The sequence below is a fragment of the Podarcis muralis genome, chromosome 2 (genome assembly GCF_964188315.1).
Source record: "Podarcis muralis chromosome 2, rPodMur119.hap1.1, whole genome shotgun sequence".
NCBI lineage: Eukaryota > Metazoa > Chordata > Lepidosauria > Squamata > Lacertidae > Podarcis > Podarcis muralis.
This window is the reverse complement of record NC_135656.1, coordinates 115,808,231-115,921,129: the sequence shown is the minus strand read 5'-3', so window position 1 is coordinate 115,921,129 and position 112,899 is coordinate 115,808,231. Positions and strand designations below refer to the sequence as shown.

At 46.3% G+C, this 112,899-nt stretch overlaps 5 protein-coding genes across 17 annotated transcripts; all 5 read right to left on the bottom strand.

Annotated features, from left to right (window-relative positions):
* Positions 1-4,288: 4,288 nt before the first annotated feature.
* Positions 4,289-15,056, bottom strand: LOC114592201 (zinc finger protein 202-like). Of its 5 annotated transcripts, XM_077921708.1 has the most exons (9): positions 14,874-15,056; positions 14,529-14,567; positions 14,092-14,317; positions 12,538-13,443; positions 10,439-10,547; positions 9,462-9,544; positions 8,737-8,863; positions 7,165-7,272; positions 4,289-5,161 (listed from the first exon to the last, which is right to left on the bottom strand). In XM_077921708.1, the coding sequence occupies exons 4-9, from the start codon at positions 13,234-13,236 to the stop codon at positions 4,311-4,313; spliced, it is 1,977 nt and encodes a 658-aa protein (XP_077777834.1). In that variant the 5' UTR covers positions 13,237-13,443; positions 14,092-14,317; positions 14,529-14,567; positions 14,874-15,056; the 3' UTR covers positions 4,289-4,310. The 5 variants fall into 5 exon arrangements, with proteins under 5 accessions (XP_077777834.1, XP_077777844.1, XP_077777832.1 ...); XM_077921718.1 differs by lacking the exon at positions 14,092-14,317; XM_077921706.1 differs by lacking the exon at positions 14,874-15,056 and having other exon boundaries at positions 14,529-14,867.
* An 8,781-nt stretch (positions 15,057-23,837) lies between these two features.
* On the bottom strand, positions 23,838-32,616 carry LOC114591022 (uncharacterized). 2 transcript variants are annotated; one of them, XM_028717686.2, is made up of 7 exons: positions 31,921-32,616; positions 30,128-30,248; positions 29,588-29,670; positions 28,019-28,151; positions 27,802-27,885; positions 26,570-27,004; positions 23,838-25,926 (listed from the first exon to the last, which is right to left on the bottom strand). In XM_028717686.2, the coding sequence occupies exons 1-7, from the start codon at positions 32,614-32,616 to the stop codon at positions 25,442-25,444; spliced, it is 2,037 nt and encodes a 678-aa protein (XP_028573519.2). In that variant the 3' UTR covers positions 23,838-25,441. The 2 variants fall into 2 exon arrangements, with proteins under 2 accessions (XP_028573519.2, XP_077777805.1); XM_077921679.1 differs by lacking the exon at positions 27,802-27,885.
* Positions 32,617-42,311: 9,695 nt separating this feature from the next.
* Positions 42,312-68,824, bottom strand: LOC114592197 (uncharacterized). Of its 4 annotated transcripts, none has more exons than XM_028720181.2 (7): positions 68,629-68,815; positions 65,066-66,240; positions 63,533-63,608; positions 62,913-62,995; positions 62,526-62,643; positions 62,122-62,229; positions 42,312-48,300 (listed from the first exon to the last, which is right to left on the bottom strand). In XM_028720181.2, the coding sequence occupies exons 2-7, from the start codon at positions 65,795-65,797 to the stop codon at positions 47,567-47,569; spliced, it is 1,851 nt and encodes a 616-aa protein (XP_028576014.2). In that variant the 5' UTR covers positions 65,798-66,240; positions 68,629-68,815; the 3' UTR covers positions 42,312-47,566. The 4 variants fall into 4 exon arrangements, with proteins under 4 accessions (XP_028576014.2, XP_028576012.2, XP_028576015.2 ...); XM_028720179.2 differs by lacking the exon at positions 42,312-48,300 and adding an exon at positions 50,736-52,323 and having other exon boundaries at positions 68,629-68,824; XM_028720182.2 differs by lacking the exon at positions 42,312-48,300 and adding an exon at positions 55,004-56,177 and having other exon boundaries at positions 68,629-68,823.
* A 2,218-nt stretch (positions 68,825-71,042) lies between these two features.
* Positions 71,043-86,080, bottom strand: LOC114592168 (uncharacterized). Its single transcript, XM_077923569.1, has 7 exons — positions 85,686-86,080; positions 81,850-82,838; positions 80,278-80,386; positions 79,528-79,610; positions 77,672-77,798; positions 75,694-76,582; positions 71,043-73,307 (listed from the first exon to the last, which is right to left on the bottom strand). The coding sequence occupies exons 2-7, from the start codon at positions 82,594-82,596 to the stop codon at positions 72,551-72,553; spliced, it is 2,712 nt and encodes a 903-aa protein (XP_077779695.1). The 5' UTR covers positions 82,597-82,838; positions 85,686-86,080; the 3' UTR covers positions 71,043-72,550.
* Positions 86,081-91,157: 5,077 nt separating this feature from the next.
* On the bottom strand, positions 91,158-109,971 carry LOC114592162 (uncharacterized). Of its 5 annotated transcripts, none has more exons than XM_077921435.1 (8): positions 109,539-109,967; positions 107,257-108,206; positions 104,214-104,334; positions 102,942-103,024; positions 101,849-101,975; positions 100,825-100,932; positions 99,639-99,761; positions 91,158-92,640 (listed from the first exon to the last, which is right to left on the bottom strand). In XM_077921435.1, the coding sequence occupies exons 2-8, from the start codon at positions 107,968-107,970 to the stop codon at positions 91,649-91,651; spliced, it is 2,268 nt and encodes a 755-aa protein (XP_077777561.1). In that variant the 5' UTR covers positions 107,971-108,206; positions 109,539-109,967; the 3' UTR covers positions 91,158-91,648. The 5 variants fall into 5 exon arrangements, with proteins under 5 accessions (XP_077777561.1, XP_028575925.2, XP_077777556.1 ...); XM_028720092.2 differs by having other exon boundaries at positions 107,233-108,206; positions 109,539-109,966; XM_077921430.1 differs by having other exon boundaries at positions 107,233-108,202; positions 109,539-109,966.
* Positions 109,972-112,899: the final 2,928 nt, after the last annotated feature.

The following is a 112,899-nucleotide window of genomic DNA, read 5'->3' as shown; positions in this document are numbered from 1 at the left end:
GTCTGTATCTGCAAAGCCTACAAGCTTTATTTCTATATCAACATCTGGAAGAGTATTACTGAAGCCTGACCTTCTGCGGCAGTAAACTATTTTGGACCTTAAGCTGCTTCTGTTGGTGACTGGAACTGGGGGCAACTTCTGTTATGTGGGCATCTCACCTCAGATTCCCAACAGGTTATGGGACCAGTTCTCCAGCTACCAGAGCCCAGTTATCAGCTACCAGAGGTCAGAAGGCAGTAAATCTGAATAACACAAGCAGAGAAGGAGACGAGTTGAAGCAATAAATTTTCCTTGACATATTTCAGGGAGGCGGGCTGCTGTTGGAATAGTTGTTGGAAGGAATTATTCCTGTTGGAGCTTCATGGTGTAGATGCATAACTTTCTATTTGTATCTGTATCTACAAAGCTTGCAAGCTGTGTGTATATATAAACATCTGGAACTTTATTACTGAAGCCTAATCTACAGGAGTAAACCATTTTGGATCTTAACTGGAGCTGGGGGAAACTTCTGTGTGCGTATCTCACCAAATATTCCCAACAGGTGGCCCCTGGGTGTTATCCTGAGAGAAATGTAACCCTTGAGCTGCAAAGCTTCCCCACGCCTGTAACTACCTGTCGCTGGAGATGCCAGATTGAAACTGGGACCTTATGCATGCAAGGCATATATCCTGCCACATAGGTGTGCTCTATCTCTGACCCACAGCTGAAATTAGACTCACAAGGCCTCCCCCCCCCGGCACAGCCATGCACATATGTCCCATGGCTGATGTCTGCCAGTAGTTTCTGAGCTCAATTTAAGGTGTTCACAGTAGTCTTGAAAGACATCAGAAAGTCTGCAGCCTCCTCCTGGGTTTTAAGATCAGCAGTGGAGCCACTCTTGGTGGTTCTGCATCCCTCAGAAGTTAAGGAAGGGTGAGGTGGCAGTCCGGGAGAGGGTAATCTCTAAGTAGTGGAATTCCTTTACCTTAGAGACAAGTCAGACACCTTCACTATACAGCTGTTGGTAAGTGCTGAGATGTGCCTCTACCTGCCGTGGACTTGTTGGATGCAGAGGAATGGTGGGAGGAACCAGCTGGGTGGGAACCCTTTGTGGTGGGACAACAATGAGGTCAGTAGAAGACTGGGAAGAGAAGGGGTGGGAAGCTGAAGAGGTAACAGGACTTCGTGAGCTGGGAGAGTCTGTGGCAGAGAGGAATCCAGAATTGAACAGAAGCTGAAGTGGTGGAGGAGGCAGGGAGGAGTCCGGCTGGTGTCTCCCCGTCCAACTGGGACAAGCCACCCTACCACCCTTGTCTCTCCGAACCAGAAGAGGGTGAAAAGGCTGGAGGAGAGGTTGGCTACACAACCTCTTCACTTGATTGGTAAAAGCCCTGGAAAGGAGGGGACCTAGATGGCTGTGCAGAGGTGAGGATTTTCAGTCTCGGCAACTGATTTTTATGGAGTAACACCACTCTGTTCATTAGGCCTAACACTCAACCAAGTTCGTCATGTTTTTGCTAATAAAGAGTTAACTTAAACTTTCAACTGTGTGATTACTGACCAGCACACTCCTGAGATGTGGGTTTTAAGGACCCACCCTAATTACATGGAGGGATGTTGGTGTAATTTAAATATTTCTGATGTTCTGCTGTGTTGCTCTTCTGTGTTACATTGTTGGTTACACCAATACGGGTGTCAAGAGTTTTTTCAGCCAGAACTAAGTTCTGACACCTCTCAGATGGGCACCATTGCCATTATAAGAGAACAAGGGACATGTTCATGGCGAGTTCTGACATCTATCACGCGTGTGATCTTAAAATGTTATGGAGATTCAACATAATGCTGAAATTCGCAGAGGTAATTTTTAAAATAAAAGGTGCACACCCCCCCCCCCCAATCCAGTAAATGATCACAGCATTTTGACCGAGAGAGAAAAAAACCTTGCCAACTGCCTGGGAGCAGCTGGAGAAGCAAGGCAGAGGAAGATACAGATATAAAAATGTGTCGGTATAAAAACCATGTCCTCTGCTGGATGGATCAACTCGAGTTTCACACTGCATAGCCATTATGAAACGTTCCTGTGGTCGGATCTGTGACCTGTTCATAGAATGTTAGCTAGACTAAAATCTGGAGGAGTGATGGGAAAGTGTGTCTGGATCGTCAGAGAAGCACCCCTCATCACAACATTTTGTTGCAGGGCCCACTCACTAGTAGTAACGATGTGTTTCAACATTTAAAACCCAGTTGCTGCCCAGCAGGATTAAAAGACTAGGGTGAAGATGTATTGCATGATCAGTGACCACAGTTGCAAGTGAAGGCCAGGAATCAGGCAGTCTGGATGACCTGGTGAGGAAAAGTGAGGTCCCCTGGCGATGGGGAAAGCCAGCGATTGCCTCTCATGGAGCCTCTGAGCAAAACCGCATTAGCAACACCTAGAAGCAAGTTGGGAAACCTGTTTCTCTCTGATAAAGATCTGGCTGTTTCCCTACCCATGCTCTTGACTCATGTCACAACAAATAACTCCTCTATCAACCAGCACCACCTGTTGAGGAGGGCGTGTGAACTTTTGCAAAAACTGCTGAAGTATACCATGCTCCATAACAATAGCAGCCACCCCCATGTAAGACATCTGAAGGCAGCCCTGTTTAGGGAAGTTTTTCATGTTTTATTGTGTTTTTAATATTCTGTTGGGAGCCGCCCAGAGTGGCTGGGGAAACCTAGCCATATTATTTATACCGGGCAGGGTATAAATAATAAATTATTATTATTATTAATTAAGTTGACAACTTGTTAAGCTGGGGCTAATGGGATTTGGCTTCTGGTAACATCACAGGCTAATACTCCTCCTCTTTTAATATGTAACCAATTTCATGATACTTTTGCAAATGCGAGGCCAGATGGTCCTCTGAATGTCAGAGTGGTGCCAGCACAATCAAAAGCACGCTAATCAATCCTAGAAAGGGTTAGAAGCCAGCCCAGTAATGCTTATTTATTTATTTATATTTTATATATACATATATAAATCTTAGGCAGCTCTTGTTTTATTTCGTTTTCAAAACCGCTCCAAGTTGCGTAGAAAATAGTGTAAAAACCAGGAACAATTTAAAAACCTTTAAGTGAAAAGCCAAAGAAGGAAAACACACACATGCACTCTCGCACGATAATATTAGTAAATTGCCAAAAACAGGAAAGAAACCGATCAAATGTGAAGCAGCCTTTAGAATGTTTTCCTATGAAATGGTGTGGTATTGCTGTCGAAGTGTGTGACTTCATGATTTCAACAGTGCTGCTGTGTGTGTGAGAGAGAGGTGGGGGAGAGAGAGAGAGACCAGCCTTCATGAATTAAAAGTTGTCATCTGCTGGAGAAAGGGCAGTATGATGAGCAGTGTTTGTGAAAACAGGTGCTTACGAGAACCCCAGTAATAATAATAATTGATCTTCCTAGAATTGTAGACTTGGAAGGGATACAGAGGGTCACTTAGTCCAACCCCCTGGGCACTGCAGGAATCTCAGCTGAAGCATCCATGACAGATGGCCCTCCAACCTCTGCTTAAAAACCTCCAAGGAAGGAGAGTGCACCACCTCCCGAGGGAGGCCTTTCCACTGTCTAACAGCTCTTTCTGCCAGAAAGTTCTTCTTGATGTTTAGTCAGAATCTCCTTTCTTGTGAAGCCATTGGTTCTGGTCCTTCCCTCCAAAGCAGGAAAAAGCAAAGGGCTGTCATGTGAAAGATGGAGCAAGCTTGCTTTCTCCTGCTCCAGAGGGTAAGACCCAAACAAATGGCTTCAAGTTACAAGAAAGAGGTTCCAATTAAAGATCAGGAAGAACTTTCTGGCAGTAAGAGCTGATTGACAGTGGAACGGACTCCCTTGGGAGGTGGTGGACTCTCCTTCCTTGGAGAGTCATGTATGATTCAGTTGAGTTCTTTGGAGAATCATATGATTCAGTTGAGATTCCGGCATTGCAGGAAGTTGGACTAAGTGACCCTTTGTATTACTTCCAAGTCTACAATTCTAAGATTCTATCATTAATGGCTTCTCCCAAAAGGGGCGTGGCCAGCAAGAGAATTCTCTGTTGGCCCTGCCCACCTCTTCTAGTACCCAATGAGGCGGCTCTTGTCTGAGGATATCCAGAATTTAGGAACCAGCGCCAGGCTCAACAGCTCTTGAGCTATTGCTCCAAATAGCTCTGAAAACATAGGCATTATCCGCAGCTTACAAAAAGGTCTGTGTCTGTCAAAACACACACACACACACACACACACACACACACACACACACACACACACAAATACACAAACGGCCAGCGCATCTTTGAGAGCCACATTAATTCTCAGAGTATTAACAAGGCCTTTTCCCCCAGATGGGTTTTCTCGTGTCTGTTCAGTATGGCTCTCTGGGTGAAGCTTTCCCCGCAGGTGTGGCACCCGTATGGCTTCTCTCCAGTGTGGATCCTCTGGTGCCGGAGCAGCACCTCTTTCTGGTTGAAGCTCTTCCCGCACTCGGGACACTCGTACGGCTTCTCCCCTGTGTGGATCTTCTGGTGCCTTACCAGCGAGTCCCTCCGGCAGAACTTCTTCTCGCACTCGGGACACTCGTACGGCTTCTTCCCCGTGTGGATCTTCTCGTGCCTGATCAGGCTCTCCCTCTGGCTGAAGCACTTCCCGCACTGAGGGCACTCGTGAGGCTTCTCGCCTGTGTGCGTCCCTCGGTGCCGGACGAACCCTTCTCGCCCGTTGAAGCTCTGCCCGCACTCGGAGCACTGGTACACCTTGGGCCTCGCGTGGATCCTCTGGTGTTTGGCCAGGTAATTCTTCTTCTGGAAACGCTTCCCGCACGCGAGGCACTCGTAAGGCAGGGCTGCGGAGTGGACACTCTGGTTTGCAACCAGTCCGGATTTGCATCGGTACCATTTCCCACCCTTCGAGTACAGAAATTTGTTCACCCGTGCATGTCTCGAGGTTTCCTTCACTGCCCCGTGACTTTCTGCCACCTCGTTTAATTCACCCCATCCCTCCGCTGGCTTTCCTCCCCATCGCTCGTCAGATTTGCATCCTTGTTCGTGAATCTCGGCTACCAGAGAAGCCTTCCCTTGGGATATTTCCAGTGACATGCTGTATATTTCATCCGGCTCTCTGCCTCCTTGCGGAGGACTCTCCTTCTTGATTTGAAGTTCTTCATCATCTGCAAAGAGAGATAACGCAGACAATAATTCTGTTCAAACTGACAGTCCTTAAAAATACCCCAAAGCCTTTTTGCTAGGAATAATTTGGATGGAGATCCTGAGAAAGCTGACTAATTTATTTATGTACGTGACAACAGCAGCTAGAACTTCATATGCACAGGGGTGGAAAGAGGAAGGATTACCAACGAAGAAGGAATGGCTTACGAAACTGATGGACTATGCTGAAATGGCAAAATTAACTGCCAGATTAGGAGGACATAATGATGAAGTGTTTAAGGAGGATAGGATTATCTATCAGAGTGTCACCCATACATAATCTCTGGCAGGATTTGAAATATAAGCAGTGGATTAATGAAAGAACTAGAATTTAGATAGTAAAAACACGTGTGTTGTAAACAGCTCAGAAAATGGAGTAAAAAACAAGCATTAGGAAAGGGTGGGTGGGAAGTCAATTGGAAACTTTACAGGGGGGTTCTGTACAATATTTTTGAATATTTTTGGAGATTTAATAAAAATTATATATAAAAAAGAATCAAGAGTTCCTGTCATTACCAACGTTCAGAGTGTGAGTGCCATTCCTTATGCAACTAAAATGCCACCATCCACACACAAGGGAGCAGAGACAGTAGGCTCATGCATGATGTCACAGCTAACCTGTTTTCCCAAGCATGGTGTGCAGAAATCCCAACGATCAGCTCACTGTCTCTGCTTGCAAACTGTTGTGAACAGGTATTTTCAGATGTCCCCAATCAGCTTATTGGCAACGGAGGCGATTCCTCTTTCTCCCCAGTTTGCATCATGAGCCAGTATGGCATAATGCTGGACTAGGACTTGGGAGATCAGGGTTTGAATCCCTACTCAGCCAAGAAGCTCACTGGGTGACCTTGATCCGGCCAACATCTCTTAGTCTAAGCTACCTCACAGGGTTGTCATAAGAATTAAATGAGAAAGTGGGAAGAAGCTGCTCAGAGTGGAGGAAAGTTTACCTATACATATAGTAAATGTAGTAAGTTTCGGATCCTTGCAAACAGTAAACCAGCACAACAGACAAAGGAGGTTTTTTCTCTTTGATGTGTTAGATTTCTTCCTGCAGGGAGGTGCTGGCTCACTCATTTTATACAGGGAACTGGTCCATGGGGTCACGAAGAGTCGGACATGACTAAACAACAATATTATTACCATTATTATTATTATTATTATTATTATTATTATTATTATTATTTATTTGTACCCTGCCCATCTGGCTGGGTTTCCCCAGCCACTCTGGGCGGCTTCCAACAAAGATGAAAGATACACTAAAATGTCACATATTAAAAACTTCCCTGAACAGGGCTGTCTTCAGATGTCTTCTGAATGTCAGGTAGATGTTTATCACTTTGACATCTGATGGGAGGGTGTTCCACAGGGCGGGCGCCACTACCGAGAAGGCCCTCTGCCTGGTTCCCTGTAGCTTTGCTTCTCGCAGTGAGGGAACCGCCAGAAGGCCCTCAGAGCTGGACCTCAGTGTCCGGGCAGAATGATGGGGGAGGAGACGCTCCTTCAGATATACTGGACCGAGGCCGTTTAGGGCTTTAAAAGTCAGCACCAACACTTTGAATTGTGCTCGGAAACGTACTGGGAGCCAATCTAGGTCTTTCAAGACTGGTGTTATATGGTCTCGGCGGCCGCTCCCAGTCACCTAGTAGTAGTTATTACTACTACTACTACATGGGACTTTTAAAAAATGACATTTCCCCACGCAGTCTGAAGTGGTACAGTCTGTTCAACCACCTCAGAATTCTCCCACCTCATTCTGACATGTGGATTGGCTGAAGAAGCCATGTGGATGTGGTCAACTGTGTGGAACTTTCCGGGCCAATCAGCACCCAGGACAAGAAAAGCAGGAAGTGGCACATGGAAAAACAGGTACAATGAAAGCAATCCCAGGGTGTGTGATGCACCCCTCTGTAACCACCCCCTCCCAACTAAGCCCCGCCCTGCCTTTAGTACCCCTCCCCTTTACCTGAGATGCTTTCTGCAAATACCTCGCCATCCTCAGAGTCCTGGATGAAACCCATGTCTCCTTTTTCCATTTGGGATACAGCCTCTGGTTTGGGAATCACAAACCCGCCTTAGAATAGGGAGAGAAACAGAGATAAAAGGAACATTGAGAGAAATAGTCATTGACTGAACATTTTGCAGGACAAAAAGTATTTGTGGATACCAACCTAAAAAATTTCAAAATAAGCTGGTTTATGAAACTGATGAACTCTGATGAAATGGTGGAAATTGACTGCTGGACTAAGAGGACATAATGACGAAGTGTTTAGAGGCCATTGATGGATTATCTATCAAAATATCACCTATACATGAAATCGCGGGCAGGATTTGAAATATAAGCAGTGGGTTACTGAAATAACTAATGGTAGTGAAGTTTAGATAATAAAAACAGATGTATTGCAAAACAGCTAATAAAAAGAAGCAAAAAAAAAAAAACAAATATCAGGAAAGATCAGTGGGAAGTCAAGAAGAAATTTATGTTGAAAAGTATTTTTTTGTATATGATGATAAATGGTTTGGGATATTTTTCAAGATTCAATAAAATACAGTTTTAAAATAAGCACAGAACACTTTCTACTCAGCCTGCTGGTTGGGGATTAAGCAGAAGCGGTTGCAGAATGAGATCCTCAGTCAGCCAAACCCTGTTCCACTGTACTCCGTTTCATTCATCCTCCAGTTTTCCTCCCTCACAAACAGCCACCCAGCATTCCATGACCAATGAACATGGTCAATCTTCATTAGATTGGCTTTTTGTGTGGGGCGGTCTCTTCTGAGGGGCTCCCCCACCCACAAAGAAGTTTTGTGCATTGCAAATCTTGGGGCATTACCCCAAGTTTACCGATGCTTCTCTCTTCTGTATGGATGGGGCTGTTTCAGTTGAATTAGGATCCCAACTAAAACAATGAGCTTGCCATTAGGATATAGGATGAGGGCAGGGAGGAGGGTGCGTCAGAGTCCGCCAACCCAAGCCCAGTTCCAACAGCCTTGCGGGGCTCAAGACAACACCCTGTTCTTTTCATGGAGGGATCGTTTTATTTATTGTTGTGGAAACTGCTTTGTAACCATCTATAGTGAATATTAGGGACGCGGGTGGCACAGAGCCTAGGACTTGCCGATCAGAAGGTAGCGGTTCGAATCCCCGCGAAGGGGTGAGCTCCCATTGCTTGGTCCCTGCTCCTGCCAACCTAGCAGTTCGAAAGCACGCCAAAGTGCAAGTAGATAAATAGGTACCGCTCCAGCGGGAAGGTAAACAGCGTTTCCGTGCGCTGCTCTGGTTCGCCAGAAGCGGCTTAGTCATGCTGGCCACATGACCCGGAAGCTAGACGCCAGCTCCCTCGGCCAATAAAGGAAGATGAGCAGGGGTCCCTTTACCTTTACCATGAAAATCGGTCCGTAAAGAATTGGAAATAAATAAAACGTGTTTGCTCCCCCCCACACACACCTTTTTCATTATTATATTTTGATGCATTAAAAAAATAAACTCAGATTCTCTCTTCTGCCATGTTCCATTAATACAGGGCGAGGACTTCCTTACCTAGAGAGCTGATGTCCTCAGAGTCCTCCTGCATGACTTCCCAATGCATGGTTCCTTGACTGGTGTTCAGCACTGCCCACTCAGCACTGCCCAAAGCCACAGTCACCTCGTTCAAATTCACACTTCCCTGGAACGATAAAAGTATCCCCTACATTCCTGCATTGTCTTGGGTTGGACCAGATGACCTTTAGTGTCCCTTCCAACTCTACCACTCTATGATTCTAATGGCTGTATAATTTTGGAGACTGGCCCTTTCCTCCTCTCCATTATCTCTCCCCACTGTCAATACTGTAGGCTCATTGAGGTATAGGCCCACCTGGTTTGCCCTGTTCTGCCTCAAATTAGATCATGGCTGCAAAACATCAAGCTCAGGGGCCAAATGCAGCTCCCAGGACATTATCTGGCCCTCGGATGTTTCCCCTCACCAGCCCTGCTTCATGCCTTCCTCAAGTGTTTTTGGTTTCTTGGAATGTGCCCTTGAACTCTTGCTTGTCTGGATGAAAAACGGTGTGTGGGGTGTGTGTGTGTGTGTGTGTGTGTGTGTGCGCGCGCGCGCACGCATGCACATAAGCATGTGTGAACATACAGATATAGTCCTACTCTCCAAATGGTAAAATTCACACTTGTTACTCTGGCCCTACTGCTGTGTGGCTCCTGGAAAGTTGCCCAAATGGAAATGTCGCCCTCTGGTCAAAACTTATTTCCCACCCCAGAACCTCACATACCTCAGAAAGCTCAGTGTTGACTATTTCTTGTTCTTCGGGAGGAAGCACCGGACTGGGATGACTTGGCGACATTATTCCGCTGGCTGTAAACGAGGGGAATGTTTCAGATACCAATAATAGTGATCGAGTCAATTTCTTATCCGCCCTTCCCGATAAGGTCCTGGGCAGGTTGCAGCGATTAAAAACCCACTAGGAAAATAAATTTCAACAGGGCTTTTTTCAGCTGAAACTCACTGGAACGTTAATTGCCATTATAAGAGAACAAGGGAGGCGTTCATGGTGAGTTCCAGCACCGATTTTTCTTGAAAATCAGCACTGAGTTTAAAACAAATTACAGTCAGAAGCTATATAATGAAGGAGCCAGAAACAGCTCTGAGAGTAAGGAGTTCCACAATCTTGGGGATGCTAGAGAAGGCTCTCTCTTGGGCTACCCCACCCTGAACTTCTGGGATGAGCAGAACTACCAAGAAGGCCCCCTCTGCTTATCTTAACACCCGGGAGGGTCTGTAGGGAAAGAGGTCATCTCAGATATTTGAGGCCTAAGTCAAGTAGATATTTGAGGCCTAAGCTCCTTGAAACAAACTGGCAACCGGTGGATCTGTTTTACAAGGCAGACATTTTGTTCCTTAGAGTGGAGGCCACATGGTAGCTAGCCCTTCTTTGCTGCACTCTGAGCCCAGAAATAACCAGCACAGATGTCATAGGAGTGCCAAATGGAACCCAAGCCATCTTTGTTTGTCCCCTAAAATAGCCTTCTCCAACCTAGTGGGCCTCCAGAAGTTGCTGGACTCTAACTCCCATCATCCACAGCCAGCAGTGAGGGCTAATGGGACTTGTAGTCCTTCAATATTTGGGGGAAGCCACGACTGTCTTATAGCCGTTGCTAGTTTTCTCATCGCGAGATCCTCTGAAAAGCTGCAGAGGGATCCCAGGAATCCAGTTTGAATAAATGCTGCGCTAGCCCAATGAATCCTCACCCAGCAAACAGAGGTCTTTTTCTGCTTTCTCATCAGCCTCTTTGCATATTTGCCTCTGAGGTGCCCCCTTGGCTCCTGAGGGGTTCGTGGGCACTTCCTCCGCCGGCATCTGAAAAAGAACAACACAGATCCGACTCAGGATGGGGAAGACACAGGAGGGCTTGAGAGGAGGGCAGGAGGTGGACAAAGCAAATAACTGAAGGGGGCACAGGGAAGCAGGGGAGCTTCTTACAAAAGGGGGGTGGGTCAAATGAGAAAAGCGCCTGGGCATTTTGTGCCACCTCTATTGTCTGTGTGGTGCATATTGAAGGCCTTCCTTGTTCAACCATCCTTTCAAGTGCAGATTTTTACCCCAGCCTATATCCATATTGGATTTGAAATAGTTTTTTTATTCCTGCTGCTGGAAGACGATGGAAGAGTGTGCCTTGGTGGGCGAAGTCAAACTGATGGAGAGTTACAGCACCTACTGCAGTGTGGAATTGTTCTTAATTGCTTTCGCACGTGGAATTGCTTTTAAATTATTTTTATCATTGAGGTATTTTTTGGGAAAGCAATTCATAAATGGCATGAAAAAAGGAGCAAAAGATGAGCTTGCCCAAGCCTCTATGACACACTGGGTAACAGATATACTGTAGGACATAAAATAGATTTTAATCTCTAGGGAAATCTTTGAAAAAGTGATTTGAAGTTCACAGCATGTTATTCTTTGAACTACTAAAAAATGATTTACAGATGGTATTTAACTCTGAGTAGGCTAGTTAAGATGTATAAGACTGAATCAGATAAGTGCTGGAGATGCAAGGAGGTTGAGAGAACGTTCTTTCATATGTGGTGGACTTGTAAAAGGGTAAAAGAGCACTGGGAAATAATCCAAAATGAACTGGAAAAAAATGTTTAAAAGTACTTTTCCCAAAAAACAACAACAGAGTCCTTTTTGTTGGGGATAATTCAGACAGAAATCCCTAGGTGTCAGAAAATATTATTTATGTATGCCACTACCGTGGCCCGTGTTTTGTTAGCCCCAAAATTGAAAATGAGCTAGGTCCCAACCAAAGAAGAATGGCAGCTTAAATTGAGAGATTATGTGCAGCTTGCAGACTTGGCATATAGAATAAGAGAACAAGACGAGCATACGTTTAGAGAAGATTGGAAAAGGTTTATTGAACATATGGCGGGAAATTGTGTTCACTTGAAAATGTTGGCAGCATTAAGATAAATTCAACAGTGTAAATAAGCTTTGATGGATGTAATAATGGAATACGGAATGGTTTAGTTTATATATAATATGCAGGAATTTATGGTATGCAAAATGAACCATGGAAAGAGAAGAAGGGAAGTCGTTGATAATTTAAGGATGTTTAAATGAGTATTCAAAATTGTAAAACAGAAAATTTAATAAAAAACGTTATAGATAGATGGATAGACAGACAGCACAGCTTTCACAAATGCAAAAAACTTTCCTCTGTTCTTTTTGGTTGAAAGCTGGGAATTATGGTTTGTTTTGGGGGCTGGAAGTGGCTGTTCTCCCTGCTACTTCCCCCCGTTATATAAACTGTCATGGATGCCCCATGTGCTGGCTCAAGGTATTTTGCTGCCTGAGGTGAAAGACTAGAAGAGACTTCCATATGCAAGCCCGAATAGCCGTTGAATTTTAGTTGAACACTGGCAATTGAACATTACTGAAGCAGGAAAAGTTGTGAGAAGACCCTGCCATTCCCCTCACGCAGCTACAATTTCAAGGTGACTTTAACAGTCAGGCTCTCTTCCCATGGAATGCTGGGAAATGTGGCTCCGTGAGGGGAATAGGGTCAGCACCCTCAACAAACAGTTCCCAAGGTTCACTGGGAAAAGAAGCCATGACGGCTTAAAATGATACAAAAGTGCTTTAAAACTACAGGGCAGATGGGGCCTCATTCGAAAACCCAGGAGCCGTCCAAGTAGCACAGGGGTGAGGAGCCTGCGGTCCTTCAGCTGCCATTGGACTCCAACTCCCATCATGGCGATGGCTGGGGATGATGGGAGTTGCACTTCAGAAGCATCTAGAAGACTAATGGTTCCTCCACACCTGAATTAAACGGCGACATGCATTAAAACCTCACCTGCCATTTCCAAGCCTTGGCCTCCTGGGGACTCATCAGGAACTCCTCTGCCGCCATCTGGGTGCTGGTGTCCGGGTCCCAGGCCCTGACCCTGCTCTGCATTTCCTGGGGCAAGATGGCCAGGAACTGCTCCAGGATCAGCAGCTCCAGGATCTGCTCCTTGCTGCGCCTCTCCGGCTTCAGCCACCGGTGGCAGAGCTCCTGGAGCTGCCCATAGACCCTTCGCGGGTCCTCGACTTCTTGGTAGCGGAACTGCCGGAAGTGCTGCCGCAGCGCCTCCATTCTACTGGCTTCCCCTCGCAAGATGGCCGCCTTCACCTTCCTGTAGTCCTCCCTCTCGGCAGCTTCTAGGCCGCTAAAGGCCTGCTGGGCTTCTCCGCTGAGAGCCGGCAGGAGACGCGCCGCCCAATCTTCTCGAGGCCATTGGCAGGCTTCAGCCACTTGCTCAAAGGAAGCCAGAAAGGCCTTGGCATCGTCCCACGGCCCAAGCTTTGACCGTGGTGGGCTTCCCCATCCTAGGCGATGGGAGTCCAGGGCCTTCAGGAACTCCTGGCAATGGGTTGCCCATTCCTGGGGCAGCCCATCCTCAAGCTGCTGCTTGCCATTTTGCAGCGCTGCCTGGCCCGGTAACTCCTTCAGGCATGCCATGGTGACGCCATGTGGTGGTGCTTGGCCTGCGGGTTCTAACCTCTCCTCCATCTTGGATCCTTGGTGTCCTCTCTCTGCTTCAGGGTGGGGGGGGGGGATTGGGACGAATATCCCACACTCGTAACGTCAAATTTTTGTTTCGGGTCTATGGCTATACAGACAGGTTCAGTTCAAGGAGGAGACCCTACAGCATTTTGCCGAGACTTTCTCTGACGGTATCCCCTGGGTGTCTTTCTGAACAGCAAGTGGGACCGGTCCCTGCAGAGAAGAAAAAGAACAAAACACCAAAGGGCATAAAGAAGGAGCCATTTTGGCAAATTGTGGCACTATAAAATTTAAAACACCACAATTGCCATAGTGGTTGAACTATCAACCCCTCTTCCCAAGGAACTCTGTAGGTCTGTGAGGGGAACTGGGGTCTCTCTGAACCGCTCCCAGCGCCTTCAACAAACTACAGCTCCCAGAATTCCCTGGGAGGGAAGCCATGACAGTTTAACGTGATTATCATAGTGCTTTCAATGTATAGTGCCATTTACATGTGCTCAAGTCCCAGAAGCTGGGGGAAACAGAAGCCTGCTTAGTCTCAGACTCAAATTCCCCGTCCCTGATGTTGATGGACTACAACTCCCATCAATTTACACTGGTTATTCCAACCACCTTTTCCCACAAACAGTGTCTGTTTTTGCCTTGCTCCCATCTCCTACAACCGGCATATGGCCCTCCGAAGGCTGCCTGGAAGGGAATGCGGCCCTCGGGCTGGGAAAAGGTTCCCCACCCCTGCTGTACACGCTTCCCCTGGGAGTAGCAGTGGTTAGAGTGTCCGACTAGGGAGATCGGGGTTCGAATCCCCACTCAGTCATGAAGCTCACTGGGGTGACCCTGGGCCAATCGCACTTCCTAACCTACCTCACAAGGTTGTTGTGGGGGTGAAATGAAGAGGGAAGAACCATGTGCGGCACCTTGCGCTCCTTGAAGGAAAAGGTGGGGCAGAAATGCTGGTGTGGCCTTTTGAACCGCAGAGAGAAGAGCCCCCACTTCAAGGATGATTTGGGGGTAACAGCTTCTAGATCAGAAGACGGGGTTCCCACAGCAGACCTGGCCAGCCACTCTGCGTATGTTGTTGTTTCCAAACCTGCAAATCGACCATTGCCACAAGCTCGAAAGGTGCGGGGTTGCAAGCGGGGGCTTCCTACCCACCCACCCGCGAACCTAGTTGGAAGCCCAACTTTCCCAGTCGCTCCGCACGCAGCCCGGACAAGTAACACATCTTTGCAACTCTTCCTTTCTCTGATCTGCACCAGCTCCCACCACATTTCGGCCAAATCTGCCCCTTTAAAACTCACCTTTCTCTCGCAGCCATTCAAAAGCAGGCATCCGACCCTCTCAACAAAGCAGGAAAGAGAAGGGGAGGGAGAAAGAGAGAGAATTATTACACCACTTCCAGTCCCACCCCCCTTCTCAAATTCTCAGGAATCTGAGTTTAACCCCTTCCAGCAATACTTTCTCTCTGGGACGACAGGAGGAGGTTGCAATCCGGATCAGGCCAAACCTTAGCGGGGGTGGTTGGCGTTTGCAAGCTTTACTTTCCCGGGAAAGCTGCATTTAAGGCCGGATCGGGCTGCCACTCTTTTTAAGGAGGAAGGTGGCAAGAGGCAGGGAGGAGGCTGCAACACACGCGCGATTCTTACTCTATTTCCGGTCCCCTTTTGGACGGAGGGAGTGGGGGGAATCGCGTTCCCACCGCCGATTCAGATGAAGCTGATCAAATGTCTGTGTCTTTTTGATTAAATTGCAAGATGGGAAGGTGACTTCATCCATTGGGCCCATCCAGCCCACTATTGCATGCACTGACTGGCAGCAGAGGTTCTCCAGAATTTCAGGCGAGAGAGTCTCCTTGACCTCCCTCTCCTGGAGATGCCAGAAACAGAGACCTTCTGCATGCAAAGCAGATGCTCTGACCACTGAACAACACAGCCCCATTGCAAATAGCAATTTGCATTTGATGATCTGGTCTAAAGAAGCTTCTGCTCTTAAAAATGAATTATTATTTTTAAGCTGTTACGCCCTAAAGGTGCCACAAGACCCTTTGCTGTCTTCTCTTGCTTCATCAGAGACTGGTAAGATCTGGAATAGCCCTCAGATGTTTTTGCAATTTTAGGCTTGCAGGCAAGGGAAGTCAAGTTAAGAGTTCCCCGCAGTTCCACCAGTATTTTCTTATTTACAGTGGTACCTCAGATTACATATGCTTCAGGTTACAGACTCTGCTAACCCAGAAATACTACCTTGGGTTAAGAACTTTGCTTCAGGATGAGAACAGAAATCGTGCTCCGGAGGCGGCGCAGCAGCGGGAGGCCCCATTAGCTAAAGTGGTGCTTCAGGTTAAGAACAGTTTCAGGTTAAGAACGGGCCTCCGGAACTTAACCCGAGGTACCACTGTATTTCGTAAAATTCATACACTGCTTGATTGTAAAACAAACAAGCAAACCTCTTAAGTGGTTTTCAAAAAAATATAAAATAAAAAATTCCCAATAAGAACAACAATAATTTAAGTCTTTGAGTCAGTTAAAATAACAATACACTAAAAACAGATTAAAGCTTTCTAAATATTTTGGTAGGCTTGCCTAACAAATCTGTTTTTATCAGGCACTGAAGGGAGCACAGTGAAGATGCCTGCTTGGTCTCAACAGGCCGGGAGTTCCAAAGTGTAGGTGGAACAGGTATTTTGTGGCACTTGGAAGTGCCCGTTCTGCCGATTGAAGTGGTAAGAGTGGGTGTACCGTATATTGGGTAAGGCGATCTTGTAGGTTAACCAGTCCCAAGGTAATGGTTTTATATATTAACAGTGACACATTCAACTAGGCCCAGTAGCAAATTCCCAATCAGTGCAGATCTCTGAGTGCAGGCTCTATATATGCTGAGAAGGCCTCGCTTCTGTCAGCAATTGTGCACTAACTGTAGCTTCTGGATCGAGTGCAGCGGAAGCCCTGCATGGAGCGCATTGCTGTAATCCAGTCTTAAATTGCTTGTAGATAACTCCCTCTGCATAGGTGGAATCTTAGTCTTGGTGGCAAAATGAATCTCTCGAACCCTCTCTGTGTGGCCCCTCCCTGGTCTTGCTGCCCCTCGCAAGTGTCCTCGAACTCTGATAATGCTTGTCTTAGAATGATAGAATTGTAGAGTCGGAAGGGGACCTGAGGGTCATCTAGTCCAACCCCCTGCAATGCAGGAGGGGGATCTTACCTACTTTACAGAAGTAAAATTTACTTTTGTTGCTCAGCCCTGTTCAGCTCCTGGCCTTGCCCCCCACCCCCAGCATGTGCCCCTGGAAAGTTGCCCTGGAGGGAATGACAAGGGTTTCTTTTCTACTCTCGCTGCGTATGCAGAGCTAATCCAAGATATTTTGCTGCCTAAGATGAAGCAGCAATGGCACCCCGTTCCCCAAGTCCCAGGACTGCTTCATGCCAGGGTTGTTGTGTGAGACAAAAGGACAGGAGGGTCGCTCCCTCTGTTCTAAGACTCTTCTGAGGCTCCCATGTTCTCTTTGTAATAATTTTTAATTGAGGTATTTATCAAAGTGATACAGAACAGTGCCAAAAACAAAAATTAAACAATGAAGAACAGTCCAACCAGATTGGATCAGCATGGGAACCAAATGTAACTGGCGCGAAAAGCTATACCATATATTATATAAATCACAACTTTTTTCCGGAGGTAAGGAAGCCGCATGGGGGGGGGGGGGACAGTCAAGTCAATAAGGAAAGACATTGCAATTCAAAAACTATATTTCAAATGACCAGCAGAGCGAATGGAAGAGATTGCTGCAATTGTTCATTACTGACATGTGAGATGAAGTCCCAAAACAGAGCGGCAAAATGGTCTGGGTTTAGCTTTTCCAACCTAACGTGCCAAGTGATTTTTTCCCCTCTCCCCTGAAGCACAATTTTCCACACATTTTGCCACCAAATTGAGATGGTAATATTGGCTAATGTTTTCCCAGCCCAGCATTGGCCTGTGGCCCACAAAACGTTGCCCAGGAGGTAATGCAGCCCTCAGGCTCAACAGCTTTCCCCACCCCTGGATTAAATAAAAACCACAGCCAGGAACTGCTCCAGGACCAGCAGCTCCAGGACCAGCTCCTTGGTGTTCCTCTCGGCCTTCAGCCACCCGTGGCACAGCTCCCGGAGCCGACTGTAAGCCCCTCTGGGCCCCTCGGCCTCCCGGTAGCAGAAATGTCTGTAGTGCCAGCACTGGCTCTCCCTCCTCTTGGTGTCCCTCTGCAAGATGGCCGCCTTCCCATAGTCCTCTCTGTCCCCGGCTGCCAGCCTGTCAAAGGTCTACTCTGCTTCGCTGGCAGGAGTCAGGTCGCCCACTCCTGCTTGGGCTACCAGCAGGCTTTGGCCACTTGCTCGAATGAGGTCGGGAAGGCCTTGGCATCATCCCATAGCCTGGGTTCTTCCAGCAACTATGGTTGCCTGGTGTGACAGAGGCGATTCCACCGTCCTCAGGAACTCCTACCACTGCATTTCCCAGTGCTGAAACAGACTCTCACATGGCTCCTGTTTGACCAGCTGCATTCTTGGAAGCACTTCTCCAATACTCCCAGTCTGGAGGACATGAGTCTCTTGCCTATAGCCCAAGCATCCATCCCCTCGAAGCTTTCACACCTCCATTTTCATCCTTGCCAGATCCTGCAGTAATAATGTCTTGCGCCTTCAGAAAAACAAACAGGAGTTTGTGACTCCTTTTTTATGCTATGCATTTGCATAATTTCTTTTCTCTTCAGGTGGTCCTGGTAAGAATTCTGTAACTGAGGCCCCATCTGTGCTGCACATCAAAAGCAGAATCATACCACTTTAAACATTCATGGCTTCCTCCAAAGGATCCTGGGAACTGTAGCTCAAGTGTGCTGAGAATTGTTAGCAGAGCCTTCCCCATTCCCTGCTAGAGCTACAGTTCCCAGAGTTCCCCAGGAAGAAAGACGGACTGTTAAGCCACTCTGGAAACTGTAGCCCTGTGAGGGGGCGTAGGGGTCTCCTAACAACCCTCAGCAGCCTTACAAAACTACAGTTCCCAAAAATTTGTGGGGTTTAAAGAGGCACATTCTGCTTTAAATGCATAGCGTATAAAGCCGTAGATGGGGCCTGAGAAGCAGTGCCTATGCTTACTTACCCCCTCCCAATAAATTTTCCTTTTGTGTCATGTCTTTTCATTTATATTTGTAAGCTGTTGAGGAAACCTTTCTCTTCCCCCCTTTTTATTCTTGTTTAAAGTTTATTGCTTTATCAGCCTGTGGTTCAAGTTATTTTATGTATTCTAGCCACTTAGATATTTTCAATAAAAAATTCACAAAATTGAGTTGAAGGGTTTAATATAGCCGAGTTTCCATCCAATACAAACTAAATATTACATCAAATAATCAGGTATCCGGCAAGCTAAGGAGACTGTTTTTCACTTGATTCAAATTTAGTTTCCAGAAGTTAAGTGTTGCCACTGCTGTTTTCCAAAGGTTCGATGTGTGCTGTGACTGACCACTACTTTTCTCTGTTTGATCAATTTTGCAATGCACCATCTTTGTCTTTACAGCATCAATAACAAATGCTTCAACATTATCAGCTCCAACCTGAAGTTCCTGCTGCACAGTGTCAAATGATATTTCCTTGTTTTCCACAGCCATTCCCACAGTCACATTTTTGCCATGTTCTGTTCCTGCAATAAACCAAGAGAGTTTACCTCTTTGCTCCACTCCAGATTCTTTTCTTATCCCTCTGCTCCTAATATAAGGAATTTCACAGAGGAAGAGAAAAAGGTACACAGCCGATATTCGTCTGAAAGCAACAAAGACTTTTCTGTGGGCACAATGTGGCATCGATTTGTTCCTTGGCAAGTCTGTGGTGACAACCTTGCATCTCACATAGGCGTTTTGTGAAAGTAACAATATGTTTTTTTCTGTCTCTGCATTATATACCCCTTGCATTGAAAGTTAGGGTGGAAATCCGTTGAGTTGACTACCGGAAATATTGTAAGGACTGCATAGTAGCTCTAGTCCCTTTGGGGAATATCCCCGGCATAACAGGAAAGGAGGCTTCACTGTTTTGCATGCTTCCTCTCTGCAATCCTTGGTGGGCCTTTCTAGGAAACAACCTTCTCTGGGTTTAACTCTTTGAAGCTTTGCATAAAAACAAACAAACCACACACCTTTTTGTTGTAGAGTGGGAAAGATGGGTGACAGACACAGCTCTTTTAAGCAACAGCCCTTTATTACAGCAGTTAGCACTGCTCTAAGTCTCTCTGAACAACAGTGAAGCTGGCTGCCTTATATAATGCTCAATAACTTGTAACAGTAACAAATTTCAACTAACTACCCAATTGGCGAAAGCAACTCTCAATCCTTCATTTGCATACTGGTGGCCCAGAGTGAGAACTGCAGCCAGTCTGAATACATAACAAATGCTCCTAGTGAAAACAATGAAGAGACATCATAGCATCATAGAGTGGGAAGGGAACCCCAAGGGTCATCTAGTCCAACCCCCTGCAATGCAGGAATCTAGTGAAAGCATCCATGACAGAGGGCCATCCAATCTCTGCTTAAAAACCTTCAAGGAAGGAAAGTTCACAACTTACCGTCAGAAAGTTCTTCCTGATGTTTAGTCGGAATCTCCTTCCTTGTAACTTGAGCCTTCCCTCCGCAGCACGAGAAAACAAGTTTGCTCCATCTTCCATGTGACAGAATGCAAGGCTTAAGTGCCAGCCAACTCTTATTTCTAAATAAAGGTCTTTCAAAATACATCAAAATACATTCGGAGTTTCATTTGACAAGTATTTTTTTTAAAGAAACAGATCACTGCTGAGCTGCCCCTGCAGTTGTCAGGCCTTGGGAGGCTGCACTGTTGCAGTTAAATACAGATAACTTGTGATGCCCAAAAGGACATAGTGGCTGAGGGAGGAGAGGCAGCCATAAGTAAGAGAAAGGAGGGGGAAAGCCCCTAAGACAAGGAGGCTGAGGAGAAGGTGGATCAGGGCCAGCTGGAGAAACTGCATCTGGCTTCAGGGTTGTTCTCTACTATTTTAGACACATAGTTTATATATTTAGATATGTGTGTGATATAAGTAAAAAAAACCCTGCTCCTTTTCCCTTATGGGGTACCCAAGAGACCATGTAGAGTCCTTTTGTAGGTTCTCTATAGGAGAAAATAACAGAGACCAACCAGAGAATATTGAGAAGCAAAGCTGCTAGTAAGCCTGATCTTTATTAACTGTTGCAGCAGGGTGCTCCCTGCACACGCAGGAGAGAGAAGGAGAACCCCAGCCATTTTAAATTGCCCGCCCTGGAGTCCAAGAGCACCCCCAGAAACATCATACATACATCACAGAAGGCGACAACAGAAATCTGAGTGCATTGTTTTCACCCAGTTTGCCAAGTTACCTGTTAATGGTTACTTGACTGGATTACCTGGGGAGCCTTGCTATTCTTTTGTAATGATAATACTTAATTCCTGAGCCAGGTCAGAGGCTCACCCTATTCACACCTTAAATGTGCCCTTAAGGCTCGTTTGTGAGGACAGAGACAATGGGGAGGTATCTGCATTTCCTTCAACCTTGTTGAGAAATATTTGAGGCGACTGAAAGAGTCAAAATGGCTTTCGGACTTTTCCTGGGGGTTTCAGACATGTGGTTTATATATTTATATATGTGTTTGCTTGATACACTTATGAACATTTATTATATATATAAGACCTAAACATTCTTATAACATGTGCATTTATGAATATTTATTCTATATTTGAGACCTTAGAATTCTTATAACAATATGTGTTTGCTTGATACACTTATGAACATTTATTATATATATAAGACCTAAACATTCTTATAACATGTGCATTTATGAATATTTATTCTATATTTGAGACCTTAGAATTCTTATAACAATAGTGCTTTATAGAAGGAGGTTGTTTTACTGGTTTGATAATTATTCTATAATTGTGATGTTCTATTATGTTATTTGCACTGGATTATGGCTAGAGAGTTCCAGAAAGACATCTACTTCTGCTTCATTGACTATGCAAAAGCCTTTGACTGTGTCGACCATAGCAAACTATGGCAAGTTCTTAAAGAAATGGGAGTGCCTGATCACCTCCTCTGTCTCCTGAGAAATCTCTATGTGGGACAAGAAGCTACAGTTAGAACTCAATATGGAACAACTGATTGGTTCAAAATTGGGAAAGGAGTACGACAAGGCTGCATATTGTCTCCCTGCTTATTTAACTTATATGCAGAATTCATCATGCGAAAGGCTGGGCTGGATGAATCCCTAAGATTGTCGGAAGAAATATCAACAACCTCAGCTATGCAGATGGCACAACATTGATGGCAGAAACTGAGGAGGAATTAAAGAACCTTTTAATGAGGGTGAAAGAGGAGAGTGCAAAATATAGTTTGAAGCTCAACATCAAAAAAACGAAGATCATGGCCACTGGTCCCATCACCTCTTGGCAAATAGAAGGGGAAGAAATGGAGGCAGTGAGAGATTTTACTTTCTTGGGCTCCATGATCACTGCAGATGGTGAGAGCAGCCACGAAATTAAAAGACGCCTGCTTCTTGGGAGAAAAGCAATGACAAACCTAGACAGCATCTTAAAAAACAGAGACATCACCTTGCCAACAAAGGTCCGTATAGTTAAAACTATGGTTTTCCCAGTAGTGATGTATGGAAGTGAGAGCTGGACCATAAAGAAGGCTGATTGCCGAAGAATGGATGCTTTTGAATTATGGTCTGGAGGAGACTCTTGAGAGTCCCATGGACTGCAAGAAGATCAAACCTATCCATTCTGAAGGAAATCAGCCCTGAGTGCTCACTGGAAGGACAGATCCTGAAGCTGAGACTCCAATACTTTGGCCATCTCATGAGAAGAGAAGACTCCCTGGAAAAAACCCTGATGTTGGGAAATATGGAGGGCACAAGGAGAAGGGGACAAGAGAGGATGAGATGGTTGGACAGTGTTCTCGAAGCTACCAGCATGAGTTTGACTAAAATGCTGGAGGCAGTGGAAGACAAAAGTGCCTGGCGTGCTCTGGTCCATGGGGTCACGAAGAGTCGGACATGACTAAACGACTAAACAACAACAAATTATGTTATTGCTTGTGAGTCACTTTGTGACTCGTGTGAGTGAAAAGTGGCCTAGGTATACAAAACATGAAATGAATGAAAATGGCTGAGGGGAAAGAGGCAGTTATTAATGGGGAAAATCCCAAAAGGAGGCAGCTCAGGAGAAGCAGAGGCATGGCTAACCAGAGACACAAAAGGGAAAACAGGGTTGGCTTTTTCCTGTCTACCTGAGTTGCCAACTTCTACTTCTCTCCAGGCTCCCAGGCTCTGACGTACATACTTAGCTGTCAAAAAAGTCACTACTGATTCTGTCACTGAGAATCCCAGCTCCTCCAATAAACATCTAAGGATCCCCAGAATTTGGAAAGCTGGGCAAGGTGCTTGCTTCATTGATAATATTTGGAAGAAAGACTCTCAGGGAAATGTGACTTGTGACCCTCAGTAATTTTCAGCCATCTCAAAAGGGGCCTGTGGGTTTAAAATTTGATAACCCCAGCTTTAAAACTATATCAACAGCAACAGAAAGGCAGTGCAGCAGGGTTGGCGGGGGTGTGTGTGTGTGTGTGTGTGTGTGTGTGAGTGAGAGAGAGAGAGAGAGAGAGAGAGAGAGAGAGAGTGAGTGTCAATTTGCCAAAATCTTTCGGGAATAAACAGAACGACTTTCAAAGAGCACCACAGATCCTGGGGGCCAAAACAGAAAAGTCCCTGCTTGTTGCTGAGACCAGTCTGACTTATAGAAGTTGAAAAGGTCTCACTTGTTGTTTTGTAGAGATTGATTTGGCAGAGTTTCATATGGGCATCCTAACTAAGAGCTAGAACATTTTAAGGCTTAACTAGAAAAACCGGCACCTTGGATTGCAAACCTAAGCATGTGTTTACTGAAAAATAAGTCACATTAAGATCAGTGGGGCTTAAGAATTAGCTTGTAAGTACAACAGTGTGTAAGTGCAGTAAGTGCCAACAGTGTGACGCGGCAGCTAAAAAAGCCAATGCAATTCTGGGCTGCATCAATAGGAGTATAGCATCTAGATCAAGGGAAGTAATAGTGCCACTGTATTCTGCTCTGGTCAGACCTCACCTGGAGTACTGTGTCCAGTTCTGGGCACCAGAGTTCAAGGAGGACACTGACAAACTGGAACGTGTCCAGAGGAGGGCAACCAAAATGGTCAAAGGCCTGGAAACGATGCCTTATGAGGAACGGCTAAGGGAGCTGGGCATGTTTAGCCTGGAGAAGAGGAGGTTAAGGGGTGATATGATAGCCATGTTCAAATATATAAAAGGATGTCACATAGAGGAGGGAGAAAGGTTGTTTTCTGCTGCTCCAGAGAAGCGGACACGGAGCAATGGATCCAAACTACAAGAAAGAAGATTCCACCTAAACATTAGGAAGAACTTCCTGACAGTAAGAGCTGTTCGACAGTGGAATTTGCTGCCAAGGAGTGTGGTGGAGTCTCTGTCTTTGGAGGTCTTTAAGCAGAGGCTTTACAACCATATGTCAGGAGTGCTCTCAGGGGGTTGGACTCGATGGCCCTTGTGGTCTCTTCCAACGCTATGATTCTATGATTCTACAAGAGGTTAAGTAAAAGAAGTCACTCCACTGATTCTGAAACTTCAAAGCCATTTTTAATAGACAAAAAGTAATTCAACAATTCCTCCTTGCCCCCCAGCTGCCACATTTTAACAGGGCATACATAACTTTGCATATCTATCTCCACATGTATCAGAACACGGTATATAGGGTCTCTCTATTGACTCTTCTGGGTGTGTAACAAGGTCTAATTTCCTACTTGGTTAGAGCAGGGATAGCCAAAGTGGTGCCTTCCACTTTTTGCTGAACTACAACTTTATTCATCCCTGCCCACTGGGCCATATTGGTTGGCTGTGGCTGATGACAGTTGCGGAGTCCCACACTATTTGAATTATGCCAGATTGACTATGCATAGATTCAAATGTCAATTACAGTACCATATGCATCTTTTAAATTGGAGGATTTCAGCCTTGTGCAGTTGAAATCCATCCAGTTGAAATTGAACAAATTAATTGCATGTGAAGAGAAGAGCTTAAAAGCTTGTTTTGTGCTGTGCTTTCCTGGCATGAAAAAACTTTTAAGCGTTGTCTTGCTTACCAGGCTCTGGGAGGCTCTTGCAGGAACTCAGACAGACCCATGGGATCCCCAAGCTTACTCACTGGGCTGGTAAGCAAGCTGGAGAGCTTAAAAGCTCTCTGCCCTTCCTTGGAAGGTAAGGATGGTCTCATGGGGGCAGTTTCAAGAGGGTGGTTTGCATATGTGTGTTTTTGTATACAGGCCCCATCCCCAGAATGTAGCCCTTGTACAAGATGCAATCATACAGCATTAAGCTTCCTTTTACATCAGAACAAGCAACATTCTCCCTTGCTCTCTGGTGATTCACATGACTGTTCCTCTGGATTTGTGCATCAACAGTTCCAGGAAAGTTCTACAAAGCATTCTTCAAGGAAACAACCAGGAAGAGAGAGAAAATGGGCGGAAAGCAATGTGTCTTCATATAGAAGCACGGGCTTTACAGATTACAAGCCTCCACACCCAAGCAACCCATCACTCTCACCGTTGCAACAAGTGAAGTCAGATTCAGATAGGGGGGAAATGACAGAGTGGTGTTGGGGAAACAAGTGGTGCTCTCTATCTCTCCTTCATTCATCAAATTTTACAGTCAGAAGTTTAATATCGACAACTTCTCACTATAAGCTTTTTCCTCACTCAAAGCATCCATAGGCTTTCTTTCCTGTGTGGATTCTCTGATGGTCAATGAAACACTCTCTAAAGCAGGAGTAGGGAGCCACCAGGCCACGGGCCAATTTAGGCCCATCAGACCTCCCTAATTTGGCTCACAGGGCCATTTTGGCACAGCCATGCCCATAGGCCCTACACCCGATACCATGCATGATATCAGGTCAGACACTGGGGCAGGAAAAATGTGGCCAGGCCAAAAAGGGGTCACAGCCATCACCAAAGATAGTCAGTGCTTGCACGGCCCTGTACCTTTGCCTGCATGGTCCAGTTTCAAACTAAATCAAGATTAGTTTAGAACAATTCCTTGTACAAGTCTCCCGGTGTGTTCTCAACCCGGTTTTCCAACGAAAGCTTCTGCCACACTCAGTACATGTGAACATTTTCTATGGATCCACAAATGTTTGAACACACAGTTTCTCCAGTGAAACTTTTCCCCACACTGTGGGCATCCATAAGGCATCTCCTATATGGACCCTATGATGATCTTCAAGGCGGACCTTGTTCATTAAGGTTTTGCCACACGAGGGACATTGATAGGGTGCCTTCTCTGCAGGAGGAGTTCCCTGGATTACAAATCCTGGTGTGCTGGGGCACACATTCCCAGGCTGGGAGGAGTACGACAATTTTTTCACCCACATGTGTGCGACAGTTTCCTTTTGGGGCTTGCGGCCTTCTAAGAGCTTGATGGGCTCCTTTTGTGTCTTCACTGTCTTCTTTCCCTGCTGCCCTTCAGGTTCCCATTCTGGTTCTTGAGCCAGTGTCATCTTACTTTGAGGAAATTCTGCTATCCTTCCATTAGATACACCCTCACTCTCATTCCTTTCCTGCTGAGGAGTCTCCACCCTGAACTTACTTAGCCCCTCATTTCCTACAGGGATAGAGAGAAAGTTGAATTAACCCACACAATGTTTAATCAACCAATCAGTTTGATTAATTCTTCAACACAGAGAATGAAACTTACATAGAAGTGTTGTGCTGGGTGGGGCAAATCCATTATTATAACTTCCTAGCAGGTGGATTGCTGTTGTTTACCAGGAGGGAGAGGGGAAAGGTCAGTGTGGTGCAAAGGCACTGGCAGAAGCACTGGTCTGGCTCACTCTGCTGGTGTGTTTGCACCATGCCAACCTCCTCACCCATCTATCGCCTGGTAAGCAGCAGTAACCCACCTGCTGGGAAGCTGGCATAGCAACTCTGCCCCACCTACTGAGCCACTTCTGAAAGGGCATAATAGGGGGGAAATTTTCTGTTCCGTGTACTGTTTCATAAAATTAAAGAGTAACTTAACGAATGTATATAATACAAGGAAAACTGGGCAACTGGATTGGCCTCAGTAGTGGTCAAATCTGAAATCAAAGTTGCAATTAAGTCCCCAGCAGCTGTTCTGAGGAAGCACTGTTTTGCCCTCAGCTCCAGTTGCTGGACTACCCGCCCCCTGCAAAAAAATCCCAACAAAGCAGGTTTCCACAAGTCTATTGTCTGCTCATATCTGCAGCCTCAAAGTAATCTCTGACCTTTGGTGAGAGATGCCCTGGCAAGCAGTTGCTTCTTGCCTCTGGGTTCCATCTTGGTCTTGTGGATTCTCTGGTGGCCAGCAAGGGCATGTATCCCACAGAAGGTTTTCTCGCACTCAAAGCACTGGTAAAGTCTTTCCTGCCTGTGCTGAGCGATGTTTGAGGAGCAAGTTCTGGACCCGCGACGGAGTTTTTTCTCTTGTGGTGGATCTGCGATTCCTTCTGCAAACTCCTGGATCATACCATGCAGAGTCGGCACTCCCTGCTTCATCCCTTGGTCACTCATTTGAGGCCACATCACTCCAGGACTCAGGGAAACACCAGGACTCAAGGGGACAGTGTCCTGGGGTTCTCCTGATCGTATCACAGATGGGCCTTGTCGCTCAGGGCTTCCTTGCTGAGAATTTTCAGTTTCCTTCCTGTTCATGCTCCTGCCTGTCGTGAAGGTGAGAAAACACAGGGGGGATCATTGCTATTTTATACAAGAGCATTGTAAAGAGAACTGAGCTTGGAAGCAGGAGGGCCAGAGTTCATTCTTAACTCTCTGGCATAGACTTACTGCCTGGCCTTGTGCAAACCCTGAACACCCGGCCTCAATATCTGCTGTCCAGAGAAAATATGCCAGTGGTAATCAGTTGCTCAGGTCCTGCTCATGGGATTCCCATGGGCATCTGCTTGGCCGCTGCCAGAAAAATATACTGGACTAGATGGTTCTTAGGCCTAATCTAGCAGAACTGGTCATGATGGTAATGTCAATATCAACCGCAGTGTTGCATCTGGGTATCAGTTGCTGGGAATCATGAGCTGGTTTGCTCTTCTCGTGGTCCTGCTTGTAGGTTTCCAAGGGACATAGCGGGAGAAATAAGGTGCTGGGCTAGGGTGCAGGATTTGATCATGGGTGCAGGCTCTCTTTCTTACATTCTTCTCCTGTAATATGGGAATAACAGGGACCACTATCCCCCTAACAAGATTACTGGAAGTACAAACACAGCCAATATCTCCATCTCAGTCTCTGCTCTCTCTAACTAATAAAGGATCTTGAGAAGCAGGGGGATGGGAAAGGACCTTCTCTGTGTTTTAGACGCTGAATTGCTGCTGCAAGTCAGAGCAGGTAGTATTGGATTAGATGGGGCAAGACGCTGATGTGGTTTCAGGCTGTTGCCTATGTACTCATCGCCACCAGGATGTAGCCATGGAGTCTCTGTGATAACCCTTACCTGAGAGAGTCTTACCTGGGAATGTATCTTTATGCTCAGAGTTTGGGACAAATACTAATTTTTCTTGTCCAACCAGGCTGGGGAAGACCACTGGTCCTCCTACAGGTTGGAGACACAATTGATGAATGGGGAGAAAAGAGGAGTTTGTCTCACAACTGGGAGAAATATGGATGCCAGACATATCCAATGCTTTTGGGGTGCGACAGCAGTGTACATATGCTTGAGACATTACCTGAGAAAGCAACGGTCTCATCCTCCTCCACCAAAACTTTCCAGTACACAGGGGTCTGAATGGGATTGAGCACAGCCTTCTCTGTTGTATCCGACAAGACAGTCGCACCCTTCAAATCAACTGTCCCCTGAAACTACAAGAGGGTTTCCTGCTCTGAATACAGAACTGTAGACAGGTCACATTCATGCCATACATTTAAAGCTAGTTTCTTCCCTCCAAAGAAACCTGGATGCACTGTTGTTTGTTATGGGTGCTGGGAATTGTAACTGTATGAGGAATAAGCAGCAGTTCCAAGGATTCCTTGGCAGGTGCTTCTAAATGCATGGTGTCAGGAAAGTGTCCCCCGCCCCGAGCACAGCAGAAGAGTCAGCCTCAGAAACTGAGCTAAAGGAACAAGGGGCCGACTTCAGATGAGAGCTGTTTGTCAGAGTTTAGAGAGGACAGCCCAGCCCCACTCCTTCCCAAGGAAGAAGCTGTTAGCTCCCAAGGAGAGGAAGAGTTGGAAGTCAGCCAGAGCGTTGCCAGGCAACCATCAGATAAGCCAAAGTCTAAGTCTGTGTCTTCTGGGAGTGGGGAGGAGACAGGCCAGCTGTTCAGTCCCCGTACTAGAAGATGGGAGAAGCTCAGAGAACAAGGGAAAGGAAGGAGAAGAATGGCTTGATTTTGGCGTTTTTCCTGTTGGGGAAGGGACAGTGAGACAGACTGAGCAACTACTGTTAATGAGAGCAGGCGGGAAGACCGGGCTCTGGATATGTTTCGTCATGTAAAGAAACTTACATAAAACTGACGGGGAGTCGTTGCTGCTTATTAGGCTGCTTGATTGCCAGAGATCGTTATATATGGCATGGATGTGACCTGGAAAATACCTTCTTGGCCAACCAGTCTAATTTCCTGCTTGATGCAGGAGATTCAGAGCTAGAGTTCTCCAGATTCAGATTGAAGATCTCCAGCAATTCTTACCATCAAAATGTTTCTCCTCATGTCCAACCAAAATCTCCCTTCCTGCCACTTAAATCTCTTAAATCTAGCCCCTTAGGTCCCTCACTATCACATATGCATCTGCTTCCTATAGAAACTAAGGTTTTTAGTGAAGTAGCACCAGTACTTTAAAACACAGTTTAGAGAAACAAACTGTTGCTTGTCCGGTCGTTTGCAGGACAACCGATGGTTTGTTGAACAACCCAGTGGTGGAGCTTCATGCTCCAGCACCAGGGGGCGGAGAGCAGGCAGGGGCGTGGCTAGTGCGCATCCCGGGGGCGTGGTGGGTGGTACACTCCCCCCGCCCCCCTCTACCTCCGCCAGTGGAACAACCTATGGGTTAGTGCAGCATTGGCAGACCTCAGCCCATGGGCTTCATTAGGCTGGACAGGCCTCCATGGTCATTTTGGGCAAATCAGTCAGGAATAGGAAAAACTAAAATGAAACAGATGGCACCTTCTGAATTTGGCAGCAAGGTGACAGAAAAAAGATGCCCAATTCAAAAAAAACACAGACTTTTTGATGCAAAGAAAGATTCAGGAGCCCGCAGGAGGAGGGGAGACCCCACAACAGCTAATGCATGAAACCCACCTCATCCAAGACACCTTCTGCCAGCTCTGATCCACCAGGGCAATGCAAGGGAGCAGAGACACTTGGGGATGCTGTTCTGCTGGCTGTAAGAGACAAGAACAGGTTATGTTTTCAGAAGCAACGTTTGTATTGTCATTTATTTCAGTCGTTTCCATGATCCATCCCTTCTCAAAACATAATCAAAGCGGCTTACAAGTATCAGAGAGTTTGGACACACACAGGAGGAGATCCACTTGTGGTAGCCACAGATCACAACAGCCATTCCACTAGTGGACGCCCTGTTCTTAGCGGAGCACAACAGCCAAATCCAATGGGCTGCTTGGACCGGGAGAGTTATTGTGTTAGCACTACCTATTTTGCCCTCCTCTGCACAACAAAAAGAGCTTGCCCAGCAACATCAAAAATTCCACTTCCTTCTATCAGCAGTGGCAGCTGCTGGGGTCAAAGGGGGGGATGAGGGGTGGGCATAGAAAGGCCTGCCTTGGTCACCTGCCTGCCCCACTTGCTCGGCCAGCCTATGGTGAGTCACTTAACCCTTACATAGAAGCGTGGCACCACCATCACCCTGCTGCTTGGCTTCCTTGCAGATCTCTCTCTCGGCGGAGTGGGCCGCCATCTCCTCTGCTCTCAAGAAACTCTGGGTCATCTTCTGCAACGGCTCCTGAAACAGCATGGAAAATTCCACCCCATAAAGTGGATTGAAACAGAAACATTAGGGATAGAGGCCATACTCAATTTCTGAACTCCTGTTTCCTTGGGGACACCGCTCTGGAAGTGGCTTAATGTTGAGGGGAGTGCAGAAGATCCCAAGCTAAGTCCCCATTTTAGTTTTGTTCTTTAAAAGGATCAGGTAGCGGGAAACAGCTGCTGCTGGCCAGAGCAGGAGACAATGGCCTGACTCACTTGAAGTGAGCTGTACAGTGGTACCTCAGGTTAAGTACTTAATTTGTTCCGGAGGTCCATTCTTAACGTGAAACTGTTCTTAACCTGAAGCATCACTTTAGCTAATGGGGCCTCCCGCTGCCGCCGCACTGCCAGAGTCTGATTTCTGTTCTCATCCTGAAGCAAAGTTCTTAACCTGAAGCACTATTTCTGGGTGAGCGGAGTCTGTAACCTGAGGCGTATGTAACCCGAGGTACCACTGTATATCACTTTTGAAACTTTATTTATTTACTTTTTTGTTTCCTTCCTTCAATTTAAATCCTGCCCTTTCTCCAGAGGGGGAAAGATATCAAGAGAAAACTATTTCAAAACCATCCTAAAAACAGTTAAAACATTTGTGGCACAATGGGTCAGTGTACCTGGCTGTTAACCAGAAGGCTGGTGGTTCAAGCCCACCCAAGGACAGCTTTGGGCAGGATTCCTGCATTGCAGGGGGTTGGACTAGATGACCCTTGGGGTCCCTTCTACAACTCTACAATTCTATGATACTACGATTTCAAAACAGTGATCTCAGGTGTGCCAGGAACAGTGGTTTTCACCCATCAAATACCTGGGTCAACAGGAATGTTTTCAACATTTCACCTGAATGAAGGGCACACACATACTTCGCAAGAAGGGAGGGCATTCCACAAACAGGAGACCCTATCATAGGCTTTCTCTGCACCAACTAAATAGCACCAACTTTGGTGCAAACCCACCAAAATGGCCTTGATCCACACCTTTTACTTATTTTGTTTAATTTCCAGCCTCCCCCGCCCCTCAAAAGAAGTCAGCATTGGGCTATTTTGAGATTTCCCCCCACTTCCTAACCCCGCCCCAGTTCTTAAGATGTGGTTCCCTTCTACGATTGGATTGAAGACTTATACAAACTCGCAACATGTGAACAATCTGCATATAAACGCAGACTTGCCATGGACAAATTCAATGATCTTTGGAATTCATTCTTACAGCTACTGTAATAGGTTAAGAATTTGTGAGGTACAATAACCTTGCAAAATATACAGTTTTGGGTTTCCCCCCCTCCCCCCTTTTATTTTCCCTTCTACACAGGTTCTGTTTCTCTTTTTCGCTCTCTCTTTTATTTATGTCTCACCATGTTTAGTGCACATATAATTAGGTACTTTTTGAACTTTCAATAAAAATATTTAATTATTATTTTTTAAAAATATGTTTTGCATTCCCATGAGGTTTCTCCATTCCTATTGTGCCTGAACGAAGCTTGTGGAGACTGGTGGTCCATGGACCAGTTTGGGAACCTCTGCTGTAGATCAAGCCTATATTAATAGCACAAGAGCAAGGCAGGCCTCTTTTCTCAGCAGTTGGCAACCCACATCATCCCTCTGCGCTTCAAACAGACAGGCCATTAAGTTTTCACATCATGCAAATCTCACCTCCAGTCTCCACATCTTGGCCTCTTGATGGTTCCTCAGGAGGTCTTCTGCCAGGGCCACTGCCTGGGCGCAGGCTTTTGGGCTACATTTCTCCATCCTCTTTTGGGTTTCCTGGGGCAGGATGGCCAGGAACTGCTCCAGGACCACCAGATCCAGGATCTGCTCCTTGGTGTGTTTCTCTGGCTTCAACCACTGACGACAAAGCTCACGGAGCTGGCCATATGCCCTCTGCGGGTCTTCCACCTCCTGGAAGCGGAACTGCCTGAAGGACTGGCGCTGGATCTCCATTTTGATTGCATCCCCTTGCAAGATGGCAGCCTTCACTTTCCCATAGTCCTCTCTGTCGCCAGCAGCCAGCTTTCTAAAGGCTCTTGCTGCTTCTCCGCCAAGGGCCGGCACAAGCCGGGCTGCCCACTCTTCTCTCGGCCATTGACAAGCTTCGGCAACTTTCTCAAAGGAGACCAGGAGCCCTTCAGGATCATCTTCTGACAATATGGGCTCTGTCAGTCCTGGATTCTCCAGAGTCAGCTTTGGGGGCTGGAGGTCCTTCAGGAATTCTTCAGATTGGCTCACCCTCTGCTGTGGCGGCCGCTCCTGGGTTTGCTGGTTAACATTTTGTGGTGCTGCCCGTCTTGGAAACTCTTCAAAGTGGGCAATGCCTGGACCTTTTCCCAGGTCTTCACAGCTTATCTCCATTTTTGACCCTCAGTTTCTCTCCCCCCCTTATTCTCTTGGCAAAATCCTGTCAGTTACAACAGGTAGCTCTATGCACATTTCTGAGGCCTTGAGCCTTTTCTTGAGAAAATTCCCCAAGAGCGTAGTCTTGGGTGGTGGGGATACTCCCTACAGGAAAGAGATAAGAGTAGAAAATAAGTACAGTGGTACCTCGGGTTAAGAACTTAATTCGTTCTGGAGGTCTGTTCTTAACCTGAAACTGTTCTTAACCTGAGGTACCACTTTAGCTAATAGGGCCTCCTGCTCTGCCGCACCGCCAGAGCACAATTTCTGTTCTCACCCTGAAGCAAAGTTCTTAACCCGAGGTACTATTTCTGGGTAGCGGAGTCTGTAACTTGAGGCATCTGTAACCCAAGGTACCACTGTATCTGTTTAGTTACATGATACATACTTGAGGGAGAAGCCAACTTTTGTTCTTTATTTCTACCAACTCCCCCCCCCCCCGCCCAAAAAATAATAATAATTAAGAAACAGCTTGGACAGTGTCTTGCCAAAGGCAAGGGGCTTCTTTCTCTGGGATACAGAAACAATACAAGACACAAGTGATGATAACGCTAAGGTTGCAGGTTCAATCCCTGTATGGGACAGCTGCATATTCCTGCATTGCAGGTGGTTGGACTATACTATAATAAATAATAATAATAATAATAATATTTTTTTATTTATACCCCAACCTTCCCAGATCAGAAAACTGGGCTCAGGGCAGCTAACAACAAATTTAAAACACTTACTTGTAGAAGCAGCATAAAATACAGTATAAAAACATGAATAACAATAAAATTCAAAGTTCAGAAATCAATTTGGGGGGAAATCCATCTAATAAGCATTAGATAGTCACCAGATGATCGTCAGGATCCCTTCCAACTCTACAGTTCTAAGAAGTCTCAAGATTTATTAAACAGCAGGCAGATCAAAAATAAGAATATACCATACCAAGCAAGCAATGTCTCCTTTCAGCTGCTGGGAGCCCCCACCGTAGCCTCGAATCCCAGGGGCCTTATAGGTTTCTCGAGCCTTGTTTGCTGAATTCCTCCCCCCCCCCCCCAAGAGAACGAGAGAGCGCTAAATTGCTCACACCTGGGGTGGACCACATGATCTGGGCTGCAGCTGCCAAGAAAAAGCCTAACACCACTCCAAGGTCATTAATCATGGGATGGGATACTCCCAACGTAATATCTCTTGCAGGTATTAAACTGGCAGGTGGACAAATTACACAATCGAGCAAAATCACGCTAACTGCCAGCCTAGGAGAGCGGTGAAGGACCATATAGATGTTTCCCATGCAGATGGATATTTTTTTTTATAAAACAAAACTTTCCTCCCAAGGCACTTTGAGATAACCTGTTTATTGCAGGGTTGATTAGATAGCATCACCTATTTAATGAACATGCATTCATTGTTTGCATTGAGGAGAGATGCTGCTGCATCAGAACAAGCGCATTTTCCTCTCACTTTCCTTATTGAAAAAAGCCTGGTCTTTTAGAAAATCAGGTTTGTTGTTAAAGACCCCCCCCCACCCCCTAGAATCTGGACTAAAGAAGGTAAAGGTACCCCTGCCCGTACGGGCCAGTCTTGTCAGACTCTGGGGTTGTGCGCCCATCTCACTCAAGAGGCCGGGGGCCAGCGCTGTCCAGAGACACTTCCGGGTCACGTGGCCAGCGTGACATCGCTGCTCTGGCAAGCCAGAGCCGCACACGGAAACGCTGTTTACCTTCCCACTAGTAAGCGGTCCCTATTTATCTACTTGCACCCGGGGGTGCTTTCGAACTGCTAGGTTGGCAGGCGCTGGGACCGAGCAACGGGAGCGCACCCCGCCGCGGGGATTCGAACCGCCGACCTTTTGATCGGCAAGCCCTAGGCACTGAGGCTTTTACCCACAGCGCCACCCGCGTCCCAACAGCGCCACCCGCATCCCACAGCGCCACCCGTTGACTACTCTCTGTCAACAGAGCATAGGGCAAATCCACAGCATACATTTAAAGCAAATTCAATGCAGAGGGCCTTCATGGTAGTGGCGCCCACCCTGTGGAACACCCTCCCATCAGATGTCAAGGAGATAAATAGCTTAACAGACCTGTGTAGGGAGGTCTTTAATGTTTGATGTTAAGCTTTTATATTTGTTGGAAGCTGCCCAGAGTGGCTGGGACAACCCAGTCAGATGGGTGGAGTACAAACAAAACAACAACAACAGGTACTACTATTGCGCAGGGCTTGCCTCAAAGATTCCTAGAAATGGGAGCTTCACCCTCACAGAGCTACAATTCCCAGCACCCTTAAACAACTTGTCCCATAAATCATTGGGGTAAGTCATGTGCTTTGAAAGTATAATGTGCATCTGCCATCAGTATTATTTTTTTCAGGTGTGAGGAAAGACTGACTCATTTTGTTGATTGGGGACAATATATTCCACACAGTAAATAAGGATTCAGATGCAGATTGTTCTTCAGTCTTGGGTCCTTAGATGTCCAGGGACTTTCCCCCCCAAGGAGCTCAAAATCTGCCATACATAGTCCTCTTCTTTCTCATTTAATCTCCGTAACAACCCTGTGAGGCAGGTTAAGCTGAGAGAAACAGGGACTGGCTCAAGGCTGAGCCAGGATTTGAACTCTAATCCCCCAGGTCCTAGTCTGATCCTTTTAACAACTACACCACACGAGCTAAGCTTTGAGGCTTTCTTTTTTTAAAATAGGTTTGACACGAAAGGAAAAGCGCAGGAAAGAAAGAGGAAAATAAGCAGATTCTGGGACCCCTTTTCACATAATGTTATATTATTCTTACAATGGCCAAGTGGGGCAATTTGTGGAAGAGGCGAGCTGAAATGGCAGCTGATCCCAGTCAAACAGATGGGAGGGGTTGCTGGTGGAGATTGTTCTGGGGGGGGGGAGCCAAAACACCAGATGGGGGATAGATGGGAGGGGCCTCACTGCCTCTGTTCCTCAAAGATTCCTGGGAACTCTGGTTTGTTAAGAGCACTGGGCGTTTTTAGGGGACTCCTTATTTCCTTCACAGGGACGCGGGTGGCGCTGTGGGTTAAACCACAGAGCCTAGGACTTGCTGATCAGAAGGTCAGCAGTTCAAATCCCCACGACAGGGTGAGCTCCCATTCGGTTCCTGCTCCTGCCAACCTAGCAGTTCAAAAGCACATCAAGGTGCAAGTAGATAAATAGGTACCGCTCTGGCGGGAAGGTAAACGGCGTTTCCATGCGCTGCTCTGGTTCGCCAGAAGTGGCTTAGCCATGCTGGCCACATGACCCGGAAGCTGTCTGCAAACGCCGGCTCCCTCGGCCTATAGAGCGAGATGAGCGCACAACCCCAGATTCGTCCGCGACTGGACCTAACGGTCAGGGGTCCCTTTACCTTTACCCCCTTCACAGAACCACAATATGCAGAGTGGTTTTTTAACCATTAGTCCGTCTTCCAAGGGAACTCTGGGAACTATAGTTCTCTGAAGGAAATAGGGAGTCTCCTATTAACTCTGAGCACTCATAACAAACTACAGTTCCCAGTATTCTCTTTTTGTGGCCATTCATTTTTCTCTTTGATGGAACAGGCACCTGTTTCAGAGGACTGGGTTCAGACCAAATGAATACAAAGGAGGATCTTCATCTGGCTTTCCTTGTGTGGACAGTGTCAGTCAGGCTCTCCAGGTACTTGACCACTGGCCATGCTGCCTGGCGCTGATGGGAGTTGTAGTCCAAAAGTACATCAAGGGCACTACGTTAGGGAAAGCTGCTCACTGTTGGTGTAAAGCAGAGTTCCGTGCCCAGCGGAAGGATGAGGAGTACGTACTACATACTCAATATTACTTTATTTACAGTTCAAAGCAGTTATATTACAGAAAGACATCTTGCCTCTGCCGGAGCAGAAAAAGCATCCTCTCTCCTCGACAGCTTGGAGAGAATCACACAGTGAAAAACAGGAAACCAGTGTACGTCACATCCAGTCTCCCTTTCCCGTGAGAAACTCCAACAGTACAGACTGTGGAATGTAAACACCTGTCTCGTGACAAGCCCTTTCGCTGCACAGTGAAGGAAAGCAGAAACCAACATCCTCCCCCTTTCTGTGAACATCACTGGGCAGCGTGTTCGTACAATATCAGTACAAACCCAACTTCTGCACATAGGTACAGTGTTGATCCTTTGATACAATCTTGGACAATACATCAGCAGGAATTTCATTACCTGGCATATAGGACACCGTTACAAGTCCCTTCTGAATACATTCCCTAGCATGCTGCAACTTTAATTGCAAGTGCTTCGTGCTTTGCTTACAACCTTCAGACTTCAGCAAAGCTAAACATGCTTTGTTGTCCTGGTAAACCTGGATTGGACATTTGACAGGAATTTTCATATCTTTGCACAATTGTATCAACCATTCACAATCCTTAAGTGAATAAGACAGTGCATTCAGTTCAGCTTCACAAGTACTTAAGCTAACTGTTGTTTGCTTCTTGCATGACCAATCAAACAGACCCTGATTGTACATGTAGCAAACTCCAGACGTACTTTTCCTGTCTGTAGTGTCACTTCCAAAACTTGCATCTGCAAATATCTCAAGACCACCAGACTTCTGATTGTTAAATCTCAGTCTGTAATGCATAGTGCCTTTCAAATACCGCGCTATGCGTTTCAGAGCTTTCCAATCCTTGACACTAGGATTGTTGACTTGTCTGCTTAGCAAATTACAGCTAACAGCAATGTCTGGTCTTGAACATCTGGCAATGAAGTTTAGCTTGCCTAGCACACTTCTGTACAGTGTAGTGTCAGAAAATGCTTCTTCAGTGTCATCTACCTGATAACCTGTTGTCATCGGTGTGTCTACAGGGTTAGCATCCATCAGGTTTAGTTTGCTTAACACATCAGCAATTTTCCGTGACTGGTGTACTAGAATGTTACCATCTTGATCTCTCTCTATTTCTAGAGATAGGTAGTTGTTTACCTCACCAAGATCTTTCATGTCAAAGTGCTCTTTCAGTTGAGCTAGGGCGTTATTGTACATTGCGACATCTTTCCAAAAGAATAATAAATCATCAACATAAAACAAACAGTACAGTTTCTTTTGCCCCTCCTCTTTGACAAATACACATGGATCAGCTTTCCCTTGCTGAAAACCTTGAGAAAACAATACTTCAGTGAGTTTTGTGTGCCAACACCGTGCACTTTGTTTGAGACCATAAAGGGATTTCTTCAGAGCACAAACAAATCCCTGTTTTACCTGTACGCCATCAGGTGGAAGCATATAAAGTGATTCATCTAGAGATCCGTACAGAAAAGCTGTATTAACATCATGGTGACTAATGTGTAGATTTTCCTCTGCAGCTAGCTTGAGCATAAGCCTAATGCTTTCATACCTCACTGTGGGTGAGTAGGTCTCGTGATAGTCTTCACCTGGTACCTGTGCAAAACCTCTGGCTACCAATCTGGCTTTGTGTCTGACTATCTTGCCATTTTGATCAGTCTTCGCTTTGAAGACCCATTTGCTTCCAAGCAGTTTCATTCCTGGAACTACTGGAACTAGTTCCCATGTTTTGTTCCTTTCCAAGGAATCAAGTTCAGCCTTCATGGCATTTAACCATGGCTCAGCTTCCTTTGAATCCAAACCCTGGATTTCTTGGAAACTTGAAGGTTCAAATACCTTCTTGGAGCTTTTAACAGCTGTTACTGCTATCGTAGCAAACTCATCAGCAAATCTCTTTGGAGGTTTGCCTTTTGTGGCTCTCTGTGACCTACGAATTAGCCTTAAGTCTTCAACACTCTCCTCTTCCTTCTTAGGAGAAAAGCGACCTATTGTGAACAATGGTTCTTCCAATTCTTGATCAGAGCTTTCAGAGGGTCGCATAGAGGCTTTCGCACTCTTGAAATCCTCTGAATCACCTGATTCAGTTTCAGATTCAGACTCAGAACCTTCATCAGTGGGTTGTTGTGGTTGCTTTTGACTATCCTCAGTCTCATCACTGTCATCAGGATAACATTGGAAAATTCCCACATTCTCCCCCCACTTTGCATTGTACTCAACACTTCTTGTGAGCTTAATTGTCTTAGAGTCAGTCATCATTATTCTGTAAGACCCTTTCTGATAACCTAGAAAGATACCATGCAATCCACGCTTGTCTAACTTGGAGTTTTGTGGTGAGTGAATCCACATGTCAGAACCAAAAATTTTCATGTGTTTGATGTATGGCTTCTTGCCAAACATCTTCTCATAGGGGGTACAACCAATCGCTGAAGATAACCTGCGATTGTAACTGTAAACAAAACACGAGAGAGATTCGGCCCAATAACTCTCTGGAAGATTGGCATCATGCAGCAAGGTTTTTAACCCTTGAAGCAATGTCTGATTTGCCCGTTCCGCAAGTCCATTCTGCCATGGCGAGCGAGGACTAGACAAATCGTGTTGAATTCCTTTCTCAGTCAGAAAAGCTTCAAACTGCTGAGAAGTGAATTCTCCCCCGCGATCACTGAAAAGAGTCTTTACCTTCTTACCATGCACATTTTCCAACCAAGCACAGAATTCCTTGAACCTAGGAAAAGCCTCTGATTTCTGCTTGAGATTGTACACAAAAATATACCTCGAAAATGCGTCAATGAGAACCATGAAGTACCTATTTCCACCCAAAGAGGGCGATAGTGGTCCAACCAAATCTGCATGAACAATTTGGTATGGTTCCGTAGCTTGCCTACTAGACACCTTACCTTTCGCAGCCATTTTCACCTTGTTTGCTGCGCATGCTTTGCACTTCATGTGGTACTTGCAGGGTTTAATAGTCATACCTTCAACCAAGGCAGGCATTTTAGATACTGCCTCAAAATGCAAATGTCCAAATTTTCGATGAAAATCATGAATACATTCTGCATGCAAACTTTTGTTAGAACCTGCAATGCAACAAGTGTCATCCTGCACAACATCATCATAATACAAAACAAACAAACGATCAACATATTCAGCATGCAATACATAGTCATTTTTCTTTGTGATGACGCACTTCTTGTTCTTGAAGGACACGTCAATGTTCCGCTCAATTAGCTGTCCAACGCTGAGAAGATTATGTTTGGCGTCTGGCACGTAAAGGACATTCTGTATCGATAAGTCCAAACTGTGAAGAACAACAGTTCCGTAGCCTTTACTGGGAATCGTGTGGTCATCCGCCTGGTGAATCGCACCTTCCTGCGGTGTAAAAGACACAAACAGTCTCTTATCATTGCACATGTGGTGGGTCGCCGCCGAATCAACAACGAAGAAAGATCTAGACGTCTTCTGGACCTCTGCAACCTTTGGAGTGAAGCGTGAAACCATAGCCTTGTGCTGCGTTGTCCTAGACACCGGACCTTTGCCTTTGCCTCGGCCTTTTCCACGCGATGAGCTTTCGCTGCGCTGCTCTGTCTTGGCCTTGGGATATCTGCATTCCCTCTTCATATGGCCTAGACGTCCACACGAGTAGCATTTCACTGCCTTCAAAGCTTTGGCGCCATCTGGTGGTTCCACTGCACTATGGGACGACGTCTGTGAAGACTCCCCCTTGCCCATGCAGCTAGCACCCCGGCGATCTGCTTCATTCTGAATCACGGCAGTAACAAAGTCCACTGTCAGCTGAGCTGTTGGCTGCACAGCAATCTGGGTTGCAACAGACTCCCAACCTGAACCCAAAGATTGTAGTATCATGAAAGAATACACAGCCTCTGGAAAGTTGAGTCCTCTCTGTTGCAGCTCATGTCTCAGATTTTGCATCTCCATCAGATGTAAACGCACATCTCCACCTTCAGCAAGAGCCATATTATGCAGCTTGTTGAAGTAAAACATAGTAGATCCAGCTTCTGTCCTTAAGTGAGCCTCTCTCAAAGATTCCCAAATTTCTCTGGCTGAGGTCTTATCACGCAATAGACAGAGCTCTTCTGGGGATACTATCAATGTAAGTGTTCCCCGTGCTTTGGAATCCTTAGCTTTCCATGCATCTGTAACTGGAGCTGGGGGGGTTTCTGTAATCACCTCAAACAAACCCTCTTTCCGCAGAATCGCCTCTGCATACAAAACCCAGTCCGCATAATTCTTCTTGTTGAGCTTAGGAATCCCACAAGCATCCTGAAGGGCCATCATGACTCTGGCATTAGCCTTCAGCGTCATATATGCTGCTTTAAATCTTGCTGCGTCACTGCTGCAGCTGCTTTAGTCCAAAGGCACACTTAAAAGTTACTTTCGATTTCCCCAGCATAGTAACTTGTGCCTGGGAGCCTTTTGCGTATTCCCGGCAAAACGGCTTTAAAAGTTCAAAGTCCAGCCATAAAGCCATTAACTGGAAGCTGGCAGGCTGCCCGGAGCAGTAGCACATACCTCATTAATCATGTTTACGCGCAGAGCAGATTCCGATCCGATCCGTCCCTCTGCATTCCGATCCTTTGCCGGCACCCCGATTCGACTTCTGGAGCCCATAACCACGTGTTGGTGTAAAGCAGAGTTCCGTGCCCAGCGGAAGGATGAGGAGTACGTACTACATACTCAATATTACTTTATTTACAGTTCAAAGCAGTTATATTACAGAAAGACATCTTGCCTCTGCCGGAGCAGAAAAAGCATCCTCTCTCCTCGACAGCTTGGAGAGAATCACACAGTGAAAAACAGGAAACCAGTGTACGTCACATCCAGTCTCCCTTTCCCGTGAGAAACTCCAACAGTACAGACTGTGGAATGTAAACACCTGTCTCGTGACAAGCCCTTTCGCTGCACAGTGAAGGAAAGCAGAAACCAACACTCACCACCTTAATGGAACTACACCAGGTGCGGGCAACTTTAAGCCCTCCGGACGCGCCAGGTTCTGCCCAATTTCGGTGGGGCAGGGGCAGCGTGCGTGCATGACGTTATGTGCATGGTGCGTGTGGGTTCGCTGCGGCCACAGGTAGGCCCTGAAAGGCCAGTTGCAGCTGCAGGAGAGCCCCTGCTTGAACATTTTGGCGGGCCTTGCCCCCCCAATGGCACACCTGCTGAACTACAACTCCCATCAGCTCCACTTGGCATGGTTAGGGATCAGGGGTGGTGGGAGATGTAGTCCAACAATATGTAGGGGGCACAGGTACTCCACTTTTTATTTTCAAATATATATATATTTTTAAAAATTCTTGGCTAAAACTAAAATGGTATGGCCATTTGTTAGCAAAATAGATTTAAAGCAATGCAGCCCAATTTGCTGGGCGTAATCTAAGCCAGTCATAGTTCTTATTGCCCACGTTTTTCTCTCTCACTCTGATGTTGGACTCAGGCAGGGAATTTGTTGATGAATTACCTCTGAGCACGTGCAGAATGCTAGGTCCAGAGCCGCCTCAGTAAATCAGCCGCTTTCCATGAGTCAAGGATAAGGAGCAAAGCTCATGGCTGGTTGCCAGGCAGTCTGTTGCTAAGCGCCCAGAAGGAGAAGGCCTAAGCCAGCTATCTGAAATGCCTTCCTTCCCCATATTGGATCATTTCTAATATCTGTTTGCCTGTTGCAATTGTAAGGGCATGTAGTAAATTCATGTTTAAGTTTTTTAAAATGGTGAGGTGCAAAGTAATTGAATAAGTATTGCTGGGTGTAGGGGAACTTTATAACCTAATATTCTTTCCCAATAGGTTTTTATTCTTTCTCAATATCGCATTGTCAACTTACCGGTACATTTCCACCACATGTGTAAAAAATACCCCCCCCCCCCAGTCATTTGGCTGAGGGGAGAGAATAATTTTAATTTTTATCAGGGTTATATATAACCATTATTACATAACAATTTTCTCTGATACCTGAGTCCAAAAGAGAACCTATTGTGCTGATGTTCAAAAATTATCCTAGATCTCTATTGGAATATTTCCCCTCATATTCTATGCCCATTTTACCATGAAGTCTTGAACATAAGGAAGTAATAAATTTTACATGTTTGCCAGCCAGTGTTTATTTGTTTATTTTAAAAAAATATTTTATTTTTTACCAACCACCAAAACACAAACAGTGTTTATTTGTTTAATGTACTATCTCCCCCACCAAAAAAAAAAATTTAAAAAATTCAGTCAATTCGCTAATTAGACCAGGGATTTGTAGAATATTCTTGTACATGGGATATCCATTTGAAAACATTGAAACTACAGTTATCAAATTGCCAGTATCATAATGCCATTGTACAGATCTGTGGCACAACCCACACTCTAGGTAATACCTTGACTCAAAAAGGATATTGAAGAGCAGGAAAAGGGCAACTAAAATGATCGAGGGGGTTGGAGCGACTCCGCTATGCAGAAGAGTTCCAAAGTTTGGGACTTTTTAGTTTAGAGATAAGGCAAGTAAAAGGAGACATGCTAAGATGTACATAAGCAGGGCTATTTTTCTAGAAAAAGAGGTGATGGATCTCATGTTGAACAGCTCCGTTGTCCTCTTACATTGGCAATGGCGCCCACCTGATAGGTGCCGGAACAGAGTCCTGGCGAGTCCTGGCTGAAAAAAGCCCTGGATGGAATAATAGCCAACTCAGATGCCTTTAAAAGGGACTTAGACAAATTTATGGATAATAGGGCAATTAATGGCTACTAGGCATGAGAGCTGGACGCAGGTGGCGCTGTGGGTTAAACCACGGAGCCTAGGGCTTGCCAATCAGAAGGTTGGCGGTTTGAATCCCCGCAACAGGGTGTGCTCCCGTTGCTGGGTCCCTGCTCCTGCCAACCTAGCAGTTCAAAAGCACGTCAAAGTGCAAGTAGATAAATAGGTACCACTCCGGTGGGAAGGCAAACAGTGTTTCCGTGCACTGCTCTGGTTCGCCAGAAGCGGCTTAGTCATGCAGGCCACATGACCCGGAAGCTGTACGCCGGCTCCCTCAGCCAATAAAGTGAGATGAGTGCCGCAACACCAGAGTCGTCCGCGACTGGACCTAATGGTCAGGGGTACCTTTACCTTTACCTAGGCATGAGAGCTGCATGCTGCCCTCCAATGTCAGAGGCAGCATGCTCCTGTTGTTTCAGTTTGCAAGCAGATGTTATGCTGCAGTGCTGCCCTCCAAGGTTGGCGTCTCAATCCCAGGAAGTAAAAGCTTTTTAGCAAAACACTTTTTTTTCCTTCAAATGCTTTTTATTGGTTTTTTCACAAACATATATAGAACTTAATCTTTTACAATTATCATTTTGTGTCGTCTTATTTACACTGCGTAAGTTCACGCCCAGACTTCCTTCCTTCCCTGCTTCGGTTTTTTTAATTTATATCTTCTCTTGCAGATTCTTATTTACCCTCTATACACAACACATGTTAACCCTGCTATAGTTTTTAGACTTCTACAGTTAATTCTTACGTATGCAACAAATTTACTCCACTCTTCTTCAAACTTTGCCCCTTTTTGGTCTTGAATTTTATAAGTCATTTTAGCCAGTTGGCACTTAACCAAGACAGCAGGGTTCTAGGGACACCATACTCTCCACAAACGAAGCACGGGGAATCTGGAGAGCTGTGTTGTTTCCAGAAGGCGCAAGAGGGATACCCTATATCCTGCTACCTCCCAGACCCCACCATGTACATCTGCAAGGCTTCATGTGACAACAGCTCCCCAGCACCAATCCACCCAAACACACCAGAAAAACAATTGAAATAAAAACAATTTTTAAAAACCAACAACCAAATTTTTATACACCATTTTTAAAAATAAAAAGACCCCTTTATTTATTGCTTTCTCAAGTATACAGTTCCCAAGGCACCAATCAATCCCAATCGAAAGAAATAAAAACTCACAAAATCTAAAACACTTAAAAGCAACCATCTAAACACTCTTTTCCTCTCGTCTCTCCCTCCCATGGATAATTTGTTAGGGGAAAGGATGAATTTGTATTTAATCATAGAATGCGTTAGTTAAGCACAAGGGCACTGTTTGTGTAGCAATCCAGAGAGCACTTGTTTGTAACTCTCTGTTGACTCTACCCTTAAAAGCTAAACCATTTTTTGTGTGTTATTCTTTCTCAACTTGTTGAATCAACATGTCTGATACTTCTACTCATCCTTTAAATAGTTCCTGCCTGAATAAACTCCAGAAACTGTAAATGATTATTCCAATCTATTTCATCCAAGCTGCAGGGTCTGCTAACGTAACCCCTAGACCATAATGCTCTTAGGAGGCATGGGCCTGCTTTTGGTTTTTGTTCAAAAAGCACAATGGTACTGTTATAAGAATTTTAAGGTCTTATATATAAATAAAATAGATGTTCATAAATGTACGAAGCATACAAATATGTAAACCACATGTCTGAAACCAACACAAAAGCCCTGAAACCATTTTCTCTCTCTCCCAAAATGACCTAGCAGGGCAGCAGTTGAAGAAGGAGCAAAAAGGGTTTTCTTGTGTGTTTCTTTGTGGCTGATTAGCTGTTTTCCCTGTGCAAAGGTCAGAGGGGGCAGGGCTTCTGTTGAGGCAGGGGATTAGCTGTGGGAGGAGCTTATCAGACCTAGCAGGGCAGCGTGGTTCCTCTTCATCCTGGAGAAGAGTGACTAGTGGGGTGCCACAGGGTTCTGTCTTGGGCCCGGTCTTATTCAACATCTTTATCAACGACTTGGATGATGGACTCAAGGGCATCCTGATCAAATTTGCAGATGACACCAAACTGGGAGGGGTGGCTAACACCCCAGAGGACAGGATCACACTTCAAAACGACCTTGACAGATTAGAGAACTGGGCAAAAGCAAACAAGATGAATTTTAACAGGGAGAAATGTAAAGTATTGCACTTGGGCAAAAAAAATGAGAGGCACAAATACAAGATGGGTGACACCTGGCTTGAGAGCAGTACATGTGAAAAGGATCTAGGAGTCTTGGTTGACCACAAACTTGACATGAGCCAACAGTGTGACGCGGCAGCTAAAAAAGCCAATGCAATTCTGGGCTGCATCAATAGGAGCATAGCATCTAGATCAAGGGAAGTAATAGTGCCACTGTATTCTGCTCTGGTCAGACCTCACCTGGAGTACTGTGTCCAGTTCTGGGCACCACAATTCAAGAAGGACATTGACAAACTGGAACGTGTCCAGAGGAGGGCAACCAAAATGGTCAAAGGCCTGGAAACGATGCCTTATGAGGAACGGCTAAGGGAGCTGGGCATGTTTAGCCTGGAGAAGAGGAGGTTAAGGGGTGATATGATAGCCATGTTCAAATATATAAAAGGATGTCACATAGAGGAGGGAGAAAGGTTGTTTTCTGCTGCTCCAGACAAGCGTACACGGAGCAATGGATCCAAACTACAAGAAAGAAGATTCCACCTAAACATTAGGAAGAACTTCCTGACAGTAAGAGCTGTTCGACAGTGGAATTTGCTGCCAAGGAGTGTGGTGGAGTCTCCTTCTTTGGAGGTCTTTAAGCAGAGGCTTGACAACCATATGTCAGGAGTGCTCTGATGGTGTTTCCTGCTTGGCAGGGGGTTGGACTCGATGGCCCTTGTGGTCTCTTCCAACTCTATGATTCTATGATTCTATGACCTCAAATATTTCTCTGCAAGGTTGAAGGAAATGGGAAATTTCCCCATGTTCTCTTTCACAAATCCTGTCCTAAGGGCACATTGAAGATATGTATAGGGTGTGAGCCTGTGACCTGGATTCAGGAATTGAGTAACAAAAGAGTGGCCAGGATGCCCAGGTAATCCAATCAAGCAACCTAGCAGACAAGAGAAAAAAACAAGGCACTCAGATTTGTATTGTAGTCTGGGGCAGGTGGTCCTGGGATACACCCCTTCTGCGATGTATGTATGATGTTTCTGGGGGTGGTCTGGAATTTGAGGGTGGGTAATTTAAAAAGTCTATATATTCCACAGTTGGTATTTAACACCAGCTAAGTTGGCAAAGATATATAAATTGAAATCCAACATTTGTTGGAGATGTGGTAAAGAAATAGGAACAATAATACATATATGGTGGAGGTGTGAGGAAATTAAGAAATTCTGGACAGTAATACATGAAGAATTAAAGAAGATGTTGAAAATATCAATAATAAAAAAACCAGAGATATATCTCCTTGGATTGATAGGGGAAGAGATGGCGGGGGTGGGGGTCAATCTTCTTATATGCAAGTACAACAGCTAGAATAGTGATTACTGCTAAATGGAAATCACAAACTCTGCCCTCAAGGGAGGAATGGATTTGTAAATTAAATGAATACTTAACTTTGGCAAAAATAACAGCTGTTATAAGAAATCAATCGAATCAAAAATTTAAAAAGTAGTGGAAAAATATTGCTCAAAAAAAGATATGCTAATATGCCTGGATTAAAATGTAAAGTATCTGAGGTAAATTAGTAAGGAAGGATAATAAGAATACATAGAAGGATTGAGAAGATTGTAGAATGCAAAGATAAATGTAATCTCAGAATGTAGAGGAAATTGAGTGGGGGGCGGAGGGAAGCGGGGGGAGGGACAAAATACTGCATTTGATTGATGATTTAAATGATAAATATATGTTGGGATGGCTTTGGTATATTTGCATTGTGATGTAATATAGAAAAAACCAATAAAAAATGGGGGGATAAAAAAAATAAAAAGTCTATATAAGGGCAGGCACACCTTTGTTCTGAGTCCCTCCCCCCCTCCTGCGTGTGGGGGGAGCACCCTGTTGCAACAGCTTTAATAAAGATCAGGCTTCCTGGCTGCTTTGCTTCTCAATATTCTCTGGTTGGTCTCTGTTATTTTCTCTTACCAATAGAGAACCTCTTGGGTCCCCCATAAGGAAAAAGGAGCAGTTTTTTCTCATAAAAGTACACAATAGCCAAAAGGGAAAAGATAATTGACAAAACCACATTCCCTCTCACTATTGATCAAGGAGTTGAAAAATTATTTCCTTGGGATGGAAGCATTTTCTGTTTTGTAAATATGAGTGGAATGTGTTCGCTCTGTATAGGATTGGGAACAAGATTAATTAAAAAAAATTATTTGAGCATTAACTCTGGTCAATATCCAAGATGAATTGTCTGGTGTCTACGTAAATGCTCCTTAACCCCAAAGCTTTTGCCACACTCCGGACATTCATATGGTTTCTCCCCGGTATGAATTCTCTCGTGCCGAATCAACTTATCTTTCCGATAGAACTTTTTCCCACACTTGGGGCATTCGTGCACTTTCTCGCCCGTATGGATCTTCTGGTGTCTCAAAAGGCTTGTTCTCTGATTAAAGCTTTTCCCACACCTGAGGCATTCAAAGGGACTCTCCCCGGTGTGGATTTTCTGATTTATGAGAAATGTAGATCTTGTAGGGAAGCTTTTCCCACATTCAGAGCAGTCGTACAATTTATTCCCAGGTTGGATTCCCTGGTGTGCCAGAAGGCATGATTTTTGCTGGGTGCTTTCCCCTGATGTGGGAGAGTGATAGTGTTTCTCTCCAGCATGTTTCATGACGCGTCCTAATCGGTAGTTGCGCTTTTGGCCGTACTTGGAGACTGAGAGCTTCTGGGGCCTCAAGTGTACCAAGGAGGTTTCATTACCAGCAGCTGTAAGACCTTCTGGGAACTTGCTGACTTCATCCTCCTGCTTTGCTGGCTTCCTCCCCTGGTCCCTGTTGGACTCACATCTTTCCTCATCAATAGCTGCTGTCACCGGCATGTTCCATCGAGAAATTTCTGTTAATGTCTTATGCACCTCGTCCTGCTGAGAGTTCTCCATCTTGATCACACTTGTCTTCTTGTCACCTGAAGGGACAGAGAGAGGAATTTTTCCATGATCTGGTCACCTCTTATTTACAGTCCTGCAACTACCTTCTTGTTGGCCTCCCCCAACCCATCCCATCCCATCCCTCCTTTTCCAGTTGATTCAGGATATCTCTGCTACATTCATCTCTCTCCTGTCTAATTATATTTTCACCATCATACTTAAGAAGACCCCTGAAGTTGGATCAGGCCAAAGGAAGCTACTGAGAGTGGCTGAGGAGACAACATAACACCGGTCCTGAAAGACCTACATTGACTCCCAGTACGTTTCCAAGCACAACTCAAAGTGTTGGTGCTGACCTTTAAAGCCCTAAATAGCCTTGGCCCAGTATACCTGAAGGAGCGTCTCCACCCACATCATTTAGCCCATACACTGAGGTACAGTGCTGAGGGCATTCTGGCGGTTCCCTCACTGTGAGAAGCGAGGTTACAGGGAACCAGGCAGAGGGCTTTCTCGATAGTGGCGCCCGCCCTGTGGAACACGCTCCCATCAGATGTCAAGGAAATAAACAACTATCTGACTTTTAGAATACATCTGAAGGCAGCCCTGTTTAGGGAAGTTTTTAATGTTTGATGTTTTATTGTATTTTTAATATCCTGTTGGGAGCCGCCCAGAATGGCTGGCAAAACCCAGCCAGATGGGCAGGGTATAAATAATTTATCATCATCATCTTCTCACAGTGATTAATCAGATGCCTGTTATGAGTGGTGGTTGAGCTGCAAAGTGGAAAACTGAATTCTGCAGAAACACAGCTGCTCCTGTCCTTTCTTTTGAGTCTTCTCCGTTCCCCTGCTCCCTGTTGAGTTTTCCATCTTGAGCTGATGTCTCTTCTTATCACCTGATGAGGTAGAGAGGGGAACCTGGTCCACACTCTGATCATATTTTCTCCAGTTACTAGATTTCTATAGCCTTCATCTCACTGGCTTTCCCTTATTTCCTCAAGCTGATTCATATTGTTTCTGCTAAACTCCATATTTATTTATTGTCCCCATTATCTTAGTACCCCTCTCCATACATCCAGGGCCCAAGGTATATGTCAAACTGAAGTGTGAAAAGCAAAATTCTGCAGCAAGGACAGTAACCAAAATTGCCTTAAATTTTGGAGGGACCTGTACAGAGAAGGAAAAACCAAGGCAATATACCTATTTTTGCATGTGGCACAGAACCATTGGCCTGCCACCTCCCCCCTCTTCCCCTACATGTGGGAGCCTGCAAGGTGGTTCAAATTTTAATTTTGAGGATGGTTATGGTTCTTTGTTAAGCGTTGAATGGCTTGGGACCAGTTTACTTACCTTATTCCTTATATATGTAAGGAATTCAGTCCTTATATATCCCATTGAGCGCTTTGATCAGTGGAACTGGCCCTGCTAAAAAGGTGTCACATAATACTCATTCCGCATTTGTACCAAGTCAGTTTTTTATTGTAGCAGCACCTACATTTTAGACCTCCCTGCCTACTGACACCAGGCAGGTGCCTTTGCCATACTTTTTTCAGTGCCTGCTGGAATGCCATACATGGCTTCTCTGATGGTTGACCAGTGACCCGAGAGCCTCTTGCAACCTCCTTTCCAGCCACTCTCCACACAATGCATTAATTGATGCTTCACGTCTTACGAAAGTGACCTTTCACATGCAGGGTTTGTAATTAGCAGGGCGCCTGGCACATTTTGCACCGAAAGATGCTCCATTTGCGAGCTCCTCAAAAGGTCTGGGTGCCATTTTTTTGCGCCTGGCTAAAACCATAGCTTTAACTACACGGACCTTTGTTGGCAAGGTGATGTCTCTGCTTTTTAAGATACCTAGACAGCATCTTAAAAAGCAGAGACATCACCTTGCCAACAAAGGTCCGTATAGTTAAAGCTATGGTTTTCCCAGTAGTGATGTATGGAAGTGAGAGCTGGACCATAAAGAAGGCTGATCGATGAAGAATTGATGCTTTTGAATTATGGTGCTGGAGGAGACTCTTGAGAGTCCCATGGACTGCAAGAAGATCAAACCTATCCATTCTGAAGGAAATCAGCCCTAAGTGCTCACTGGAAGGACAGATCGTGAAGCTGAGGCTCCAATACTTTGGCCACCTCATGAGAAGAGATGTCTCCCTGGAAAAGACCCTGATGTTGGGAAAGTTGTAGGGCACAAGGAGAAGGGGACAACAGAGGACAAGATGGTTGGACGGTGTTCTCGAAGCTACCAACATGAGTTTGACCAAACTGCAGAAGGCAGTGGAGGACAGGGGTGCCTGGCGTGCTCTGGTCCATGGGGTCACGAAGAGTCGGGCACGACTAAACGACTAAACAACAACAACACTCAAAGATTACTGAAAGGCTTGTGCTTTGAAGCCTCAAAGTATATGTTAAGGATATACAATAAGTTAAGGAGTTTAACAATAAAGAGTAGAGTGTTTTGAAAACTGAAGTATGGTATCAATATTTTTATTGTAAATGCCAAATTAAACACGTATTAACAATTTCTGTACAAAAATGTGATATTAACAATGTGTCACTTTTGTGAATTGCGTATTAGTTCATGCTTATCAAAATAGGAAATAAAAAGTGTTGCCAACCCCCCCAAATGGCGACTAGACATTTTGTTTTTGCATCCACAACCCAGGTCCTAGGAGCCAGTTTGGCTCCTAGCTTTTGTATCCCAGTTTCTAACACTGTTCACATGGTATGTAGCCAATGTGACTTCTCCCAGGATCAGTTAAACACTATCCAAGAGTGGTTTTTCACACACAAGGGGCTTCTGTGAGGTTTCACTCCAGAATTAATTCTCTATCGTGTTCAGTTTTTTTGGGGGGGGAGGGTGTGAGCTGTTGCTGGAGGTTCTCCCCCACATCACATGGTGTAAACTCGTTTTCTTTCATAGGTATTTATGATCACAGTTCCTGACATGTCATGGAATTTCCCGCCAGAAAACAGGTCTCTAAGAGTTGGAGCATATTTTGAGGGCATGTGGGGACAGAAGTCACATTGTCTGAGTGAAACTCCACACAATCGTTGGATACAATCCATAATGTCTGTGTAATATTTCTTTAGCACAGAGCACAGGTGGGTTTGCCAACCAATTCCTAATATGACAAAGTTTGCTGCTGGAACTTTTTTCCAACCCAACACTGAGTTCTCAGAGTACAGCCTCGGTTATGTGGGTCCTCTGATGCTTAACGAGAGTGCATCTTTGGCTAAAGCTTTTCTCACACTTGGCACATTTGAAAAGTTTCTCGCCGAGATGTTTCCTTTGGTGGTCTACCAAACTGTCACTCCGGGAAAAGCTCCTCCCACACTGGGGACACACGTGTGGCTTCTCTCCCGTGTGGATCCTCTGATGCCTCATCAAATGGGCTCTCTGACTGAAGAACTGGCCACACTGAGGACATTCAAATGGTCGCTCCCCAGTATGGATCCTCTCATGCCTGATCATTGTCGCTCTGTTAGAGAAACATTTCCCACACTCGGGACACTCATAGCATCTCTTTCCTGCTCGAACAAGTCTCTGTAAATTCTCTCTTGGGCGGAAAGCGAGCCCACCCTCAGAGCGGTCATTCGATTTCTCTCCAGTGTGCAGTCTCTGGTGTCTCTTCAGATTTTCTCCCTGCCTGAAGCACTTCCCACAATCAGGACACTTAAAAGGTTTCTCTCCTGTTTGGATTCTCTGGTGTTGGGAACGGAAAGCTTTTTGCTGGGTGTTCCCCTCACACTTCAGATAGTTAGAGCAATCCTCTCCATTATAAGCCGTAAGTCCTATGTTGTGGTAGTGGTACCTTCTTTGGTATTTGGAAACGAAGGAATTTTCTGCTCTGGAGTGTCTAAGGGAGGGCTCGTTATGCGCATCTTCTAAAAGCTCCCTGGAGCCATTTTCTCCCCTCACTGGTTCCTTCCCCTCGCATCTCTGCTCATGAATTGCTCCAGCTCCAGGAATGGTCCGTAGAGATAATAACTTCATTATTGTCCCTGTCTCTTCCTGCTGTGAGGGGTTCACCTTGATCAGACATCTCTTTTCATCACCTGAAGAGACAGAGAGAATTGTTTTTTGTTTTGTTTTTAAAATCTAGGTTCTTGTCACCTTTCCTAGACTTCATGCCAACCTTCCCTCCTGCGCGCTCTCTTTCGTTCTCCAAAGTAGGGTGTGTCGTTGCTAAAACTCCTCTTTATTTCCTGTATCTATGATCATATCCCACAACAACCATACCTTTACATTTAGAAGTCAATGGGCTTTAGGTGACCAGGATTTCCAGCGACTGAGGTGAGGCTTCAAGGCCCAGCATAATTCCTCGCAGACCAAAACTTGAATAGATTTTACGGTAAATACTAAAAACAACAGAATAAATCGTGCAAAAAAGCAAGATTTCACAATGCTGCAGCACTGAACTTCAGGAGCTTCTTTCAGCACAGATGACAACAGTCCTTCTGTCGAGGGCCAATAGCAATGGGATTAATAACTGAATATTTTAAGGTCGAATGCTGTGTTCTCAAATGATGTTAATGCCTCCGTTGCAACAGTTAAGGATTTCTTAACCAGCAACAATGGTTCTCAGAGGCTTGATTTCTTTAACACTAATTTCTTTTATTTGAACTGACAAACCTTGCTAACAACAAAAAGAACCCTGCTTCTACAAAATGTAAAGGAAAGGAAGAAAAGAAGAGGAAAGAGCATTTCTTTTTGTGTTTCATAATACTCGGTGGGAATTAAGGAAAAAACTAAAATACCTTTATGTCACTCCCAAACCATTCCCCTTAAAGGAACACCACACTTTCTCAACATCTTCTATGGCCACATGACACACTTCTCTTTCTTCTCAGTGAAATAAGGAAATTCACCTGAATTGCAAATAACACGTGGCTCAGGCAATTGGCAAGGGATGCGGGTGGCGCTGTGGGTTAAACCACAGAGCCTAGGGCTTCCGATCAGAAGGTCGGCGGTTCAAATCCCCACGACGGGGTGAGCTCCTGTTGCTCGGTCCCTGCTCCTGCCAACCTAGCAGTTCAAAGGCATGTCAAAGTGCAAGTAGATAAATAGGTACCACTCCAGCGGGAAGGTAAACAGCGTTTCCGTGTGCTGCATTTTGGGCACCACAGAGGAATGCAGGAAGCTGCCTTATGCTTGAGCAGACCACAGTCCCATCTTCCTCAGTATTTAGGGTTGCCATATTTCAGAGTGAAAATCTGGACAAAAAAGTTGTTGAGGTTTTGGTTTTTTGGCAAAATCTCAAAAAAAAGAAAAAGTTTTTGAGCTATTTTTCAAGAAATTCGCCAAAATCTACACTTAATGGGTTGCCATACACCCAGATTTTTATAGACATTTCAGCAATATTATCTACACTGATTTGCAGCGGCTCTCCAGGGTTTCGGGCAGGAATCCTTTACCCAGCCCAGCCTGGGGAATGAAAACCTGGGACCCCATGTATGAAAAAGAGGTGCTCTGGCTCTGAGCCGCAGCCCTTCCCAAAGGCCTGATCCCTCCTCCTTCATGCCTTTCTTTGTGTGACGGAGTAAATAAACCAGTGTTTCCCAACCTTTTTTGGGCAAAGGCACACTTGTTTCATGAAAAAAATCTCACGGCACACACCATTAGGCTGGTGTGCCGTGGGAGGGAGGCGGGCAAGTCGGGCGGCGAGCACACGCGGGGCGGCGAGCGAGCTCCCTCCCACATCCCATCGCCGCTCGCTTCGGCCGGCCTTCCGGGTTGTCGCAGGCGGAAGGCCTGCGCATGCGCGAGGTTTTCGCGCCTTCCTCCAGTAGGCCGGCCGAAGCGAGCGGCGATGGGAGGGAGCTCGCTCGCCGCCCCGCGTGTGCTCGCCGCCGCCGCCCCGCCTCTCGCCACCCGACTCGCCCGCCTCCCTCCCATGGAGGTAGGCTGGTGTGCCATGGGAGGGAGGCGGGCGAGTCGGGCGGCGAGCACACGCGGGGCGGCGAGCGAGCTCCCTCCCACATCCCATCGCCGCTCGCTTCGGCCGGCCTTCCGGGTTGTCGCAGGCGGAAGGCCTGCGCATGCGCGAGGTTTTCGCGCCTTCCTCCAGTAGGCCAGCCGAAGCAAGCGGCGATGGGAGCTCGCTCGCTCGCCGCCCCGCGTGTGCTCGCCGCCTCGCCTCTCGCCGCCCGACTCGCCAGCCTCCCTCCCACGGAGGTAGGCTGGTGTGCCGTGGGAGGGAGGCCCACCACGGCACACCAGTCAACGTCTCACGGCACACTAGTGTGCCGCGGAACACCGGTTGGGAAACACTGAAATAAACCACAAAGGGGGATATCTTAGCATTGTTCCAAACCCAAGATAATAGTTCATTTCTCCCCAACAAGCCAGTTTCGGTAAACAAGGTGGAATGTCCCTGGGCTTGCAATAGATTTAACTCCCAGTTGTTTCAGAGCAACAGCCACACAATGGTCAACTGCTGGAATGTAATGGAAGCTAGTCCGCTGACTTGCTCTTAAAATTCATTTGCTAATGAAGCAGCATGTGTGTTTGTGTGATCACTGGCTGGGGTTGATGGGAGTTGGGGGAGCAACATCTCAAGTGTCACAGGTTCCTCCACTCCCAGTGCAGAATATTATACACTCCGGGTGCCTTAAGGGATCAAATCTGGCCTCAAGTGGAAAAATCCCAGTTGAGATCCAACCATAAAAGTGGGGGCAGTACCAGGGCTTTTTTTCAGCCTTCTAGCAGTCCAAAAAAAAAAAAAGGATGACAAAGTGCTACAAAATGGTATTTATTGTGAACCGAACGCATTTTGGAAAAGGCTATTTCTCAAGCGCACTGAAATATAGAAAGCAGCTGAGACCAGCTGAGACTCTGCCAATGACCACCCACAAGACCAGCTTTCACAGTGGACAGCTTTCAACATGCTGAGCCAAGCCATGGCTTGACTCGGCAAGGCAAAAGAGCAAAAGGACCTCCCTGGGAACCAGCACACTCATTCATTCGTGCAAACCACAGCTTGGCTTAGCATGACGTGTGACCCCAGGTCTATATAATATTTATTCAGCACAGAGTACACGCGGGTTTGCCTAACAGTTATTAACATGGCATTTCCTATTTCTGTGCTGCTTGTTTTTCTACAGGTCACCAAGTACTCAACCATTTCTTATCAGTTTTTCCGGTGGCCTTTGTGGTAGAAAAAGCTGTCCTTCTGCTTAGGGCATCCAGAAGGTTTCTCATGGAAAAGGTTTCCTCTGATACTGATCAAAACCAGGAAGGGAAACTTCTCCTGCACTCAGGGCAATTGGTGGAGCCTCCCTCTTGTACAGGCCGCCTGACAGTTTCATCAAATGGCAGCTCCCCAGTCTTAGAGCACTTTATACGAAGTGCTTTCTCATATGTATCGTCTGATGCCTCAACAGATGCCCACTCTGCCTGAAGCATTTCCTGCAATCGGGACATTTGTACGGTTTTTCTCCAGTATGTATCCTCTGATGCCTCCTCAAATTTCCTCTGCGAGTGAAGCTTTTCCCGCACTCGGGACATTCATACCATTTCTCTCCTGTCTGGGTTCTCCGATATTTATCAAGACGGGACTTTTGCAGGAAGTTTCCCCTCCCCGTAGGACTTTCATGGGAGTCTTCCCTGGTAGGTTTCAAGAGACGTTCTGATCTGCAGAGGTGCTTTTTAGCATACTTGGATGACAAGGGTGTTCCTCCCCTTATTTTCACTGCAGAGGTTTGGTTAACAGCAGCTCTAAGACCTTGCACAGGTTCAGAGCATTCGTTTTGGTCCTTCACAAATTTCGACTTGCATTTTTGCCCACAAACTACAGCTCTCAGAGTGAGGTTCTTCTGGGATACTTCTGCAGGTGTCCTACGTGTTCTCTCTAAGACTATTTCTGTCTGTTGAGAATCCTCTCTCTTGATGTTTCTTCCCTTCCTGTCTCCTGGAGAGAAAAGAGAGAAGAATTCTGTCCCTGTTCCCCTCAACAACAACAAAAAAGGCACCTCAAGCCATACAACAAGGCCAATCGATGCCAAAGAAATCTGCCCACAGTCCTCATCACAACACAAGACAACCAGGCAAAATAATATGAAGCAAAGGTTTTGATTTATTATTTATTAACCCTTTTGAAAAAAGCTTTTCCACTTTTTCTATTGGAGGGTTTGGTATAAAGGTCAAGGTCAAGGGACCCCTGACCATCTCACTTTATTTGCCGAGCGAGCCAGCGTACAGCTTCCGGGTCGTGTGGCCAGCATGACTGAGCCGCTTCTGGCGAACCAGAGCAGCGCACGGAAACGCCGTTTACCTTTCCGGCGGAGCAGTACCTATTGATCTACTTGCACTTTGATGTGCTTTTGTTTTGTTTTTTTAAAATGATATTTATTAAGAATTTTAAAATTACAAAGAAATAGAGAGAAAAAGAAGGGGAAAAAAGCAATAGAAAGACAAACAGCAGTCAAACAATACAAATCGATAAAAATCAAAATCAGAAAACAAAAACAAAACACATAACACATCAAAATCAAAATAAAAAAACAAGAATAAACCACAAAAATTTAAAAACAGATCCAATATTCCCAAATCCTTAACTGTCATGACCTTATTTCATCGACCTCCTCACAACTCCCTTTTTTGTATTCTAGTTGTATTCTAGTTGTTAATTATAACAGCAAATCCTTTCCATTTTTCATAATATCCTGTCATTAAATTACCTTAATCTATTTTGAGCTATAATACATAAAAAATCCTAAAATTTAAAACTTAGATCTTATTTATACCAATTTCTCCTAACCATAGCATATTCTTGCAAAGTTCTTTTTAACATTTCTGCTAAAGCCAATTAATTTCGTTCCAACATTTTTCTAATATTCATTAATTTTTCAGAACAATCCTAAATAATTTTTTTAAAAAACTTTCTTCCAATCTTCATCCAACGTCTCTTCCTCCTGGTCCCGGGTTTAGTCAGTCCTTTCTATCCCATCCATCTAGTTCATTAACCTGGTAATCTTATGTCCGAGGCCCTTAAGTCTCTTCCATGTCCCTTCCGCAGATCTTCTTCATATTTATACCTGTACTTTACTTTGTCTCCTGGTCCTTTCACTCGTGGAAATGCCAACTTAACAATATTTTTGTCCCTTCTCGACAGATCAGCCCCTTTTCCGTAGCCCACACTGAACTCCATGTGTTTTTTAAAGACGTGTTTCAAACCCCCTCCAGAGTTGAGGACCCCCACAACCCCAGACTCCTCACGGCCCATTGCCAGACTTGAAAGGTCAAAACATCCCTGCATAGGGGGGTCTATCCAGCCCCCCATCTCCAAGCCAAATACAACTCTATCTCTCCAAATCTGGCTTTTTCCAAATTCATTTGTCAGATCCAACAACTCATGTTCCTGCTGGGCCACAGCTCCCTCCATCTCTACCACCCAAGGTCCAACAACAACCTCCTCCCTCATCTGATCTGTCAGAGCACAAGTTGGTTCCTGGGTGGGTTCTATATAGATACCCACTGCCTGTCCAAAATTTCTAATCGCAACAGTCATCAAATCCGTCTTCTCATGTAACTGTTCCGTCTTCTCATGTAACTGTTCCAGTAAAGCACTTGTCTTGCAGAAAGCACGCACCAGAGCCTCTGAGTACATTGTTATGCAAGGTCAGAAGTCTGTTCCCAAGGTCTTAATCTGTTGCAGCTGCAAAGCTCCCCAGTTCAAATTCAATAACAGTTTCACAAGCTCCCTCTAGGGGAAAAACTTCTATTTGTATCCATCTCTTTTCTTTTTTTTCCAAAAGCAGATCTAACAACAAAGTTTCCTTTTTCAGATATTTTGTCAATATTTGTTCCTTTAACATGCGAAGGAGAACAATGGAATCACTATGTTTCTCTTCTTTTGACTGTCTGTCACAAACGTTTGTCTGTAGTCAATGAACTTCCCAATAGCTTCTGTCCTGACACCCCGCTCCCAGGTTCAAGACGGTGGAAAATTACTTTTCTTTACACTCTCTTCTGCAGGTTTAAACAATCCGGAAAAAATCCCCCCTCTTACTCTACACACATTAAACATAATAGAAACACCGCCACCCGACCCCACCCCCATCCATCTTCCCTCTCTCCACCCCCCCTTTTCTTCTCTCTTTCTTTTTTCTTCTCCCCCTAATGCCTCAACAAATGAAATGGATTTGTAAAAATGTTAAAGGAAAAAAAAAAAACAACAAAAAACGAGGCACTACACTTCTGTAAAACAAGAAAATCCTTAATAAAATATTTTAAAAAAAGGAAAAGCACAAAAAAAATCCCCCCTCTTCTCCTGCTTCCGAAAGGGGTTCAGTACTTTTAAATGATGAAAGTTGATCCTTTGCGAACGATTTTTTGAACTCTAGTTTACCATGTCTTTGCTTTAATCTATCTACAAGAAACAGAAGGCTGACTTCCTGTTTAGACCTTCCTGCTTCAGTGCCAATTTAAGAAGAATTTCTCAATCCAATTTCCCGTTCTACTCACTGGTCGTTGTTTAAAGTCCAATTGTCCAAATTTAATCTACTCAAGGGTAGTTGTTTTTGTAGCCAAATTGTCCCAGGAAGAAGGTAGCGCTCTCCGGCAACGGCTATGCAGCTTCGCTCCACGGAAGAAGCAGTTGACTCTCAGCACCGCGCCACTTGCCCCTCTTCGCTCCGGAACCCGTAATTGGGTTCCTTTACGGATTGGGGGGGGCGCGAAAGGTGCCCGCCGAGTCCCATGGTCACAGGCTTCATCCGCCTGTGATTTTTTAAAGGGTCCCCGCTTCGCCGTAGCGTAACAGACCCGTTTTCCGTGGAGCCAGTCCCTCCAGATCAGAGGGAATCCGCCATTACCGATGGCGCCACCCCGGATGTCGCACTTTAATGTGCTTTTGAACTGCTAGGTTGGCAGGAGCAGGGACCGCGCAACGGGAGCTCACCTTGTTGTGGGGATTCGAACCACCGACCTTCTGATTGGCAAGTCCCAGGCTCTGTGGTTTAACCCACAGCGCCACCCACATCCCTTGGGATAAAGGTACACAGCAACAAATTCCAAAAATTGCAAGGAAATCTATTGAAATGTTTAAAAAAATAAAAAGTGAAATGCAACAAAACTGAAGGGAATATTATATAAACAATCCAGCTTGTGGTACAAAAAATGGGAATATTACAAAGTGTGTAAGGGCCACCTTTGTCCTTTCATGGCTCCACAGAGGCCCTGTGAAACCTCCGATCCCATAGTTAGATGGCACCCTTTGAGCGTGGACATACAATTTGCAGTTTTGGGACCAGTGAGTAAATAGGTTTTTGTGGAAGAAGGTTCAAAGTCCAAGCCTGGAGAAAAAGAAAGAGGGCAGAGTGAAGCAAGTCAGATTGCACTAAAGGACATGAGTGGAACAGGTCTGTTAAAACAGGAGGATAAACTGTGCTGTTGTTGGGAGACAACCACAACAGCCCCTCACCCTGTCCCCCCTGGAGGGAAAGATAGGGCCAAACATCTGAATGTGCAGAGACCAACTTTGTGGCTTTTTTGTATGGGCTCTGTATGAATCAAAAATCAAACTAAAGAAATGTGAATGCTTAACTGGGATGAGCTGGGCGAGACGGTGATCCGACGCAAACCTGAAAGTGCCGTTCCACTGGAGAAAGGAAGACATTCGCCCTCAGATGCTCTCGAAGCTGACGGTCCCAAATTGTTCAGCTGAACCTGGGAAGGTTTGGTTGCCTGACTGGTGGCAGCGTTCCTCATCGTTTTGTGCCAGTGGTCAATGATATCGGTAACGTGGCACTTCCAGGTCCTGCTTGACGTGCAGGAACTGGTTCAGCCATTTGAAAAAGAGCTGTGTCTGCCACTCCCTGGTGGCTGTTCCCTTCCAGGAAGGCCTAGTCGCCCTTCCACAGATGCCCTGCCTCTTGCCAGCACCGCAGCCAATTCCTCTCGTAGTCATGGGTCCTTGTCTCATCCGAGATCCATAGCAACTGGGAGACAGTCCAATTGTTTGAAAAGAGTCACCCCCAGTTCTCAATAAAGGCACTGATTTCCCCATCTATCCCTAAGTTGGACCATAAGTTGGGGAAACGGTGAACACGAACAACAGGTAAAGGTAAAGGACCCCCGAATGGTTAAGTCCAGTCAAAGGCGACTACGGTGTTGTAGTGCTCATCTCGCTTTCAGGCCGAGTTGTCCACAACAGACAACTTTCCGGGTCATGTAGCCAGCATGACTAAACCACTTCTGGCACAACTGAACACTGTGATGGAAGCCAGAGTGCACGGAAACACCATTTACCTTCCCGTCACAGCAGTACCTATTTATCTACTTGCACTATGACGTTCTTTCGAACTGCTAGGTTGACAGGAGCTGGGGCAGAGGAACGGGAGCTCACCCCGTCGCGAGGATTCAAACCGCCAACCTTCCAATCGGCACCACAGTGCCACCCACCCTATTTGAGTACGGCGCAATTATGTAGAAACCAGGATTTATGAGAGCAACGCAGGACGGGAGGGGAGGTGTGGTAAAAGGCAAGGACAGGTGTGATGCAGGGAAGCACAGTGGGATAAACCCCGACGCCAAAACAATACAGGTGCCAGTGGCATAAAACGGGACTCAAGAGACAGTGGCAGAGCATAAACAGGAGCGAGCCGTAGAACAAATGTTAAGGGGAAATACAGGCATAGTAAGAACACATATGAAGAAAACACTTATACCTGTGTTTGGCAAAAGACACACAAAGACACACAGCTCTTTAATGTAAAACAGGGGTGGGAAATCTTTTTTCAGACAGAGGGCCACATTTCCTCCTGGGCAACTTTCCAGGGGCCGCATGCCTGCGGTGGGCAGGGCAAGAAGCAAATGTTCAAGATCACACTACAGCTCAGACAAACGCCACTTGCGGAGGGCATCAAACAGAGCCATTAGGATGTATGGCTTGGGGAAAGCTGAAGAGAAAGGCATGACTGAGGGGCTCCCCACCCCTGCCATAGGCACTAAGGAATACCACACAGGCCACACAAACACTGGCACACGCACACACACTCTCCATCCTCTGGCCAAGGAAGCAATAATGCATTTCAGCTCTGCAAAAGTTCTCAAGAAGGGTGTGAAGCAAGGTATGCCCTGGGAAGAGTCTTGAGGGCCACAGTGAAAGGTCTCAAGGGCTGTTTTCCACCCCCAGACCTGAACTTCCCCACTCCTACTGTAAAATGAAGTTTAGACCTCAGCAATGGAGCATGTGCGTTGCAGGCAGAGGACCCCATGTTCATTTTCAGAGAGCAGATCCAGGAGAGGCCTGCTGCCCATTAAGAACCATGTGGCTCTTATAAAGGCAGACAACGTCCTACGTTCTGAGATTTCGTGAAGCATTATCCATACACATTCCAGCTTATTTTTGCATTCACAAGTAAGGGCTAGAGACTTCCATTTAAAAAGAAAATAAAGCTACACCACTTTTTGCAAAACTGCATGGAAACAAAAAACAAAAAAGACTTCTTCTGATTTTTAGCCAAATACTTTCTGCTGCTTCTGCCAAGCCTGAGAACATTAGAAAAATATCTGGGAAAACTATCCTGGGAGAGAGAAGACAGAGGCAAGGATGTTCTCCAGTCCTCTAAGGGGAACCCCAGAGTTCTTCAGAGGCAGTGTGGTGTAGCAGTTAGAGCATCTGACTAAGATTGAGGAAGACCCAAGTTCAAATCCAATTCAGCCACGAGACTTGCAAGGGTGATCTTGTCCCAAACAGCATCCCTCACCCCTAACCTACCTTGTGGATTAAGAAAGGAGTGGGGGGCAGTCCATTTACACCACCAAGAGCACTTTGGCAGAAAGGCAACATTAAAACACAGGAATTTGTGTGTGTTGCAAGAGTTGCCATTTTGGGTTCTCTATCCCCTTACCTGAATCTTGACTTGGGAATCCTTCACTTTCCACAGGAAACTGGACAAAGATCTCCTCTTCTTTTTCATGGTGTGAGGAAGGGTCAGGTTTAGGAATCAAGAGCCCCTCTTAAGTTTGAGAGAGACAGAAAAATAATAATAATTATTATTATTTCTGTCACAAAGAACATGCATTGATTCTTCCTGGCAGTTTTTGGCTTTTTAAAAAAAATTTGACAACAAAAATGAACTATTGATAAGAAAAGCAATTTGAACTCAAAACAGTTTAACAAAAGCAGTGAGTGCTTGGCGCTGCCCAAGTATTTTTAGAAACCAACAAATATTGTGGTTTGTAATGAACTGTATGTTTGGACCCATCATGCAAAAAATCGATATATCAGGGCTTTAATGGAGCAGAGACTTACCCAAAGATTCTGTATCTCTATTTTCTTCCTGCATGACTTGCCAAAACATGGTCCTCTGGCCTGGTTGGGCTGGAGAGGACTCGTCCATGTGTGAAGTTTCCTCGAGATTCATTGGCCCCTGAGAACAGGAGATGGACAAGATTGCTTATAGGGCGACATCAATATGTACAGACCTGGCAAGGGCTCCCTATCCAAAGGTGCTTCACAATTTAGGATTTGACAGAGAGGGAAAACGTAATGATGTGTGGCTATATTCTTAGGGATGGTTTTACACTAATAAATCACTTAGAAGCCATCCTGGCAAGTAACCTGCATATACATAAATTAAATAGTTTAAATGACTGAGAAATGGACAACCTAGGTCTTGCTCCTTAAAAGTGAACATACCTTAGCCTGACCCGACATGGCCATTTCCGGGTTTTCAAGAGGAAGCAAGTTGCTGTGATCCCTTGAACCTTGGCTTCCACTGCCTGTGAAGGACAGAAGGAAGATAATTTAATCATCATCATCATCATCATTTTATTGCCTTTCACTTATGTTTCAATAGGATTTACAAATAAACCAGAAGGACAGCCCAAAAAATAGAACAGAAAACAAACTGAAGACAAGTTGAAGAACGATGCAAAATGGACGCTAATGGCAGAGGGAAATTTACCCATCTGGGGCAGCTTGTTGGAGCAAAAACATCTCCTGCTGTTTCCAAGCAGTGCAGGCAGCGACAGGAATGCTGTTCCATAGAACAGCAGCGGCCACACTGCAAGCCCTGCTCTGAGCAGATTTCTGACATTTTGGGGGGTCTGAGGTGGAAACCCTCCTGCAGAAGGCAGTTAGCAGGTGCTGGCGTTGCTTCTTTCAAACACAGGGCCTTCAAAACTTTAACTTTCCTTCTGTCGTGTCTCAGGTGGCACATCCCACTTTTCTGAATTTGCAGCTCCTTCTGCATATGCTTCTGTAGGGCAAACTCTGAAGATGGGATCATAGCCTTAAAGCCAAAGTGGAAGCCTTACCCAGCAAACAAAGACCGTCGCTACTCCTTTGCTCCTCTGTTTCCTCAGCCTCCAGGGAACCCTCCTGCAGTGGCTTCTGAGGAAAAAAGACAATCCGATTGGTGAAGAATTTAGAGATACCCTTATCCATAGGACTTGAAGATGCTCGTAAACGTAGAAGCTGCCCTTTCTGCATTTGAACTTATCTCTTATAATCATCAACCTTGTTTGAGTATCTCTTTCGGGATATGGACTGCTTATATTAATTCATGTGTTTAAGTCAGGACTGGTGGATTACTTTAACTCTTAATGTGAGCAGATTGTGTTTCTATTTTTTCCCTCTTTTTGTTACATTTGCAAAAGAAAAAGGCATCTAAAAAAGAAGATGACATTGGGCATTTGCAGTCATTTCAAGCCTCTGAAAAGCAGGGCTGCCAGCTTTTCCATCAGCCTCTGTTCCTGGGCTTAGCAGCAGTTTGATTTCACTGACACTGGCAGGCAATTGCTGCTTTTCTCCTTCTGCGCTGTGCAGTGAAGGGTTACACCTATCCCTGCATTCAAGCAGCTGCCTAAAAGCACAAGAGCAGGGCAGAGCTGGTTAGCTGACAACCCTCTGTGTGTGTGTTCCCAATAGGGCTACTAATATTTTACTAAGAGTTATCTCCTTGAATTGGACAACAGCTCTACGGCCACATTCACACTAAACAGTGGTACCTCGGGTTACATACGCTTCAGGTTACAGACTCCGCTAACCCAGAAATATTACCTTGGGTTAAGAACTTTGCTTCAGGATGAGAACAGAAATCATGCAGCGGCGGCGCAGCAGAAGCAGGAGGCTAATTAGCTAAAGTGGCGCTTCAGGTTAAGAACAGTTTCAGGTTAAGAGCAAACCTCCAGAACAAATTAAGTACTTAACCTGAGGTACCACTGTACATTAAAGTGGTGTGACACTGCTTTAATAAGTCATGGCTTCTCCCAAAAAATTCTGGGAACTGTAGTATGTTAAGCCCCAGGGAGCATGGCCAATGCTCAGGGATCATGTGAGTTGTAGTTTGAAACATCTGGAAGGAAACTACTTGGGAAAGGTAGCGTTATCCTCTTCAAGATTCTGGAAATTAAACCTCAAACCCTCACCTGCCACTCTGCAGCCTTGGCCAAGTAGAAAGACTGGGCCATTATAAAGAGATTTAGTGGTTCTTAATTGATCGGTGATGTGGTAGTGTTGTATTGTATTATTTATGCAAATTGATTTTCTCTGGAGTTAAAGATCTGACTAGGACAAACCTTGTTATGTTGAGTTCTCATTTTATACAAATTGTAAATGGTGCCTGTTTGATAATGTGTGGTTTGCTATGCCTAATAAAGGATATTATTATTATAAATTACAAAACAAAAATGCTGTTGTTTTTCTCCCTGCCTGTCTTGGCAAAACCCCACAGGAATGTTCCCCAAATTTCTTGGTTGGAGTCGTGAAAAGTTAACACTCTTTTTCAGAGGGGATACATGTAAACACTTTGCACATGCCTAAGACAGTTAAATGGATTATTGTCTCACCTGCCACTCTGCAGCCTTGGCCAAGTCTTGCTGGCTGGCCATCAGGAACTCCTCCGCCAGGGCCACCGCCTGCGAACACGACTCCGGTCCTCCTGCTCGGATCCAGCTCTGCAGCTCTGGCGGGAGGCTGGCCAGGAACTGCTCCAGGACCAGCAGCTCCAGGATCTGCTCCTTGCTGCGTCTCTCTGGCTTCAGCCACCGGTAGCAGAGCTCCTGCAGCTGCAGGTGGATCCTCCGGGGGTCCTCCACCTGCTGGTAGCGGAACTTCCTGAAGTGCTGGCGCTGCACCTCCATCTTGATAGCGTCGCCTCGCAAGATGGCCGCCTTCACCTTCCCATAGTCCTTCCTGTCTCCAGCTTCCAGGGCGACGAAGGCCTGTTTGGCTTCCCCGCTCAGAGCAGGCAGGAGCCGGGCTGCCCATTCTTCCCTAGGCCACTGGCAAGCTCCGGCCACTTGCTCGAAGGAGGCCAGAAAGGCCTTGGCATCGTCCCATGGGGCGGCCTCCAGTGACAATGGGTTCTCCGTCGTGTGAGGAGACTGCAATGTTGTCAGGAACTCCTGCCATTGGGCCTCCCAGCGCTGTTGCATCCCGTTGCAGGGCTCCTGCTTGGTCTCTAGGGATGCTCTCCATCCTGACTGCTCCCTCACAAAGTCCGATTGAGCCACGCTGGAGGGCTTGTTATCCCCTCCCAGCCCTCCTTCTCGTTCTGGGCTCACAATTTGAGGCTCCATTTTCCCACCCAGTCTGCGAAGCCCTGAATCTGGAATCTGGAGGTGGAGGAGTGGGCTTGTTGGCAGACTAACCCCAGTAGAAGCCTCTTTCCCCACCACACTCAAATTTCTCTTCTCACGAGAGACTTCCTGAACTTTTGGCGAGTATTATCTCATACTTTGAAGCTGACCTTAGGGTATATAACAAAAGACCTGACGTAAAAAAATGAATTTGCAGCAAAAATCGACACACCAAGTGAGACCAATAAGGGTCGCAGGCAGACCGCTGGTGCCTTTTCACATTGTCTGGCAAAATTTTATTTTGTTTAGAAATCAACCTGACATAGATTATCCTCCATAAGCAGCAGTAAAAATAGGGACTTCTTAAGAAAGGTCTGTTGGTGGTTGTTTTCTTTTAATTATGCCTTGTTGATGGCTTGTTGGTTTCTGACCCCACGTGGCACCTGAAAGACGAAAATATTTACCATTGACAAATGATGGCTGTTACAAACATCCAAGGTGATGATGATTCTACTATTGTGCCCAAGGACCGCAGGGTTCAAACCTCTCCACATTTGTTAATTAAAAAAACCCCACATACATTGATCTGAGTGTTGCATCACCCTTAAAATAAATAAAACTTTTAAAAGAAAATGAGAAAGAGCAGAATTCTGGTCAAGAGGCCTCTGCTCTGGGGAAGAGCCATTGCTCAGTGTTAGAGGAATCGCTTTGCAAGCAGAAATCACAGAAATCATAGAGTTGGATCATCTAGTTCAACCTCCTGCAATACAGGAATATGCAGCTGTCCCACACAAGGATCGAACCTGTGACCTTGGCATTATCAGCACCATGCTCTAACCAACTGAGCTACCCAGGATGATCCCAGGTTTAATCCCTCAGCATCTACAAGTAGGCCTTGGAGGCAAAGTCCACAATGCCTATGCTGTTTTGTTGGAGGCTTCACTCCAGGTTTTCAGTCAAGTGCTTCCCTCCAACAAGTTTATATCCTTGCCCTTGGAAGGTACCCCTGCCCGTACGGGCCAGTCTTGACAGACTCTGGGGTTGTGCGCCCATCTCACTTAAGAGGCCGGGGGCCAGCGCTGTCCGGAGACACTTCCGGGTCACGTGGCCAGCGTGACAAGCTGCATCTGGCGAGCCAGTGCAGCACACGGAACGCCGTTTACCTTCCCGCTGGTAAGCGGTCCCTATTTATCTACTTGCACCCGAAGGTGATTTCGAACTGCTAGGTTGGCAGGTGCTGGGACCGAACGACGGGAGCGCACCCCGCCACGGGGATTCGAACCGCCGACCTTTCGATCGGCAAGTCCTAGGCACTGAGGCTTTAACCCACAGCGCCACCCGCGTCCCTGGCATCCTTGCCCTTAGGTACTGGCTAAAATTAAAAAGGGGGATAGGGCCCGTTTTAATACTTTCAGCTTTCAAGGATGTGCTGAATCTTAACACCGGAGCAACGCCATCTTGGAATCAGGAAACGCTACAAGTTACTGAGAGTTACGGCCTTTCTTTGGACAATTCTGAGTTCCTTAAGACTTTGAGGTGGCATCTTGCCTCATGAAATCTGCTGTTTTGAAGCACTATTTCGTGCTGGCCGCACGTCTAAGCTTGTCTGTCCAAAATTTGCCCCTTGGTAAGCCAAGCTACCCATTCCGATGTCTCACCCTCACTTATGTGACCAGCACCACCAGCAGCATGTGGAAGCAAGTATTATTATTATTGTTGTTGTTATTAATATGCCCCACTGCTTCCTGGTTTGCCCAATCTACACAGACATTGAGAGAAGCCTTGTTCAAAGATTTAAATCTCCCAGCTGGGAGTTAAACTGGGTATTTGATTAACTTTTTATAAGGCAGCAGGTCCCCCTACACTTCTGGAAAAAGTGGCCGGTTTTTTTGAGCGGCAATTTTGAGAAGAAAAGTTTGTGGGGATGATCCTCTTCAGGGGAGCAAACTGTCATCTCACAGAGTGTCTGCTTTTAATAATAATTTTAACCACGTAATATATTTTAATCCATTTCTATTCTGTATTCTGTGTTCTATCTTTTGTAATGGCTTCGGCTAAACAAACAGACAAACAAACAAACATCTCCCTCCTGGCTCTTAACCCGATACCCCTTATCCTCATAGAACTCTAGCCCAATGGTTGCTATTAATTCGATTCTGAATTGATTTTAGAATGTATTTTAATTAATTGACTGCGATTTTATGTAAATTATGCTATTTTTACTGTTGTTAGCCGCTCTGAGCCCAGCTTTGGCAGGGGAGGGCGGGATATAATTTATTTATTTATATTATTATTATTATTATTATTATTATTATTATTATTATTATTATTATTAGTATTAGTATTATTAGTATTATTTAACGCCATTCAATACCAAGAAAAGGAGTGAGCGGATCTCCCTCTTAAAAGCACAAGAGATACCACCCCTCCAAGCTTCCTTACCCACAACCAAAAATACCTTTTAACTCCAGCTGCACCTTCAGGGAAACAGGGGAAGACTTTCCACAGCACGGAATTGTTGTTTTTTCAAAGAGCATCATTTTGAAGCACCGGGTGCTCATTAACCGGCAGGCGACGAGGCTGAGCACCGGCAAGCGCAGCAGTATTTTTTTTTTTTAACGATATATTCAAATATTGTACATAAAACCAAGCCCCCTTGTCCTCATTTGAACCCACGGCTTCCCCAGTTTCTGTTTGTTCCCTGTGTGCAAAGGAGGGATTGAAGTTGGTCTGCAGATGATGATGATGATGGAATGCAATTAAATGATGATGATCAAATGCAATAAAAGGGAAGGAGGCGGAGGGGAGTTCGGGCAGTAAGTGAGACTCACCTTTTTAGGGGAAAAGGAAGCGCGGCTCCCCGGGATTTTCCGGCGGGGAAAGGGGAGAGGAGGGCGGCTGCGAGGTCTCTGGAGCGATGGAGGCTGCTCTCGTTCCCAGTCACCTTCTTTTTCTTCCTCCTCCTCCTCCTCATAGTCTAATGGCGGCAGAGAGGGAGCCGAGGTTCCTGCACGCGAGCAATGCTGCCCCCGACTGGAAGGAGCTGCTCATGGCTCCTCCACCCACCCAAAATGTTGTTGTTGTTGTTTAGTCGTTTAGTCGTGTCCGACTCTTCGTGACCCCCTGGACCAGAGCACGCCAGGCACCTCTGTCCTCCACTACTTCCCGCAGTTTGGTCAAACTCAAGCTGGTAACCTCGAAAACACTATCCAACCATCTCGTCCTCTGTCGCCCCCTTCTCCTTGTGCCCTCCATCTTTCCCAACCTCAGGGTCTTCTCCAGGGAGTCTTCTCTTCTCATGAGGTGGCCAAAGTACTGGAGTCTCAGCTTCAGGATCTGTCCTTCCAGTGAGCACTCAGGGCTGATTTCCTTAAGAATGGATCGGTTTGTTCTTCTTGCAGTCCATGGGACTCTCAAGAGTCTCCTCCAGCACCATAATTCAAAAGCATCAATTCTTCGGCGATCAGCCTTCTTTATGGTCCAGCTCTCACTTCCATACATCACTACCCACCCAAAATAATTTGAGTAATTAGTTCTTGTTTAATTATGATTACATTGCCCCTCTCCCCCGCCTCGAAGGATCGAACTCAAAACGGCTTGCAAAAGCAAAGATTTCAGAAATAGATATTAAACACGAATGAAAGGAGCCCACAACAACATGCCCACGAATCTAAAAGTTGTTTTTGTTTAGTAGTTGTAACTCGCTCTGGGACCTTATGGAATGCAAAGGTTGGATAGCCATTTTGCTTGTCGTTGAGTTTCCTGCATTCCAGGGGGTTGGACTAGATAACCCTTGGGGATCCCTTCCAACTTATTTATTTGTATTTGTAGAGCGCCCTTCATCCAAGGCTCACAGGTGGTTTGCAATATTTTATAGTCCAGAAGAAAAGGGACCCAAAACTCGCAGGGTCATCTAGTCCAACCCCCTGCAAAACAGGAATCTCAGCTAAAGCATCCATGACAGATGGCCCTCCAACCTCTGATTATAAACCTCCAAGGAAGGAGAGTCCGCCACCTCCCCAGGGAGACCGTTCCACTGTCCGACAGCTCTTACCGTCAGAAAGTTCTTCCTGATGTTTAGTTGGAATTGCCTTTCTTGCAACTTGAAGCCCTTGGTTTGGATGCCACCCAAGAGAGCTGGAGAAACAAGCTTGTTCCATCTTCCAAGCAACAGCCCTTGAGATGTTTGAAGATGGCTATTATATCTCCTTTCAGTCTCCTTTTCCATGCTAAACATCTCCATCTCCCTCAACCGTTCCTCATAAGGGTTGGTTTCCAGTCCCATGATCATCTTGGTTGCCCTCCTCTTGTCAACATCCTTCTTAAATTTTGGTACCCAGAAGTGGACTTGGTACTCCAGAACAGAGTGGGACTATGAATTCTGATCTGAACACTGTACAGTGGTACCTCGGACTAAGAACTTAATTCGTTCTGGAGGTCCGTTCTTAACCTGAAACTGTTCTTAATCTGAGGTACCACTTCAGCTAATGGGGCCTCCCGCTGCCACCCCACAATTTCTGTTCTCATCCTGAAGCAAAGTTCTTAACCCAAGGTACTATTTCTGGGTTAGCGGAGTCTGTAACCTGAAGCGTCTGTAACCCGAGGTACCACTGTATCTCTGTTGATGTAGCTCAGAATAGCATTAGCTTTTTTCCCTGCTGAGTCACACTGTTGACTCATGTTAAGCTTGTGGTCTACCAAGACCCCTAGATTCTTTTCACATGTACTGCTAGTAAGCCAGGTGTCTCCCATCTTATATTTGTGCCCAGTTCAACTTAGTCAGAAAGCCCCAAAGGACAACTCTCCCTTATGTTTTGGAATGTCAACACTTCTCATCGATTCAAAAAAAAAAAAAAAAAGTATTGTCATCTTTTTAAAGATATAGCTGTTGGCTTTTTAAACACTCCGCCATTTTATGCAAGAGACACTTCCTGTCATGGCCACCCCAGCACTCTTCTCTAGAAAGGAAAAAGGAACAGGGGCACAATCTATGCAGGGCCGTGAGGGCCACCTCAAAAAAATTAAAAGAAGGGGCTGCCCCCCCCCCCCAGTTCTGTGGCGGCCACATGCGTGCCGTGAAGTGAACTGATGCACACTTGGGAACAAACAAGTCCCCCACATTCAACTGGTCCAGCCTCCACAAAATGTAAGACAATATGCCCCTGCCTCCATTTCAGAACTGGAGTCTTATTTTTCTGTAATCTCACAGTCAGCCCTTACAAAATAACAGTGCTACACTCAGGGATTATTAATTAATTAATTAATTTTTATTCATTTTCAAAACCTTAACGAATGCAACTAAACGTAACTTGGGGGGTTTCCCTCCGAGAAAATAGGAGGCTTGTCAAAGGAGAAATAAAGGTCACAAAAGTGCAAACCAGAACAAGTCAAAATGGTTTTAACGCAGTAAACAACTCCATGCCTTTGAGCTGGCCTTCTCGCAAGGTCTTCTCGAGGCATCTATAGGATGAATAGGTGTCAAACATACACAGGAGGATAATGGATCAGAGGATTTTTGGACCACAATGTCCCCCCCCCATTCAGTTGAGTGCACAATCCCTAAACCAGTGGTTTTCAACCAGTGTGCCGTGGCACCCTGGGGTGCCTTGAATGATGGTCAGGGGTGCCACAGGCAACACTGGCCTCTGCCCCTCTTTTCTTCCCTTCCTCCCTCCTCCGATGCCCTCTCATGTCTCTGCTTCCCAGGCCCCTGTGGGGCAGCGTGAGGAGGCACCTCTCTTTGGGGCAGAGCGGCTGCCCGGAGGACTCCCAAGGAGAGGGGAGAGAGAAGGCTGTGTCTCCCTGTCAGCTGGGGGGCAGCTGGGGGGGGGAGGCGGCGGCCAAAAGTCCCACACTGCCGTTTTGGTCAATGCGGAGCCTGCAGGTGCCCAAGGCACCATGTCACTCCCAGGAGAGTTGCGTGGCTCAGGCGCACTGCAGGTCCCGCAGTAAGTGCTGCCCCCACAGTGTGGCGGCCAGTGCGCCTGCCCCCCAGCTATGCCTCTGGAAACACTCCACAAGAAAGCAGAATTAAGCATTCAATGGCAAACCTTCAGAGGCCATAAGGTTTCTGTTCACCTGAGACACAATGTCTGGCTTTAAAAGGAAGCGCATAAGCTGGTTAAAGCGAAGCCATGACCGTGGGCTGAAGAAAACTGGTGACGGAGGGAAGATCCTTGACTCATGCTGTGGGGCCTACAGTGTCGGCAGAGCTCTTATCGCCTCCCTGCTGCTAGATGTTCTGCTTTCAACAGCAGCTGCAGGTATTCCTGCAGTGAGATATTACATGTTCTCAGTCCTGCTAAGCATTTTCTTTCCCTCTGGATTCTCTGATGTGCAACAAGCCAATGTGCCAAATCGGTGTGTTTTAAGTAGGCACAGAAAAATAAAATGAAGTCGGGATGAAATGCCTCAACGGAGAGGGTGTTCCATAAGGACTAGAACAGTGTGTTCCTAACCATGTCAGTCCTGCTGAATTCAATGGGGTTTATGTCCAGGATAAAGTGGGGTGAGGACTGCAGCCCAAGTTATGCGATTATAGCCACAACTACAGTATTCTGCTTATGCATGCTTCCTCACCACTTCATTTTCGTGGGTAAGCTTTTAGTTTCAGCATGTGTTATGTATATTGATGGGCGGGGTATAAATGATAAAATTGTTGATATTATTAAATGTATATGAGTAACTGGTGCCTTGTGACTAACACATTTGAGACTTAAGAGTCTAACTGAAAGTGGACATGGTTGTTCTTTACTAAGGGGTTTCAGAGAGCTTTTTGAGCTCAAACCCATTTTGAGGCCTAATGTTGGCTACTCCCAATGGGAATATGGCCACTGGTACAGGTATGGCAGGGGCCTGCACAGCGAACATGCTGCCCTGATTTGAACTCTCCCCACCCTCAGAGGACGCAGGCCTCGGGAGCGTCCTGTGAGTTCTCTGGTGTCTTTTCAACGTATCTCTCTGGGAAAAGCCCTTCCCACATTCGGGGCATTGGAACAGTTCCCCAGTATGGATGCTCTGGTGCCTAACTAAGTGCGTTCTCTGCCGGAAGCTTCTCCCACACTGAGAACATCCGTATGGTTTCTGTCCCGTATGGATTCTATGATGTCTTGCTAACTCTGCTCTGAAGGTGAAGTTTTTCCCGCACACAGAACATTCGTGGGGTTTCCTTCCTGAATTCTTGTTCCGATGTCTATGTCTGAAGCGTTTCTCATCGTCGGGGCATTCGTGGGAGCTCTCTTCTGTGCGGCTGTCCTGGTGTCCAATGAATTCCTCTCTCCCACATAAATTTTCCCCACATGCAGGCAATGCATTTTGTTTCTCCCCCTTAAGTATTCCTTGTAGTTTCTCAAGGCAACATATCGAGTGGCTGTCTCTCGCTGATGTGGGGCACTCAAAAGGGTTCTCTGACTTATATTTTCTCCTGCAGGGCTTTCCACTGTCTGTGGCCACTGCTGAGGCTTCGCTAACAGAGACTGCAAATAACTCCTGAGAAGCACTGTGTTTCTCTCTTCACCGGCTGCTTCTCCCGTTGCCCTTTGGAATTATTTTTCTCCTCAGGAATTCCAGGTGTCACAGCCGAAATATCCCGACGGAATTCTCCCGCTAACTCCCTGTGCATTTCTTTCGGCAAATTCTCTCCCAACTGGGATTTCTCCATCTTCATCCAGCACCTGTCTTGTTCACCTGAAGAGAAAGAGAGAGGAATTTTGTCCAGGCCCTGGTCACCTCTTTTCTAGACTCTTCCAACCTCCTCCCTCCTGGCTTTCTCTGTCCTGCCAGAACTCCCTTTCTAGGCAATTCTGAATCTTCTCCGCTACACTCAGCATTTTCTCTCAATTTCTAGCCACGCATCACCACTCTCATCACTCTCTCCACAAGTGAGGTTCTCCTCTTCACTCGGTTCTGCTCTTGGGAGAGGTGCCTTTTGTGACATCTCTAAATTAAGATGTTAAAGCCAAGTGCGCCTATTTGGGTCTGCTTGCACTAAATCAGTTGGTTGCAGAGGAAAGTCATCTTCCACACTGTAAATGAGACTGTCCTCAACCATTCTGTCAGCCATTATCTCTCATCACAGCTTTAAAGGTACCCACCCACCCACCCCCCCGACCATTAGGTCCAGTCGCGGACAACTCTGGGGTTATGCACTCATCTCGCTTTATTGGCCGAGGGAGCCGGCGTACAGCTTCTGGGTCATGTGGCCAGCATGACTAAGCCACTTCTGGCGAAGCAGAGCAGCACACAGAAATGCCATTTACCTTCCCGCCAGAGTGGTACCAACTTATCTACTTGCCCTTGACGTGCTTTTGAACTGCTAGGTTGGCAGGAGCTGAGACCGAGCAACGGAAGCTCACCCCATCGCGGGGATTCGAACTGCCGACCTTCTGATTGGCAGGCCCTAGGCTCTGTGGTTTAGACCACAGCGCCACCCATGTCCCCATCACGGCTTTATGAAGGGTCAAAAACATAAATTCCAGGAGTTTTGCTTTCTGAAGGAAACATGATACCTCTGGTTCCTCAGTAGGTTTCAGCGCCCTCAGAAAAAGCAATTCCTGGGGTACATTGGGGGTAAATGAGGAAAACAACAATGTATTATAGTTTGTTCTAAAGGCTGGTATCAAAAGCCTGTGATTTTAATTAAGCCCACAATGCCAAGTAGCAGACTTTTTAAAAGGATTTCAGTCTAAACCTGTCTACTTCTTCCTAATAGCTAAAGTACCTTATGGATAAATGGTTATGTTCATAGGGGCCAGCAACAGCAGTTTGACTGGCTAAATCAGCTGTGGGGAACATTTGACCCTCCAGATGTTGCTGAACTCCAACTCCCATCATCCCTGGCTATGTTCAGCAACATCTGGAGGGTCAAAGATTCCCCCACACTTGGACTAACCCCCACTCCCAAGTGTTCCGTCTAACAGAGTAGTAACTCTCTCAAATATGGCTATTTTGGCATTTTAAAAATACAAAACCAGTTTCAACTAATCACAAAGAAGATATATTTGGGCCACTGAAGACCCTGATCACCTGCCCCCCTTCCATACTATCAACCATGCCTCCATATTATGGCTTCCCTGTTGAAGTGAGAAGGGGACAACTCAGAATCAGACTCTGGGAACTGTACATCAAGAGGTCAGTACAGGCCTCTGGGCTGCCAAAAGACCCACCACAAACTCCAGTTCCCAATGCTCCTTGAGGAAAAGCAATGGCAAGTAGAATGGTTTAATCCCAAGCAGTTTGACACATGAGATATTCCACTAACTATGTCCCAGTATGCAGTTTTTAAGACTGCAGCCACTAAAGGTAAAGGGACCCCTGACCATTAGGTCCAGTAGTGGATGACTCTGGGGTTGCACCACTCATCTCGCTTTATTGGCCGAGGGAGCCAGTGTACAGCTTCCAGGTCATGTGGCCAGAATGACTAAGCCGCTTCTGGAGAACCACAGCAGTGCACGGAAACACAGTTTACCTTCCCGCCGGAGCGGTACCTATCTATCTACCTGCACTTTGACGTGCTTTCAAACTGCTAGGTTGGCAGGAGCAGGGACTGAGTGACGGGAGCTCACCCCGTCGCGGGGATTCGAACCGCTGACCTTCTGATCAGTTTAACCCACAGCGCCACCCACATCCCATACTGCAGCCACTATAGACAAGATAAAAAATGGTTTCTGCAACTTCCTTCACTAGGAGAGCATGCCGCTGAGGAGCTGTGGGCACAAATAGTTCATAGTGGCCACCCACTTGCTATCTAGAGTATAGAGAAAGTGGAATCTGTGGTGATAGGATCTGATGGCAGACAATATTAAAGGTGCTCTGGTGCTTAACCAATCTTTCCTGGCTTTTCCTTGTGGCATTTGTAAGGTCTCTTGTCAGTGCTCTGATGAACTTGAAACAGTTACTCTCTACTATGGGTCCTCTGATGGCCCATCAGGTGCTGTCGCCGCCTGAAGCTCTTATCGCACTCGGGACATTTGTACGGTTTCTCTCCGGTATGGATTCTCTGATGAACCTTCAAGTCCCCCCTCTGACCGAAACACTTCCTGCAGTGAGAACATTTGTACGGTTTCTCTCTAGTGTGGACCCTCCGGTGTCTGCACAGGTTTTCTCCCCGGCTGAAGCTTTTCCCACACTCAAGGCACCTGTAGGGTTTCTCTCCAGTATGAATCCTCTGGTGCCTTGTTAAACCTGCTCTGGAAGTGAAGCTTTTCCTACATGTGGAACATTCATGATTCTTCCTTCCTGAAGGAATGTCCTGATGATTCTGCAGCCTGCATCTGAAACTTTGGCCACCCTCAAGACTTTCCTTGGGTTCCTCTTCTGTGCAAATATTCTGGTGGCCAACAAAAGGGTTTCTTCCGCACTCGGCAGGTGCATGTTGTTTCCCTCCTGTAAGCATCCCCTGAGGTTTACAGAAGCAACGCTTTGTCTGGCTTTCTTTGCCCCACGGAGGACGTTCGCTGGGGTCCTCCCCAGGGTGACTCACAACAAGCCCTGACTTGTCGTTGTGTTTCCTCCCGTACCCAGAAAATGGAAGCTTCTCCCCCTCTATGGGCCCTGAGGAGGTCAGGATAACAACACCTGGAATAACTTCTGTGCGCTCGCTGCGTTCTCCCTCTCTCTCCACTGGCTTCCTCTGTCGCCCTTTCCCCTCACATCGCTGCTCGTGAGTTTCAGACGTCAGAGGAAAATCCCACTGAGGTACTTCTGCGCATGCCCTGTGTATGTCCTCTGGCGAAGTCTCTCCCCACTGAGACGTTTCTCTCTTGATCCAGCATCTCTTTTGTTCACCTGAAGAGACAGAGAGAGGGGTTTTGTCCATGCTCTGGTCTTTTCTAGAAGCCTGCAACCTCTTTCCTCTCCTCACTGTTTGCCCTTCCGCATCATCGAAATATATCTGCTAAGCTCAAGCTTTATTTCTTTCTCTCCCTACCTCCAGCCAGATATCAACCCCTCTCCTTACATCCCAGGCTGTGAGGATTGTTCGCTTAAGCCAGGTTGGTTTGTGACCTCTCTAAATAAAGGGAATAAATACGGCTATTTTGTTCTATTTGTACAGAAACTGCTTCAGCTAATCCTGCACGGAAGGAATTTGGGGCACTGAATGCTATCGGGCATGTCTCACACGATGGCTCCTGTTTTGAAGGGGCAAAAGGGACATCTCACACTCAAGTCCCGGGAATTGTGCTATCTGAAGCAAACCAAGGCCTCTGCTTTCCCAAGAGTTTTCAACACCCTCAGAAAAAGCAATTCTCAGTCATTCAAGGAAAGACCTACATTGGCTCCCAGTACGTTTCCGAGCACAATTCAAAGTGTCGGTGTTGATCCTTAAAGCCCTAAATGGCCTCGGCCCAGTATACCTAAAGGAGCGTCTCCACCCCCATCGTTCTGCCCTGACGCTGAGGTCCAGCGCCGAGGGCCTTCTGGCGGTTCCCTCATTGCGAGAAGCAAAGCTACAGGGAACCAGGCAGAGGGCCTTCTCTGTAGTGGCGCCCGCCCTGTGGAACACCCTCCCATCAGATGTCAAAGAGATAAACAACTACCTGACATTTAGAAGACATCTGAAGGGAAGTTTTTGATGTGTGACATTTTAATGTATTTTTAATCTTTCTTGGAAGCTGCCCAGAGTGGCTGGAGAAACCCAGCCAGATGGGCAGGGTACAAATAATAATAATAATAAATAATAATTATCCACCTCCCGAGGGAGCCCACCACCTCCCGAGGGAGACTGTTCCACTGTCAAACAGCTCTTACTGTTATTCCTAATGTTTTTGTATTTATGACTTGTACTGCAGTACATAGAATTGGGGAAAAGGCTCTTTCTTCCTCTTTCGAATTCCAAAAATGGCAAGTTGTTTACTGGACTTGAGCAACCCTTACCAAAAGACAGGACATTTCCATTGTCCTCTGGCAGGACTTGCCAGAACATAGTCTGTTGGCCTGGCTGTGTTGGAGTCCTTTCAAACATGGGCAAAGGCATGCCTGTCTCCTTGGAATTTGGCAGTCCCTGGAAACATAAAACACCCCAACACCGCCATCAGATGCTGTTGCATAAGAAACAATGCAAATGCACAGAATGATGCTAATGTCCTCCCCCCCCACAAACAAACAAACAAACAAACAAACAAACAAGCAAACCCCAGACCCATTAAATAAGAGTTTCATCTCTCAATCCAGTTGTAAAGGTAAAGGTAAAGGGACCCCTGACCATTAGGTCCAGTCGTGACCGACTCTGGGGTCGCAGCGCTCATCTCACTTTATTGGCAGAGGGAGCCGGTGTACAGCTTCCAGGTCATGTGGCCAGCATGACTAATCCACTTCTGATGAACCAGAGCAGCGCACGGAAACGCCGTTTACCTTCCCACCGGAGCGGTACCTATTTATCTACTTGCATTTTGACGTGCTTTCGAACTGCTAGGTTGGCAGGAGTAGGGACCGAGCAACGGGAGCTCACCCCGTCGCGGGGATTCGAAGCGCCAACCTTCTGATTGGCAAGTCCTAGGCTCTGTGGTTTAACCCACAACGCCACCCGCGTCCCGATCAATCCAGTTGTAAAAATACAAAATTAAACACTGAGGAAAAGCTACACTCTGCGCTGTGACTTAGAACACAGAAAAGGATGATGAATACATACTGGGAACATAAATAGCCATAGTCACCTATGGAGAACAAACACCATCTGCAGGTGGACAAGGCAAGGAAGTGTCAAAAACTGGGAGTTGTTGTTTTTTTTGCTTCTTAAAATGAAACCAGCATGCTATAAACAACTAACAACAACTGTTTTTGTGGACAGTTTGCTCAGTTGCTGCTTCTTCTTTAGCTGGGCAGAAAGTGAGGAGGAATTAAAGAACCTTTTGATGAGGGTGAAAGAGGAGAGCGCAAAATATGGTCTGAAGCTCAACATCAAAAAAACGAAGATCATGGCCACTGGTCCCATCACCTCCTGGCAAATAGAAGGGGAAGAAATGGAGGCAGTGAGAGATTTTACTTTCTTGGGCTCCATGATCACCGCAGATGGTGAGAGACAGCAGCCACGAAATTAAAAGACGCCTGCTTCTGGGGAGAAGGGCAATGACAGGCCTAGACAGCATCTTGAGAAGTAGAGACATCACCTTGCCAACAAAGGTCCGTATAGTTAAAGCCATGGTTTTCCCAGTAGTGATGTATGGAAGTGAGAGCTGGACCATAAAGAAGGCTGATCGCCGAAGAATTGATGCTTTTGAATTATGGTGCTGGAGAAGACTCTTGAGAGTCCCATGGACTGCAAGAAGATCAAACGCATCCATTCTTAAGGAAATCAGCCCTGAGTGCTCACTGGAAGGACAGATCGTGAAGCTGAGGCTCCAGTACTTTGGCCACCTCATGAGAAGAGAAGACTCCCTGGAGAAGACCCTGATGCTGGGAAAGATGGAGGGCACAAGGAGAAGGGGGCGACAGAGGACGAGATGGTTGGATAGTGTTTTCGAGGTTACCAGCATGAGTCTGACCAAACTGCGGGAGGTAGTGGAGGACAGAGGTGCCTGGCGTGCTCTGGTCCATGGGGTCACGAAGAGTCGGACACGACTAAACGACTAAACAACAACAACAACAAAAATTAGCCCTACTAGGGCAGAAATACCCTGAGGCAGAACAAGAGGGAAATCAGCAAACTGTGGTAAAAGCAAGACTTTTACCTCCTCTCCTTGCACACTGAGACCCCGGCCCCGGGAAGCAATGCTGTGGTCTCCAAAGCTCACCTTGCTCAGGACCACTTCAGCCATCTCCCGTCCTTCAGGAGGAAGCAACAAACCGGAATTACTTGAGCTTTTGATGTCGCCACCTGCAAAGGATGGAAAGGACAATTTCAGAAGGGAAACCTGGCCACCCCTTCCCTTGGAGGTTTTTAGGCAGAGGTTGGCTGGCCACCCGTCATGGATGTTTTAGTTGAGATTCCTGCATTGCAGGGGGTTGGACTAGATGACCCCTGGGTCCCTTCCAACTGTACAACTCTATAACTGGATGCCAGCAGTTCACATCATGCCTAGCTAGAGCATCCTACAGAGGATCTGTCCTCCAAATTCTAGTACTAGATCAAGTCACAATCAAAGGAAAATTGACTAGAAAATCTGGAAAACCTGGGCCAGACTTGAATATGCAGTTATTTGGTACTTCGTGGTTGCTTCGCCTGAGCATACAACAAATTATTTTGGCGAGAGGCTAGTTTTGGCACCTCTGAAGCGACCTTGCGCTGTTGTGTAGAATGGGGAAATTCAACGGGTGCAGTGTTTCATGATCCCCTGCGTGACAAATCTCACCTGCCAAAATCTCATCACCGGACAGCTTAAAGGCACAAGAGACTTCTGTTACACCTAGTTGTCCAAATTATACCACTCATACAAAAGGTGCAAAACTCTTAGGTCCCCATCTCTTCCTTGGAGTAAGCCCTGACTTACTTCTGAGCAGACACGGTTAGGACTGCGATGTTAGTCGCTCTTGTGAATCCTTACCTAGCAAACTGATCTCCCCATCTCTGTCTTTGTAGATCCGTCCTTGAGCAACGTCCGATGGCACCTCCTCTGCATCCACGGAATCCACGCACGCATCCTGCAACGGTTCCTGAATCAGTAAGGGTGGTCATACCCGGAACAGAGCGAAGCAACTACAAAGAGTAAGTGGTAGGCAAATGACACCCACTCTGCACCCCTTAATCCTATTCCATTCCAGGTTTAATTCAACTAGCCGTGGTTTGCGGGGAGCAAATAAAGCTCATTGGCTCTCATGAGATTGTTCCAAGGCCAAGCAAGCTATATAATTGTGAATACTGCACAGGGTTGGCAGAACTGCACAAAGACACACATATCGTGGCTTCTGGAACTTTAACAACCACATGACAGGAAGAAGAAGAATCTTGAAGCGGCCCTGGAAAGGGGCTGGGATTAGCTTTGGATGCGACCCACAGATCACATGACAGGAAGCGTTCCTACAGGTGCGGGGTCACATCCACTGCTAGTCCTACTCAGAGGAGACACCTTGAACTTAATGAGCATAGATGACTTCAATGGGTGGAATTCAATCACATTCAACCTGGAGAAGATCTACTCAAATTAATGAACATGACTAAGGTCCACTTATTTCAGAAGCTCTGCTCTGAGTTTACCACCCCACGAGAGATCTGCCTGCGCAAGGACTTCTGCTTGGGCAGCGGGGCTTCCCTGGCCCCCTCTGTGCCCCTCCACAATTGGTTCTGGAGCGGGGAACCCAGAACAGCACGTGGGGGGTGGGAGACATGGGGCAGATCCTTCCGCCTGGCAAGCTGAAATGCTTGAGCCGATGGAAAGATCAGAAGGGGACGACAATGAAGACCTCCATGCTGTATTGCCATGCTGGGAAAAGCGACAAATGTGGCCTTCCTGTCCTGCGTTGCAACTGCTAAAGGCACAGTTGACCTGCCAGAAAGAAAATGTGGCAACCTTGCATTTACGTTCCAGGGTCAATGTAAGGCTAACACTGCAATTCTAAACTAGAACTCTGTGGGGTTTACTTGGGCTTACAGCCCAAACCAACACTTTTTAAAATTACATAACAAAGGTTCAGGACCCATACCAAAGGTTCAGGACCTGCTCTCGGACAGGAATGATCAAATTACATTAATAGTGGCTGAATTTTTGAGTGCTGTCCATGTAGAAAGACTGGGCCATTATAAAGAGATTTAGTGGTTCTTAATTGATCGGTGATGCGGTAGTGTTGCATTGTATTATTTATGCAAATTGATTTTCTCTGGAGTTAAAGATCTGACTAGGACAAACCTTGTTATGTTGAGTTCTCATTTTACACAAATTGTAAATGGTGCCTGTTTGATAATGTATGGTTTGCTATGCCTAATAAAGGATATTATTATTATTATAAATTACAAAACAAAAATGCTGTTCTTTTTCCCCCTGCCTGTCTTGGCAAAACCCCACAGGAATGTTCCCCAAAGTTCTTGGTTGGAGTCGTGGAAAGTTAACACTCTTTTTCAGAGGGGATACATGTAAACACTTTGCACGTGCCTAAGACAGTTAACTGGATTATTCTCTCACCTGCCACTCGGCAGCCTCGGCCAAGTCTTGCTGGCCGGCCATCAGGAACTCCTCCGCCAGGGCCACCGCCTGTGAACACGACTCTGGTCCTCCTGCTCGGATCCAGCTCTGCAGCTCTGGCGGGAGGCTGGCCAGGAACTGCTCCAGGACCAGCAGCTCCAGGATCTGCTCCTTGCTGCGTCTCTCTGGCTTCAGCCACCGGTGGCAGAGATCCTGCAGCTGCAGGTGGATCCTCCGGGGGTCTTCCACCTGCTGGCAGCAGAACTGCCGGAAGTGTTGGCGCTCAGCCTCCATCCTCAGGGCGACCCCTCGCAAGATGGCCGCCTTCACCTTCCCATAATCCTCTCTGTCTCGGACTTCCAGGCTCTGGAAGGCCTCGTCTGCTTCTCCACTCAGCGCAGGCAGGAGCCGGGCTGCCCACTCTCCTCTGGGCCAGCGGCAGGCTTTGGCCACTTGCTCAAAGGAGGCCAGGAAGGCGTTGGCGTCTTCCCAGGGGGCAGACTCGGGCGTCTCTGGGGGGCTTCCCCCTTCTGGGTGAAGGGGCTTCAGGGTCTTCAGGAACTGCTGCCACTGGGCTTCCCATCGCTCTTGCCTCCCCTTGCCAGGTCCCCGTTTGCCATCTTCAGACGCTCCACAGCCTGACTGCTTGGTTGTATATTCAGAAGAAACTGCTCTGATAGGCTTTGTTGCTCCTTCTGACCCCCCTTTAGGTTCAGTGCCAGCATATTTTTGCTCTATCATCTTCATGTCAACTCTTGAGCTAAAAAGCTAGCGATTTTGGCTGGTTGGTTCCGGGGGGAAGGAAGATCCTTACCAGTTATTGATATTGATGGAAACAGAGAGATAGTTAGTCCAATGAGATCTCAGAGAAAAAGGTTCAGGTCTGATGAAATTTGCTTGGTGACAAAAGAGCTGCAATTGGCCGAGGACCCCAGTAGTCTGAAGACCCTGGGGGTCTTCCTGAGTTGAAAGGGGCGTTTCTACCTGAGCTAAAGAAACACATAAACACACACACAATGGAGTCAAGGAAAACAAAAGCCAAAAAGTGGTTAGCAATCTGGGTGGTGGGGCACATTCAGTATTAGAAACTGAGATATGAAAGCTAGGAGCTAAATGGCAGCTTAAACCTAGGTTATGGGCGCAACAAGGGAATGTCTAGGCATTTCTTTTTAATAACAAGAATACAAAGCTGAAAATGAATGAACTGCAGCAAAATATTATGTTCATTTTTCACCTTGTCCAGTCCTTCCCCTGTCGTCGTCTCCACCATAATATTCTTAAGAGTGTCTCTTCAGGGAGTAGATGGAAGTGGCGAGGCAGAAAAATGTCCTCCTTTCCTTCCACTCTGCAGTTTTATTCTGAAATCTTAGGTGCAGTACTACGCCCAGAGCTCAGAAACTGCTCACGCTAATGAAATTCCGTGTTGTATAATGCACCTAGAACTATGGGAGTTTCGAGCACGGGGCACATTCTCTAGTAAAAGTGGACTATCAACCCCCATATCAATAGAGAATCATAGACCAATGGTCAGGGATGATGGGAACTGTGGTCCAAAAACAGCTGGAGGCCCAATTTTGGGAAACGCTGCCTTAAGGGAAGTGGTTGGCCACTGTGAGAACAGGATGCTGGATTGCACGGGTTGCTGGCCTGATCCTGCAAGCTCTTCTTAAGTTCTTCCTTAATGGGAGTATTAACAGCCAGTGTGGCTAACACACTAGATCTATGGAGGAAGGTTATGCCCACTTTTCAGACCAAAATGAAGACTAGCAGCTTAAGCAGGATTTGGGGGATTTCATCAACATATTGCAATTTGAGGCGGCTGAGGAAGAACCCTGCTATGTAATGCAGCAATATTATTCCCACATCTGGTTGGGTTTCCCTAGCCACCCTGGGCAGCTCACAGCAAATATCAGAACATATAGACTTCCGGAGGCGGCGCCATCGGTAATGGCGGTTTCCCTCTAGACTGGAGGGAGAAGCTCCGCGGAAGCTCGGTTTTCCCTGCTACAGCGAAGTGGGGACCCTTTTGAAAATCACAGGTGGGAGAAGCCTGTGACCGTGGGACTCGGCGGGCACCTAAAGAAACCAGAGGCCTTCCTCTTGGGCATAGTCGGCCAACTGGTGCCAAAGAAGGATAGAACTTTTTTTATGTATGCAACAACAGCAGCAAGAATACTGATTGCAAAGTATTGGAAGACACAAGATTTACCCACACTGGAAGAGTGGCAGATGAAGGTGATAGACTATATGGAATTGGCAGAAATGACTGGCAGAATCCGAGACCAGGGAGAAGAGTCGGTGGAAGAAGATTGGAAGAAATTTAAAAACTACTTGCAGAAATACTGTAAAATTAATGAATGTTAAAATGATGTTGGATTGAAAATAAGTGGTATTGGTTACAAGACTAATAAGAATATGCAAATATGGATTGATAATGGATGAAAATATACAGTTATAATAAGTTAAGATATAGAGTAAAGATGGTTGAAAGAGGGTAAGGATTTGCTGAAATGTCTTTGTGAATGGGAATACAAAAAGGGGAGGTGAGAGGAGGTCAAGGAAACAAGTAAATGAGTCCAAAGATATTGAAAAATGGATGTTTTTTCTTTTTAAATTTCTTTTTCAGCTGCATGTTTTTTGTATTTTGTACCTTTTTTATTCTTTTTTCTATGTGTGTGTTTTTTTAGTTTGTTAATTGTTGTTATAATTTTAGTTTGTTAATTGTTGTTATAATTTTCTCTATTTTGTAAACTTATGTTTTCTTTTTTGTAAAATTTGAATAAATATCTTTTTTTAAAAAAAAAACCAAATATCAGAACATAAAACATCAAACATTAAAAACGTCCCAATACATGGCTGCCTTCAGATGTCTTCTAATAGTCAGATACAGTGGTACCTTAGTTGTTGAACGGAATCCGTGCCGGAAGTTCATTCGACTTCTGAAAATGTTCGACAACCAAGGTGCAGCTTCCGATTGGCTGCAGGAGCTTCCTGCACTCAGTCAGAAGCCGAGTTGGACATTTGGGTTCCAAAAAATGTTCACAAACCGGAACGCTCACTTCCGGGTTTGCAGCATTCGGAAGCCAAAACATTCAAGCCACAAGGCGTTTGAGATCCAAGGTACGACTGTAGTTGTTTATTTCTTTAACATCTGATGGAAGGGCATTCCTCAGGGAGGGTGCCACTACAGAGAAGGCCCTCTGCCCAGTTCCCTATAACTTTGATTCTCGCAGTGAGGGAACCGCCAGAAGACGGAAGAGAACCTCAGTGTCCAGGCTGAACAATGGGGGCAGAGATGCTCCTTCAGTTATACAGGGTCAAAGCCATTTAGGTCAGCACCAACACTCTGAATTGTGTTTAGAAACGTAGTGGGAACCAATGTAGACCTTTCAGGACCAGTGTTATATGGTCCCAGCGGCCACTCCCAGTCACCAGTCTAGCTGTCGCATTCTGGATTAGTTGTAGTTTCCAGGTCACCTTCAAAGGAAGACCCACATAGAGCGCATTGCATTTTGAGAGGAGCAGCAGCAGCAGCAGAGAGCAGTTTGCAGGAACATAATAATAAAAATCTGGCGCTAATATTCCACCATTGCTTATGTGTGTGTGTGGGGGGGGGGGCTAATCTGAACAGCAGCAGCTTTAAATTATAGGCTTCTCCCATAGGTCAAGGGCAGGCTGAGAGTAACTGGCAACAACATGGGGGACCTGTGTTCAAATCCCTCCACTTGGCCAGGAAGCTCACCAATCACTGCCTGCGCTCAACCTAATCTGTGTTTTTAGATGGTAAACCGCCCTGTGATCCTCGGATGGAGGGAGGCATACTAATAATGACCTACCTCTTGGGGTTGTTGTTGTTGTGGGGGCCAAACGAGGAGGTGGGTGGGGGACGTGCGCGCCACCTTGAGCTTCTGGGAGAGAAGAGGTGGGGCGGGACTGCAGCAAAGAAACCCTGCGACCTATTTGTTATTATTGCTTCCCATTCTACATATGCGGAGAACTGAGGCGGGGCGACTTAAAAGGGGCAGCCGGCGGCCACGTGGCACGTGGGGCTTCTGCGATTAACCGCGGGGCTTCGCACGCGCACCTTTGCACAGTCCCGGAAGCGACAAGGAGACACGTGTGTATGTGTGTGAGAGCGCGCGCGCGCCTGGTGCAACTCCCTTCTCCAATCGACCCGCTTTGCTGCCGCTGTTGCGCCTATGACGCTTCCCCGGACCCCAAAATCTTCCTTCCCCGCTGCCAGCCCCCCTTTTCCTCCACCCCCACCCCTACCTAAAATGCTCCCTTCGCCTCTTCTTCCTCCTCCTCGGTGTTTGAATGGCGGAGCTGCAGAGGCAGAAAGACGCTCCTCCGACCGCCCCCTGTTGAAGGACTGGGTGGCTACAGGAGAAAGATTTCTTTCAAAAACGAAAAAACAGGCCCTATGCATATTTGCCCCTATGCCCTATGCATATTTGCTTATTCCCTGCATCTAAATATGCACATTTGCTTATTCGTTGCATTGCTGCGTTTTATACTGTAAAGCGCCCTGTTCTCCTCGGGTGAAGGGCGGCGTTAGGGATTTAATAAACAACAATAATAATAATTGCCCAGCTTTTTCAGGAGCTCAAGGTGGCCCTCGTGGTTCTCTTACCCGGCTTTGTTTAATCCCCAACAACAACCCTGTGAGGCAGGTTAGAGTCAGACACACGAGTAGTTGACCCAATGCCACCCAATGAGCTTCATGGTCACGTTGGGATTTGAATCCGGGTCTCCCAGGTCTGACCACTCTACCACTTTGGACTAGGAGGCAAGTATTGTTGAATCCAGGGTTGTAGTGAGTGAACCTGAGCAGCATCTGGCAGCCCAGGAGTAAAGACACATTAACCTTTAGAGCAGTGTTTCCCAACCTTGTGCCTCCAGCTGTTTTTGAACTACAACTCCCATCATCCCTGACTAGCAAGACCAGTGGCAAGGGATGATGGGAATTGTAGTCCAAAAACAGCTGGAGGCACAAGGTTGGGAAACACTGCTTTAGAGGACCTAAGCACTGAAAATATTGATATGGGGGGTTGGACTAGATGCCCCTTGGGAATCCCTTCTATGATAGGAGAACGTCCCCCCTTCCCCAGGGGGGATTCATTCACTCATTCATAATTTTATTTGTATGCCGCCTTTCCATTGTTAAAACTATGCTCAAGGCGGCTTGCAATACGAAAAAAGTGTACGTAAGTACAAACGTAACAGGAAAAGTCATAAAAATTTCCACAAAAATACAAAAATATGTCAAACATAAAGGTACAAAAAAATTATTAATAGAATATTATCAACAGAAACAACCATTTCCTAACGAAACCTCAGAAAGTAATAAAAAGAAGAAGAAGAGTTTGGATTTGATATCCCGCCTTTCACTTCCTTTAAGGAGTCTCAAAGCGGCTAACATTCTCCTTTCCCTTCCTCCCCACAACAAACACTCTGTGAGGTGAGTGGGGCTGAGAGACTTCAAAGAAGTGTGACTGGCCCAAGGTCACCCAGCAGCTGCATGTGGAGGAGCAGAGACGCGAACCCGGTTCCCCAGATTACGAGTCCACCACTACACCACACTGGCTCTCAGGACCTAATGGTCACAACACCAGACTCCATAAACATAGCAACATCCCTAATCAGAGAACTCAGCACATTTGCAATGGTGTCGGGCCTCCATCTTTGCAAAGTCTGAGGCTATGTGCTTCAGCATGCCCCCTCACGCCCAATATCATAATGAAAACTTCACAGAAATGCAGAAATGTAAATCAGGCAAAGTTCAGAACTCAGGTTTCTGTAGACAAGCCTATCACTCAGATTTTAACAATGCAAGCTAATTGTTTTCCTGGGCTTGCCAGAGCATCTTATTGAAATGCTGAATAGACAGGTACTGAATCAATTGACTAAGGATTGGTCCCATTCCTACCAAAGATGTTTATGTATTAGCAGGGCTTGAGACATTTGCAAATGTAAAGACTGTTGGCTGTGAAGGATTGATTTTAGCAAGAACTTCCTTCTGAATGTTTGGAAGGGGCTCTTCAACTGGATGCTAAAGTTGGTCTTGCTTTTGCTCTGTGAACTGTCTGATAGACTCAAAGATGCTTGTGGTTTTGTGGGTTGGTGGCCGGCTGGGAAATTGCCTGTTTCTGTGTCGCCATTTCCTCATGAAAATCAATACAATACTTTTTTTTTTTTAAAGGAAAGCTTGGGATGAACAAAAGGCTAATGGGGAGACGTAAAGGAACTGGCAGTGTTACAGGTTCCACGTAATACTTGTTCGGCATTTGTAAGAAATCAATCTTTCAGAGCGGCAGAAACTCCCTGCCTGTTGTTGACATCATGCAGGTGCCTTCACTCTACTCTTTTTGGCTCCTGCTAAAAATATTTAGGCCTTATATGGCTCAGGACCACAATACCTCAAGGACCGCCCTTTTCCATATGAACCTACCTGGAGCCTGCAATCATCATCCGAGGCCCTTCTTCGTGTGCCTCCTCCATGAAAGCTCTGGAGGGTGGCAATACAAGAAGGGGTCTTTTCTGTGGTGGCTCCCCGTTTGTGGAATGTTCTCCCCAGGGAGGTTCAGCTGCCACCTTCATTTTACACCTTTAGACGCCAGGTAAAAACATTCCTCTTTAACCAGGCCTTTGGCTGATTGACATTCAATGCCCTTTTAAAATGGGGGGACGGGATGGGGGTTAATTGGGTAGTTTTTGTTTTGTATTTTGTGATTTTATATTGTGATTTTATGTTGTAACCGTCCTGAGACCTGTGGGTATAGGGCGGTATAAAAATTTTAATAAAAGCCTGCAAGCTTTTAGATTGTTGCGAGTGTGTGCGCGCGCTAGGCTCTTTGCCTGAGTCCTTTTCTAATTCAGCAAGGATTCAACTGATTGAAAAGTCCTCCAGCTTCTTGGTGAGATAATGGCCCCCTAAGTATGGGACATTAAGGTAACAACAACAACACTTTTATTGTCAATGTACAACCTGTGTACAATGAAATTAACAAAGGAAGTGGCTTTGTGCCAGGGGGCAATTGGGTGTGCCCATCAGCTGGTAAAGGTAAAGGTACCCCTGCCCCTACGGGCCAGTCTTGACAGACTCTAGGGTTGTGCGCCCATCTCACTCTGTAGGCTGGGGGCCAGCGCTGTCCGAAGACACTTCCGGGTCACATGGCCAGCGTGACATCGCTGCTCTGGCGAGCCAGAGCCGCACACGGAAACGCCGTTTACCTTCCCGCTAGAAAGCGGTCCCTATTTATCTACTTGCACCCAGGAGTGCTTTCGAACTGCTAGGTTGGCAGGCGCTGGGACCGAGCAACGGGAGCGCACCCCGCTGCGGGGATTCGAACCGCCGACCTTTCGATCGGCAAGCCCTAGGTGCTGAGGCTTTTACCCACAGCGCCACCCGCGCCCCCCATCAGCTGGTAGTTAGGACAAAATCCAGGGCTGAGTCCTGTGTGTCTGTGTGTGTGAGAGAGGGAGAACGCTCTAGAAGGAGGCTGAAAGTAGAAGGGGGAGAGGGCCATGCCTGACTTCTGCTGGAATTCAAGGCTATGGGGGAAGCAAGACTTTCTTGAGAGCGTTAGTGCTGTAAGACCCTCCATCATGGGCTCAGGTTGTCTATACTGTGGTACCTCGGGTTAAGTACTTAATTCATTCCGGAGATCTGTACTTAACCTGAAACTGTTCTTAACCTGAAGCACCACTTTAGCTAATGGGGCCTCCTGCTGCCACCGTGCTGCCGGAGCCCGGTTTCTGTTTTTATCCTGAAGCAAAGTTCTTAACCTGAAACACTATTTCTAGGTTAGCAGAGTGTGTAACCTGAAGCGTATGTAACCAGAGGTACCACTGTATGTGTAAATAAACCATCTATCCTAAAGACACCAGTCTCTGCTGTGTCTTATCCAGAGGTTTGAGGCTAGAAAGGCCACTGTACAAAATTTACATTAATTGCTCCACCCATGCTTACCTCCGGCCCTGCCCACCACAGCATCTCCTAAGGTCTTTTTCTTTAGGACGGGTGCATAACTTTCACTTCAATTATGTATTAAATTATTTTCACATGTATTACTTCTTTTAGCTAGGCCTTGTAAGCACTGAGTACTTAAAGCAGTATTGCACCACTTTAAGCAATAATGGTTTCCCCCAAAGGAACCTGGGAGCTGTAGCTCTGGCCGGGTATAAATAAAATTTATTATTATTATTATTTATTTATTTTATTTTGTTAAGGATGCTGAGAGTTGCTAGAAAACCCCTATTGCCCTCATGAAGCTATGATTCACAAGAGTTCCTTGGGACAAGGGATTCTTGAACCAGTCTGGGAACTGTAGCACTATGAGGGGAAAAAGGTAAAGGGACCCCTGACCGTTAGGTCCAATCGTGACCGACTCTGGGGTTGCAGCGCTCATCTCGCTTTATTGGCCGAGGGAGCCGGCGTACAGCTTCTGGGTCATGTGCCCAGCATGACTAAGCTACTTCTGGTGAACCAGAGCAGCGCACGGAAACGCCGTTTACCTTCCCGCTGGAGCAGTACCTATTTATCTACTTGCACTTTGACATGTTTTCGAACTGCTAGGTTGGCAGGAGCAGGGACTGAGCACCTTCTGATCGGCCGCCCTAGGCTCTGTGGTTTAACCCACAGCGCCACCCGCGTCCCATGAGGGGAATAGGGGCCTCTTAAAAACTCTCAGCACCTGTAAGTTCAGCACCTACAGTTCCCGTAATCCTTTGGGTGAAGCTGTGACTGTTTAAAGCGACTTAATACTGCTTTAAATGTATGGGGCAGATGGAACCCCTGTCTCTCATTGTCACTCTTTTGCATTGTTATAACTTATAATCATTTAATGCAAGCGAGTAACAACCAGCATACATGTAAATAATAATAATAATTTATATCCCACCCAACTGGCTGGGTTTCCCCAGCCACTCTGGGCGGCTCCCAAGAGAATATTAAAAACATGATAAAACATCAAACATTAAAAACTTCCCTAGACAGGAAATAATAATAATTTATATCCCACCCAACTGGCTGGGTTTCCCCAGCCACTCTGGGCGGCTCCCAACAGAATATTAAAAACATGATAAAACATCAAACATTAAAAACTTCCCTAGACAGGGCTGCCTTCAGATGTCTTCTAAAGGTTAGATAGTTGCTTATTTCCTTGACATCTGATGGGATGCCCTCTGCCTGGTTTCTTACGCCACTTTAAGCCGTCATGGCTTCCCACACGAGTTTTAATCCTTAATGTTCATAGCACTGAGGCAAGCAAGACTCAGCCAAGATTAAAGGAGACAGTAGACACCCAGCCGGAATTCCTTTTATTATTGTACTCCTTCAGAACTTTGCAAACAGGGATTCTGAAGAAACAGGCCTGCTCACGAAACGCCACGCGATGCATTTGCCTTCTTGTACTGCACAGGCCACAGAGGAAATTTCCACCTGGAGGCTTGGCCTCTCCTTTTATTTACAGTGTTACCTCGGTTTTTGAATGTCTCCGTTGAGAAACATTTCAGTTTTTGAACGCCGTGAACCTGGAAATAAATGCTTCGGTTTTTGAACACACCTCAGAAGTCAAACATGCCACGCAGCTTCCACATTGAGTTTTAGGTTTTCAAACGTTTGGAACTCGAACGGTCTTCCGGAAGGGATTACGTTCAAAAACTGAGGTACCACCGTATTTATTTCTCTGTGGCAATGCAACCGGCTTAAAACCTGCTTTCAGGGATGGGAGCTCGAGCCCCTGCTTCCCTCCTGACTGTGGAAAATGTGTTGCCGTCTACAGAGCAGAAGAGTCTCTCAGCACCCTTCTTGGAGGCCCTGGTGTTTCACCAGCGCTGCTCTCTGATCAAAACTCTTCCCGCCCTCCGGGTGCGAATAAGGCCTTTGGCCTCTGTGGATTCTCTGGTGCCTGATCAGCTTATCCCTCCGAGAGAAGTTCCTCCCGCACTCGGGGCATTTGAACGGCTTCTCTCCCGTGTGGGTTTTCTGGTGGCACATCAGGTGCACCCTTTGCCTGAAGCACTTTCCACACTGAGGGCATTCGTACGGCTTCTCTCCCGTGTGGATCCTCTGATGTCTCAGTAACGGCTCCCGAAAGGTGAACCCTTTCCCACACGCGGGGCACTCGTGCAGTTTCTCTCCCGTGTGAATTTTCTTGTGCTTAGTCAGCGTCTGGCTGTGCCTGAAGAACTTCCCACACTGCGTACATTGGTATCGCCTCCCCTCTGTCTGAATCCCTTGGTCCCGCTTTAACGCCTTTCTGTTCCCAAAGCTTTTCCGATCCTCGGGACATTCGTAGGGATCCGCTTGCGTGCGACTGTTCTGATACCCGATCAAACCGTCCCCACGGCGGACGCTTTTCCTGCCCTCAGAGAGCTCATGTTGCCTCTCACCTGCAGAGATTCCTGGACGGTTATCCAAGAAACATTTCAGCTGGACGTTTTCTTCCAGCGTGGGACTTTTATAGGCGTTCTCCCTATTAGGGATCATAAGAAGTCCCGATTTGTAGCGGGATTTTCTAACCTGCTTGGAGAAGAGCTTTCCCACCTGTGTCTGCATGGTGCTAACAGCAGGTGGGAGAATTTGCACGACCTCCGTGTATTCATTATTTTTCTCCATCAGCAGCTGCTTCTCCTGATGGTCTTTGGATTCCCATCGGTCCTCATAAATTTCAGATGCCCCAGGGAAATCCCATCGGGACGTTTCTGCTAACGTCCTATGTGCTTCTGCCAGCAAAGTTTCTCCTAGCTGAGATTTCTCCATCTTGATCCAATGTCTTTTCCCATCACCTAAAGAGAAAAGAAGAGAGGGTTTTTGTCTATGTTCTGGTCACCTCTTGTCAAGAGAATCCTTCTCGCTGCTCTCCCTGCCTGTTGCATACTCTAATTCAGTGGTTCCCAAAACTCTCCTCCCCTCACCCCACGGACCACTTGAAAAAGGCCAGACTTGTCAGACCACTTAATGTCGCCACTGCAATGTGCTAGGTGCTGTAAAATTTTTAATTTTATTTCTATTGCTCCTCCTTTTCTTGTGCTTCGCAGTATGACAATTTACTTTCCATAGAATTCAAAATTGCAGCACAACAGAAGAAATAAAAAAAGCAAAAGAAATACAATTAAAAATCAATTTGGACATTTAATGCAGACATGCCTTGAACCGCTTGAAGGAAGCTTGGCCACATTTTTGGAACACCTGTTCTAATTCATCAAATCATTGCTAAGCTCATGCCCCCCACCCCCGTCTCAAAGATCACCCTCTCCGTAAAATAATGTCAACGTTCCCAGATTCTGCTCTTGGGAAAGATGTTGTCGCTTGTGTTGTTGTTGTAGTTGTTGTTATTTTATACCCCGCCCATCTGGCTGGGTTTCCCCAGCCACTCTGGGCGGCTCCCAATAAAATATTAAAAATACGATAAATACATCAAACATTAAAAACTTCCCTAAACAGTTAAATTAGTTAAGCCAGTCAGGGCAAATGGGTTTATTTCCCCCTCATTTTGCAAAATAAGCTATTATGTATTTTACATGTTTTCTCTGTTCAAGCGGAAAGGAGACAACACAGAGACTCAAACCCAAATTATGAGTTGCATCCAACATTAGCCATACTCATAGCATTGAAAATAATGAATGTGCCCATTAATTCCAATAGGTGTACTCTGAGCAGAACTCATTTTCTGAGGTAGGTCAATGAGCATCCAAAAGATTCCAGTAACCTCCCAAAAATGTGTTCCTGAGCTGTCACAACAACAGACACATTCCTGTGTGTTCAGGATCCCAGCCTATTTCCCTCTCCCAAACTGACATTTGACAGAGGAATTTTGTGTAGAATAGGCCTCTTGCAGAATATGCTAGGGGTCAGCAATAAATGGACCCACCTCAGATATATCCTCAAAGAGACACAGTTCCTGATCAGGGGATTTCAGCCCTGTCACTGCCCTACATGGAGGTTCTAACATAGTCGTTCCCAAACATCCGTTCCTCATGGACTTGAAAATTGCAGATGGACTTGGCTTAATGTTGTTTCTGCCTCTCATAGCAATTGGAATGTGTGGTGTTAGATGCTGTAGGGCAGGGGTGCCCAAACTTTTTTCAAAGAGAGCCAGATTTGAGGAAGTGAACATGCGTGAGGGCCTTTTTTTAGGATTGAAGTTGTTGAGCTTTTTTTACAATTTTACCCCAGCACATATACTGCCACGGGGACCGGATTGAAACAGACTTTGGACATGTCTGCAATGTAAGGTTTTTAGTTGTGCTTCTATTGCTCCTTTTATTACTTATACATTTTATTTCATCGCACAAGTTAATTTGCATTCCACAGAATTCAAACGGGAACATTGAAAGATACAACATAAGAAATAAAAGTCTGAATAAAAATACAGCCGAAAATATTAACACTGACTGCAGACATGTAGATTCTTGGCAGCCCATGAGTGACAGAGTCTGGGATCTCCTTTAGCTCTCCAACTGAAACTTGGGGTTAACTGCTGGCAGTCTGGTACACAGTAGTGGACCAGACAACCAATGGCCTCACTCTGTACAACTCAGTCCCGTATCTCGAATTCCCTCTGACCCCATGGAGAAAACCTATGTTAAGGCCAAAGGTTTATTTTTTCTGTTTCTCACAAAAAGTCTGCCTATGCTCTCTCAGATCATCAATTCTTGTTCATGTCACAAAATGATAGAATCATAAAGTTGGAAGGGTCTCCGAGGGCAATGCGGGAACTTCAACTAAAGCATCCATCCAACTTCTGCTTAAAAACCTCCTGTGAAAGAGAGTCTATGGATTCTTTGATGGAGGAGCTCTGAGCGTCTGGACCCAAAGTTCTCCCCCTCTTGGGACTTGCTACGCTTCTCTGTGAGTTCTCCAATGTCTGATCAGCTCAGATTTCCGGGAAACTATTCTCCCACACTGAAGTCATTTGTGATGATTCCCTCCCATGTGGATTCTCAAATGTCTCCTCAGATGTTCCTTCCGTACAAAGCTTTTCCCACACACGAGGCAACTGTGAGGTTTCTCTCCTGTATGAGTCTTTCGGTGCCTTGTCAAATCCGATCGCCAAAAGAATTTTCTCCCACACTCCTGACAAACGCAAGGTTTCCTCGCTGTGTGGCACTGCTGATGTTTAAGGAACTTAGTTCTCTCATGGAAGATTTCCCCGCATCTGGGACACTTGTAAAATATTTCGCTGGTACGTTGCCTTCTCTGGTCGCCTAGATGCTGCCGGACGATTCCCACCGGCACAAGACAGTCAGATGAATCTTCCCCAGCTTGTTTCATAACAAGTCCTGGTTTGTGCCGGGAGCTTTTATCACACTTGGAGAGCAAAGGCCTTTCTTCCCTGGTGCACACTGTGTGTTTTTCACTCCAAGACTCCTCAAGACCTTCTGAGAGGCTACCGGATTCATTCTGAGCTGTCGGTTTCTTCTTCTCCAGTCCACTGTTGAACTCAGATCTTTCCTCGTGGATCTTGGCTGCCACTGACACATTTCTTGGGTCTATCTGTGGAAGAGACCTAGGTGATTCCTCCAGTTCATTTCCTGCATAGTGAGAACACCCCATCTTGATCCAGTTTCTCTTGCTGTCACCTGAAGAGACAAGAGAGAGGAATTTTGCTGGTCTTCCTTCCATTGTACGGCATAACAGGCTCCGTTAAACATCTCTTCTCCCGCAACCCCTTGTATCTAGAATGTAAGAATAACCTGCTAGATCTGGCCAGCACCCTGTTCTCACAGTGGCCACCAGATGCCCCACTGAGAAGTCCACAAGCAGGATCTGAGCACAGGACTCTCCCAACTTGCGATTTGCAGCAGCAGCAGCAGGCATCGGGAGGAATGCAGCCTCAGGCAGTGGTGGCAGAACACAGCGCAACGTAGCGCTCGAACCCACAACCCTGAGATAATAATAATAATAATAAATTTATTATTTATACCCTGCCCATCTGGCTGGGTTTCCCCAGCCACTCTGGGCAAAAGCTTTCCTAAACAGGGCTGCCTTCAGATGTCTTCTAAAAGTCTGGTAGTTGTTTTTCTCTTTGACATCTGGTGGGAGGGCGTTCCACAGGGCGGGTGCCACTACCGAGAAGGCCCTCTGTCTGGTTCTCTGTAACTTGGCCTCTCACAGTGAGGGAACCGCCAGAAGGCCCTCGGCGCTGGACCTCAGTGTCCTGGCAGAACGATAGGGGTGGAGATGCTGCTTCAGATATACCGGTACTGGACCGAGATTAAGGGTCTCACGCTCTACCAACTGAGCTATCCCTGTCAGCAGCCTTAGGGGAGCCCTGAGATCTGAAGAAGCATGAGACAAACCTTTAGAAGAAACGTAAAAGAGGAAAGGGGAACAGCTCAATGAGGGCTGCCCCAGTGTACACACCACACATTTAATTTTATATATATATATATATATATATATATATATATATATATATATACACACACACACACACACACACACACACACACAAATAAAATACAATTAATCAAACATTTTCCAGTATACGTTCACTTTAAAAGTCGACTTCCCTCTGACCCCTCCATGTCTTTCTCATTATTATCTTTTGATGCTGCACATTGCAACTAATCTCTATCTTCTTTTCTCAGCTTTTTTCTCAAAATAACTTTTACTGCTGAACTTACTTCACACCTGCTAGCGTGCTGGCATATTTACAACATTTAAAAAATAATAAGCTGCAAACGTTTTCCATTCCTCCTTGAAAACTGTTCCACTTTGTTCTCTGATTTTACCAGTTCAACTTGCTAATTCTGCACATTCCATCAAATTCAACTGCCACTCCCCTTTCATGGGTACTGCCTCCTCATGCCATTTTTGGCCACATAAAACTTTCACAGCAGGAGCTGCGTACATAAACTAATTCCTTTGGCTCTTTGGTGCTTTGACTGTGCAGACATTGGCAGAGGGTTGGACTAGATCAGGGGTCGGCAACCCGCGGCTCCGGAGCCGCATGCGGATCCTCGGGGACCCTGAGCAGAAAAGCAGAAGCGCCAGAAAGAGGAGGGGGATGGAGCTGGGCAGCCGAGCCGGGCAAAGTAAGGCGGCAGCGGCAGCAGCGGAGCTCGAGAGGCGGCGGCTGCTGGGATGGAGGAGGAGGCAGCGGCGGCCGGAGGAGGGCTGCTGCTGCTGCTGCTGCTTCTGCCGCTGGAGGGAAGTTCTGCCAGGCAGCTTCATGGCTCATAGCTTCCCCCAGGGAAGGACGGGCGGCGGCGGCGGCGAGGAGGACCGCTCTCCCAGGCCACGCTCTTCTCAGCCCCACGCGCAAGGCACCTGAGGTGAGGGAGAGAGCGCGCGCGCTCGAGGAAAATGGCGGGGCGGGGTTTTTGTGGGGGAGTGGTGGTGGCGGTGGTGCTTCGGGATCCTTTTCCATGCCTTGCTTCTGAGTGGCCGCCGAGTTGAGGGAGAGCACCTGAGGTGAACCACAAAATGGGCCCGCCCTCCCTGTCAGGGAGGAAGGGGTGAATTACGTCAGTGATGAGGAGGGGGTCCAGAGGTAGCCAGCAGGTGCCGTGATGCAGCATCTCGGCCTCAGAGAGAGGCGGGGGAGCGCGAGAGCAATTGCGGGGGGGGGGGGGGGTTGGCACCAAAATCCTGCATGCAGGATTTCCCCCGTTCTCTTGTGCCTATGCAATTCCTGCCCTTCTCCCTTCTCCTTTGCTGCAGAGACAAGCAAATGAAGAAGAAAGGGAAGAGTATTAGCTGACATGTCCCCGGATCCCATGGAAAGCACCACAGATTCCTTTGCTTACCAGCTCTTTTTATTTTAAGTTGGCTTCAAACCTGTAATTGTGTAGGTGTATGTATGTATACATATACACACATAAATATTCATATCTCTTCCCTCTCACCTTCCTTTCACCCAGTTTCTCTGGCACTGGTTTATAAATGCTGCTATGTAGAAATGATGAGAAAGTTGCACCAGCAGAAGGAATGGATATGTGTTGTTAGTAAAAAGAGAGGGAGTTGAACTGCAGGGAGGGACAGACACTTTCCTATGTATTAATTTGTATAATGTCCTCTATGCACATGGTGCTTTGCAAAAAATGGATATGAGAGGTACCATACTCCTCTTTGCTATCTGAAATAGACTCAGGGAAAAGAGAGAGAACGGGGGAAGGGGAAGAATGTGTGGTTATTTACATTTGGCTTGTTTTGCGGCTCCCAGTGTTTTTTTCCTTCGGAAACGGGTCCAAGTGGCTCTTTTTGTCTTAAAGGTTGCAGACCCCTGGACTAGATGACTCTTGTGGTCCCTTCAAGTGCTATGATTCTACGACAGCACCATCGACACATCTGAAGCAGGTACAGTGGTACCTCAGGTTACAGGCGCTTCAGGTTACAGACTCTGCTAACCCAGAAATATTACCTCAGGTTAAGAACTTTGCTTCAGGATGAGAACAGAAATTGTGCTCTGACGGCGCAGCAGAAGCGGGAGGCCCCATTAGCTAAAGTGGTACCTCAGGTTAAGAACAGTTTCAGGTTAAGAACGGACCTCCAGAATGAATTAAGTTCTTAACCTGAGGTACCACTGTATTTTGGCAACGTGACCAGGTGCGAAGACCAGAGAGGGAATGGTTGCTTAAAACCTGTTCAGAGAAACTTAAAAGGCGAGTAAGAAGTCTATAAAATGGCATGGAGAAAGGGAACGCAGGAAAATTTTCCTTCGTCTCTCAGAACACCAGACCTTGTAGACACCCAAGGAAGCTGAATGCTGGGAGATTCGGGACGGATTTAAGGAAGTCGTTCTTCACGCAGTTAAACTACGGAACTCCTTCCCACAAGAGGCAGTGATGGCCACCAACTTGGATGGCTTTAAACTATGCTCAGACAAATTCATAGTGGATTAAGCTTTGAACGGCTGCCTGCCACAATGGCTGTGCTTTGCCTCCACAGTTGCTGGAAACCATGGGAGGGGAGATGACTCTTGTTCTCAAATCCTGCCTTCAGGTTTCCCACTAGAGCATCTGGTTGGCCACTGTGATAACAGGATACTGGACTGGATGGGCCACTGGCCTGATCCAGACAGCTCTTCCTTTGCAGTTTCTGCAGGCCCACTAGAAACACGTTCACCCGTAACTCTGGCTAGAATTAGCTCCGCTGGTGCCCTTCACGGGTTCTCTGCTGGCCGGTCAGTGCCCCTTGGGACTCACTGGCCTCCCCGCACTCAGGGCGCACTGTCAAGTGCTCTGACATTTGAGAGTCCTCTGATGCCGGAGCAGCTGATCCTTCCGAGCAAAGCTACTTTTGCAACGGGGGCACCTGTGCGGTCTCTCTCCGGTGTGGACTTTCTGATGTCTCGTCAGGTTTATCCCCTGAGGAAAGCAGCTCCCGCACTCGAGGCATTTGTGAGGCTTCTCTCCGGTATGAGTTCGCAGGTGGTGCTTCAGATGCGACCCCCGAGAGAACTTCCTCCCGCACTCGGGGCAGCTGTGGGATTTTCCCCTTGCTCGGCTGCTCTGTTGTCCATGAAGGTCCTTTCTCGGATGAGAGCGTTGCCTAGTCTCCGAGCGTTGGTATAATTTGCCCCCCGCATGCCTTCGCTGACGGTCTGGATTCTGCAGGGAGCGATCCACCATCGCGGGACGTTCGGGACGTTCCTCTCCAGCACATTTCGCAACATGTTTTGATTTAGAGTGGGTCAGTCTACCATACATTGAGAACGAGAGCGTCTCCTCCCTTGTATCTACAGGGCAATTTCCTCTACCTACAAGACCTTCTGAGAACTTGTTGGATTCAGTCTCAGTTTCTAGAGCCTTCTTCCCCTGCTCCCTGTCGGACTCACATCTTTTCTCACACCGCTCAGCTGCCATTGGTCCATTCCCTTGGCCCATATCTGGTTGTGGCTCGGGCTCATTTCCTCCATACTGCGAATCCTCCACCTTGAGCTCACTTTGCTTCCCATCACCTACAGAGACAAAAAGAGGACATTTGGGACTTTTTTCTAGATTCCTGCCACCTCATTGCTTCTGCCTCATATCACCACCCTCAGAAATTTATATCCTGCCGGGTCATTCCACACCAAATCACCTGATTTTAATACTCGACCGTGCGCTCACGTCTCAGATTTTGTTCAATTTTTGTGTGTGTACATACCTATGAGACACCCTCAAATTATTTTTTTCAGATTTTTTGGTCCAAAGTTGGACTCAAGAGATTTTTTTTGTAATTTCAATTTTTGTGCGATTTAGGCTAATGCAATTTCTGTGTCAGTTTAGAAAAAACCTGTTCCGCTTATTTTTCAACATATTGGGCTTATTTTGGTATCAAAATAAAGCTAATTTTTGTCTCTTTCGAAATAAGGTACAAAAGTGGTATTAAGTGCCACAAATTTTGAACAAAATCTGAGACATGAGAGCACATAGCACCAGGTGATTTGGCGTGGAATGACCCTGCCCTGTTTCCCTAACCCACAAATGATAAAGCAATGAAAGCACCCGAAAACATATTTAAAACAATTCCAACACAGAAATAAGACTGGGAAATTATCTCAGCTTAAAAGGTTTGTGGGAAGAAAAAGGTACCAAAAATACCAAAGAGACAGTGCCTGTCTAAGGGCCCACTAAATATTTTCTAGGCGTCCCCTTTACCCTGTGAGGCATTTTTTGGGGGGAGGGTGGGCATGGGCAAGAGGACAGAGAAAAGGGAGGTTCTGTTGCAAAAGTGCAAGACCTTGTAGGCTTTTTTGGACACAATGCATCATAGTTAAACTTGATTTAAATCTTAAGTGGAAAGCAGCTCATTGACATTTCCAGAAGTTTTCTGGACTTTCAGGAAAATAGAGAATGCATGAGGAGTCAGTCCTGTTCTGCATAATTTTTTTGGTTCATCCACTAGTCATCAGAAATGCTGATGAACCTGTGTACAATGACCTTGGGGAGAGGGGAAAAAGAAAGAAAAAAGAGTGGCCTTCAGCTCTGCATGGCAACCCCAGTGTTCTTCTCCAAGGGCAAACATTGCCAACCCCTTACCCATAGCTTGGTCCGAGGGTTGTTCACATTGCACCGAGAACTGGTGGAACATTTCGTCCTCCTTTTTGGGGTGGGAGGGGAAATCAGGTTTGGGCGCCAAAAATCCCTCTTGAGTGGAAAAGAGGAATAGAGAGAGAATGATGTCTAGGTCAGTTCAAAACCCAGTAACCACGTTTTTCAAAGCTCCTGCAGCCAATCAGAAGCTGTGCCTTGGTTTTCGAACGGTTTCGGGAGTCGAACCGACTCCCAGAACGGATTACGTTCGGGAACCAAGGTACCACTGTATATATATTAAAAACTCACATCAACTTTATATTACAGAAGAATATGCGTTAATCAAATAATAATAGTGCGGAAATGCTCTTTTTTGGAAAGGTATGCATCAGACAAAATTAAGTTTCTTCAGAAGCTTCACCTTTTGCTATGTGCTATCAATTCTATCCATTTTAAGCTGAACAAAGCCTCCTTTCCGAAAGTTTTAGAAGTCGAATGGACTTCCGGAACGGATTCCGTTCGACTTCCAAGGTATGACTATACAATGAAAGGAGCCAACTAATCTAGAAAAGAAAGAAACTAAAGAAAGAAGGAAAAGAAACAGAAACTACAAGATCCTTCCTCTTCAATATAGCTTAACAGAGAAAGGTGTGTCCTCTCAGCTGTCACCTGGGCTCATGTTTCTCTTCTCAAAGCTGGTTATATCTCCCCTTGCCCATCTCTCACACAGGGTCCTCAAACTGTCATTCCCCTTCATGTGTGTACAGTTCTTACCAAAGTACAACGAGAGAGAGAGTAATTATATAAGAATAACTATCCAGGGAGATAATAGTTAAGAGAGAGAAAATGGAAAGAAATGGATTAAAGGAACTCCATCTGTCAGTTGTGTATGCAATATTTATTCAAAGGAGTCAAATACTCAATCTAGTTATTCAATTATTCCGCTCCCCTCCTATAGATTCCAAAGAGGGCAATCGGCTATGCCAGCATCCACAGCAACTCCTGGGGCCTGAGAATGACAAAGCCTTACCCAAGGATTCGGTGCTCCCATCTTCCTCCTGCAGGACTTGCCAGAACATCGTCTGTTGGCCTGGCTGGATCAGAGTCGGCTCCACTAGGTGCAAGGAGACACCTGCCTCCTTGACGCTCACCAACCCCTGGGGAAAAGTGAAAGGAACCACCAACTGATTTTCTCAGTCAGGTCTCGTTGCACAATAAATAGAATTTAGGGCCATTGATTGCACATGGAATAACTTCCATGAGCACAACGAAACTTCCCCTCCTCCTCCTCCAAATCAGCTCCAGAGACCTGGGGGAAATTGGGGGAGGCATACAGGGGGAGGGCATCTCGTTGCGCTCATGAAAGCTGATCCCTACATGCAGTTAACTTAGTTGGATTCCACCATCTTTGATCCACTTGTAAAGCATAAGGGAGGGGGAAAACCACTTTTCTTGCTCTTTTTACAGTGCTATTCAAGCCCCACTGCCCAATATGCAGGTAAATGTGGGCAGGGTTCCAGCCTTACAGGTCAATCTACTACAGTGCAACCTCGGAAGCCAAATGCCTTTGAACTAGAAAGTTTCAGCTTCTGAACGATTGAAACCCCAATGTCTGGTGTGGCTTCCAACTGGCTGCAGGATGCTCCAGCAGCCAACCAGAAGCCGCACCTTGGTTTCCGAGCTGTTCCGGGAGTCAAACAGACTCCCGGAATGTATTAAATTCGAAAACCAAGGTACGACTGTATAAACAATGAGGACTAGGAACTCAAGTAGCTCCAGTGCACACGTGCACTAGAAAAATGATTTCGCTTTTTGGCCAACTTGTTTTTAACTTCTGACCTTCATCAAAGACTTTAACGTACATTTTACACTTTATGTGAACTGCTTACAGGTTTATAATGATTTGCCAGTACCCAAAGTCTGTTAAATAAAGGCTCCTTCCCTCTAAATGAGCAAAAAAAAAAAAAAAAAAAAAAAAAAAAAAAAAAAAAAACCAACAGTTTACCAGGACAGGTATTAGAAAACCAGGAAAAAGGAATCATCGCAGCATCCACTGTTAGCCTGGCTCCTCTATAGTCTTAACACACCACACAGAAAAGCTGACCCACCCAGACTTCTCGTACCTCATTCAGACCTGAGTCAGCCATCCTTTGTCCTTCCGCAGGAGACAAGGAACTAGAGTGACCTGAGCACTTGATTCCGCTGCCTGCAAAGGTTGAGGGAAAATTTAGAAATGGGGAGCAAGTTAATCCCATCACCTTTAGGGTGTCTGGGTACAGCAGAGTAAGTTTCCTGTTCTGTTAAGAGTTGCATAAAGGAGAGAAGGGGCAGGTTTTCATGCAGTGACGGGGAAAGAGACCCAAGTCACCAATTCCCCTTTTGGCACAGCTGCTAAAAAATTGCACAGACAGCGTCTTGCTTTTGCTCAGCTTTCTCCTGCAGCAAGACTTCTGCTGTTAAGAGATTATTATTATTATTATTATTAAGCCAGATTTCACAATACTGCACAAAAATAGATATAGATATATTGTGCTTGGGCTATCGCTCTCTCATGCACACGTATTTATAAAGTTAAAACGATTTCTGCCTATGAACAATTGCATATCCAAAAACAATTAAAAACCCTTACATATATAAAAGTGGATTTCAAATCCAACACAGGCACAGACTGGGATGATGATGATGATTTTGACAATGATAATAATAATGATAATGATAATGATAATAATAACTTCACTGTTTATACCTGGCCCATCTGGCTGGGTTGCCCCAGCCACTCTGGGTGGCTTCCAACACATAAAAAACATAATAAAACATCAAACGTTAAAAATTTCTGATTGCAAGTATTCAGCAAGAAATTGAAAAAGGGGGGGGGGAGAAGAAAGAATCAGGTTTCTAAACCCCTCACATGTGGGTTTCTATGAAATAAAATGGGACGCGGGTGGCGCTGTGGGTTAAACCACAGAGCCTAGGACTTGCCGATCAGAAGGTCGGCGGTTCGAATCCCCGTGATGGGGTGAGCTCCCATTGCTCGGTCCCTGCTCCTGCCAACCTAGCAGTTCGAAAGCACATCAAAGTGCACGTAGATAAATAGGTACCGCTCCAGCAGGAAGGTAAACTGCGTTTCCGTGCGCTGCTCTGGTTCGCCAAAAGCGGATTAGTCATGCTGGCCACGTGAAGCTGTCTGCAGACAAATGGTCAGGGGTCCCTTTACCTTTACTTTATGAAATAAAATCTTGACTTAGAAGACCTGGGCAGCCATTCTGATTCCCCAAAACAAAAGATGAACACACCATAGTCCCTTCCTTCTACAAGAACAAGGCAGCCCAAATTTCATCCCTCTCATAATCCCTGAAACTAGAACGACGTGAAACACTAATTCGGTGACTTCTTACCCAGCAACCTGATCTCCCCATCGCTTTCCTGCTTCCGTTCGTAGCAGACCTGCCCCTCGGCGGCATCTGAGGGCTCCTCAACTGCATCCAGAGAACCCAAACACACCTCTTGCAGCGGCCCCTGAAACAGGCAGAGAAAACCCCCCTCAGAACAGAGGCACAGGAATGATAAGGGCTCTGCGCTCCTAAACCCCCTTCCCCTTCGAGTATTAATTCAAGGAGCTATTCGGACCAAATAAAGCTTACCTATCCAAAGTCCTGCTGGATCAGACCAAAGCCCCGTCTAGTCCAGCATTCTGTTCTCAACCAGATGGCCAACCAGATGCCTACAGGAATCGCGCAAGCAGGATCCAAGAGCAAAATTTGTCCTGGTGGCTCCCAATTCAAGGTCAGCCCAGAATTCTACTTGAAATTTGGATTTCTTAGCAGTAATTGGTGTTTTATGATTTCACCTGAGTGACATCTGGTGGGAGGGTGTTCCACAGGGCGGGTGCCACTACCGAGAAGGCCCTCTGCCTAGTTCCCTGTAACTTGGCTTCTCGCAGGGAGGGAACCGCCAGAAGGCCCTCGGAGCTGGACCTCAGTGTCCGGGCAGAATGATGGGAGTGGAGACGCTCCTTCAGGTATACTGGACCGAGGCCTCAGGGTCCCTTCCAACTCTACAATTCTATGATGCTACAATTTTGTGCTGCTACGGTCTAAGGAATAACACAATGAAAGTAATTCTATTCTACTGAAAAAACTTATTACACTTTGTAAGAGATTAATCCACCTTTTCATTTAGTTTGACATTCATTTCAAGTGCCAGTAGCAATAATACCAGTGATAAAATGTCAACAAAAACAAAAATGTCAACTGACTATCTAAACACAATGCTTTTTGGTGTTTAATAAGAATATTTTATAATGGTAATGGAGAAGTTGTGAACATTTCATATGGCTGCATGTATGAAACTTCTTGCCAACTGAAGAACAATACAAACATCTTACAAAAAGCTTTCAGAGATGCCCTAATGATTTTCAGCGGATTGTATTAAGCTAAGAGTGTTCTCAGCTTTGGCTATGTTATGGGGAAACATCCAAATGTATACATTTAAGATGTAAGTGCAGAAAAATAATGCATCAAAAAGCTATTGGGGTTGGAGGGATTTTGTAAAAATAAGCCAAGAGGCCTTTTGAATTATGAGGCCTTCTTCCACCTGCCTTGCCCCACCATCCAGTCTCTGCTTTTCAATTTGTATTGTATTCTTTTATGCACTGTGACTTGCCGAAGTAGTTTTTATTGATGATAGTTTAGAAAATATTTATTATACTTGTTAATAATAATAATAATAATAATAATAATAATAATAATAATTTATTATTTATACGCCGCCCATCTGGCTGGGTTTCCCCAGCCACTGTTAAGAGTGGATTTCTGTTTAATTTTTATATGCTGATATTTAATATTTTTCTTTACTGTTCTAATGGACTGTTGAATATTACTTTATTTGATATAAATTGCTTATTTTAAAAATATGTTTTATTATCACATTTTTGTATTGGATTAGATGCTTATGAGGGGTACATTATTTGTTTCTTCAGCTTGTAAACCGCCTTTGGTATTGTAAAATAGAAAGACGGTATACAAATTAAAAGTGAGATGAAATAAAGAAAAGAGAGAAGGAATTTGTTGACGAGGCCTGTATGACCCCACTGAAGCAGGAAAGGTCACTTTCCTGTGTCTGGTAAAAGGTGTTGCCTGGGAAACCAGAAGCTTCCATTTTTACGGCTGCAGGTGGCGCTGTGGGTTAAAGCCTCAGCATCTAGGACTTGCCGATCGAAAGGTTGGCGGTTCGAATCCCTGCGGCGGGGTGCGCTCCCATTGTTCGGTCCCAGCGCCTGCCAACCTAGCAGTTCGAAAGCACCTTCGGGTGCAAGTAGATAAATAGGGACCGCTTACCAGCGGGAAGGTAAACGGTGTTCCGTGTGCTGCGCTGGCTCGCCAGATGCAGCTTTGTCACGCTGGCCACGTGACCCGGAAGTGTCTTCGGACAGCGCTGGCCCCCGGCCTCTTGAGTGAGATGGGCGCACAACCCTAGAGTCTGTCAAGACTGGCCCGTACGGGCAGGGGTACCTTTACCTTTATGACCTAGAGATGCATGCTTTTTGCTGAGATACATAACTCGGTAACTTCTAAAAGTTAACCTGATGCTTTGCAATTCTTAATTCCCTCAGTGCCTATAACCAATAAAGGCTATTGATTAGCTCAACAACCTTAGTGTGGTTAATTGAAGAAAATTCACCGCAGCTCCCTGCTAAAAATCCCACCCATTGCTAACTGAACAACTGCAGATAACGCCAATACAGTGGTGCCTCGCAAGACGAACGCCTCACAAAACGAAAAACTCGCAAGACGAAAGAGTTTTCCGTTTTTGAGTCGTTCCGCAAGACGAATTTCCCTATGGGCTTGCTTCGCAAGAAGAAAGCCCATAGGGAAATCTCCGGGGACCTCTTTTGAATGCTGGCGGTGGGGAGCAAAGCCTTTCGCCCCCCTCCGGCCTTCAGAAGAGGTCCAGGAAGGCCGGCGGGGGCCAAAAGGCTTTGCTCCCCACCGCCAGCATTTTAAAAGCCCCCGGGACAGCGGAGGCTTTGCTGCCGCCCGCCAGCATTTTAAGATCGCCCCGGGACAGCGGAGAAGTCTCCGCTGTCCCGGGGGCTTTTAAAATGCTGGCGGTCGGCAGCAAAGCCCTCCTGTCCCCGGAGCTTGCGGGGCGGGAGGTGGGGAGAAGGGCTTTTCTTCCCACCGCCAGCCTTCAGAACAGCCTTCTGTCTGTCCCCGGACCTGGTCTGAAGGCGGTTTCCATAGGAACGCATTGATTGATTTTCAATGCATTCCTATGGGAAACCGTGCTTTGCAAGACGAAAAACTCGCAAGAAGAAAAAACTTGCGGAACGAATTAAGTTCGTCTTGCGAGGCACCACTGTATTCCAGGCCACCGCCTGTTGCTTGAGAGGGACTCCAGGGATGAAAACCTCACCTGCCATTTGTCTGTTTTGCCCACCTGCTGGCCGGCCATCAGGAACTCCTCCACCAGGGCCACCGCCTGCGAACACGACTCCGGTCCTCCTGCTCGGATCCAGCTCTGCAGCTCTGGCGGGAGGCTGGCCAGGAACTGCTCCAGGACCAGCAGCTCCAGGATCTGCTCTTTGCTACGTCTCTCCGGCTTCAGCCACCGGTGGCAGAGATCCTGCAGCTGCAGGTGGATCCTCCGGGGGTCCTCCACCTGCTGGCAGCAGAACTGCCGGAAGTGTTGGCGCTCAGCCTCCATCCTCAGGGCGACCCCTCGCAAGATGGCCGCCTTCACCTTCCCATAATCCTCTCTGTCTCCGGCTTCCAGGCTCTGGAAGGCCTCGTCTGCTTCCCCGCTCAGTGCAGGGAGGAGCCGGGCTGCCCACTCTCCTCTGGGCCAGCGGCAGGCTTTGGCCACTTGCTCAAAGGAGGCCAGAAAGGCGTTGGCGTCTTCCCAGGGGGCAGACTCAGGCGTCTCTGGGGGGCTTCCCCCTTCTGGGTGAAGGGGCTGCAGGGTCTTCAGGAACTGCTGCCACTGGGCTTCCCATCGCTCTTGCCTCCCCTTGCCAGGTCCCCCTTTGCAGTCTTCAGACGCTCCACAGCCTGGTCGCTTGATCGTAATTCCAGGCAGGAGCACCCTGCTTGCTTTTCCTGCTGGGTCTGGTCTGAGTTCCAGTTCCGGACCTGTAGATTTTTGCTTCTTCATCGCTTCCAAAGTTCACTGGGCCAATCTAGAAGCCGGTTGATTGACAGAAAACTATCTTTGCTCTCAATCCCTGAAAGTCTGGCCAGGAACACGAAAGAAGGAACAGCTAATTTCTTGGTTGATCTTCTAGTCCTTTAAAGGACTGGATTGTGGTCGATGGGGTTCAACCATCATATACACCACCTGCCCTTGACCATTCCCTGGCAGTGATGTTCAGTGGTTAGGCGATAGTCTTCCTGAGTGAGAAACAATGGACTTAATTTATTAACAAACGACATCCCCAAGGACAAAAGGAATATATTTTTGTATATAACCGCAGCCGCAAAAATACTTATGGCAAAATATTGGAAAACAGAAAAAGTACCACAAATGACAGCATGGCAAGTTAAGATTTGTTATTATTAGTTCTTATTGGTAGAAGGCAATGTTAATTCACGTTTCTTCGTTTTGTTGTCTGCATAATTTTCTTAAGTCAATAAAATAAAAATAATAATAAAATAAAATAAAAGTGGGGAGAGAGAGAGGAGACGCAGGGAGAACTGATGACCAAAGCACATACTCTTAAAACCCCAGAAAAAGGACCCAATGTGTGCACGTCTCTATGTGAATTAAAGAAGAGAGAGGCCAATGATCTACCAAGTTCAGCATCTTAAAGTATTTCATTAATTCATTAATTTCCTTGATTGCATTATTATCTTTATTGAATTTATTGAGTTTATATACTGCCTTTCATCAAACAATCTCAGGGTGGTACACAAGATAAAAACATGAGGTGAAATTACAAATAAATACTTAAAACAGAAACAACAAAGCCATAATACATGCACAAACACATTTAAAAGGCTGTAGAGTATTAATCAGCCAAAGGCCTGGTTGAAAAAGAATGTTTTTGCCTGGCACCTAAAGATATACAAGGCAGGTGCCAGGCGAGCCTCCCTGAGGAGAGCATTCCACAAATGGGGAGCCACCACAGAAAAGGCCCTGTTCTCATGTTGCCACCCTCCAGACCTCACATGGAAGAGGCACACATTTACAGTCCACTTTCATTTCCAAGGAGCTCAAGCTGGCCGACATGGCTCTCCACTTCCCCATTCAATCCCCACAACAGCCTTGCAAGGTAGGTTAGGCAGCGAGACAGCGACTGGCATGAGGCCACCAAGCGAAAGCTTTGCAGCCAAGTGGGCACATGAACCCTGTCCTCCCATATAAAGTAAGTAGGATATGAATAAACAATGTTTCATATGCTTAAGCCCCCAGGGTTTGAGGCTGGGGCTGCCGGCCAGTGCAGACAGTCTTGGGCTGCATGAACCACTGGTCTGGCTTGGTATAAGCTTCCTATGTTAGTAGGATATAAATAAACAACATTTTGCATGCAGGTACGATCCAGGTGAGGCTGGGACCGTCCGTCCCCCCGCCTGAAACCCTGGCGAGCCGCTGCCACTGCCAGCCTGTGCAAGACAGTATGCGCTAATGCAGGCGGCTCCTCCAGCTCCCGACGGGACTTCCCTCTCGCAGGGCTTCGAAAGAAGCTGCCACAGCTACAAAGCATGAGCGATCCCGGTTCCTACCGCGATCGATGGTGATCCCGGTTCCTACCGGCGCTGCTCCCCGCTCGCTCCGCTCCGTTTCGGCGCCCGCGAACTACAATTCCCTGGCGCCGTCCCCGGCTGGAAGCGGGGCGTCGGAGGCTGCAGGCGGTCTCTGCAACGGCCCCGATCTCTCGCTTTAAGGCTGCAGCCTCCTCCTCCTCTTGCTCGGTGGTTTAATGGCGGAGTCGCAAGAGGCAAAACCCGGAGGATTCACACGATCGCCCCCTTCTGAACGCCGGGATGCGTGCAACTCTCCCACGCCAGCTCCGCCCCGAAGCACGCGAGGAAGAGGAGCGCGCCTTAAGAGGGACGGAGAGGAGGCAAGGCTGGGATCCGCGGTTGCAGCATCGTCCTCCGCAGGGATCGGGGTCCCCTCGCCCGCCAACCTCCCGGACAGAGCCTTTTTTGGCAGCCATTCGGAGGGAGCCGAGCAGCCGGGAGAGTTTCAGCAGCCTCCTTGCCGCTTCAGATATGGCTCTATGGGAAACGTCTAGTTGGAGGGGGATCCAAGGGTCGTCCAGTCTAACCCCACGCAGTTCTGGAATCTCAACGAAAGCAAGGCCATCCAGCCTCCCAAGGGAGCCCGTTCCACTTCCAACAAAATATTAAAATTCAATTCTCTGTTAAACATTAAAAGCTTCCCTAAACAGTCCCTAACAATCGTTCTGACATTTCAAAACTCCCTTCCTCCTCCTCCTACGGTTCCTTAAATTTATTTCTTACATTTCCTGCATGTTCTAAATTAATTTAACTCATTCCTTTATCCATCTACTTTAAATATAGGTAAAAGGTAAAGGTGCTTTACCTTTTACCTATATATACTCATATGAAACTGCAGGTTATTACAATAATCCTGCCCATTTCCTTATCTGTTTACAGTTTGTTTGTTTGTTTGTTTGTTTGTTTGTTTGTTTGTAAATATTCGATTTCCATTCTTTTATGAAAAGTTTGTGATCATGATTTCTTCTCCCCCGCCATTTCTGCATATTCCACCAGTTTTTGTATCCATATTTATAGATGACCCTACAATTCTATGATTCTGTGACCTGCCCACTTCATCCTAAGGTCCACAACTTTGGGGCTGCTGCAAAAAAGGCCCATTCCCGGGTCAGCTCCTCCTGCCAGGGAGAAGGTGGAGGAACTACCAGGAGGCCCTTCTCTGCTAATCTCAGCACCTGTTGTTGTTGTTTAGTCGTTTAGTCGTGTCCGTCTCTTTGTGACCCCATGGACCAGAGCACGCCAGGCACTCCTGTCTTCCACTGCCTCCCGCAGTTTGGTCAAACTCATGCTGGTAGCTTTGCGAACACTGTCCAACCATCTTGTCCTTTGTCGTCCCATTCTCCTTGTGCCCTCCATCTTTCCCAACATCAGGGTCTTTTCCAGGGAGTCTTCTCTTCTCATGAGGTGGCCAAAGTCTTGGAGCCTCAGCTTCACGATCTGTCCTTCCAGTGAGCACTCAGGGCTGATTTCCTTAAGAATGGAGAGGTTTGATCTTCTTGCAGTCCATGGGACTCTCAAGAGTCTCCTCCAGCACCATAATTCAAAAGCATCAATTCTTCAGCGATCAGCCTTCTTTATAGTCCAGCTTTCACTTCCATACATCACTACTGCGAAAACCATAGCTTTTACTATACAGACCTTTGTTGGCAAGGTGATGTCTCTACTTTTGAGGGCCCTGTTTAAATGAGATGCTTATCTGGTGCTTTCTGAATACTGCAGAAATAAAGATGATAAGGATGATAGTCTTAAGCACGTATCCTCTTAAAATCCTTGCTGCATGTGTTCACTCCTCCCTTCCTTTCCTCTGTTTCATCTCCATCCCAATATATGCCACTTTTAAATAAATTTATGCTTCCCTGCTTCTACAACAGCAGGCTGATCTCTCCTCTTTTTTTCTTCCCTCATGGTATTTTACACTTCCATTGTATCTCTTTCATTCAGGTGGAAACTTCTCTTGGGCTGCTGTGGTTCTCTAGAAAATTATAGCTCTGTTGTTGCCTGTCAAATTTCATCAAGCCTGAGTTATCTGCAGTTGGAGTGCCAGCAAGATTTCAAGAGTTTGAGTGACTGCAATTTTGGGGTTTTTTATTTTTGGCCAGAAATCAACTTCCTGGAAGGGTTGTCACTTGCTCTCTAATGTCTAGATTTGAGTAGAGATAAGAGAGAAAGGCATGAAGGAGCCAAAATCTGCAGGTCCGAAACTGGATCTCAGTCCAGACAAAGCAAATGGCAGCCACAAGGTTGACTATGCCACCGAGCGACCAGAATGTGGAGCGTCTCAAGATGGCAAAGGGGGACCTGGCGAGGGGAGGCAAGAGCGATGGGAAGCCCAGTGGCAGCAATTCCCGAAGACCCTGAAGCCCCTTCACCCAGAAGGGGGAAGCCCCCCAGAGACGCCTGAGTCTGCTCCCTGGGAAGACGCGAAGGCCTTCCTGGCCTCCTTTGAGCAAGTGGCCAACGCCTGCCGCTGAGCCAGAGGAGAGTGGGCGGCTTTGGTTGTGAATAGGGCTCAGATTCAAGAATTTGCCCTTGCAATGGCACCACAGTTTGACATAGCCACCAAAGACTTCAAAGCATCACAACACTGGCTGGATAATTTCCTTCAGCGAAATGAACTGTCTTTAAGAAGACCCACAGCACTGTTTAGGCTGGAAAATGCTCAAGTTATTAAGTGAGCACTTGCATTCAAGTCCTTTATTGATGATGCTGACTTCTCTAACTACAATCTTTCCAACATGATTGCTATGGATGAAACTGCAGTGTTTATGGGCCAATCTTCTCAAACAACAATTGAATAGCAGGGTGCCTCCTCAGTGTACATTCTCCCCACTGCTTACGAAAGTGCACGTGTTACCTGTATTTTGGCAACTCGTCTGGATGGCACTAAAATCCCACCTTTAATCATTTCTAAGGGCAAGAAGGAAAAGATTGAACGTGTTTCGGGCATTTTTATTCTTGAAACTGAAAAAGCCTGGGCCACACAAGCAGTTATAAGGAAGTGGGTTGATTTAATGCTGCCGCTTATTATGCGAGGGAGCCAAAGAGGTCTGCTAGTCTGGGATGCAGCCAGCACTCACCGCGCTAAAGACATGAAGAAATTTCTTCACGAAAGAAAAATAGATCAAATAATCATTCCCGCAGGAATGACGGCCTATCTCCAGACCCTTGATATTGCAATAAACAAGCCATTCAAGGACAATTTGCACATGGAAATTAATGACTACATTGAAAATAGAATGGAGAGAAATCAGCGTGGAAACTTTGTGAAACCTAAACTTCAAGAGGTTGTGACTTGGGTGAAAAATTTATGGGAGAAAATCACTGACAGTTGCATTGCAAA

What these genes read in the sequence shown, in the direction of transcription:
- LOC114592201 (XM_077921708.1), bottom strand. Translation starts at nt 13,236, where the DNA reads ATGGAGGAGAGGTTAGAACCCGCAGGCCAAGCACCACCACATGGCGTC. An exon ending in CCAAGGCTTGGAAATGGCAG is followed by an intron (nt 10,548 to 12,537) that starts GTGAGGTTTTAA and finishes GTTCTTTTTCAG; the next exon opens with ATGCCGGCGGAGGAAGTGCC. An exon ending in ATTTGCAGAAAGCATCTCAG is followed by an intron (nt 5,162 to 7,164) that starts GTAAAGGGGAGG and finishes CTCTCTTTGCAG; the next exon opens with ATGATGAAGAACTTCAAATC.
- LOC114591022 (XM_028717686.2), bottom strand. Translation starts at nt 32,616, where the DNA reads ATGGAGATAAGCTGTGAAGACCTGGGAAAAGGTCCAGGCATTGCCCAC. An exon ending in TGAGACCGTTGCTTTCTCAG is followed by an intron (nt 27,886 to 28,018) that starts GTAATGTCTCAA and finishes TCCAACCTGTAG; the next exon opens with GAGGACCAGTGGTCTTCCCC. An exon ending in CAGGGCATCTCTCACCAAAG is followed by an intron (nt 25,927 to 26,569) that starts GTCAGAGATTAC and finishes CTATCCCTGTAG; the next exon opens with GAAATGAGGGGCTAAGTAAG.
- LOC114592197 (XM_028720179.2), bottom strand. Translation starts at nt 65,797, where the DNA reads ATGGAGCCTCAAATTGTGAGCCCAGAACGAGAAGGAGGGCTGGGAGGG. An exon ending in CCAAGGCTGCAGAGTGGCAG is followed by an intron (nt 63,609 to 65,065) that starts GTGAGACAATAA and finishes TTTTTTCCTCAG; the next exon opens with AAGCCACTGCAGGAGGGTTC. An exon ending in ATTCCCAAGTCAAGATTCAG is followed by an intron (nt 52,324 to 62,121) that starts GTAAGGGGATAG and finishes CTGTCTCTTCAG; the next exon opens with GTGATGAAAAGAGATGTCTG.
- LOC114592168 (XM_077923569.1), bottom strand. Translation starts at nt 82,596, where the DNA reads ATGAAGATGATAGAGCAAAAATATGCTGGCACTGAACCTAAAGGGGGG. An exon ending in CCGAGGCTGCCGAGTGGCAG is followed by an intron (nt 80,387 to 81,849) that starts GTGAGAGAATAA and finishes TTACTGATTCAG; the next exon opens with GAACCGTTGCAGGATGCGTG. An exon ending in CAGAGGACCCATAGTAGAGA is followed by an intron (nt 73,308 to 75,693) that starts GTAACTGTTTCA and finishes CAGCCGGTGAAG; the next exon opens with AGAGAAACACAGTGCTTCTC.
- LOC114592162 (XM_028720092.2), bottom strand. Translation starts at nt 107,970, where the DNA reads ATGAAGAAGCAAAAATCTACAGGTCCGGAACTGGAACTCAGACCAGAC. An exon ending in GCAAAACAGACAAATGGCAG is followed by an intron (nt 104,335 to 107,232) that starts GTGAGGTTTTCA and finishes TGCCTGTTTCAG; the next exon opens with GGGCCGCTGCAAGAGGTGTG. An exon ending in ACCCTCGGACCAAGCTATGG is followed by an intron (nt 99,762 to 100,824) that starts GTAAGGGGTTGG and finishes TTGTCTCTGTAG; the next exon opens with GTGATGGGAAGCAAAGTGAG.